General features: G+C 38.6%; 1 protein-coding gene and 1 long non-coding RNA gene across 8 annotated transcripts in view; one reads left to right on the forward strand and one right to left on the reverse strand.

The window, feature by feature from the left end:
- Positions 1–226: 226 nt before the first annotated feature.
- SCAF8 (SR-related CTD associated factor 8) lies at positions 227–102715 on the reverse strand. 7 transcript variants are annotated; one of them, XM_040551351.1, is made up of 21 exons: positions 92849–93043; positions 70775–70858; positions 68753–68797; positions 66623–66784; positions 66022–66178; positions 64097–64227; positions 60522–60698; positions 54199–54275; positions 53636–53753; positions 50832–50966; positions 50576–50688; positions 49869–50062; positions 48061–48161; positions 46893–47006; positions 46181–46337; positions 44529–44659; positions 42918–43062; positions 42285–42365; positions 41441–41662; positions 39146–40859; positions 227–1389 (listed from the first exon to the last, which is right to left on the reverse strand). In XM_040551351.1, the coding sequence occupies exons 1-20, from the start codon at positions 93026–93028 to the stop codon at positions 39160–39162; spliced, it is 4224 nt and encodes a 1407-aa protein (XP_040407285.1). In that variant the 5' UTR covers positions 93029–93043; the 3' UTR covers positions 227–1389; positions 39146–39159. The 7 variants fall into 7 exon arrangements, with proteins under 7 accessions (XP_040407285.1, XP_040407282.1, XP_040407287.1 ...); XM_040551348.1 differs by having other exon boundaries at positions 54199–54278; XM_040551353.1 differs by lacking the exons at positions 227–1389; positions 92849–93043 and adding an exon at positions 102625–102715 and having other exon boundaries at positions 34017–40859; positions 54199–54278.
- A 36126-nt stretch (positions 102716–138841) lies between these two features.
- The window catches only part of LOC121067184, a 9214-nt gene continuing 3876 nt past the window's right edge, over positions 138842–144179 (forward strand). The window contains exons 1-3 of the long non-coding RNA XR_005818145.1: positions 138842–139029; positions 139180–139422; positions 142178–142302. This is a non-coding gene — a long non-coding RNA (uncharacterized LOC121067184). The remainder of the gene's footprint in view (positions 139030–139179; positions 139423–142177; positions 142303–144179) is intronic.

The raw sequence follows: 144179 nt of genomic DNA on the forward strand, positions 1-144179 counted from the left end.
TTGAATTTAAGCATCACTATTGATTTGCTAACATTTCGTATCCCTCTGCCCTTTAACCTGATGTAAATAATGATGCAAAGGAGAAACAGTGCCCAACTGTACAAATACCTTCCTCTCTAACAGTTTTCATCAAATCTTCTAAACAGTGATCAGCAAGAAGCATGATTCTAACCATACACTTTGCAGATCTGACATAGAGGTAGAGAAAATAGTCAGAAACAAAAAATCTGAATTTAGATCTTTATTATACAGGCCCAAAGCTGTGGTCACCATGCAGTTACACCATCATGGGAATGATCTTGCTGAAAGGATCTCACTAAACAAGTTTAAAGAGACCACAGACTACAGCATTCCAAATAACTGGCACTTTAATGTTTGGAAGAGCGAAAATAAATAAAGGAATGGCAGGTATGTCCTTTTCACATATGGTGGGGCATATACATATTCCTTCTTTTCTAGAGCTATTTGCAAGACAAAACGAGCAAATACTGCCCCAAATCACAGACCTTTCATGTGAGGGCTCAGATAAGTTAGCTGTTGCTCTCCCCTTGGTTATTTAATCAAACACATGTTCTGATAGGTGGATATATAAAAAAAAAATGAAATGTAATTTTTTTTTGTCTTTTTTTTTCTTTTTCTTCTACTTCCTGACCTTTTCTTCACCTTTCAGGACACTAACAGGAAGTAATTGGAGACATCTACTCAAATAAAAGCCCTGGAAACTTTCCCTTCTAGTTTTCCATTATACTTTCATAATTTAAGGATTCATCACAAATCTAAAAAGGTTCAGGTGCCTCACAAAGAATTCATCATCTCTGGAATACAGATAGTCACAGTGAAGAGCTGCACATAGACTGCACACATAGTGTTATGTAAAAGTGGTTATTTTTAAAAAAACAAAACATTTCTTAAAATTCATAGATCAAAACAAAGCATATCTTATTCCCTAGAGGATTTTCTTGCAACCTGTTCTTCAATTATTTGCTCTAGGAGATGCTACAAATGGTATTAGGTACAATATACAGTCCACTGTCGTCTTCTGGTCCAGCAGAAGAACCTGTCTGTCCGATGGATGCAAAACTGTTCATTTGAGCAGATCATCCTCAACAACACAAATATGGTCTAGAAACTCATAGAGTTTATGGCTTTAATTTATAAAATTAAACCTGCCTCAGACAGGTAATACTGGTATGTAAATTTGCCACCCCTGGGTTCTGTCAGAAACGGGGTACTGAGGTGCTCAGAGCCGTCTCAGTCTGCAGCGCTGGGATCCTTCTGGCACTTCAGACCCAAGATGCGATGTGATGCATGCTAGAACATGGGCGCACGTCTCACTTAACTCTGCAGAGCCCGGGACATGGTAAGCTGCCAGAACCTCCTTCATCTTGCCTGTTGACAAAAGGAACAATAACTAGTCATCACTGGTTCTTGGAGTGTAATTCCAATTTCTAAAAAGTCCTGTAAATGAGACTGTTTTTTTACCAGGAAATAGCAATTTTTAATAAATTACAGATTTCTGAAGAGGTTTACCATCTTTATGTTACTAGAGGATGCTTTTGAGGGAGAAAGATGTCTTATAGTGCATGGTTCCTTTATTATTAGTGAGGATCAAACGTACTGTTATTTTAAAAGTATTAATTTTCCATTTAATTGTCCATTAACTTAGTGTTTTAGTATATTATATATACCTCATTAGTATATTATGTTTGTAAAGAAGAGTTGATCTTTTATAGATTTCCTGTCTAAAAGTGCTGTTTAGTCTTTCACACACAGTGTACACAAGATACAGTATAAAAAATTTAGACGATTATTAAAGAATTAAATAATCGAATAGGTTAATAAGTGTCTTACATAGATTTGGTGTATAACTATCTCTGACACATATTGGTCATGTCAATTATGTATTGATAACAACTATTAACCATTTACTAGTGCTTTATAAGTGACTTATTCAGTGGGCTTCACAGAACTGAGGCTCAGAAAAGACTACTAGGTTAGCTACTCTGATTTCCTGTCAATTAAATTTTATCCAGATAGTCCTCTATGAAGACCAGGTACATTTGTTTTACAAAGAACTAAACCTTTAATACCACAGACTGAGAAAAAGAGAGACTAGCCATACCCCTGCAATATATAATTGCTATGGAATAAATACAGAGAGAGACAGAGGTATCTTTGGAGGGTGATTCTTCCACTCCTTAGGTAATCTCTAAAAGGTGTCCATCTTTTTTCTATTCGCTATAATTAGGCTAGAGACTGACCTTTCACATGGCTACAGTTAAGTGTTTTGTGTCCTACCACAGGAATCTGACTGTATTCACCTATTTATTTTATAAAGACCATTCATAAAACCATCAGACAATAGTTATTTTAAATTAATACTGACATTGGCAAAATTAGAAAAAATATAATTGCTTCAGTCTAATGTAAATACAGATATCATACAATAAATTCCAGAATTAAAATTAAGTTTCTTGTTATGTACCCTGAAATTTTGTGAAGATACCCAGAGTGCATTTGGTATGTACAGTTATTAGCCTCATCATTTTCACATACAAAGAAATCCATAAAGGACTAGGACGAGCAGGTAATCTGATTGATCACTTCATCCATCTCTGACCTACACTGTGTTTGCTGATGTTTGTCTGACCTATTTTTAAACTTCTGCAAGGATGAAGATTCCAGGAGTTCCCTCTAAGCAACCTATTCAAGGGCTCCACTTTTCCTTGCCACTTTTTTTTTTTTTTTTTCCTGATGCTTACATTAAATCATCCTTGCATTGATTTAAGCATATTATTCCCTTCCCATTCTGACAGCATACATGGCAGTTAAATCCCTTCCTCTTCAGAGTCACCGATTGCTATAGGAAGGCTGCTATCATGTATCCCTTCCACCTTCTCATTTCTAGACTAAACAACCCTTCAGTCTTCCCCTAAAGGCCCATGTGTTTTAGATCTTTGACTAGGCTCACTGGCCTCTCCCTAATGCTCTCTAGTTGGATTGGATCTTGCTTCAGCTGCAGTTCCTGGAGCTCAGTAAAGCACTGTTGCCTTATCAGTATTGAGTAGATTAAAATAGTTACATTTTATGCCTTATTACTCCTGTTCATATAGCCCACAATAACACTGGCCTTATTTGCAGTAGCACGATATCACTGGCGCTTGTTCAGCTTGGGATCATTACAACACAGGTCTTTTCTGCAGAACTGCTGTCTGGTCAGGCATTTTCCATTTGTATATTTTCCAGCTGACTGTGCTTACCTATCTGTCCAGTTCTGCAGTTGTTCTAATTTAACTGCTGGAAAGCTGATATTTTCTAGGCTACACCACTACTTTATCAAGATCATTTTCAACTGTAAGCCTTACTTCCAACACACTTGCTTTGGTTTATGCATTCATTAAGCCTATCTCCTAGCCTTTCATCCAAATGCTCAATGAGAATACTGAATAGAACCAGAACAAAAAAAATATTTGCAGAAGTGCACTTAACAGTGTATCATTGAGAACTAGTCTCTGCATATGATTTCCAAATCATTTATGCACTCACTTCATAATAATTTATTCTAGCTCAGTTTCCCTAGAGCACATGAGCATATAAACAACTGAAATATATTGTCATACAGTGCTGTTCAAACAAAGCAGGCAATGCTAGTAAATCTTTTATAATGAATTATTATATACACTTTGAAAATTAAAGCATTATGGAGAAAAGATTTCAAGTGAGAACAAGGTTTTGCTAAGAACTGATTGTACATCTGTATACTAGCTTTACGAAGTATCTGCCCTTTGGAATATTCTTCAATTTGGGCATAATGGAATTCTTTCATAAGCTCCTAAAACTGATATTTGTTCAACGGAAACCTTCACTTAGAAAACAAAGACATCACTGCAATGCTTTCATTGGAAATAAATTAGTTACACAGTGTCACAAAACTCCAAACTGCAAATTACCATTTGCATAAGTTCTTGATCAGAAACATAACGAACAGGGAGTGCAACCATCAACACAACTAGTTGTACTGACACTTGCATAGAAAGGACTACCATTTACATTAATCTTTATGGAGATACAAGATGACTGCACAAACGCAGCAGGCACAGACCATTCTTCTTACCTAATAAGGGTTACATGCCAGATTTTTCTACTTCTCATTCTGTGAAATATTCTATTTATGCTACCTGAGCCACTCACAAGAGTGAAATAACTTGCTTCCTGAAGTGGAACCCAAGCCCTCAGTTCCTTCACACTGATGTTCAATGCTATGTTTTCAGTTCTGGACTGGAAGAATTGGAGATCAGTGGAAATTGAAATACAAACTAGTTACTAAATACCATGCAAAACTGACCTTTAAGTAACACGAAAATTCATTTGATTTGATATTTAGGGATGTATGTTCTGTGATTCTATGTATCCCATTACATTTCCAGTGAAGAGAGAAACTGTCTCTCCTCTGAAAAGCATGTGGTTACAGAAAGACAACAGCATAAAGAGAACATACAAATGCTTTCTACTTTCTTCAGCGGAAAAGAAGGAAATATGAGAGGGAGGGATGGGCTAATCAGCCCGAGCCAGCACCCATCATGATGTACAACCAGCTGTCTGCCTGCCAAGGCAAGGAAGGGTTCTCACAGAAATCTCTGCTTGTTATGGGAAGTCAAAAGTCCTGAGTCTGAGATTAACCAGATGTCTTCACTTCTCTGAGAATAGCTTCAGGGGCTTTAAATTAACAGGATTTAAGAGACTTCACTGAGAGTCATAGGCATCCAGATACTAAAATTACTTTCCTCATTTTGTTAGAGACAGGGCTAGAATTTCCTACTTTTCCTTAGATCAAGAATTTTGATGCTAGTGAAAGGGAAGGAAAGACAAACCTCTCAATCAGAAGTACAGCTAAGAGAGGATCTGAGCAGCAGCTTGCTCAGCAGCAGCAGCAGAGCTGCTGTCACTCTGATGATACAGAAAGATGTATGTGACATGGTGACTTCTCTCTTAAAAGATCTTCATAATTCTCATGGGAATCCAGAAATTAAATCTGCATAGCTTGACTGCTTTGCAAGCAAGGGAAGGCAAACTGTTCAGTGGTGAATCCTGCTTCCTGTGCATGGGTATTACAACACCATCATCTCCTGGTAGAGAAGGAGGGACTGCACATCAAGTCATGCACATCCAGTGCATTTTATTTTTTATTTTTTTTTGAGGGACTGCCACTTCTCAGTGATGGCTGAAGCTGCATAAAGAGTTGTGATTCTGATACACACAAAATCTCTCCCTATACCTCAAACCACATGTAAAGGAGCTGCTCTGGTTATATGGAGTGGTGTTGGGGTGATTCAACTCACCAGGGGTGGTTTTCTAAGGATAGGATTCAGTGCTCTAAACATAGGTGTCTCAGTGTTGGGCACCTCTGAAGGAGAATTTGTCCCCATGCTTTCTGAAGTGCCTAATATAAGCATCGGGAAACAGCCCTAGAGGTGTGTGGGTGTCTGTCTCCCACTGCTGAGAGCTCTCTCTACACTACAGAGAAAAGACAGTCAGATTTGCAGTGTAAACATTTTGCAAGGATAAAGTTAGATGAGTCCCACTCATTTTTGCAAAAGCAAGAAATGAGAGTCTGCATATAGAGCAGTGTAACGTTAGCACGTTGACTGACAGAGGAAAATTAGTAACAGAGGGTAAATAACTCTGAAGTTACTAAATAGCAAATTAATTAACAGCAATAATGATAGCAAATGCAAAAGTCTTTCTGAAGTTAGCAAGCACCATAAAACATCCAAGTTTTAACTGACTTCAAATTTCAGTGAAAATTTATGATCAGAGAGAAAACTGAGAAGGAAATATCTTAATCTGCTTGTTCCTAAATGTCTTAAACTTTATGGTGAGGAAATGCTAGCGATTATATACTTGAATTAAACTATGAAACATCTGTCCCTGATGTTAGTGAAGACTCTATCAAGATAATACTAATATTTTGAACATCATTTCATGTTGCATATTTTGATGTCGTACCTGAACAGGTAGTAGGAAATTTGAAAATTATGATGGTGATTTATAAGACTCAGTCAAAGGTGTTTTTTTGGGGGGGGGGGATGAATGAGTTATCTGAACGATTGTAATATTTCTGTACTTGTATTACACAGAAATTCCCATAGCTAATATTTTTTTTTCTTTTTGGAACAAATTAATGGACAAACATTAAACAGAAGAAGATTAGATGTATTAGAATACATCTAAGAGTCTTGAAGCTACAATGAACTAAATTCAAATTACCCTTAAATACAATGGATAAAAAAAACCTCTAAACTTTCAAATAATTTATTTAGAAATATATTTTAAAACTAACAAGGATCTGTCATCTTGACAATCTCATAAAACAGATAGAAAAAATAGTAGCATATGCCATTCTTGAAAATAATTTAAAATAATTGGAAAGATTCTTATACAACATGTTAAAAAAATCTGCTTAATTTATAAACTTTTCTGCATTGAGTGTGGTGGTAATATTATATATACCTATATATATAATATTATATATACCTATATACCTTATATATACCTATATATATAGGTAATATTAGCTAGAAACGAACAGTAGAGTGTCATATCGCATCCTGTAAGTCAGACATGACTGAGGTACAAAGTCATAATCCAATTGCTAGCCCTCCAAATGCAGCCTGGGTCCCTGAAACTTGTAGTGGGCTTGGGCAAGTTCTGCAGTGGAGGAGGAATTTTGCAGTCTTGCAGCAGTTTCCCTGATGTATGACTGCAAATGCATTGCACGAGCCAATGACTGGAGACATCCCTGACCTCCCACTTGATTCCCCAACTTTCAGGTAATCTATGCCTCTGCTTTTTCACCTCCTGCATCTTCCTTCAGTAAAGATGCTGGAATCCAAACCTATCCTCATTGCAGCTGTGCAAACTCTGGCCAAATGCAGCCCTTGGCTTTATCAAATGTGGCCTTGTCAACTCTGGAGATTTTCTCATGTGCTCCATGATGTGATTTTTTTCTGTAAGGCCTCACCTGCTCATGTGACAACCTCAGTTTTCATCTTTTAGCTTACATTTCTGTGCTCATAGATATGCAAAGAAAATGTGCAAAATGTGACTCTAGGCACTGATAGGCTCAGAAGAAGCTGAGAAAAACAAAAGAAAAAATAAAAGTGATTTCCGGAGCATCAATTTTAAGATTTCTCAAGATTTTAAAGCCAGTTTCACAATTTTTGAAGCTGTGATTTTTGCTTGTTTGACTTGTGCAGGACAAGAAACAGCCAGATCTGATGTCTGCCAGATTTGCAGGCTGAAGTAGTTATCCCACTCAGCAGTGCTGTGAGGGAGACAAGGATTTATGTTACTGTTGGCCTATGTCCACACAGCTAGGGGACTGAATCTTGACCACCAGCCATCTCCTGACACACTGGCTAGCACACTCAGTCTGCGTTCGAGCCGAGCCGTACTCGCTGCAGTGGCTACGGTGCGGTAGAGCGTGAGAGCTGGAAACTGCAAAAGAAGGCTTGGAGGTGCAAACAAAGAGTAGCCTTAATCTCTGCTCAGCTGGGCTTGGCTGCAGGAATACTTCTCTGCTTCAAGGCACCTGAGACTGATCTGGGGAGCTGTTTGCTTTCAGGGTCCAGGTGAACGTTGTAATTTGTCCCAACAGCCCTTCACTGCTGCTTTCCTCCAGCATGAGCCTCCACTGGGGTGGAGCTGGGAGGAGAAGAAGGAGGGAGTGGGAGTGGGAGGAGGAGCAAGAATGCTCAGCAGCCACCTCTCTCACCAAGGAGAAGGAGTGAAGCAGCAGCTGTGGTGGTTGTGCTTTCCTGTAAATGGTTGCACTGGGACAAAGTAGATATGAAGTCATTGCACGGTCACTGAGGTTCAGCTGGACCAGAGAACAAGTGGTTGCCAACAGCACAGCGTAGCACCCTACCCCATCTCAAAGCAGTAATTGACTCTGTTGAGCTTCCAGCGATGTCGAGGAAGCAGGCTTAAACCAAAATCAGCGTTATGACCCTGAAATGAGCTTAAAGCTCTCTTGCCTTTCTGCGCCTTAGTCAGGGCCATACCTCTCTGATGGCTTGTGGAGATAATGAGACAACCAACAAACCTTTTCTTCTTTTTCACAGCTGAAGTCTCATCTAGATTTTCAATCATTGCTTGCCATCTCACTGAGAACTTCTCATTCCCAAGAGCAATCTCAGGAACATGCAAAATTGTCTGTAGCCCTTTGCTATGCAGAGTAAAATGGGTGCCACATATGGGAAAACAAGAAAAAAAGTCATGGATTGCAGACTCCTGTTGCTCCTTTCCATTGACTGACTGAGCTCTATCCCATCAGTTTGTTTACTCTTCCAGAAATTCATTGCTCTGATGGCTAGAACCTCTCTCCCCACATCCCCCCTCCCCTTTCTTTTTTTTTAAAATTTAATAATAATTTGCAGCTTACATTTATGCATGACCAATATATATCCCTGAGGTTTGTGTCTACAGTAAACAGACTTTCTGCTTTTCTGGTGTGTACAACTTGAAGACAGTTACAGATAATGTGACCGTAGTCTCTTTCCCAGGTCTCCTTTTACTAGATTAAATTAGTCAACACCTATTCACATCCTTGTGCCCTGTAAGTTTTTCTATTCTTTCCCAAAAGCTTGCCTCTGTCTGTTCCAGTTTGATTCAGTCCTTGAACATGAGTGATGACACTTCCATACTATATCCTATAAAAGCCGTCTATAACGGTACTGATAATTTCGCTATCTCTGCTGGAAATATCTTATTTGATATGCCCTAAAATAGCATTTACCTTTTACACAGCTGTTTTACACCCATTGCTCAGAGACATCTCACAACTAATCAACGTACTTTGTTTTTACCTCATTTTAATATCTCCAACAAGTAATTGCAGAAATGTTCTTTCTTTAAATGTCTGACTTTACTTTTGTATTATTAAACTGCATCCTAGTCTTTCAACATTTTCTTTGGATGAAAGAAAATCACACCTGCAGTTATCTGCTAAGACTTTTCCGATCTGCAGAATTAATCTTTGCCTTGGTTGCGTGCCCCTTTGCTGTCTAAAAGTTTTGTCTTCTCTCTGCCTTTAGTCACACAGTGGAGGCTTTCAGCTTCCTTTCCACATGCCCTGTACAGCTCCCATTCTGCAGTAGAAATACCATTTCCAATAGCTAAGTGCGGGAATTGCCTCCCAGGAGAATTAGAAATGTAGGAATAGCCAAGAAAGTTGCAAGAACTTTGGAACCTAAAGATTCTCTTAAATATACTGAAAATTTCTTGACAAATATCAGCCTACATGTAAATATAATTATTGATAAGAAGCAGCTTAAATTAATGCCTTAAATAAATTTATTTTAGGTATAAGATATGATTTTTCATTACATGTGGTTTCTCGGTGACCTTAGCTGCTATTGATCAGAAAGTAAACAATTTCAGTGCTGACTCTGTCTTATGGGGCTTGGCACTAGATATATTTTGGCGCCTTTAATTTTAAATTTATAAATTATGTAAACGGAATACCTCTTAGTCCCATATTCTTGTTAGTCTATAAATGTTTCTTTATTCTTAGTAAATCTGTCCAACACTAAATAAGCTGGAGACAATCTTTCTGTAGATCATTTTCTTCAGATCATTAGCTCCATTTTCTAGTTGCTTGTCTCTGGACATGTTATAAAAACATTGATTGAATCTATAATGGTATTATTGCACATCCATTACAGTTATTCCAATCAAGTACCACAACATATGAAAAATGCCTCAGATACCCATTATGGGATGACAGTTTCAGGGCATATGCAAGGTTCTTGCACTTGTTGAAGATTATTGTCCATTATTACTCCAGCTATGGGTTCTCAATCACTTACTACTAATGCTGGAGGATTAACTGGACTAACTGTTCAACATAATTTGTTTCAACATTCATTCATAATACATTTTAGATATGTTAAAATGCCTAAATCTATTTTTTTTAAAAGAATAATCTTTATTGTCTTTTAGAAAAAAAAAATAGTTCTGTATAAATAATCTTAATTATTAGCAAAATACTTAAGAAATACTCTAATACAGGACCAAAAGAAATCTTAATAGTGGAAACAAGATAATTTATTATTTTACCTGCTACTGAGTTCACTTTTCTCTTTTAAAATACAGACCAAGGCACTCTTCATGTCAACATAAGAACATCTCCATCACCACTATTCTCGCCATTAAGTCTGACAAACAAAGACTTCGATCCGGTTTTAAACAATGGTAATTGCTGTTGCTTGATATCGTTGATTTTAAAATGATGCTTTTTACATCTGCCTGATTCTGAAATCTTACGAAGTTTCAAGTTTGTTGGGCATTCTACATGAGGAGCATAAAAATATTTAGCTTTTTTAAACAATAGATACATTTTTTTCAGAAATGGGAAAACTGAAGTCAAGTTCAACTTGAATTGTGCAGAGACAATCATCTTTTCATAAACAGCCTATCACTAGAGCTAGGATCTTTGTTCCCCAGCTCCGGCACAGACCACCCAAGCTTCAGAAAGTCATCCATCAGCTCTCGGCAGCAGAAGAGCGCAGCTGGCTCCGGATGCCAAGGATCTCCAGAGAACAACATAGCCAAGTTCATATCATTCCTATTCACCAAAGGATTTAAACCAGAAATGTTTGTGCTAATTGTTATAATTGTCTCTAACTGTAACTACCACCAGCATTTCTGAAGAGATCTGGCATGCCAAGCATGAAGATATATTAATGAATTGTTTGAGCCAGAGGAAGATAAAGAAACTTCAGAGGATACTCGGTCTCCAATCAGATTAAGCTGTTGAGAATATTCAATTCAAAAACAATCTGAAGACCCTTCTTTTACCCTGAAGACATATTCTGCTTTTTCTTTTGAACAAAAATTCGTCACAAAGGCAAATTCCTTTACTATAAGTGAAGCTTTTAGTAAACAAAAAAAGGCATTGCAGTAGAAGCTTCTTAAGATGTGCTGAAAAGAACAACCTGTCTCAACGACAAAAAAACATTAAAAAAGAGTAAAAAATAGTGACAAACTTGTTCAACAGTTAGAATGGTTGTGCTATTTGGCTTGTAGCACTGATAGAAAAATCTTGCTATCAGTATTTCATCAGTAATTCTGCAATTATAAGCTGAGCCAGAATATATTTTATTCTCTAATTGTAGCACATGCCTCTGCAGTGATATAAATAGTTGGAAAAACATATGTTCTGCAGAGAACAAACACAGCTGACCAGGAATAAATACCTATAGTGTAATGGAGATAATTGAATAAGAAAGCTTAATAAATCCAAAGAAAACTTTATCACCATAGCTACTTTAATTACTGAATTCCTACTTATGTTGAAATAAGATTTGTGAAATATAATATTCAACAAAATTATATACTTATATATCTTGAACAGCTTCAACCTAGCAAAATTCAGTCTGGTGCCTTTAAATACAATTTATTTGGAGATGCCTAAGAATGCAGAGGACTTTCCAAAAATGTCATTTAGAAAGATTTATTTATTTATTTATTTATTTTTTTACAAGTGCTCCGCTGCCAAATATTTTTACCACTAAAGAAATGCTTTTTCAGCTGCATTTGAGCAGAGTAATAGCGGTAGCTAATGGCCTATTCAGTTAATCATAGTTATTCACTCCCTGGAAATGCCTCAGAATGTAATAAATGTTTTGTTTTCTTTGTGGATTCTTAAATTACAGGCATTATATAATATACATGATATATAACCCATCAGTATGAATACAAACTGAATCCAAAACCACTCCCCTAAAATAATTCTAATATTTGGAGCCTCTGAGAAAAAGAAAAATGCTGTTGTTACCCACAAAGCTACTGAAATAGCACTGATAGCAGGGTAAGAAAATGCTATAAAGAAAGTTCTAGTTTAACTAAAATGTGGCTATTTGTCTTCTGCTTACAGAGGTCTGAAATAACTGTTACAGACAATTTTCAATAAAGAAAACAAGGAACATGCTCAAAGAGCTGAATGACATAGATCCTTTCCTAAAGTAAAACAAACAAACAAACAAAGGTTATAGATGTAGTGTTGCAGTTTGGCACGTAACAGATTATATAAAACTGGTTTTTGGTCTGAGACCAATACTCACATTGGCTGTTCTATCAATACAGGATTTATCTTGCTCACCTTTTTTTTTTTTTTTTTTTTTTTTTAGCATTCAGATGTGTTTTAGAACTACACATCAGTCTTAGCTCTGGTTTTGTTCTCAGATTATCTGAGAAGATTATATTGATTACTCTGCATGTGGTCTACCTGTCACAGCAGTAAGGATGGAGCTGGTTATATCTCATCTCTTTGTGGTTGCCATTGCACCGAAGAGGCGTGTCACCCAGAATAGTTCCTTCAGCAATTTTATTTCAGATGTGTTTAAAAAGTTGCAGATTAATCTTAAAAACAATGGCAGGCTTCCATAGTCAGAGAAGGCTGTGATTTTTAGTTGAAATTGCTTTACAGAAGGGATTAATTTACTGGCTCTTAAAAATAATCCACTGGCTACTTCAAGGAGTGAAGACAACATCCAAGACAGTCGTCTCTTGGCTTCCTGGATGGAAGAACTCTGCCACGAGCACTGCATCTGCACGTTGACTTTTGTGGCTGAGACACCAGTTACCTTGGGCTGTTGTATGCAAACGTGGCTGACAAACAAATGGAAGCTTAACTATGTTCTACAACATAACTGCAGCTCATCTGAGAGGTGGGCACAACCAAAGAAAACGGTTGAGATGTTCAATCATACATTTCCATCAGGGTTCTCAAAAGAAGCCAGTTATAATCCTGATGCCTAACATATTTGAGGATCTTCAGTAATAAAAAAGAGATTTGTAAAATCAGATGTGATATAAAACAGTTTACAAGATAGGCTTAGAATTCACTGTGATTGCAATAATTTGGGTAATTATTCTGAAATTAACGTATTGGATCTGTACAGGGCAGATCACTACTGAAGACTAATGCAAGCGTGCAGATGTAGAAAGACTTGCTGGGCAGCAGTCCTGCAGGGGGGATCTACAAGGAGGTTACAGTGATCTATAAGCAAATTATAAATCAGGATGATTTGCAGTTGCAGAAAAAGAAAGTCTGATATATATTTGTGATAATACTATATACAAATCAAGTGATTATTTTTTCTCTGTTCTGTCTGCTCTGTCCAGCTCTGCCTACCGTGCTGTCAGGGGAAGGAGACAATTGGAGGGAGTCCAGATGAAAGCTATAAAAAAATGATAATGGATGTAGAACAAGGGGAGGTTGAAAGAATTAGACTGTTTAGTCTAGGAGAGGAGAAGACTGAGAGAAGACATGATGACATAGTTAAACTATGCAAAAGTTTGTTATGAAAAGACAATGGTGACTAATTGTTCTCCACGTCCATCATGCATAAGACAAGTAACTGAGTTAATATGCTGGTGTGGAGATTTAAGTCAGGCATTGAGAAAAACTTTCTATCCTAAGGACTACCAGCCCTGCCACAGGTTATCTATAGGTATTGCATGTAATACTGTCACAGCAAGGAAAGGAGGTGGTTGAGAGAAGCACCTGTGGAGATGAGTACAGGTCTGCTCCATCCTCCTGCCAGCAGGTGCCTGGGAGCCCGGCCAGCCCCACCTGTCAGTGCTCAGCTGCAGAAGCAAAGCACAGGCTTGATCAAAGAGACTAAATACAACTACCTGCGCTAACATAACGTATCTTGAGATATTTGCCAGGAAGGACGGAGGCTGGGCCTGCAGAACAAGGGCTGGATCTCCTAAACCTGTTCAGTTCATTCACTCAGTCAGCTGGAAGCAGCAGAGACCACAGCTTCAGTCACTGCCATGTGCTGTGGGACTCGTTTAATATGCTCACGTCCAGCCCTACCTTTATTCATCTCACCTTTGCTGTCAACAGCTTTTTTCACTGGTTTGTTGGGACTGATATAGGGTGATTAACTATCTGCCACTTGCAGTCATTAGAGAAACAATTTGAGACAAATTTAAAAGAAACAGGCAGGACTGAGGCTGTAGTGATGCCAGGCAGGGATCAGGCTAGTCATCGTGACAGCAACCGAGGAAGTCAAGGGTGTGGGGAGGAGGAAGGGTGGTACACCAAGAGACTGAATAGTGGAGACATTTGCTAAGGGGACACAACTGATGGCTGCGGATGCTGGATCAAAACTCGTGCTGGTGAGATGCTCTGCCTGCACTGGAGCTGCGTGCCACAGAAGCCAACAGGAACAAGGAGGTTTCTGATCTATAGCATGAAGCAGGCAAATGGAGCATGGTTAGGAATGTTATCTCTGGCCAACAGGATAAGGAACCCAAAAGTCATAGTTAAGGGAAGGAGAGCCTTAATCAAAAGCAACTAGGTCTTTGAGTTTTGTTACCTTTGGAAGTAACTTGGAGTAAAGATCAGGGAAAAAAGGCATGAAAGGTCCCACCCCTTCCCTGCATTTTTTTTCTCCTATGTCTGGCCATGCTCCAGCCTGTCCTGTTGCCAGAAGCACTCTGGGGATTGCTGGAAAACAGGGGCCTGTGCTGCACAGATTTTCCTGCCAAGGAAGAAAAATGAGCCATATGCTCTCTCCTGTAGACTGTTTAGGAGGTCCTGATTCCCAGTGATAGTAAGACCTAGCACACAGGTACTTGGCTTTGCCCTGAACATGGGTGCATTTCACATCTATTATATTCTTGTTGTTGTTAAGAAGTGTACAGTTCAACTGAAATTGTTACAGATTTTCCAAAACAAATCTACATGTAAACTGGTTAGCGGTGCTGATTGAGTCGCATGAGAGGAGTCTGCAAGGCCAGAAGCTGTTGTTAGGGTACCTATTCTGACTTCTCGTGCAATCCTGCCAGCCTTCTTCCTTGGTTCTTCCCGTACCAACAACAAATACCACCGTACATCTAGTATAAAGCATCTGAACTTGAAGTCTTCAAAGTAGTGCAAATTCATTTTCCAGGCTACAGCAGAGTGAAACACTTCCATGATATCTTGTCAGTGTTTTAGTCTTAAACAAAATAACCTACAAAAGCAAATTACTCTCCATTTAAAATAATTAATTAAATAAAAACAGACACCAGTGAAAACACAGCCAAATGCTCACTATTGTGCTTGACCACTTGAACACAGAGATTAGAAGGTGACCTATAAAGACTGGATAATGCGCTGTGTATAGTGGAACTTTGTTGTCTCCTTGTGTGATAACAAAAACTACAGTTCACACCTTGGGAAAATCAAATTCATGGATAGATGGGATTAAACTGATCCTGTCAGTTATTTGTCTGCTCTTTCTACTTTTCTATCAAGCTTAACAGTTTTCTGAAAAAAATCCTCAGGTTAGAATAAAAAAATAAGTCCATACTTAAACCATTTTAATGGTGATTTACATGTTTTTCTTAATATGATGTAAAAATTAGTGTAATTACATCAGCTTTTATTTACAGATATAGACAACTAAGGAGACTGTACAGTTTACAGAAATTCAAATCTGAAAGTCTGAGTGGTCCCTGCAGAGGAAAAAAAAGAAAAACAAACCAAAAAAATCCCAACACGATACAAAATGCAAAGTACAATACTGATAAGGAAATGTTTGTAATGCAACATTCTGATTATTCTTTATATTTTTTCAAGTGTATTGGGGTAATATTAATATTTGGTTGCCTATACACCTTTAAAATTCATTTAAATATAACACTTGTTTTACCCTTAAGCACTTGAAGGAGCACACTTGTAGGTTCTGGAAATGCCCATCAGAGCAATGCATTCATCAGATTGATTTCCTGCTTTGATTCCTCAGCCACTCTAGAGCCTCTGAAGACCGTACCTACATGGGTGATGATGACCCATGAAGAAGAATAATTCTGAAGATGAACCATCTATAAAATGATGTTGCCAAATTGGACATTAGCAGCTTCCTGAAAATGTTGGTCTTTCTTCATTTTGTAAGATTGCCCTGTTGGGGATCTACTTTAGCCTCTCCACTGAATTTTGGCACCATTCAAATGCTATGAATGTAGTAAATATTCCTTTCTGCTATGTATGGTGTCCTCCTTAGATTGCCACAAGTTGAACAACTACTACTGAAATTGACAGTGCCATAAACTCTGAAAAGCTGTGCTAACTAGGAACTGAGTATACAGAAAAGAAACATGAGCTTCCACGGACAGAAGAATTGCCCATAACTTCCCAAATTACAAGAAAGTGTCCTCGCCTTTCTGAAACAGTCTAGTCAAAACCTCCCTGAAAGCATATAGGATATTAAATGAGGAAAGCATCACAAAATTATTACCAGTAGTGCCCAACTTTGTTCCTAGCCCTTCTATTATGAAACTTAATGAACAAATGCAAAAGAGTTCCTTAGCCAAAAGGCCACATTTAAACCAGATAAGAGACAAAACTGAAAAGAAAGAAAAAAAAAAAGACCATTATCCCTTTTTCATACATGGAAAACTAAGACACTGAGACAATAAGCAATTTGTCCAATATCACCACACTGAAAGTCTGCAGTAAGCCAACTGAGGTATGGGCTAGGGTCTCTCTCTTAGACCATTCAGCCCAGCTCCCAGTAAACCATAATTCATGTAATGGATAATATTTCTATGAATTAGCAATACATGTAAGACAAGGGTGTCAACTCAGATACACATGCCCAATTCCTCTGACTTTTCTGAAATCATATTGTTATGTGTTTAAAATGAGAGCCCTGGCCCCCTTCCTACTCCTACAAATAAAGTAGGGGTTGCTTCTCTTCTGAAATTGAAAGTGCATAGCATGGAAACAAGCATGTTTGTCAAAGCACTCATGTGATTAGAAGCAGTAAGAAGGCTAAAAATTAAAATGCAATGAGGAATCAAGGTTTACAAAAGTCAATACTGTACTTTCCTCTGATCTTTGCAAAACAAGAAGGAAGAAGGAATTCACAGAAATTCAGCAGGAACAATGCTCTAACCATTGCCATAAAATTCTGTCTTTTGTGACTTTACAGTTGTATCTTACCAATATCTTAGCTTGAAAGCTTGAAAGATAAAATAGCACATTTGTATAACTAGCCATAATAATAAAAAGAAAAATACAGCCTTTCAAGATTGTACTTCAAGTATTTCAAGTTAAAATCTTTGTACACAAAGTAAGGGCTTAAGTGCCTTGAGAAATCAGGCGATGATGTGTACTAGAGTAGGGCGACTCTAGAAGAAAATGAATCTTGAACATGAGACATTGTACTTCATGGGAAGAGACAGGAAAATCCAACGTAAAAGACTGTGTAAATTTATAAGCACACACAAAATGCTTTTTCTGTGATAATCTAATTCTAGGTAAGCGGATTTCAGCACACCTACCAGGAACCACCAAACATTTCAGTTCAAAATCTGCTTTATTTTCCAGGTGCAATTCCATCAGGGTTTACACCCATATACTGGGGAAGAGAATTTGTGTCTTTAAAAACCTGTGCTTTTATACTCTGCTCTGTACCATGCTCAGAATGAACAGATATATCAAGGGAAGGGAAAAATGGACTTGTGTAAACTATAAGACTGAAATCTATTATTTTACTGTTAGTACTGAAGGCCAGATTATTATGTTTTGTAACTGATTACTTTTTCAGAGGTATACAATTATAAGCTAAATAAACCTGATAATGGTAGAAGTATTTGTTTCCTGTGTTGGAACAAAGATTTTTCAAGAGCAAAGAATAAAATGTCATTTTCATATCCTGCAAAGGAGTCCTTTTTAATGTGATGACACATTGATTTTTGGAGGCGAATACAATACGGCTTTATTTTGTATAGCAGCTTTCATACAAATCATGTCTAACTTTGTCTTCTTTTGTTTAAACATTTCAATAATTCAATAATACTGTTTCAAAGTTCATACAAAACAAAAACAGATAAGGAGACAAATTAAGATGCAAAACTATTTACGTCTATATCCTGATTGTCCATGAAAAGTATGGTAAATTTAAGCCTGTTTAAAAAAGAGACAATAAATACCATGCTGGACCAAAACCAGTCAGGCACTAGGAAGACCATAAATAAAATTTCAAGGAGCCTGGTGACAAGATATTTACTCAGACAACACCCAGGCTTATGGACACTCATTTGTAGGTATTAAAATATGGTTTAACACACATAAATTAAACAGCACTAAAATGTGTCTCAGTTAAATATCTTGCATCCTGGAAAATGTACTTGCTTTATGAAAACCTAATTAAAAGCCCAGGAAGGTATTTAATCATATCTCCCAGTGCTAACGAAAAATCTGTCTTCTGCTTCTATCAAAAATGCCCTGTGTGAAGTGCTTCTGAAAGCATCTGGGAGGAAGTAGAATCTCAAGGAATAATGTGTGAAAGATTGCAAACAGAATATATCAGAAGATGAAACTCCTTTATATGAGATATTTTGAAATTCACCAAAGGTAACCCCACCAAAGAAGAGCTCACTAGTGAGAGGGTAGTTTCTGTATAACATTTCCCTAACTTTTGTTTAATATAAAACTTTGGAAATCAACCCAGATTCATGAAATATTTTATTTTATTCAGATAGCACTGCACATTCTATCACAGAAAAAAATGATTTCATTAGAAAAACAACAAAAATACCCTTGTGAGCTCATCTATCTTGAACCACAACATCAGAAAAACAGAAACCTAGGAGATGGAAATATTAACAGAAAAAAAGAACAAACTAATGGTGCATTTTAACATTACTAGACTTTAAAACTTGTCACTAGTTCATCAATCATGCTTACATCAAGTAAGCAACCAAGATTACATAAGTATTGTTTTTAAGCTAATCTTTAATTTTTCAAGCGTTGTTTTTTACATTTGTTTTCTCTTTCTCCATATTTGCCTTATTTATCCCTTTTCATGTAGGCACTGCTGCAACTCTGCACTCACCTGTGTTTAAATTTAAACGTGAGAAATTCCAGTTACTCTAGTCAGATTAGCCTCATCTCATGTGCTTTCTTGGATTGGTGTCTAGATTCTAAAATTTAATTAATCATAAAAAGAGGTGGTTAAAACAAACAACACAATCAATGGGGTAAGCAGTTCAATCTACTTTTCAAAGTAGTAATGGAAAGTCAAAAGCACCAAAAGAAGGTTTGGCTATAAATTAAATAGTATATTCAAATAATTTTTAGTCATTGCTTTCAGATGGTCAATATTGAAACCTTAGACTCACAAAACAACTGCGGAATCAATAGTTACCTAAACAAAATCTATTACTTCTGCCATTAGCTTACACATAAGATGAAAAGAAAGACCGACAGCATAATTTGAACTAACAGGAACTGGTCATGAGTTTTCTTAAATTCATCGACCTGTCTCCTGACAAGGAATGGTATAATAATTTTCAAATCATCTTTACTAGAGGAGAATCTAGTCTAACCACAAATATTTCATTCTGACTAAATTCTACTACCAGGTTATTTTCCTATCTACCTGTTTATATGCTTGGGCAGTATATTTTTTTCCTATTATTGAGTTACAAATGTGTACCCTCTTATAACATGTACAGACTGGCACTGATCTTGAGGCAACAGCTCAGACGCAACTTCCCAGGCACTTTTGAGGGGTGCATTCCTCATCCCTCTTAGGAGCCATTGCCTCCCAGGGGGGCTGGATGAACAAGACGAGGGTCTGTTCTTGAGCCATCAAACCCAGCATGTCACTGGAAATCACTGAGCTCTCCATTTAACATCGAAAAGAATTTTGGGAAACAAGTGAGGTAGACATATAACCAGACCAGCTGCTACCAGCTAAATTCCCTTATGGTTTCAAGACAAACTCCCAAGACTTGAAAGGCCTTACTCCATCACATCCTGATGTGCTCCTTTCCTCAAGTCATTTGCTTTCCAGAATATTGTGGATATTCTAACTGTTGATACTCTAAATCATAAGAGCAGCAGCTTTCTTCTAGTATTCATGAGAATAATTTCTATCATAACCAAACCTTGCTCTCCATAGCAACTTCTGAGTTACTGTAAGTTAACACTTCTAGTTGTGTCTTTGATGAGTATTTCAAATACACTTTGGGATAATAAGTATTTTTTAGGGATACAGAACATATCTGGAGCAATGACGGAGAACCATAATGCCCTGATAACCATGAAAACTCCAAGTAGGTACAGGATTACAAGTTTCTGCTGTGTTTCTCCACCCAAGCTCTCTCTGAACCCACCTCATTTGCCAATTCTCCAGTTACTAGTCACTAAACCGAGCGGCTTTTCTGTCCCAACAGGAGCAAGATAGCTTTTATCTTGAAAATCTGGAAGCTGGGAGACTTTGGCTTCTCTCTGCTACAAGAGCAGTGAAGAAGAGCTCTTGCAGGAAGAAGGGACCACATGAGATGTTACCATACTGGCATTCCCTCACTAACATGGTGGCAAGATAGGGAGTAGAAGAATCAGACATGCAACAATATGGGGCTACGAATGAGACAGTTGCTATCCTTTGGTCCACACGTGCTGACACCTATCCAGAAGATGTCTATGCTGGAGGTACTGCATTGCCCTGATAAAAGTAATTCAAGCAGCAACCAAATAGTATAACCTCTACTGGACCAAATCTGGGTATCGCTGAGTGGCAAGTTTCACTCTGCACCACCTTCACAAATGATTCTAATGAGGAAAAAGACTAAAAGAATTTTCTGTCTGCTTATTATAAATAAATCTGCAGAAAATCCTCTTTCCTCCTGTTTGGGACACATTAGGAATGCTGTTAACAGAATCCAATTGGAAAAAAAAAATCCATCCTGTTTTTTCAAAATAGCAATTTGTAAAAAAAAAAAAAGATGTTACTGAATTTGTATTTGACAAAACTTCATGTCCATGAAAAAATGAAGTTTATTTATACTAAAAGGCCAAACAGGTGTAAAATCAGACTGTCCTTTACTTCATTCCTTTAATCACAGTAAAGAACATAATTTATTTTTTACTCTGTAGCTAAGAGAATAGTATAACCATGTTGTTCTTGAGCAGAGTGAGAAGACATTCACTGCAGTACAGGGGAAAAACAGAAAGAACTGGAACTTCAGAGAACTGGATAGGATCTCATTAAAGAGATGAATGAGAAATCAGACACTCCTAATGAAGGTTATCACATGAAAATAACTAATTTTCTGGCATTTCCTTTCACATTTCAACACTCTAAAAGTGAACCTGTGGGTTTCTTTTGATGCACTGAGTTCAAAGCACTGTGCAGAAGCTGAAATACAAAATCCAACTGAGACTCCAACATATTGAAGGTAACACTGGACTAAGGAAATCAATGTAAATAAAACACTCGTGAAAGCAATGCTCAAATGACCCAAACAGTACTAAAATTTATTTTATTGTGAACGAGACTGAGAATTTTATAAAGCAAAGTAGAAAACAAATCACTTGCTCCTTTAGATGCAAATCTCAAGTCTCATCATCATCTCTTCTCACAACCTGATGGAGCTTCAAAATTTCAGTCTAGACCAGTTACTTAAATCAATGTACTCCAGAGATCTGAATTAGGGTTTTCCCACTTCTACAAGATAATCAATTAGCAGATGAGAGGAAGAGCATAAGATGATGTTTGTAAATGCACAATAAATGTGTTTTTTTTTTTTTTGGCAACTGCAGTTTGAGTTTCTATTTTTATCAAAGGTCTACAAAACAACAAGAACAAAACAAACAAACAAACAAAAACCACAACCAAACGCTCAATAAGAATGTTGAAGTATTTTCTTACAAGAAACAATACAAATAAATATTTTTAAAGCTTTGGTTTCCTAGGACACTTAATTACAGTATAACTCATCTACAGAGGAGATTGGCCTTCTAGAAATAAGCAGAAAACAAGCTGTACTTGATATAATGAACTCAGTTCCAACAAGATGCTGGAAAAATAAGATGTTTTTGGAAAAAAAAATATAAATAGGAGAAGTTAAAAAGAAGAAATATATTAATATGAAAATAAGCTAACAAGTGATTTTCAGTGACTCATGGTAGGCTAATTCACAGAATAATGCAAGTATTCTAACAGCCAACCATTATAAACACAGATATTCAGACATAAATGTAAATTTAAATCCAGACAAAACACAGGATAAAAATGCTTCACAGTGGGATGAAATTTTTTTTCAAAGTAGTATTATGCAACTACATCATTTACATTGTGAATCTAAACTACAGATTGCTTTTTCCCTCCTTTGAAGTATTACAGGAATTAAGTTAGGGCTGCTGAGGTGTCACAACTGTATGCTCCTACATGGTAAACTTACTAAGATTCTTTTTATGTCTCAGAAAATTGTACCTGTGATGTAATTTACATTATGCCACTGAAACTATATATAAAATGCACTCATGCATTCAATATACAGTATATTGAATATGTTACTATCATTAAAAATATACATATATATATATATTTCATATGTTATTTGGTATATTCAGTATCATGCTGTTAAATAGAGTGCATAAAGACAATAGCTTTATGAAGAAATTATTCAGTAATGGGCGTAGTAAAATAAATATTATCCATTCAGTGCAAATTTGTAGGTGATTAAAGCCAGAAGACTGTCTAGTTTATTAGACTTTGTCATATAAATGACCGACTACTATGCAAATATTTTTTGAAGTGTTCATAGTATTTCTCACAGGAATGATGTTAGGAGATGTGTTTATAGGTGGGAATGTAAGATGGCAGCTACCTTCCCTTTTCTAACCTGTTGCACGTGGTGGGATAGGCCGACACCAAAATGGCTGGGCTACAACATTTGCAGCACTACCCCAGGTTGCTGGGAAGGATGAGACAGCAGGAAGAGTGGATGAAGAGGAAGAGAAGAAATGGGACTTGAAGGGGGCCTTGACAGAGGGCTGCCAATCTCCTCCTGGGTAGCATTTGGGTTCCTGTCAGCACACTACCGTCGTACACAGTTGGCAACACAACAACCTGAGTTGTTGTATACCTTTATACCATGAGGCAGCACTGATCTGCTGAAACTGTCCCCCACCAGAGTCACGTTACCCAGAAACATCCAAAACTCATGAACATATTTACAGAAGTCCTATTCTGGAAACAAGTTTTGTTGATACTTCACTGGGTTAAGGCACTCCTGTATCATACCTGGGGAACGATCGGATACATTCATCTACATATATATATGAGCCCATGAATGTTACCGCATAAGGAAATCTAATCTCATTGAGGTTCTATATCGATATAGGGGAATAATGTCAAAAAGATGACAGGATAAAAATCATCCTACCAAAAGCTGTGACAAATCTACAAAGCACCTAAAATCCAAGCCCCCAGCACAAGAGCAAACAATTATAGGTAGAAGTTCTTTTCCCAGTTCTTTCCAGAGGTGTACACAGTTGGTCCCCTTTCAGACATGATGCATCATACTGTCAAAACAAACAAACAAACAACAACAAAAAACCTCCACATAATAAAACATACTAAGCAGTAGTTAAACAATGGATTCTTATACTCAAAGACAAAAACATATTCTAAAGACAATGTAAGGCAAATTCCTTCAGCTGAGCTCTCCTGGTCATGTTTTTCTGATTTATAAAATAAAGTGTATGAGGAAGTATTTGAGAATCAAAAAGGCAAGAGCATGGCAGAGTTTGAGGATCAAAGAGCGCAGAGCAGAAAGTAGCCTGGGGAAACACCTGCTTGCTTCTCATCAGGACTTGTAAAAGGAAATAAACTTTTAAAAGTTATCTATGTCCTTGAACTATGTCGTAATGGGCCAGATAAGATAAGAACTGGGAGCTGGTAGGCAATGCTGACTGGTCTGCTTGGGGAGGGAGCGTGGCAGCTCTCAGCAGAGCCCCTGCCAGGTTAGTGCTAGGACTGTTTTGTTATGGTCAGTCAAAAAGACAGAGAAATACCTAAACAGCCACTTTTACAGACCTTTCTCCTAAAATATCACAGTGACAAACAACTAAGGTTCACCAACAATTTCTGAAGTAGGCTTTGATCTGTGAAAATGATGAATGTGTAATCCCTGTTCATTTTAGCAGGGGGTTAAGGATCAGACATATAGGAACTGGCACGCTGCCCTGAGTCTGGCGTACAACTATGGGGGGAAATTCCCCCCCAGTTAGCATGGACATGCACAAATTGGACTGAAAGCAGTGCACTGAAGCACAGCTGTGAGCTATTTTGAGAATCACGTTCAAGTGATAAGTTCCTCATCTGAATAGGGCTTAAGAGGGCAGTTGTCTGGTTCCCATGCCCCAGTAACACAGGAGACTGCAAGGAAACAGCTTGGACTCAGCGTATTCTGTGCACCCTCTGCTGGTTTCAGAGCACCAAGCAGCCAAGTTTCAGGCAATAAATTTAGTAAAATTGAAGCAAAACCGAGGGAAGAAAAATCAGCTTAACTGCAAGCAATAGCAAAAAGAGATACCAAAATTACTTGCAAAAAAATAAAATAAATAAATGTTTGCAAAAAATTCTTATTTTGAAAGTGCAAAAAGGAAATTAATATCAGGCAGTGTCCCTTGCCCAAAGATATTCCATCCAGGTTGCAAAATTACCGGCTTTGCGTTTTTACTGTAACTTCTTAATATTTGGTTAACTCTACTTGCATTTTTCAAAAATAGTTTAAAAGAAGCATCTGCTTAGATTTCAGTATTCTGTCTTTTTTTTTTTTTTTCCTAAAGAGAACAAGCAAATTAGGCTAATCTCAAAAACTTTAGCAACGAAACTAAAGTCAGTGACCACATTGTATTTAACAGTAAGCCAGATATTTCCTACCAGCTATTTCAGCTGTTTTTCATTATGGTTTTTACCAAACTACAACAGACATCCCACTCATAAAACAAGAAAAACAGGAAGCAGCATTTAATGTTTTTTTCAGAATCACTTCTTTCTCTCTACCATAGCTTTTACAAACATCATGGTTTGTAATTATCATTTCTCCTCAGTTTACAGTACTCCTCTTGACTGTTCACAAGGTTACACGTAAGCCTCCATGGTTTGTAAAGCTGACAAAACCCAAAACTTTGCATGTTAGAAGTGACTGAAAACTAAAGCAAAACAAAATACAAGCATACAGCAGTGTTAACCCTCAACAGTAGACATAATGAGATAGTTTGGCACCAACTCTACATCACAACTAAGTGAAAACACACGTAAAACCCAACAACTTCACTTAATATTCCTCACAAATCCTTCTACTTCACAATTTTTCAAAGCCACAATAATCCCTTTGGTCACTGCTCACACTTCCAAAAACATATTTAATCAATGCTTTAATCAACACTAAAGAACAGAACATCAAATCTCAAGTTCACTGCATCACTAACAAAATCACCAAGTGCTTGGAAACTCTTTTGGAATACGCAATGTTGTGCATCTTTGCAAAAAGAGCTTCTATACTGATTAATTTTAATTTTCACACAATGAGTGTCTTCTGAAAGATCTCATGATACTTTATCAAGTAACGGCTCACTACTATCTATGCATTTGATTATGAAAGCATTCAAAATTTTAGAGCGCAGAATTAAATACACTGTAGTTAAAACCACAGGAAACATGGCGGAGCTTCAGAGATTTCTCCTGTTCCTGCATACAACACAGTCATCAGTCCTGAAAGAAGAGCCTTCCCAGTTCCTATGCTATCCTGCTTTTTGTTGCTTGAATGCTCTGGATAAAAGGTAAAAGAATAAAAAGAAACTAGTGCATATTTCTCATACTGCAGTGTGTGCAGTCAGAACATGCATTTGTTTTAGAAATACAGTGATCAAAGAAAGGTTTAACAACCACATGAAAGCAACAAATTTAATAGCACTGGTGGAAGTTATAAGATCCTCACCCTATCAATTATTTCTGAGTGGGGGACATGCAGCTCCCCTCACTGCTATGGTATTAAATTGGCTCTATTTTATGTAGGAGAGAATTAAACAGTGAAAAATCAATAATATTTTGTTGGTGGTTGTGTTTTGTTGTTGTTGTTTTTCCTTTTGTTTGTTTTTAGAGAGACAGAAGAAGGTGTGTGTGTGGCTGAGAGTGCTTGTCTCCTTTATGTCACAGAAACAAATTACCGATTCTAAGTATCTGTGTACTTCACCAGTATTAGCGTGGTTTGGAGCTCTGCTTAGGATTTCAATAGTATTTGCAATGAATGACTCAGAACTGGTCACACTTTATGAAAGGGATAATAACCAGCTGCTGGAATTGTAATTCGCAGAGCCCCAGTAAAGATGATGGTAAAATTGTGGAGCAACTCATTCAGCTGTCATTCTCGTCTTCCTATATCCAAGGACTTGCTGCAAAGAGATGCTCAAAGCCCGGATAAGGTGGCCTTGAAACAGAGACTTGCGCATTTCACTTGTCTTACTGCACACACTCTGAGGAGCTGCTCTTCACAGAAGTCGTGAATCTTCTGGGGATGCATTGGACATTCCCTCAAAAGAAAGCAAGAACACAGGCTGCAGTGCCTTGCTGGACACCACTGCTTTATGGAGGTGGGGGAAGCATAAAAAAACAGCAAGAGTATACAGAAATTGTTTTATCAAAACTCTTAAAGAATATTGTTACTTTCTGACTGAAGATACTGGAAACCTTGCTATAATAATTAGCTTTAAAATGCTCACTGCAAAGAGCTTTTGCTGAAGAAAAGAATTGAGAGTGGAAATGCAAACTGGAGAAGTACTTTGTCACTCCAGTAGAGAACTTGTGCTGAAAGAAAACACACTGGATTTCATATTTCAAGCTTTTTAGAAATGGAGAACAATGGCATCAGAAGAATTCAAAAGTCTACTGAAGGAGACCTATGAACGTCTTGGATAGGAACAGTGATGATGATAGCATGTAGCACTCTTGCGCCAGCTGTTCCCAAGCATGGTGAAGACTGGACAAATAATGGGAAGGCAAATGCAAGTGGACAGTATATTTGAGGCACCTACCTACTACTAGTATTTCAGAAGGTCAGAACTCAAAAAAAAAAAATCAGAACACGATTCATAGCCTTTCCCTGGAAAGTGAGACCTAGAAATAGGAATCACATGCCTATAACATTCTGAAATAAAATCCTGTTTCAAAAAACATCCAAACAAGCACTTACAGAGGTTTATCCATCCCTCATCTTTCTTGCTTGTAGCAGGGTTCCTTCCGAGTAGAGCACCTAGTTCACAAATCTGACTAGCCAGTAATGATCAACTTGAAGAACATACTTCTCGTTAACTTTAAATACTTCTCTTACTTATACATATTAACCATATGACAAAGTTCAGTAGAAAATATTATTCCGCTGCCTGCTGCAGTGGCACTGTTTTGTGGTTTGGTTAGAAAAGCAAACCTTGATCCTCAGGTCAAGTGGTGCCCTGTGTCTTTACTGCTCAAGACCAGCACACTCTCTACTCTCTAGGAGCCTGCACATGCATCTGTAATGCCTACCAATTTGCCTGGTCTGTTGTTACTTCACTGATCTTCCTGTGTTACTTCATAGCCTTGAGGTGACAAGTTCCTGAGGTGGTTTGTCCAACCAAGTGCCAAAGCACTGTGTTTGCTACAGCAAAGATATCTGTAGGCTGGCAACCTCTATACTCTGACATAAAAAAAAAGTCACAGACAAGACTGAACCTTTCTTATATATGCAAAAATATTGTTTCATTTAATTTGAAAAATAAGGTCTTAAAAAACAATTGGTGTAAAAATGTGGTGTAACCACAACCATTTCATAGCAAGCTAAACTTAGAGTCCTACTTTAATAATTGATTTTTAAATATTCACCTGATTTTCAGAGATGATGTGCACTTAAATCTATACTTGAATACACCCATGTCTAACTTTGACTCCATTGGCAAAGCAAGAGCAGAAGACAAAACAGATGCTTCAGTTTAAGGAACACCATGGCTGTAACATACAGCAAGAGGAAGAGTTCATATTGTACTTTGTGTTTCTTTTCATATGGTGCATATTAGAAATACTTGGCTAAGCTTTCCAGAAACTTCTAGAAAGTATATATAAATACCATCAATTGTTTAATAATAATAAATTCTAATGTACTGTGTATCGTCTGGTATGTACCTCAGGTCAGTGCTACGCAATTATCGTAAGACAAGATGTATAATTTCAAAGCTATACTGTAAGGTCCCAATTCTGAAAAATGTTAGTGAGACAAACAACCATGAAATGTCTTGGAAGCACCTGTAAGAAAATAAAATTTTCAAACAGATGGCTCTCAAAAAAAGCCAATCAGTTAGTAAAACAGACCATGAATTAAAACCTTTCCAGTCCTCTAGCAGACTTTGTGTCTTACCCACAAAATCGTGGAAATGTTTAATAAATTGCTATTGTATTAATAAATAAAATTGTATTAATAAATAAATTTGTTACTTTTGGATTCATGATTACTTGCTTTCCTGTCACAAGATCAGAGACATTCAGAACAAATTAATTCTCAAAGTTGGAAAAAGTAAAATTCTTTATAATTTTCAGACTTTTTTTTGGTTAAATTCCTTCATTGTGAATAAGTGACTAAATTAGCTGGCAACAAGGTAAGACAAGAAGTGAAATGTAAGACCTTGGCATTCACTACAACGTGTAAGCATTGCATGGGACAACAACTGAAGTCGCTAAAACCTGTGCGTAACCTTACAAATTGCATGGAATAGCATAATCTACCAAGAGGTTTTAAAAATGCCAACTTACTTATATTCTTGAGCATGCTGGAACCAGACTATCATGACAAATATATATATATTTTGGATAAAATTTTTATTTATTTTTGTTTTACATGTCATCCATTCTTATTTCTATTCTAGTCATACAGAAATGTAAGAACTCGTTGGAGAAGGAAATTGAGGAGAATTAGGCAGTGAATTCTAAAATGAAAAAAGAAAATTTTATTAACCTAAAGAATTCATTTTTCTTTAATTCATTTGAAGAAAAAACTATTTAAAAATAATAATATAATAATAATAATAATTAAAAACAAACAAACAAACAAAAACAGACAAAAAAAACCTCCCAACCTTTCAAAAAAGCAGTAAGCAGATGGGGAAAAGAAACCACAGTACATAATGGATTCTAATCAAAGACCAGTGACCATGTAGTACCATGTAGTATGGGGCTGCTCTATATGCTGCAACTAAAAAATCTTCTTAAGATCATTTAGGGGAGAGACAGAAGGTAAGACCAGTGTGCTTAACTAGCTTTAATCTTTCTTTCGTTCTTTCTCTCTATGAATTTTTGAGCACAGGATTAGAAGTGTATAGAGCTTGCAATTTTTTTTCAGACATTTTGTACAATCTACTCCACCATACTCTCACAGTCTTACAAGTCTTCAACAGGGCTGTCTGCTCATGAATTGAAAACACATGAGAACAAAAAAACACATCCAGCACCACCACCAAAAAAGCCTATCTCCTAGAAGGCTTTAGCCTTAGAAACAGTAGAAATCAGACAGATAATCAATCAGATAATCTTCTACCACCTGCTCTTATAACGGCTGCTGAAAAAGAATCTGAGACACACAAGGCAGAGTTTGAAATTCTGGATTCAGTGAAGTCAATGGCAACGTCCCACTGCTAAACAGCTGAGGCAGCATGCCACGTATTGTTTTAACACTAAGACTGAAGAAGCATTATATTTAAGTCCCTAGAAATCACATGAAAGCTAACACTCCCAACTTGTCACTAGCTGTCTGTATCTGTATTGGTCACGTATGTGAAGATGAGAGGTAACTAAAAACGTAACAAATCCAAATATCCTCTCATCAGCATCCGGATTAGTTAAATACTGAACAAGGTCAGTATTTGGACTGGGGCATAGCACAAGCAAATAAAAACAACTTGGATTTTACACCGACAGCTCAGTTCAACACATTCCTTGCAGACAAAATGGTTCTTTATCATTCTTTTACCTGGGGCCTTCTGTGTTTTGGAGCATCTACTACTTAAAAGTGCTCAAATAGATATATTAACATTGATATTCAGTTATTTTTCCAAGAACATTGTAATCTTACAAATATTTGCACATCTATCTGAACCTTCCTAGCTTTTTTTTTTTTTTTTTTGTATGAACAACATTAAAGAAAATGCTCAGAACTATTTAATGTTATTGGATGCTTGCTTCTTAATCGCTAAATATTAACTCAGAATGTGTGCATTAAATTATTAAATCAAAAAAAAAAAAAAAAAGAATGGTTTATGCTTTGTAACCGAGGTTTTATCAGGTTTCAAGTTAGGCTAGCAAGCTATTGCTTCTGAGATAACAATATCTACCCATTGCTGGTATATAGATGCAATTCATACAGCATTCCCAGTGTCTGCTAGGATTTCCCACTTTTCTATTTTCCATATTCGTTTTGATCATGTAACAAGGACTGCAGGTTAAAAGTGTGTAACAATGTATACAATGAAACTGCAGAGATTATGCATACACTTATACACAATATTGAAATGTAGTCTTAACACTTTTATCTTAATTGCTTCAAGGTTTTACATTTCAATAAAATAATGGGTGCCCTACTCATTTAAACAATTCATAGAACTACAGTCCGTTAATTTCATATAATCTTTTTATATGGTAAATTTTAAAATCAATATGAAGTCTGAGAATACGACATTATTTAGCTTTTAAGAAATAGCAAAATTCCAAATGAATGAGCAAACATTTTGATTTGTTTTCGGTATTTTATGGAATGAAGTCTTTTAATCACAGATAGCCTAAACAATAAGGTTCTCAGTTCTGAATTTCTTAGTGATCGGTAGTCATACTGTAGAAGTAATCCATGAATTTCAAGAAAAAGACTTATTTAAAGTCTTAGATTTCAATAACCCATTAAGCAACTGAATGACATAATTCAAAGATTTTTCGTCTGTTGTAAGAAGAGTTCTGTGATGGCACTAACTGACAAAACAATGTATTGCAAGCATATGAAAATAAATGAAAAATGAACTGGACAAACTAGTATAACTTGTAGTAAACATTTGTAAAGCAGATTTTCCATTTAGTGTTTATGTACTCACACTACTACTGAAGTGACAAAAATTATAGAAGAAAATCACCGTAATGAAAATTACATTTGCAATTCTACTGACAAAAAAATTGTTCATTTTGTCCACATTTTTGTGGAAGAAATTAAGGCACACTTAAAACTGCATTTCACTGCATTACTGAATGAGACCTGATGATCTCAGAAACAGCATAAATTCAAAGTATTGTTTTTTCTCTTGATAAATTCATACGACAATGATGTAGCTTACTTTAACTGGGAGAAGATAGATAGATTTTTAAAAAGGACCTTAGACATTCTATCATTATTTATACTGAATTTCTAGTGTTGTCAAGAAGAAGGCTAGGCTACACTTCCTGCTTTCCTAGACATAATTATTTCATGATGTCTCTTTTAGTGTGGAAGTCACATCAGATCAAAAGTTCCCTGTATCTACACAAATCCTATGTATGTAGGTCCAAGTTAACAATTCTATATCCACTTGATACTCTTCACCTACAAAGGATTATTTGCACTGACTTGCACACAATTTTAATGCTCCAAGATACAAATCAGTACAGCTGTGAAGTCTACCCTAGTTTTAGAAACACATTGTCATCTACCCTAAAGAAACTCAAAATTTTTCTTCAACAGAAACCTTGAGATGTGCTAATGTGAACCACATCTGTTATAACTCAAAATTTAGAGAAAAATTGCAGCATTAAAGCATTAAATTGTGAAGGAAAAATGTTCAACTAAGTTATCTACAGGTTGAAATACTGTCTGAGAAAACTTTTTCTGTAAAGAACAAAACAGTTCCTTGTCTAAGGGCATTAGTATGATCCATTTTATAGGAAAAAAAATTTAAAACTAGCATTAGTGAGGTAACTTGAAAATAAAAACGACAGAGTACAGATTAAGATTAATAAATCAGTGACAATACTGATATAACAAGTATCTCTCAAGTGCTGCAATGCGTACTTTAAATTCTAAAAAAGAGAAAATATGTTCATCTTCAACTGCACAACATATCTTAGCAACCACTTGATTTTTAAGAGTATGCACATCATTTGTCCTTTCCCTCCTCTAATCTCTGGTAGCAGAGCATCTATAAGATTAGTATCAGTAGGATGTTCAGTAACACTTCCCTTTTTCATCACGTTTGTGCAAGATAGAAAGGAATTTCTTTTTCATCAAGCTTGTGCAAAATAGAAAGGAATTTAAAGAATTATGGCAAATACAATTTTATAGTTTACCAACTTCAAAAACAATCAACAAAACCCCCAGCATCAATGCAACTATTAAATGATTCTCATGCCATCCTATCACTGACAAGAATCACTTTTCAAACCTTACACACCTTTTCCAGAAGTTATTACATTTGAAGAGATGTTACATATTTTTTAGTAGCTTTACTTTACTATTCTTGACTATAAAATATAATGTACATATTTAAAAAAACAAACAAACAAACAAAAAAACACTTCAAAATGTTTGTTGAGTACCCAAAGACCTTGTATAGACTATGTGGGGTGAATACCATCACTAAGAAGATCCTTCAAGAAGAAATGTAAGACTAGTTACAATTCTTATCTTGCAATATGATATAAGCTTTGCTGCTGAAAGGTTTCTGCTGATGTGAATGAATATAGTAAAAAAAAAAAATAATTTCCCATTCTTGTTCAATTAAGCAACTCCACATGAAGATGCTCTGCTTTTATGCCTATTAAATCAGTCTCTCAACTACACAAGAAGTAGCTGGCTTCTCAGAACATATTTACATGTGAATGCTCAGCACTTGAAAGGAAAACGTAACTAATGTAAAATTCAACTGTAAGCAGGAAAGAAAGATCTTTTTATTACTATATTAACAACAACAAATTATCCTTGTTACTCTTGGTGACTCCTGATGCTCTGAATAGGTTTTAAATTATATCTGTTCAGCTCCTGTTAAACCACAAAAGCCACTTTTTATTGTTATTTTAAAATACATTACAGGAAACACAAAGAATGAAAACTGGTAAAAATGGATCCTAATTTCGAATTAAATGACCCAAGCATTTGACTTCGTAGAAAATGAACCAAGAAAGTGAGTACTTCAAATGTTACTGCACCTGCTGCTCATCACCGTGGAGGATCTTACTGGAGAAGTTAAGATTGGAGGTAGCCTGGGCTGCAGTGATCATGCCCTAGCAGAAATCATGATCTTGGGGGATAAATAAAATAGTCAGGACTTGAGGAAGGCAAACTTTCAGCTGCTTAAGGGACTAGTGGATGGCACCCCCTAGAAAAGTGCCCTAGCGGATAAAGGAGCAGAAGACACCTAGCAGACATTTACAGACATTCTTCTTAGGGCACAAAAGCTTTCAATTCCAACCTGCAAGAGATAGGGCAGAGAAGGCAAGAGACCAGTATGGCTGTCAGGACCTCAACTAACCAACCCCCCCCCCCGAAAACAAACAAACAAAAAAAAACAGAAAAACAAACAAAAAAATACAAAAAAGGACCAAACCAACCAACCGCCACCACCACCAACTTAAAGGAAATGCATAGGTAGTGTAGGCAGGGACGTACATCCTTGTAAGATTATGGAGATATGGCTTGTGAGTATATAGGGATGGAATCAAGAAAGGCAAGGGACAGCTACAGCTGAACTCAGCTAGGATGTGAAGAATAACAAGGATTTCTACCTACTTAGGTCAGCAAAGGAAGATAAAACATACTGTACCTTATCCTGTCAAGTGAGATAAGGGACTTGGCTACAACTGACATGAAGAAGGCTGAGATACTCAAGAACTTTTTTGCCTTAGTCTTGTTCTGACCACCTCCCTTTTGTCCCCCCAAGTCATGGAATCTCAGGGTAGGGACTAGGGGAATGAAGTATGACCCCCAATAGGAGAAGACCAGGTTCAAGGCCATCTGAGGAACCTGAAGGTGTGCAAGTCCAAGAGACCCAAGGAGATGGGATCCTGAATGAATGGTGGATGAAGTTGCTAAGCCACTCTCCATTATATTTGAAAAGTTGCAGCAGTCAGGTGAAGTACCCAGCAACTTGATAAGGGGAAACATAACATCCATTTTTAAAAGTGTAAAAAGGAGGATCCAGAGAACTACAGACCAGTCAGTCTCACCTCCATGTCCACTAAGATCACGAAGCAGATCCTTCTGGAAAACATGTTAAGGCACACGGAAGACAGGGAGGTGACTGGAGACAGCCAACATGGCTTAACAAAGGGTAAATCATGCCTGACTGATGTGGTGGCCTTCCACAATAGTGACAGCATTGATGGACAAGGGAAAAGCAACTTATATCATTTACCTTGACTTGTATAAAGCCTTTGATATAAAGCCCTTTTATAAAGCCCTTTCAACATTCTTGTCTCTAAATTGGAGAGAGATGGATTTGACAGATGGACTATTCCATAGATAACAAATTAGCTGGATGGTCACATCCGGAGAGCTGTGGTCAATGGCTAAATGTTCAGGGGGACACCAATGATGAGTAGTGTTCCTCAGTGGACCATTTAACATCTTAATTGGTGACACAGACAGTAGGATTGAGTGCACCCTCAGCACTCAATGAAATACCGATGTCAGCATAGGTGACACCAAGCTGAGTGGTGCTGTAGAGGGAAGAGATGCCATCCGGAGTGAGCTGGATAGGCTTGAGACATTGGCCAATGCAAATCTCACAGAGTTCAACAAGTCCAAGTGCAATGTACTGCACCTGGGTCAGGGCAATCCCAAATATCGGTACAGAGTGTATGATCAACGTGTTGAGAGCAGCCCTGAAGAGAAGGATGTGCGGACATTGGTGGATGAAAAACCAATGTGAGCTGGCAATGTGCACTTGCAGCCCAGAAAACCAACTATACCCTAGGCTGCATCAAAAGAAGTGTGGCCAGCAAACTGATGGAGGTGGTGATTCTCCTCCTCTACTCCACTATTGTGAGATCCCCCCTGGATTACCATGTTCAGCCCTGGGGTTCCCACCACAAAAAGGACCTAGACCTGTTAAAGTGGGGCCAGAGGAGGGCCACAAAGTTGATCAGAGGGCTGGAGCACCTCTCCTGTGAAGACAGGCTGAGAAAGTTGGTGTTGTTTAGCCTGGAGAGGAGAAGGGTCCGAGATGAGGTTACAGTGGCCTTCCAGTACCTAAAGAGGGCCTATGGGAAAGATGGAGGAGGGAGTCTTCATCAGGAAGTGTAGTGGTAGGACAAGGGATAATGGTTTTAAACTAAAAGAGAGTAAATTTAGATTAGATTTAAGGATGAAATTCTTGAGGGTGGTGAGGCACAGGAACACGTTGCCCTGAGAAGCTGTGGATGCCCCAACCCTGTAAGTGTTCAAGGCCAGGTTGGATGAGACTTCAGGTAACCTGATCTAAGTGGGAGATACCCGTCTGTGGCAGGGAGGTTGGAACTGGATGGTCTTTAAGGTCCCTTCCAACCCAAACCATTCTGTGACTCTATGATGACTAGCACAATGTATCCTTAGCACAATGTATCCTTGCACCTGTTCAAAACTGCCAATACTACATTTTAAGAAACCTCTGCAATAGCGGCTTATTTTACCAACACCTTCTATAGACGATTTATTTGATAATTTTCCAACAATGCTTATTAAATGACTATTCATTCAACACAATAGGCTTGATTCCGTTATTCCTGTCTTGCCTTATTCAGGGTAATTTCATAAATAAAGCCATTTAAATCACTGATACGGCTTGAGGAGTGGTGTACTATTCTACTAAAGCAAAGAAATCTAACAATCTGTTCTCTTGAGTTTATAGTAACAATGTGAAGCACCATGTATAAAAACGAAAGCATACCAATTTGTAAAAGAAAAAATCTTCATCAAAGAGATCATGTCATTAAAGGCTATATTTTATCTTTGTAATCTTCTTGATGTAACAACATTCTGCTCAAGTACGGTACAGTAAGAGATCAGAAACACATGCTGCCTAGGAGGGTAATAAATATATCAAGCAACTTACTAATGCATAAGGTTTTCAAATAACGTGCATGCCTTAGTATATTGTTTGTGTTGTCTGCAAATCTACCTGAAGTATTTTTCAAAATATGTTACTTGTGTAAAAATACAAAGCGCTATGGATCAGCTTCTTTAGTTGCTAGAATTGACAGCTTTTATCACCAGAAAAAGCTTTAAACTGGCATAAATGAGAACTGTTGCCCAAATGTCAGGCCCCTGTCTTCTCTATGTCCCATTCTCACCCTTTCCATTGTGTCAGCAAAAAAGTACGTGTCGCTACTGTGAACCACATCAAAGACTTGATCTGGATATTACTACAGCTCCTTTCAGTGCAAGTGTTGGCTTATGATGGTTTAATCTACAGTGGGAAACGAAAGTCTTCACTAAAACTTAAAAAGATTAAGAACATTTCCACTGGCAAGATAAAGAAACCATACTATGTTTGTAAGTATTATGTCCCTTCTTGTTCTTTTGGTAATATTTGTCCGCGCCCCGAAGTAGTAAAACAAGACATGGAACAGTTCTAGCTCTGAACACGATGCAACTGAAGACTGTACAATAAATTTTTATTCTACAAAAAAAAGCTGTTAGAAATCGATGGTATAACACATATGTACAGTAGCCAATTTATTAATGCTTGAAAGATATTAACAAAGATGAATTCATTAAATAATACATTGGTTTATATCACTACCAAACGATTTATTTAACCTTTCTCACCAAGTAATTTACCTACACCATGATACTACAAGTAATTTAGCATACTTCAGCTCCCAGTTTAGAAAACAGACTAACTTTTTGTTTAAAAAAAGAAAAACATTTAACATTACATCTGAAAATAAAAGCTACTGCCAATATGTGTTTGATTCTGGGTATTTACATGGTCTATGACTGAAGCATTTTCAGTCTGCATGTATTAAAACAAAATAAAGAAAATCCCTTATATTCACAAAATACCCTTACAGCTATTTTTGTATTTTTGGACTTCCAGAACCATATCTACCCGACCAGAATACTAGTAGTAGGTTGTGCAGCACCAATCAACTTGAGCCACAAAGCCTGCACATGAAGGTACTTTTTACCTTAAATATTGTTCATCTCAACTCCTGAGACACGTTCTGGTAATAAACGCATCAGCAAGGTCTTTTACAAAGCAATAATTCTTTAATGTACACCACACTACATCCTAATGACTAGTACTTGCACAGTAGATAATGAATCATTCATGTCCACTTTCAAAGGGCTACCTTCCGTAAACTGACAGTTTATTTACTATCCAGAATAGAAGTCCCTATAATTGAAAAACTGAACCATGACAGCATGAAAAAATAACCCACATCCCAGAGGAAGAGGGCAACAAACACATGCATAACTTGAGTCTACTTTCAAAGGCGTGCTTATGCTTTACACTCATGTGACATTCTCATACTTTTGTCCCTTTGGGAGAGCAGGAAGGGGAATTAGAACTTGCACGTTTACACTTTATCAGGAAAGATCAAAATTCTAATCTGTGCTAAAAAGTGTTTCTTCTACCAAGGGCCATTCATGTAACAGAATCTAATCCTTGATCCTATTATGCAAGACAAAAACAACTTTCTCAAAACTGAGTGAAATGCTTTCAGACAAAATTTTAACAAAAGTTATTTTGAAAGAAGTTGGTGGAACGCACTTGAGTAGAATAAATTGAAAATCTTACATGACCAAATCATCCACCACCAATTTAAATGACACAAGCAGCAAAGTATATGAAACGAGAGAATAGTGCTACTAATTTACCAAGGCAGCCAATTCATCTCGCCAATTTAACAAGAGGTTCTACTTCAGTATTAAGCCACCAAAGAACAAAGTCCCCCTTATTTCTGTTAAAAAACATGTAGGTTTTTTTAGACCAACAACAGCTTTTTTACTTTTCGTGCAACACTTCTGGACTTTGAGTCACTAAAAACAAATAACCACAAAGTACTTAAACACTACCACTACCTATCCAGAATATATCCAGAACACTAAATATGTTACAAAATAAGACAATGCAAATATTTGTTTAAGTTTTGGCTTCATGTGTATCTGCATTTTAAAAAAGAAAGCTAAAATCCTACTGTATATTCTTACAGTGTATCGTGTTCCACCTTCTGTAAGTAGTAAGAATTTCATATAACTATTAGCATAAGAAGGTAAATGTAAGCTTGACAGCATTGCAGTGAAATACTTATCTTACTACCTAAAGAAGGTGAAAGGCAAATTTTTATAACCTAATTTCATTTCAATTTTATTGAACTGTCTACAATATTCTGTGAGCGTGTGCACATACACAGGCACGCACAGAAAGAGTGGTATCTACAAACAGTTTACACAAATATTTACATACATATGTCATATACATAAACTAATGACTGCATGATTTTCAATGTAAAAACCATACCCTTCTTTCTTGGACATTAACAGCTGTTGCATTGGTCTTACAAAAGTAATATAAACCTTTTGCAACAACTAGCTAAGCACATATCATAGCTGATTCCAAGTTTTTATAGCTTGCAGGTTTTAAAAAAAATACAATACCTAGAACACTGTTATCAAACAAATATGCTTTATTGGCATCTAAAAACAAAATGCACCCAACATTAAAATGTACTTTTTCATTTTTTTTTAAACCCACTGCAGTACGAGGAACAAGTCACAAACACTTACTTTAGAGAAAACAGAGACTATAGTGTAGATTTTACAAAACCACTTTTAATCTCTGTGTTATGCTCCTTAAGTAACATGGGCCATTTCTTTTTTTCTGCCAAATTGTAGGAACATAAAATATCACAGCTTTGTCTATACTTTAAAATTCTGCAGCAGCCTAAAAACACGGACGAGATACACCAGCACCTGTTTTCAAGTATAACAATTTCGATAGCCAACCTAAGGGTAGTATCTAAAAAATTCCATTGTCTTCCATAGGAAGTCTTTGTTTGACAAGCTGTTATTTTATCTTTGTGAAATTAAAAGCAAGTGGGGCCAAGTTTATGTTTTACCAGAGAAATAAAAAAAATGTTTACCTACCATGTTCAAATTAAGAACAGTGTTCTATACAAGTCAGTTGTACAGTTATTTAAGCGAAAGATGAACATGAACATCAGATTAACTTAATTCTGGCAGACAAAAGTGAACTACTAAGGTCCAGTCAGCCATTTATCTATTACAGAGAGATGACAACTTTACAAAAGGTATCTTTTACCTACTGAGTGATGATTATGTCCCCTCAGTTTCTGTGCTTTCTACCACTGGTTCACTTTCTATATCAGCTTCTGTGTCACTCTTCTCTTTGTTTATCTCGACGGAAGAGGTCAGTTTTTCATAAAGTTCTGGTTCGTCCTGCACCTGTGCAGTTGGTGGCTGACTTTCTGTCTCTGTATTTTCACCGTTTACCTGGGGCATATTATCAGCTTTGCGCTGGGGAGCGGCCCCATCAAAATATTCAAAAACCCGTGGATGTGGAGGAGGGATCCAGTTGTTTGACATTCTGTCTCTTCCAAACCTGTTCCCATTAATTTCTCTGCAAAAGTTAAAATCTCTGTCATCCCTATCCCTCTGTCTTTCCCAGGGTCTTCTGCGGTCATCAAAATCTCTGTGAGCATCTGGTTCAAATCCTCTATTCCAATTGGGACCACTTCTACTATCAAATCTATAGTTTACATGCCGAAATCTCTCTCTGTCTTCATGGAAGCCTTTAGGGCCACCATAAATAGGGAAGGTATGATGCTCTCTTTCATCATAATCTCCTCTCTGTCCCCAGTGCTTGTCTGAATTGAAAGCAAAATGCTCTCTTCGGCCAAGATTATCTATACCTGGTCTTCCAAAATTTTCTCTCATGTCTATATGTGGTCTTGCAAAATGTTCTCTTCCATCTACTGGAGGCCGTCCTACACCCTCTCTTGGATCAATTGGTGGTCGTCCAACAGGATCTCTGACATCCACTGGGGATGGTCTGTTAAGATTATCTCGATTTTCTACTGGAGGAAAACGATAATCTCTGTCTCCTTCCTGCTGTATGTTATCCCCTCCAAGTGGTAGTCTTTTCTCTGGATTAGAAATGCTATCAATATTTTGTCTTCCTGGTGCTCCAAAAGGTCTTTCTGTTTGATTAAAAATATCTCCTGGAGGAAAAGGACCTCGAGGTGGTGGGTGAAGAGATGGATCAAGGATTGCTGGAGGAGGAATACTACGCTGTGGTGGCACTCCTGGCTGCATTAATGGAAACCTTGGTCCAGGTGAGTGGGGCATTAGGCCTGGACGGATATCTATGAGAGGCATTCCTGGCATCCTTTGATTACTTATATTTAAATGAGGCATATTTTGAACACCAGCTGGATGCTGCATTGCCAGAAGTCCAGAACTACTTGAAATATTTGGTGGTGGCACTCCCATAAGTCCAGAACTACTCGAAACATTGGGTGGTGGCATTATGAGAAGACCAGAGTTGTTTGAGACACTTGGTGGCTGCACTCCTGCCAGAACTCCTGAGCTGCTTGAGACACTGGGTGGCTGCATTCCTGGTAGAAGGCCAGGGCTACTTGAGATGCTGGGTGGATGCACTCCAGCTAGAAGCCCTGAGCTACTTGAGACATTTGGTGGTTGCACTCCAGCCATAAGTCCAGAGCTACTTGAGACACTAGTTGGCTGAACTCCTCCTGCAAGTGAAGAGCTACTGGAGACAGTGGGTAGCTGCACTCCTCCTGCAAGACCAGAACTGCTTGAAACAGTTGGTGGTTGCACTCCTCCTACAAGTCCAGAGCTGCTTGAGACAATGGGTGGCTGCACTCCTCCTGCAAGTCCAGAGCTGCTTGAGACACTAGGTGGCTGGCCTTCTCCAGTAAGCCCAGAACTGCTTGAAACACTGGGTGGCTGCACTCCTCCAACAAGTCCAGAGCTACTTGTGACATCACTTTGCACTAAAAAGCAGCAACAAGAAGAACAGTTAACAGAAAATGCCAATGCAACACACAGCATTCAAAACAAAATGCAGCTTAACACATTATTCAATTAACGCAGAGTTAATCTCTGCAGTGTCTCATTTTCTATAATGAACATAGATCATTTTAATCATGTTGGTGATAGACATTAAGCCATGGAAATGAACATCTCTAAGTAGTAAAGAACGCACAGCAGCTTAAAATTGACAAACTCCACAACCATCACCCCATTTATGCAAGAGAAGTATTAAAATCTTTGATACAGTTTATACCTCCTGCATCCTACCCCCTCCTTCTTCTTTCCATTGCCACTTACATAGAAAGAACACACTTTCTAAAGGCTCAACTTTATTTCTCACGTCTGCAAAGAAGAGATTCTTGAGCTTGAGCTGCTAAAATCAATGATCAGGTGATGATAGAGATGCTTTCCATCACTCCTCCAAGTCTATAACTTCCTACTCTATTTATTAATGCAATAGACAAGGATCTGCAAAAAAACCTCACAGGCATTTTGGTATTTATTGTACGTGAAAATATCAGACAATAAATATATTTCTTACCAGCTCTATTGTTTTCACTGGAAGAAATCTGAAGGTCTGTAAGATGTGATCCCTTTTCATCTGATTCCGGTTTGTTGATTGGCAGAGGATTAAAAACACTTCCAGCAGACAACGTTGGAGTAGCTAGATTACTTGTAACTGTGCCAACTGGTAAAACGAGGCTAGTAAAAGGAACATCCTTCATCGTCTCTTGTGTAATTGGTAATGGAGGCTGTACTAAAGCTGTAGGAAAATAACAGAAGCGTATCAGAGTAATCATATTTAAGTTTAACTGCCTTTAAGTTTAGCTTGGCAGATGTCAAGATGAAAAATCAAAATAAGTGAAATTATTTCAATTACCGTAAGAATAATGATGGTTTTGATAACAATTTTTTATCCTCAGTCACCACTCTAATATTTACTTTTTTTTGTAGAGGCCATGAACTGCAGGCAACTTAAGCAATCACTACTCTTTAACAGAGCCTTTTAAATATTAAATTGATAACAGTTAAAAGGCTAAGCGAAAATAAATTATTATAAATTATTCAGCAATTAACTCTAGATAGCCTAAGTTACAAATACATGTTATAGCCAAGTTCTAATATTAAACTATGTACGCAAATAATAAATAATGAATTTGTCGTGATGTATTTCAGTTACTCCACAGTAACTATCATTTTTCAGTCAACTTGAAAAGCTCTGTAAAATTTTCTCTCAATACCTGCTTAAAACAGCTATGCAATAACTTGTATGTTACTATTGTCCATTAGACATGATTAGCACACTTTTGTTTGAATGAAAAGTAGTACATCAAACAATTAAGCTTTTAATGACATATGACAGCCACTAGAATAACGAAACTTACGTGTTGGAACAACTGGTGGGACAACAGGTGGTGGGACAACAGGAGGAGGGACAACAGGAGGAACTGGGGGAGGCATAAAACCTATATGGAAAAATGACAAATCATTAGAAGGAGAAGGAAATACAATTTTGCATTAAAACAGCGTTTACATTATTTATCCTGAAAAGTTGCATCACTGAAGACTAGCAAACAACAAATGTATGCAAAGGGATGACAGTGGTTGCTGTTTTCAAAAACAATTTATTTCTACAGTAAAAGACCTGCATGTGAATCTTTAAAAGATATTTCTGTCAGCAATATCCAAGGAAGAAAATTAAAAGTTTCAAAATTTTACAAAGAAAGGAGATAAATCTTAAGATTTTTTTCATTTTGTTTGATTTTTTTCCCAAAGACTCAAATAAATCACCACCAACAAAAAAATCAGCTTTAATTAATATTCTCCACAAAATACACTGGTAAAAATAATATTAAGTTAGGCATAAGAAATTTCATATTGGGCTGAAATTAGAGATCCGAAGGTGAGCTGTCTCAAGCAGTAACAAGCAGCTGATGGAAACTTTACAAAGCAAAACACACATATACAACAACATAGGCTGGGTACACTTATTACATACTCAAATTTTACTAACTTACCTGGAGGTGGCTGTGAAGGGTTGAAACTTGCTCGCAAAAAGGGTGGAGGAGGAATTGCGCTATAACCAGGAGGAGGGACAGACATTGTGACAGGAAACGCAGGTGGAACTAAGCTAACAGCAGGCACAGCTGGAGCTACTGGAATCTTTTTTTATGGAAAGAAAAAAAACAAGCAACTTCAATACTTACAGTATTCAGTGGCATTAAAAGTTTATCCACCGACTTGAATGCAATTTATGTTAAACATCAAATGTACTGAAGGCTTCGAACATACATTCTGAACACCCTGAAGTATTAGATTGCATTCTGAAATAGTACCTGTGCTACAGATAAATAACGATACTGAAAAAATCCTATGCTATCTTTTCTTTATTCTGAAAGGAACAGAAAATAAATACATGGTTAGCCATTATGTTAACTGAAGAATTAAAATTTATCTAGAGTAGAGAGGGGAATACAGAAAGGGAGAGACAGAAAAAGAGGGAAAATGTAGACAGTGTGGCAATTTGAGAGCACTTAAACAGTGATTCCATTCTCATTAGAAATATTTGCATATTTTAGAACAGTATTAGAACATTGAGAGTTTAGTGTATGTAATTACCAGGCTAATAATCCCAACAAAATCCTGGAAATTATTTAGCATTTTTCAAGCTTCTATTTGAGCTATGTGTTTTGGTATAGTGCAGCAGGTATAGTACAATTAATAAGCAGCAGAAAAACATCAGTATATATACACACATGTATATATGTGTGTGTATTTAAATGTATACAGATCACAGTGTATGCAAGCAGAAAGATGAAATAAAAAGACCAAAGATAATTTTTGTGAAAGTAAAAAGAATCCAAGCTCAAACTTCAATGCAAGCAAATGCAAAAACATTAGCTTTCATAGTAACCTTATATCAACTCAAATACGGGAAACATCTATACATGTTGAGAGAGAGAAAAAATGATCATATAAATTTTTGTGTTAAGCAACTGCTTCTCATTTTACAATTTCATATGGTCATAAGAAAAAGGATTTAAAGAGTTTGACAAAAGGCACTTCAATTTATACTTGATAAACACATATATGTAGTATAATAAAGGAAATTACATTGTATTCTTCCAGTCTTCTACAATACCTTAATAGATGTTAATAAAAATAATCTGTTTTAGCAGATGAAAGAAAATACAGCAGATATTCAAAGACTCTCATGAATTACTGCGTATATCAGAACTGCAACAACCTACTACTTTGAGTAATCAATTCTTTTAAAGACAAGATTGTCCCCACGAAATCCTGCCTTAAACTACTGGGAAAATAATTAACCTGATAGTCAAACCTCATATGAGGAAAAGTAGACAGGCAGAGAAAAAAATTAACATTTAAGCCTTTATTTGAGATAGTACTCAAGTTTGAGATATGCTGTGCATAAAATTAAGGATTTTGCTCAACCAGGGCAACTGATTCTTTTCTAGAATATTTCAGAGAGAAACACACATGAACATGGAGTTTTAAGTATTTTTGTTGTAAGTACTTTAATTTAGCATTAAAGTTTATCTGTACTGAATAAAAACTTACCCCTCCAGCTGTGCGGAATTTCTGCAAACTCAAACTTTAATACAAACCTGCAGCATAGTGACTGGTTGTGTGTAAGCTTCTGTCTGCGTTGTGATAACTGTGCTCTTATCAACTGTAGTAGTCTGGGTAGTTTGAGTAGTTTCTTTAGCAGGTTCTGAGTTCCTGGCTGTTTCCCATTCTTAACAAAGAAAGGCGTATTTTTAATATAAGGAGATAACTAATCTGCTTGTTGTTGTTGTTTTCATACTAAAAAGCCCTCTTCTATCTTAATCTGTAATTTTTAATCTGGTATCTATTCAGACAAATTACCCCCAAGCTTACTGTGAAAACAGCAAATACAGTTATTTACGTATTATTATACATTTTAAAGAATGCAAAATATCTCTAATCACCTGCTATGCGCTATTTAATTATGCCAGTATACAAGCTGAATTTTTAAAACTTGCCAAGTTTTTTCAATCATTTTGTTAATAATTCGTAATATAGAGTATGTTCTAGTTTTCTAAAAATTGTTATCGTCAACATATCTATGTTATCATTTGTATACTGCAGAATGACAGATCTGCATGTGGAAAAAAAAACCACCAAAACACAATTCCTTCCTTCTATTACCTCCTCAAACTCACTCCCACCAATACCAGGAAAAAAGGTTTACTTTTCCAGAATAAAATAGTGACTGCATTTCAGTAATGTTGCATGTTTTAATTCTTCTGTCATTTATATAAAATTTTTATTCAAAGCATTTTCAATATATGGTCTAACACTACTTGCTTTCTCATCTCTGACTTTAATGGAGGAAATATCTTAAGGCTCAGCTAAGCTGTGGCTGTTTAGACAAGTTCCAACCGTAACTTACGTTTTATACCTGAATTAGAAATACCTATAAGGTATTTCACAATCACTACCAGAACATAATTTTTATACAAATTACATACTTGGAAATGAGTACACAGCAAATTCAGAACTGTTTTAAAAAATGTTAATCATTATTATCTTGCTTAAATTCAACCACCGACAAATGGTCATGACAAGTAATTACTCATCTACAAAGACAATCTAGATTTTAATGACATTTATATGGACATATTAGAAGAAGTCCAGAGGAGGGCACAAAGATGATCGGTGGACTGAAGCACCTGTCCTGTGAAGACAGGATGAGGGAGTTGGGATTGCTCAGCCTGAAGAACAGAAGGCTCCAGGGAGACCTCATTGCGGCCCTCTAGTTCCTAATGGGGGCCTACAGAAAATACGGGGGGGGGACAGGACACACTCTTTGTCGGGGGGTGGAGTGATAGGACAATGATTAATGGCTTTAAACTAAAAAGGGTAGGTTTAGATTAGATATTGGGAAGAAATTCTTCACTCATTGGGTGGTGAGGCACAGGAATGGGTTGCCCAGAGAAGCTGTGGATGCCCCATCCCTGGAGGTGTTCAAGGCCAGGCTGGATGGGGCTTTGGGTAACCTGATCTGGTGGGAGGTGTCCCTGCCCATGGCAGGGGGGTCAGAATTAGATGACCTTTAGGGTCCCTTCCAACCCAAACCATTCTATGATTCTATATTGCAAACAAGTATCTAGTAATATTAATGTAAATCAAAAAAGACTATTTATTATCTAAAACAATAAACTTTCTGAATATTTACAGTTACCAAGAAATAAACACATTTTCTAACTATGAGAATCACTGTTAATGTCTATACCTGTATTTACTGTCTCCTGGTCAATCATTCCACCTTCAGCAAATCCCTCCAAATCGTCCAATTTTACTTTCTCCCAAGGAATATATGAAACTCCCAGATCCACATCCCAGAATTGCTTGTACTCTGTTTTCACACCTTTATTCAAAGCCCAGGCAATCTGAAAATACAACCCAGATAACCTTGTTAAATCATATAACTTGGCAACTGGTAAGACATTTACTTGGCCTCTGCAACAACAGCCATGTGGAAAATTAATTATGTCAGAAAGCTCATATTTATTTAACATTAATGCTAACATATATATATGAGGGAAATTAAGAATACAGTAATTCAAGGACTTATGGTAAAGCATCAAAGAAAGTAGAAAAAACACAGCATCTAATCACATACTTTAATACTAGCAGTTTTAATAGTAAGAGATCCACATGGTCAGGATACAGGACTTGAGTTGTTTACAGTACTCTTATCACTAGAATATATATAAAATGCTTTCCAAATATTTCTTAAGTATCAAGTCAAAATTTCATTTTACTATCTTCTATATTACCTGTTAAAACCTGCATCTTACAGAGAGGAAAGAATACAATATACACCTTATTGATTCATTATTCTTCACCATACTGGTCATTTGAATGAATAGCTGTTAAATGACAGATCACCATTTTAAAACTGTACTGTATTTGAAGTGGATGGCATCCTCGGATTAATTTACCTTAATAATTTTAGATCCAATTTTATAGGACCCAGAACTAAGTTTCTGAAGAGCACGATATGCATCTTGTCTATGAACCATGCAGACGTAAGCACAACCTCTTGGGGGAATCATCTATGGAAAAAAAAAATCAATGGTCTTAAAAAGCTTCAGTTTACATGTCTACATGAAGTGAATACTAATACTAAAAAAAAGAAAAAAAGAAAAGGCTCACACTGTAAATAACCATCATTGTAATAATTAATAATTCTGATCATCAGCAAAACCTAAGAGTGAAGTTGGCAGGGTACATCAGTTATAACATTTTCAAGAAGCAGCAGCAAGCTGAAGAATGGGTGCTAAAAACGTCAGAAGAGATTTAAACAATATGCAGCAGGCAAGAACTGCAAGCTATTTTATGGTAACTTCAGAAAAGCAGGTCACTACCTCTTATTAAGTTCCAAATTCACTGTGAGCTGAGCAACAACCTTTCGCAGAGGCGCAACCTAATGATTAAAAGTATCCTGCATCTTCGGAGGGTAGAGTCCTTGTTCTTGAAGTTTCATTTCCACTAGCTTTAATGTTTAATTTAGGAAGTAAAAGTATGATGTGACTTACAATCTTTGAAAAATTTCAACCCACGTTATGACAACTACTTAATTTAGTTTTAGTCAGAACTAATAAAATACAGATATGCTTATATGTTGTTTTGTGAGCACATGGTAACAAAGAACAATAATACTTAAGAAGGTCAATTTTAATGCAGACGTTATAAAAGATGTTTAAGATTATACAGCTATGTTATCCTAGTTACATAAACCAATGTGGACACCATGTCCTGCAGTGTCCATTACTGTAAGGAAAAATAATCTCTACCCCTGTGCCACCTCACAGAAAAGAGAAAAAAGCATAAACTTATCAGTTAAGACCTGGGTTTAAAAAAAAACGCTTAAATTGTCACACTATAGTTATTGCCAGGGAAAATCTATTTTACCATGAAGTGTACTGTGTTTACTGTTTCAAACTCAGTACGTAGAAACCACCAACAAGCAAATATTATAACCACAGTTTTTAAACAGTGATAAAAAATAGTCTCCTAAATAAAGCTTATGATGCTAAAAGGAATCCAGAAGCATAAGTCTGTTTAAGTTTGAAATCTTTGAAAGTGGATGATAACATGCTCACTTACATTAATAGATTCTATTTGTCCAAATTCTTCAAACAAGTTAGTCAAATCTTGCTGCGTAGCCTTCTTGTCTACTTGACCTACCCAAAGAGTAGTACTGCAAACTGTCAAGAGAAACATTCACGTCATATTAAGTACTAAAATGTTTGCTTATGAAATAACTTATAGCATGGATATAATAGGCACAGAAATCATGGATCAAAAGCAAGAAGAGTAAATCTATAAATTTTTATACAAAGATTAAGTAAACTACCAGAAATTTTAAAACATTAAAGTGATGAAAAACTAAAATACTATCAGTTATTAGCTATGGTAAACTGTAATAGCAGTTTTCCATAGAACTATGCCTGTAGGATTAACAGATTTTCAATTGACAGTAGTAAACAGTAAAGCTAAGAATGACTAGCCTTTAAGATTTGTCTTAGACAAAACTTAATCCTCACATATTTTGACATGTCCTGAAAGTAATTTTATTTCTCATGTTAAGGTCTAGGAAACAATTCTTCAGAACTCAGCAAGTGATAACAGTGGCTGCATACCTTGAGTCGCTTAACAGACTTCATGAAGTAAAATGTTTGTCAGGTACATTTTTTTCCCCCTCATATTTCCACACCTCAATTGTGCTCCTTAATATCTCCTTTCTATATGAGCTGGGTTACTTCAAAGGACCTCAAATGCAGCTGGTGTTCTCCAGGTTAGCATCCCTATCTTCCAGCTCCCATCCTCTCTGATTATAGTTCCCTGCTTTGTGGACTGCTGGGAAAAATCTTCACCATAAAACTGATTTGCTACTCTTAATGTGAAAAGCCAGAGAAGAAAAAAAAAAGATACTTCTAAACTGTAGTGAAATCCTGAGATTAAAGTCACCTTGGAATGATGTAAAATATTAGAGACCAGAGCACCCTTTCTTTTAGAAAAATGATTTCTGAACTGCTTATCTTATCACATAAATGATAGTTTTAAAAACACAAGACAAATGCAAAACTACATCAGAGACTGTGCATAAACCATCTAAGTCAAGTTAAATTCAGGAGTGTGGGTTTGTTACAAAAGTAAATTAAGTGCAATGCATGCATCCCATGAACGCATGAAAACAGCAGCAATGGGATATACTGCTACTGTATCAAAATACTTTTTTGATTTAAGGAGCTTGAGTTAAGCAACTGCATAGAGGAAGTTGTTCTCCCTGCTATCCTCTTTTTAGTGCAAATTCTCTGTGCAGAGCAGCATACTGCAGTACCTGAAATTCAGTTGGCTTTTGGATACTCTTTTTAAGATATGACCATTATGGCCTTTCTTCTGATGGCAAAATATTTATGTTTCATATTTCCACCTGTTTTGGTTCTATGTACCTGTGAAAAACTGTTTAAAATGCACTTTAAATATTTAACAGAACTGGATTCTATTTAAAGTATTCAGCAAACTGTCCAAAGTGTGCACCACATACTTAAATCTTAAAAATTGGTATAACAATTTTCAGATCAAGTGCTGCTCATTTTCAAATGCACCATAAAAGAGTATATTTTAACTTAGGGACAAGCTCTTACTACTTTGTTCAGAACTAAAAGCATCAATGCAACAGTGTGAATAAAACTATCGGTGGAACAGTATGACACTTACTTTCCTCTAAGATGAGATGATGTATCTGCATGAGTTGTAAGAAACATCAGAACTCAAACTTACAAAAATAATTTGTTTACTGTTTGTTTTTTTTAAACAGTGCTCCAGATGAATATTGTTCTTTCAATAAAATATAAGGCCTTTTCCCCTTTAATGCTACATTATTAAAACAGGAAGTAGCTGCTACTTACCACTTAGTGTTTTTGACCGTATAGGAGGCAATCCTTTTTTCTGACGTTCTTTTTCCCTTTCTCTAGCCCTTCTTTCACTGGAGTATGATCGAGATGACTTCCTCTTCCTTTCTCTTGATCTTGAGCGTGAACGCTTTCTGTGTTTACGCTTACGAGAACCAGATCGTGATCTAGACCGTCGTTTTCTTGGTGATCTACAAAATACTTAATTTCAGTATGCTGAGGTTTAAAAAAAAATAGTTTTTTAGTCTTCTTTTAACTACAGGCTTTAAGCTTCATATAGATATTTCCTTTATATTTACTCAAACTGCCATTAGTGTGAGGAATAGGACATACACCCTGGGCTTTAAACAACAACAAAAAAAAACAACAACAAACCAAGCCAAAACAAAACAAACCACACTCAAAGAGTTTCATATCAGTATCTATTTTTCTGACACCAAAAACCTGTCCAACTCATTAGTGTTAATTGGTTATTTTTGTTACTTGAGCAGGTCTTAAAAATTTTAAAGTAGTCCATAGTTATGCAAAACAAGGTTCTATACAGAAAATCTTCATCTAGTGCACAAATACTAAATGAACGCTTTCTGTTCGTTACCAAAACTACTTTGACAACCTTGGAAAATTCAAAACAGAATGACAATCACAAATAACAACTCTGTTCCAAAAAAAAACTTGATTTTCTTAATACAAGTTCATTACAATACCTTGAACGAGATCTTGAACGAGTTCTTGATCTTGAACGAACAGTTGATTTCTTTTCTTCTTGTTCAAAAATCTCTTCTTCAGCAACGTCCTGTACTTCATCTATATCCATGTCCTGAGGTCAGACATAGAAGTTCATAAACATTTAATAGATATACTCACAATATATGAGCATATGAAAGTATGCATTGATTTTGCTCATTTTGAAATCATCTTAGTATGTGTTTCCTTCTGTAATTACATTGAAAATAGTTTCACCTGTTGCTGAATATCCATTGAATCATCTACATTTGTTTCCGCTTCTAAAAACTGTTGTTGACTGCTCCCTTGTGATGGTGACGCAGAGTGCTCTGAACCAAAATTTCCTTCTTGATTTTCCTCGTTAGGGCTTGCCTAAATAACGAATAATTATAGATCATAAAAGACCTCATAATTCAAATTGTTAACTATGTCATAATTTATACTAGATGAAACAATTTTTCAACTATTTCTGAAAAAAACACAATTAAGTTTCTCTTATTTTCACAGTTCCCTTTAATTTAGAACAATTATCTACTGAGAAAATGACAAGCTGAACTAGATGTCACACCATTCCAATTCCTTTTGTGTCATCTGCAATAAGTAATATCCCTGACTATAAAAAAATAATGCCATCTATTTGCTGAATCAAAAGAAAGAAAGTACACTATTTGTTGCTTAATTTAGTTAGCTTAAAAATAAAACTCACAGGATAAAGCAATAGTGAAGACAGCCTTTATGTACAGTGACACTGAAACAGACTCATCAGTCGCCTGTGCACATGCATTACATTCTACTTTGTTATTAATACAATGAAAATATTTGTAATACCAATTCAACTAGTTAAAACATTTACATTTAGATCCAAACTTTCTTAAAGCACGTGATTCAAGATAGTAAGTACTACAAGATAAGGGAGGGTGTTGTATCATTTATGTGAGCATGTCAATTACAAGAGTTTTAACCAAAACAGACAGTTCTGAAAAACACCAAAATTAAATTCATAATTTTAAAACATAAAATATTAAATGTGTTGTTGAATTACTCTCCCACTGCCTCCAAAATCTATAATGGCCAGTACACTGTTTGAAATCACAGATTTGGAATTAGTATCTGTAAGATATGACAGACATGCAAGAAATATAGAAAATGCAATGAAAATATTCAGAAATGCAATCTGGACAATTTAGATAAATAACATAAGCCAATATAAACATATTTCAGTGATTCCCATTACATTTTCACTTCAACAAATTTTAGGTATTCTATCTGCTAGTAGAATGCCGTATATGGCATATATACTCTTCTGCTGTGCCTTCGTATTCTTAAGCACCTTATAATGAGAATTTGCTAAAAATAATAAAATTGCTACAATTCATTTAAAGCATTTGTCTTCTAACATTATCTGTTTCACCTCATCTTCTTTAATTATTCTTCAATAATTTCTGTATCTTGATATTAGTTCCTACAACAGCTGTTGATTCTTCTGTCTTCTATCCTCCCCTCCTCTCCCTCTGCTCCTAATTAGATGCTTAATAATTTTGTTTTGCGTTTTATCTTTCTTCCTCTTTCCCTTAATCTTTTCATTGATGCTTAAACAGGGGATTAAAGAAAATCTTCCTCATGATACGCTGCAGTCATTACTGAGGAGTTCCAGTAGAAATTTGTGCCTTTTAGCTGCTATCAAGGTGAAAATGAAACTTCTTCTCCATAGCAACTAGTCAAGAAGCTGAGTGGACTTGAAGGGAAACAACTTCTGGAAAATCATTTCAAGTAGAAGATTGCATAATAAGGGGCGAGTCATATGAGCATTCTACCCATACATCTAATGTAACATAAATGAAATGTAATGTCAAATTGTCTTTTTTTTTTTTTTTTTTTTTGAGATTTATGCTTTTTTTTTGAGATTTTTGAGATTATTTTACAGTAAGGTAGGTATTAAGCATTTTTGTTGTCAAATTACATAGCTATTTTTAGATAAATCATATCAAAAGCTCTTGAAACAGATGCACCCTTCAAAGTTATATTCCTATACAACAATTTGTATAGAATTTAAAGCCAAAAATTGCTAGATTATGCATCTATACCAAAAGCTATTTAGTCTGTAGCTGTTGTACAAACTTTCTCAGTTATTACAATTAAATGAGATATGAAAATAAAACATAGTAAAATAAAACACTAGAATAAGAAAATAACTTCTAGTAAAAACTTGATTACTATTTTTCTAAATAATTAAAAACTCGGTTACAAATTTAAAATTCACATTGATGTTCTTAATTGAGTGACTGCATCTTTGCACAGGTGCAAAAAAATAAAATCCCCAACAGATGTACGTTAAGTTTGTGGTGATTTTCTTTCAATCTAGAAATTTCTGATTTACTGTGAAACCGCATCCAAATACCCTATAGAAAATCCACTTCATACCTGGCCATTATCAAGACAGAATAAACTTTTCATTTTCTAATGGATCAGCATGGGAGAAGAGCAGCTCAAAACAGAGGATTAACCTCAGAAGAAATAGGTCAATTTACTTCACTGTAGAGGGGACCCAATTCACACAGTTAAGAATCCATTTTGTAATGTTTCGAGCATCAGTTCTTAATTAAGAACTGCATGGAAAATATATGACTCTAATCTTTAGCTCAAATTCTTCAGTAGAATGAGGCATTTATTAGTCAAGACTTAAAGCTTGAAAAGGGAAAATTTAAGTTAGAGTGCAAATTACTATTCTGTCCTCTTGTAGGTTCTGTAGCAGCAGCTTGTACACTGCTCTCCCTTCACAGGTAGTAGCATATTCACTTCAGGGCCCACTTCCTCTTTCATGATCACTGGAAAAAAAGGTTTATTTTCCCCACAAAAAGATCTGAACGACCAACGCACAGTCAGCCTGTAACTGAGTTTAAGGATACTTTCACCTAAGAGAAGCAAGATTTATACCCCACACATTTGGTTCTATTTATTTTTCACTTTATGCACTTTATTCTGCTTATTCCACTTACTCTGCAAGCTTCTGGCAGATGACAACCACAAGATGGAGTTCTTACCTTTTGAGGCTGCTGTTGCTCCAAAAGCTGTTGTCGCAGATGTTCTAAATTTTGTTGCTGTAGCTGTTCAGCTAGTTGGTGAAAAAGCGAGTTGTTCACAGATTCTGGTACTAAAGGCCTAAAATGAAAGATTAACAAAAAAACCAAACATTTTTTTCCTCTTAAACAGTGGGTAAAGAGGTTTTCACAATTGAATTTCAAGTTTAACTAAAGATGTAGAATAATGAAGACAATGTAGTTAATATCACCTTTTGTTATCATCATTACCACATTACTGACATTTATATAACTAACAAAGCAAAGTATGTGTTAACTTTAAGATAAAGTTGTCAAAACTTCAAGCACACAGATTTATATAAAAAGTTTGAAAATGTATACATTTCAGTAATTCAGAGTATGGTCTCTTCTCTAGTTGTCTTTTCTGTTGTTTTGGTCTACTTATGCTCTGAAAGAAACAATATCTTACTTTCTATTTAATTCTAATATTCAACTAGTGCCTAACAAATTTGTTCTCTCTCTCTCTTTTTTTTTTTTTTTTCCCACTAAACATAGCTTGATCTTACAGTTGGGAAGTAGGAGTTTCCTTTTTAGGCTCTTCATTTTGTTCAGGTTCTTCCCCAAAGTCAAACCTGTCCATCAGCTTCTAGGAAAAAGCAAAGTAAGTGTTACTGAGTACTCCTTATAAAATATGTATTTTATGTATACTTAGTTTGCAAAAGAAAAATGCTTTTATTTTTCAACTTAAAAAAAAGAAGTAGCTTGGCAAAGAACCTAACTTGTAAATTAAATGTCATGCTAGTATTGCTACCAAACTCTTGAATGCATTGACCCCCAAGTCTTGGCTGTGGCTTTCTTGAGCTCTGCCTGCTGTTCCACAGCAAGAAGAACCACATGTTCTTTCCATAGTAAATAACAGCTATTCTGGAGGAAGACTTATAGCAAGATAAATTTTAAGTGATGGTACCTTTAATTAGAAGGAGTTACTATGAAGAAGCCAACTATTCAATCCTCTGGCAAGAGCAGCAAACTCATTTGGCTCCTTTGGCTGAGCTGCAAACTGCTCTGCTCACATCAAGATGAGACTTACAGCTTGATTACTTCACAAAGAATTACTGTATTTTCACACACGTGTCATTTAGACAACCTGAATTCCTTCAAATATACTGCTCCTTGAAAACAACTTCTGACTGTGCAAAAATCAAAGCAAGCAGTTACCATGCAAGAGAAAGATGCCTCCATAGTGATAAATAAAAGGTATCCAACAAGGAACAATAAAAACTTGGATAAACTTCTTGTTTTATCTGTAAAGATATCTATGTTGTAGTTCTGCTGAACAACAACAAAGTTTTTGTTTTTTAATTTTTGAACAGCCCAGAAGCATTTCAGTATCACTGCACTTTCTTGAAGATGAGACTAAAGAACAAGCATGAAAAAATGCAACAAATTTTATTAGTCACTCAGATTGCGTTTTTTTTTTCTATAAATATGCATCAATACAGCAGTTTTATCAAATCCACGTCTATTCAGTTGGAAAGGACCTTCAGAGATCAAGTCCAACTGCCTGACCAATTCAGGGCTAACCAAAAGTTAAAGCATATTAAGGACATTATCCCAATACCTCCTGAACACTGTCAGGCTTGGGCCATCAATCACCTCTCTAGGACGCTTGTTCCAGTGTTTGACCACACTCACGGTAAGAAATTAAGGGAGTTTATGCGAGGTGGGATGTATGATGCAAGTTACTCAGGATTTTTACATATCTAATCCACTTAAAGCAAGCTGGCTGCCTTCTTTTTAAATTGCTTTTTTTTTCTGGTTAGAATATTTCCAAATAAAGCATTTGCAAAATGCTGCATCTCTGAACAGAATATGCATTTTAGAAAAACGCCCAGTCTTATCTTTAAAATATGATTAATCATCATATATCTTCCATCATGACAAAGTAGAAAGAAAAATAACAGCATATACAATTTAAATATTAATCATCTGAGAAAAGGAAAAAAGAATTCAACAACTGATGATACAAAAAAAAAATTTAACTGAAACCAGACAAAACCAAAGAACTGCCAGCCAAAACAGTCAAATATATATCATGATTTCTGTGTAGATATTAAAGTGAAAATTTTGAACTGAAATATTTCTTAAATAAATTGGAGCAGAATCATCTCTACAATAAGGAAATAGACATTTAAATATACAAAATATTAGGATACCTAAAGTCAACCCACCACACAAACATGTAGAACTACAGAACTTTCCATGAATGCTGTACCTGTTAATTTAATTAATTAAGAAGAGAATATGTTCAGAAAAGCAATGGGAATTGTTAAAGACATGAAAAAAACTTTTTATTCCAAAAAAAATGAAATTCTTCTGAAGTGCCAGAATAATCTGTTTAGAAACCATAATAAAAGGAATAAGATATAAAGGTACAGGAGAGGTTGATCAGTGTCCCCCCTCCCCCCCCCCCCTTTTTTTTTTTTAAACAGAATCACAGAATCATCTAGGTTGGAAGAGACCTCCAAGATCATCTAGTCCAACCTTTGACCTAACACTAACAAGTCCTCCACTAAACCATATCACTAAGCTCTAAATCTAAACGTCTTTTAAAGCCCTCCAGGGACAGTGACTGAACCACTTCCCTGGGCAGCCCATTCCAACGCCTAACAACCAATAACACAAGGATAAGCAATTTTCACCCAATGCGCATTAAGTTGTGCAACTGATTACCACAAGATACTATGGAGGCAGAAGACCCTGAAAACAGAGAACAAGGACTGGAAGAACTGCCAGACTTATTAAACACAGGGATTTGAAAAAGAAGGTGGATAGTATAGTATTCTACAGAAGTACCTTCCTGCACCATTACCCTTCCTACTAGCCAATTCACTGTCACTGTATCATTGAATCAGAACTAAGCTACACAGCTTTCTTCAGATCACTATGTTTACCATTTATATTTCATAAATGCTGTTGCTTTTTTATTATTACTATTTTAAAGTGTTTGACAACTCTGAACATTTACCTTTTGGACATTGCCTTCAACCATATATTTCTATATCCACATCACAGTCCTATCCTCCATTCTCCCAACTAAACAATTAGTCTTCTCAGTATCTTCTACAAAAACTATACGCTGTTTCTAATGATTACTTTCATGAACCTCTAAATTCTCTAATTTTGCTACTGCAGGTTTTTTTTTTTTTTTTTTTTTTTAAGATCATAGAATAGTTTGGGTTGGAAAGAACCCTTAAAGTTTACCTAGTCCAACAACATATTGTTAAAATCACTGGAAATGACATACTACTCTCCCCTTATCCCCCAAACCAGTCATTCATTCTATCGTGTAAGCTAATCAGGCTGGTCAGGTGTGATATGTCCTTGGTAGATTTATGCTGATTGTTTCCAATCACCCTGTCTTTCACATATCCAGAACCGTGTTCCAGAAGCACTAGCTCCACAGAGCTAAGTGAGGCTGACCAGCTTGTAGTTCCCTAAGCTGATCTTTTGGCTTTCTTTGGACATGGAAACAACATTTGCCCTTTACCAGTTATTAGGGACCTCTCCTATTTTATTAAATATTTTTATTTAATATATATATATAAATACCTACATATTTTATTAAACTGTAGCTAGAAGAAGATGCAATTCTCACTGAACACTGAAGAGAAATTTTGATTATGTTATGTAAAATAACATTCAATTATTCTGCAAACCAGAAAAGGTACACCACTTGTTCAATTGCTTCTTTCAAAATGTATGCGGTGGCCAGGACAAGAGACAATGGGCATAAACTGGAACACAACAGGTTCCTTCTAAACACCAGGAAGCGCTTCTTTACTGTGTGGGTGATGAAGCAATTGGCCAAGGTTGCCCAGAGAGGTGGAGTCTCCCAACCTGGAGATCCTTGACAAGCTGCCTGAACATCCTCCTCCAGAGGTCCCTTCCAAATTCAACCAGTCTGTGATTCTGAGAGATTAGACAGGACTGATCAAATCTGACCTGTAGCTGCTGCCTGATATACACCTCAGAGTTATTCAAACTCCTTTTGTCTTCACCAGACAAATCTGAGACAACAGATTCTTTTGTCTTCTTGCTCCAGGTAACATATTACACAATACAAATCTCCCATGTCATACTTGAATTCATCATCAGATTTACTTTCTTCTTCAGTCTCTTTAAGAAAGACTGTTAAAATAATAGTTTCTGAGAAGTCAATGTATGTATATTAACTGGTTCTTGTTCATTTCCTGTTGTGACCTAGAATTGTTGACACAAAATTTCCCTTACAGAAGTTCTACTCGCTGTTAAAACAAGGTTCATTCATCTGTAATTCCTGTTGTTACAAGTGTACTTTTAACAACTTATTTTCTTACAAAGACTATAGTCCCAAAAATTAAGCAACTGAATGTCCTGTACTCAAAAAATCGTTACAGTCTAGTGTTGTTCATTGTAGAAATATCAAAAAACAAGGTCTCGGAACAGTATCTCTAACACTATTTTTACCTACATCTGAAGCATTTTTTTCCTCTTAAAAAAAAGTTTTGTATTTTTTATTTTGCTTTCACACGAGTTACTTTGAAGCTGCTCTTGTCTGTCCTTGTGGACTGAATGCTTGTTAGCAGTTGCAGCACATCTTTTACTTTAGCTTAATCCAAATGAATCTGGATTATGCACTCAAGACTGGTCTGCAACGTGAACCAAAGAGCAGTACATGTAAAACAACAAAAGTTTCAAATCAAAAGAGTGCTCCTGATTCAAACCAAAACACTGATGTAGATGCTTCATATATAAGTAAATATTGCCTTTTTAACACTTAAGGCTGCCACGTCTAGTAGAAAAATGATACAATTAAGTATGTGATGAAATGGAAGGAAAGAGTCCAGTAAATAGAATGATATTATTATGACTCATGGTCTTCAGCTACTGAGAAGTGGGATTTGGGTTGCAAGTGGTATCAGTGCTGAGAAACCATTGGAAAAAAAAGCAAGAAAAATAGCTATTCCAAAAACTTGTAATTGCAAGAATGACATTGGCCATTAATACATACTCTGCTATAATACCTAGATTCAGAAATCCTCAAACCTCAGGAAAAAAGGGACAATAGGTATGGTAGTGCCAGGTTTATAAATAAAGAGGAAACATTCTAAAATGTACATGCTGCATCTGCAAAGCTTCAATGGACTAATAAAACATACATTAGTACTTCATTCAAAGAGTTGCCATAGAACACAGAACAAGGAACATGAGATTTATTATAACCTAACACTACTTGAATAATGCAGAACTGAGATACAGACCACGCTATAAACACAGCTCTTCCCCAGCTTACAAGATCAGCTCAATGCTATATATATATATATATGTATATATGTATATATGTATATATATATATACACATACACTCACACCCCCACTGAAAGCCTGTAAATTATCACATTGAATTCTTGCGCAAGAGTGGCATTCTGCAACAATTAGCATCAAAAGTCCCAGAAATCACAATCGCATACATTCACTCTGCTGACAACTTTCAACCTGCATAATATTACTGGCATAAACTAACTAATGAGTGCCAGGCCAAACTCTCATAAGGTGTATACACACCTCATCACAATGCCAATTCCTTCAATTTGCTCCAGTTAACCTGTCCATGTTCAAGACAGTCACACCTGCCAGTACACATATCCACATAAATGCTGGAATTGAAGAGCATGGAATAAAAGCACAACACAATGCTGTATTCTTAATTACTTTTTGTATTGAAATATTAAGGTGGTCCCCATTACTGATTCATTCATTCCCTGTGATCATACCCTACTCCATCTGATGTTTACAGTTACAATATAGCATTCCAAGACGACATTGGATTGTGCTTTGAGCAGTCTGGTCTGGTAGGAAGTGTACCCGCCCGTGGCAGGGTTGGAACTAGATGATCTTTAAGGTCCCTTCCAACCCAAGCCGTTCTATGATTCTATGACTACATGACTTTTTCTTTTTTTTCCTGGTTTAGTTTTACAGGCGTATCTTTCATTAATAATGTCAACTCTTTATCATTTCAGAAACTTTCATTTACCTGAAAAAATTCTAGACATTTAAGATAAACTGTCCTAAAACTTTAGACTCATTACTTGAAAAGTTTTTAGTCAGCTAACTATCTGAAAAAGAGATTATGAGGATTAGGAAAAAATAACACTGCTTTGATTCTCTGACTTCCTTATTATTTAGTCACTTCAAGACAATCCTATGGAGATTATATAGTCATGAGCTGCTTCTTCTGAAGACACTGGAACAAGATTTTTTTTTAAAATCTTTGAATAGAAGTTCTTTTTTTTTTATTCTACTATTCTAATTGCCAGCACACTTATTGCTACCTGGCATTCTACATTAGCTTTATTCTTAAATTCCTCCATTCTGTATTTTTATTATTTATATTTGATAGACACGCATTCTGCAGCACACACAGTTTCTTTTCTTACAGACCTTGTTTGTTATTACATTTTGACATCCTTTAAAAATTGTCCTGTTACTAGCTTTAACTATAATCAAACTTATCTCTTCACTTACTATCACTTGGTGGGTACGAACAGGAGGTTTCTTGGCATTTATAATTTAAGAAAATTACAAGTCCAATCACCTTTTACTCTTCTGGGAAAACAGGCTATATAAATTTCTGCGTGTTTTTCTTTCATTACCCTGTAAGAAATCATTTCATACTTTAGACCATAAACACAGGAAGGGGAGAATACAAGACACGCTCAGTTCTCCTCACCGTGTTAATAAAAGGTGAAGAACACCACATAACTACGTCACAACTTTTACTTAGATATATTATACAATAAACATATATATATATATATATATTTAACTTCTATTAATCTACTGCTACCTTATTAAAAGAGACACTTTGTTCCAGTGGAGTAAGTGTGTTGGCAGCAGCAGCTGCAGCCGTAAGTTGTGCGGTTAGGGCCTGTAACTGAACAACAAGACCAGCATCCAGGGCTTGAAGTAGCGAAGGCTGAGGTTTCTGCTGCTGTATCTGCAGCGTCTGTATCAACTGCTGAAGCTAAAAGAGAAAAGACAACAACTGCATTAAACAAGAAAATTTTTTAAAATAAATCTCTTTCCCTTCCAGCTAGGGAAAAAACCCTCATGAACACAGTATCATCTAACCTCTGACTATTAATTCATCTTAATCTGTTTTCATTTATGGCAAATTATGTTCCCACTTACTGGCTAATTTGTTTTCTGTGGCTGATAAGACATGCAGATGCTTCTTCCTCCTAACTTGCTCTGACAGGTTGCATGATGACCAGTCACCACTCAGGATTTCCTGCTTTCTAGGGTTCACCCTCTTCTGTTTCTCCAGTTTGATTCCTTCTGACCTGAAAAAAATCTGTTAGCCTACTCCAGCTTCCTAAGGGCCCACCTACATTAGGAAAATCTGTATGTAATAACATTTGTGTAGTGGAAATAACTGCACTTTTGCAAGCTCCACCTTAAACTGGTGCAACTTGCACATATTAAGAATTTCTGCTAGTGTCCCTGGGTAAGTCATGAGGAAAATCTCATGCTGAAACTCAGGTTTGCGCTTACATGTTAGGTCAACCAAATCATAAAAAGCAAATTAATGAAGACTTGGGAATATAACTTGACTTCCTGCACTGGCACAGATTCTGCACTATGTACAGTCCTATCCTAGGATAAAATGTGACAGTTAGTGAGATACAATGTCGAACCAGAAGCAGTGGCTCTAGGGCAACAGATGTCTTGTAACAACCAAAATTCCTCCATCCACTATGGAAAAGCATAGTACAGCAAAGGGCTCTACCTACTTCTCTCATTTAAAATAAATATATAATGATTAGTTTGGGCAGTGCTAAAAGGCAGATGTTAAATTATTTATTTTTAATAACAACCCCATTCTGCAAACCAGGAGAGGTCTTGGATTATACTGGAATGAGTACTATAGATCATCAGAGAAGGAACTTTCAGAAGTGTAGTGAACGGCCCAGAACGGACCTAAAACATTTGATCAAAGTGTATCAGGATACCCTATGAGTCAACTCCCTCAAATTTAGAGGAGGAAAAATAAAGAAAAATGGTATATCTTCCATAAAGGTTTTTTAGAACAAATGTACCATAAAGATCATTTAATTGTCTGGTGTATCATGATTTTCTTACCCCAACTTACTAGTTATGCTTTTATTATTATTATTATTTAAGGAGCTGTCCCACTGAGGAAATGAAAGGCTAACTTTTTCATGTGTGGATCCGTTCATCTGTTGAACAGAGATACTTCTATAAAATTGTACAAATTTATCTTAATGCAAAAGGAAAAGGTACTATCCCTATGGAAAGAAGCCCTCCTAAAGTACCTCAGAATTAGTGGAAGCAGTTCTTTGACTTTCCATGAGGTAAATCCCTTACAGACTTGTTTTTTGTTATTTCTGGAAAAAGGTTGAACAAATCCAGGTGTTTCAAACTCTGATGACTTAAGTACCCAGTTATCTTTAAGTTCACATTCCACCTCCTTATGGGGTTCCACACTAAGCTTTTAAGGCTTCGATCTCTTTCTTTTTACTAGGGTTCACTACAAACTTTGTAAGCTGATTAAGATGATCTTCATTACCACAATGCATCAAAAATGCATGATCTCCTCTTGAGATTGTTTTAAAGTTACCTTCTGATAATGTGATGTAACTCTTCCTGTTCTTTAAATACAGATTCCTCATACAGCAAAGCCTCCAGAAACGCTTCAGTTATTGTTTTACCTCGCCACAAGTTTTCACTAATTACTGCAATAGGCAAAACTGAAGAGCTTCCCAATTCCTTCTTGGCTGACCCACAAAAGATATACAAAAGTGGCTGCTCATCTTGTACATTTCTTTGAGTAGGAAGGAATCAAACTGAAGAAGCAGAGATGGAAGCCCTAGAGTGGGAAAATCCTGAATGGTCACCATTCTAGCTGTTTTCACATTCTTGTTGGTCACATCTTTCTTACTCCTGTCCTCTCCTATGTCTAGACTCTTATTTTAGCTGCATGCATTCTCACCCATTAAATACAATCTTAGGATTAAATCAAGGACTTTGGGGAATGGGGGAAGTGACTTGGAGAACAGGTTAAAAAAAAAAAAATACAGACAGAGGATGGAAGCAAATGCTGCAGTTCATCTACTAGTCCTAGAGATTTGTATGTATAAGTTTGTATACTTAGTCTTTCTCCACACTTTGCATCCATCTTTTCCCTCCTTCAGAATCCATTCCCTTCTTCATATTACCATTTTGGGATAAATATCCAAATGCTATTTCTTTGTGACCTGCTGGCTTCAGAACTCTTAATTTCTTTCTCATTTTCTTATTATTTTTTTAATCTTTCTCCTTCTTCCCTTTTTTTTAGAATGTTCTCTAAGTAATAATCTTTAAACTGACTTTCTCACTTCACATCCCTCCCTTAAGAACTATGCCACTATCCTTCCTCCACACTTTACAAAGTATCCCACAAACTCATTCTGCTCTGCTTTTTATGTACCACATGAATGCGATCTGACTAAAATACTCCCTCTACTTGGTTTATGAACAATTACAGATGGCTCTGCTCAGCTGAACACTGTAAAGCCACCTCATTGAGTAAATAAGTTGTTATTGTCAGCATTAGTGCTTTGTAACAGCTCACTGGTGGCTGTTCCTTACTTGTAAACCAGGGACTTTCTTTTTTTTAGTACCACATCAGGTAAAACACTATAGTCCTCGACTAATAACTACAGACCAAACAAAAATCATGATTCCACATTTAGGCTAGTGCCAGAGATCTAACAAACTGAAAAACGATGATCTATGTTTTTTACACACAGCTGACTGGGAACGCTCAATTTATATAACTTCAGGCTCTATAAGGACAAGCAGTTCAATACGTGCTGCACATCAAGCCACTTTACTGAGTTCACCATTTAGAAATTGAACACAAAATCAGTCACTTCTAAACCGAGATCTTATGTTCAAACACTGTAAAATAAAAAAACATATTTAGCTGACTGAAAGATAAAGAGAATAGACTCACACTTCCAGAATGAGAACATATATATATAATTCTGCGCAATGTTTAGCTTCTTGGGGGCATCCATCAGAGAAATATGCTAAATGGCATTCTATTTTACACATTTATTCACAAAATCTCAGTGTTGCTCTTTATTTAGTCAACTGCAATACTAAGTAGAGAAGAAATTGTATGTATTATAGCCCATCTTATCTGAAATCACATTCTGGGATTCTTTTAGGGAACAAACAGGGTTGGTTACAGAGGTAATAAGAAATTTTAGTTTACCTGGAACTTACTTGTCATGATCAACATAGTTAACATGAATACTGGACAAAAAACTACGAGATATCCATGAAAGCAGTATTCCTTTTAATATTCCTTAAAGACACAGAATCAAATAGTGTAACCACCTATAAAATATTCACCTGTTGGCCTTGGGGACTCTGTAAAATCTGTGCTACAGCAGCAAGTGTATCTGTATTAGCAATCTGAGATACCCAAGGATCGGGTAAACTCTGCACCACATTGGCTGGAGTAACTGGAGTCACAGGTGTTCCTAAAAGAGAGAAAATACAGTATGCCAAAATATTTTAACATACTGGCTTAGAAATGGTGTTAGGGGAGGAAAAAAAAAAGCTGCTGTAACAGAAATGATAAAACTGATATGAGCATTCCTGTTTATTTTCTACAACAATCATTTCTGAATTGCAAGAAATCAAATTATAAAGACACGCTAATCTTCCGCGGACATCAAAACCAGTATTAAATACTGAGAAAACACTTATTAACATCAACAGAAACTATTTTTCTGATACATATATAGAGCATACAGAAATAAAACATACTCATGTCAACATTTCTGAAGTAGTAGTATTACTCTGTGTATTTCACAGATCTTTTTGCTACTGACCTGTGGGAGTACTAACAAGAAATACATAGGGGGAATTTCAAGAAACCTAAATAGGTTTCACACAGTAATCTAAACCATTTAGTGGGAAAAATATCTATCAAATGATAATTGATAGCAATCTACTCAGAAACATAAATTAGTTCCAAACTTACTGGACTGCCACTTTACGCTCAGCAGAAGCCTCAAGGATTCTACTAAAATTTCAACCTGCAGCAACAGGATTCATTAAGATTGCCAGTTTTATTTTCTTTTTGCTCCTAACATTTTTTTTCACAAAGAGCTGAAACTAAATCAGCAATCTGATCATTAGATTCACGTCATAATGATCAGAATAATCCTCCATCCCTACAAATACCCTTGCTCTTTGTTCGGAAGTAGAGATATGCTGATGAACGCCAAATAAAAACTACCAGATTGCTGTTTAAAAAGACATTTTGTATCAAAATTCCAAAAAGTGTTAGAGTAAAACTGTGATTTCGATAATTTAAAGTAATCAAACTAATGAAAATAAAAAACACGGAGGTAGAAGATGCAGTAAGTCCATGAGCAGGAACTACATATTTACAAATGTCAGCAGAAAGTAAGATGGATTTATCTACATTGCTTTTCAGCATGGGATCAGCAAAAGGTGGGTAATAAAACCAGGTTCATATGTACCAAAACATAATTTTTACATATAAAATTTCCCATGCATCCCAATCTTAAATGAAAAACTTCCATAAAATGAAAAATGTTGAAAAGTTCTCTCTCCACCATCTACCTACGTAAGTAAGGAAGATGTTTAAAGCACGGAGTGATCAAGTCTGCATGTATTAAAACCTCCGTATTTATTAACTTGGGACATACTCCATGAGCAGTTTTTTGCCCACTTGATTCTCCAATATGATTTATGAATCAGTAACTCCAAACTAGAGGGAGAGGGAAGTATGTCACTAGATGCAGCTTATAGTACCAATGCAGTTTTTTTTTGCTTAAAATCATTACCCGTTGACCAGCAAAAGACCACTGTCTGACGTTGTCCATCAAATTCAATTGTAGGGATAGCAAAAAGATACAGATGAGTTCTCTTTCATTTCTCTCAATCATGGCACCACTAATTAACAAACACTGCATTAAGTACTGTGACGGATTTTCAACTCTGACAGCGAACTTCTGTTTTGTTTGCACTTTCAAGTGCAAAACTAGGTCTAACCACACTGTTATATTATAAATATTTTCAGTTGTGTATAGTTAGAAAGTAAACACAACAGGCTATGTTTTGTTTTTGTTATTTCCCTTATCTGGATGCTGACTATAACACATTTCTTTCTGGAATTCATTTGATTTATCTAAAGGAAACCAATAAGAGTTTTTTCAGCATGTTAACAGCCAAGGTACAAGAGGTGACACAAGGGTTTTGATACCATATGATTTATTTGATTTTAACCTGTCTTTGTTTACCTGGTGTATTGTTGCTCATAGCAGCTGTAGTGCTGGGCAAGACAGGGGTCACAACTGGAGGAGGAATTCCTGCTGCCATATCCAAGAGAGGCTGAATAATTTCACTCTTGAATACATTATTCTTCTGCCATAAGTTTAGCACTCTAACAATTTTACTCTAAAATGAAAGAGAATAACAAAAGACCTGTGTCATGATAATTTTTCTTGTTATTATGAATTATGGAAGTCTTAAGTAGCAACACCAATCTGTTGAGATTGAAGCACCTTTAGGTTGACAAAACAGTAAGAACCGTAAAAACAGTTATACTGCATCACATCAAAGATGTCTAACCCATAAACCTGGGGCTGACATATAGAGGGTGTCTCGACATCATGAATAGTAATTAGTAAAGACTAATTAATTTGGGAAGATTAATTAATCTAATTGCATGCATCTTCCCCCATCCCTACACTCAGGCAAGCAAAATTAAAGAAATACATATAAATGTGTAAGGAGCAGTCTATAAATAGGTCCACTGTAGTAAGCAAAAAGTGAGATCAAAATCTTTGTTCTTTATACTAAAGGTTGCTTTTATTAGAAAAAAATATAAGAGTAGCTTACCTTGTCATCCCCAGGACAACGATACAGATTCTGGAAAGTACTGATAATGTTATTGCTGAATCTTGGAGCAAATACATCCTTCTCTTGCCCAAACTGATGCCGGGATTGTCTCACAATGGAGTCAATGACATATAGGCCAGGCACCTTGTATTCTGGTTTGCACTACAAAGAATGATAATTCAAAATTTGCATATGTGAAAAGTAACACAAACCATTAATGGCAGACTAATCATGAACAGCTCACTCTAATTTTTAAATGGGTCCAAGTATTACCAAAATGTTTGCTATTTAATAAATTGTGCTGAAGCATGAAACTCTCTCAGAGACAGCTAACCCTTAACGATCAGTTGGGCACAGCTGTATGTATTCTATAAATATGTACACGGCTTGAATTTTACTTATTACCACCAAAAACCTAACTTTTTTGAATCTCTCTCTTAAAAATTAGCACATGAACCTTCAAAAAGGTAGAGCAACATAAATCATGAACAAATTCTTAATAGTTTGTTGGAATTAGCTGTGAATATAAGTAAAAATATTTTTTTTCTTTCCTGGAGATTAAAATCAACATTAAAGTTAACACTTGTTTACTTTATTTTACATGATTCTACATAGTGTATGGTATAACCTCCCCCTGCCAGACCAAGAAGATATTTTAGCAGACATCTATAGGTTGAGAATATACCAATGATACTTATTTTAAAACAGTGGAAAACTTGCACAATTTACAAACAGCAAGGTATGCATAAAACATATGTTCTAATTACATTGCAAATTATTTAGGTAATTTTACTTACTTAAAGGTAAAATTTTGGTCTTTTAGTTGGACAGTAATTGCACCAGACTAGTGTAATCAGTTTTAAGATATAATGAGAATTTGAACAGAAATACAATGAAATCATCACTAGACTACACTATGACATGGATTTAGTTCATGAATATTGTTGTACACACTTATCACACAAGATATCATGGAAAAGATGAAAAAGAATACATGAGGAAGTACACTGTTTCCCTGTCTAGTCCAGATAATCTATAAACATTATTTAACACTGTAAAGTCATCCATCACTTCTAATACAGCCTTTCAGTATCATCTCCTCCTAGTTCTCTCTCAAGCATTTTATATACGCCTCAGTTCATAATTTTAAGTGTATCAGTTTCTTTTCCCCATTCTTTCACCTTTTATATTTTTTATTTATCTTGAGACATTCTTTTTATTATTTCTCCTTCCCCAGAGAGCGTAACTTCCTCCTCTGTGTACTATTTATACCGTCATTGAGGTCATTAATAAAAAGATATTAAATAGGGCTGACTGGAAGGAATGTTGTTCTTTAGTTATCCCCACGAGGTAATACAGACAAAGTATTACAAATTATCTTTACATCTCAATTATTAATCAGAGAGAATCTGAGAGGTTCTAAACACAAACATTGTACATCAGATACAAAGGAATTCACTGACGCTCAATGACAATTTTGCCTTTTTTTTTATGACTTAAGACTTACAAATTGGAATCCATACATTTCCAACTATAGGTAAAACATAGTTTTACCCAACAATAATTAACTGTTGCAAGAAAGCAAACTACCATAAAACTCTTTGTTATATAGAATCTTTAAATAATTACTGCATCTTCCCCCAAAGTAATTCCAGTTTAGCCATATTCGTTTGTTTGTTTTAATTTACAGGAACTACCAACTGAAATGCTACGTCTCACACTACACAAAAGATGAGGATGAAAGGTGACCTTCAACTTTAAAATCTATGGGAAAACCTGGCAGAAAAGCAAAAGTAACTGTCACTCACCAAGCTGCTTTCAATTCTTTTGCTGTCAGCAGCTCATAGGCTACATTTAATTGACAGCCTCTTTTAACGTTAAATGAATATACCTACAGAAGTAGTTCTAAAGCAGAATTCACAAAGTATTTGTCTTTCTGCATCATGGGTTAAGACCACCTACTAATTACCAGCAGAAACAGAATGCAACTGAAAACTGAAATAAACTGTCGTGTGATAAAAACGCTAGTTCATATGTATACATAAAACTTGATGGTCTTGAATATTGTGTGTAATACAAAATGAGGAAGCTTTTCTCTGTGCTAACATGAAATACCTGTTACTGACTTACCTTTTGAATGAATTTCTCAACACTCTGTACAACGTGCTTGTAGAACTGGAAAATAAAGATAGTATTTCAATACAGGAGAAAATCTTAAGATGCATACACTTGTTCAAGTCTTGCAATATGGACCGTAAAGCTACAATTACAAACTTTGGTTGATTAACCAGCAATCCAACACCTACAGCTGAATATGCTGTTTTCCTTAGAAGATTTAACAGCATAAGGAAAAGTTCATCTCACTTGTTCTTTTTTTAAATAATTTTTTTTATTTAGTCAGAAAAACGTAATTGCTTCCTGAAAAACACACTGTGCATGTCTGAAGATGTTAGTGCAATGTTGCCAAGTACAGCATTTTTCTGTATCTCACTTATTTTACATATATTTGCTTTAATAACCTAAAAACATGAGTATAAAGAAAAAGTACTTAGTGGACGTTAGACTTGTCCTATGGTGTGTTTTTATTTTTATTTTTTATTATTATTTTTAAACATATTGCATATCATTGCAATAGCTCTACATCATCTCAATAAATGCTCTACAAAATTAAACGTCGTTACTGAGATGATAAATGTGGAAGCCTGAGCTACACTATTCCAGTATCTCATAAGATGCACTGAAACACATATCTCACGAACACAGGGAGGCACCAAATGCAGCAGTTACTTTACATCCTCTTTTGTCTCAACAGTAGCATATGGAAACTGACTGTTCTAACAAGAAAGTAACAACTCCATACATAGTATACAGTTGGAGTATACACTAGGAGTAGCTCTAAGAACTACAAAAAAAATCTGTGCAATAAAATACATCACTCCCACTTACTGAACTTATATTCATTTCCTGATACACCGCTCTAGCATTAAATATCCTAAGGTTGTAAGATTAGATACTGAACTGATAGCTACAAGATAATATTGGGAAAACTAGGATTAGAACTTTTAAAACTTTAGCAGGTTAAAGTCTTTGAGGTTCAGTTTACTCAACAGTGAAAATATGTAGTGAAACTTTAAAAACAGACATACGTATATACATTTTAAGGTTCCCAGGAGAAATACATTATACAAGATTCTGGTATCGTTTGTTTAATTTATAGAACTATTTATTATCAGTTACTATTTAAGTTCAGTACAAGATTTAAGCATTTTCATTATACTGCAACACATGGTCTCTAATTTATGCTGATTTCTGTTTCTTAAAAAACAGAGTGAGTTTCATTCTTCTATCACTAATTTGCCCCATTGGAATCACACAGAACTCTAATGCAGATGCCACTATCTGAAAACATACCTAGCTTCTGAGCAGAGGAATGTAGAAAGGAAGAGCATAAGTTCATGTCTTTTTTGCTTTTATCTTATCCTCTTTTTCACCTCTCAAACTTTCACTTAACGTCCATCTGTTCAAACTCTTAACACTAATGACATACGTCTTTCCTCCATCATTTTTCAGTGCTGTTTTCTGTTGCTTTGTTGCTGTTTGGCAATTAGTTTTACTTTGTGGCAAGATAAGTCTTTAGTTAGTGTCCTGATGCTAAAGCTTACAAACGACTTATATCCAAGCAACATCAAAAATAAAATCTATGAACAACACATCTGAAAAGGTATGCTACGGAATTTATGAAAATTAAATAAAACTTATACAATTACATTGATTCAAAGGCACACCTATCTTACTTTTTCTGAAGAAAAAACAGAAAAAAACTTAGTATTTTCATAATTATTCAGTTGTTCTCAGGTAATTTTAGTGTTTCCTTTTTAAACTGTGGAAAGAAGCCCGTCTTTCAGATCAGATCGAAAAGTCAAGTTGGCACAACTCTTTCTCACATATGACAACCAAACAACAAAAGTCAGACAGCAAATTAAGCCCTCTATTGCACCTTTGAAAATCCCATCACTATCATACTTGGTCATACCTTGGAAACTACACCGAAAAAGGGAGAAAAAGTTCAGCAGTAAGATCTTTAAGCTATTTTGTATTTTGTGAAAGATGAGTAATGGAAAGGGAATTAAAAGAAGTTAGCCAAGTCCTTACCTTTATCGCCTTGATTGCTGCCTTGGTGATCTGTGTCATTTTAGCTTTAGAAATGGGTGGCTTATAATCATTTAGCGAGTACAACTGCAAAAAAAAAAAAAAGGCAGAAAACAAAGTGATCAGAAATATATTCTGGAATTGTAGAAAGTATAAAAATACAGTATTTTTACCACAAGGAAAATGCCACTTTTGATTTTCATCTGATTTCGAGTATACATTACAGAAGAAAAGCCATCCCCCACTTGAGAAGAAATAAAAAGGCCCAATGAAATATAATGCAACATCCAAAATGCTTATAAGATAACAGGTTTTTCTTTGCAATAGTCACTGTATACCTGGTTTTATTAGCACTACATACAGCAGACACCCACAAGTGACATTATAAAGGAAATGCATGGGATATGCAAACATGATAGCTCTCATCAAGTTTTCCTTTCTAGGGCAAAAAAATATAATAAAAAAAATATATACACACTCGATGGAAGCAAAACAGATGCTTAACCAAATATGTTTATATTCATCATCACTTGCCTGCTGAAACCAATCTTATTTATTTTCCATAAAACGAAAACTTTCAGCCCAATGAAAACAAACATGTACCACTTTTGCTACTTAAACCAACGTATTTGCAAAAAGCATACACTCACTTCATTTACTGCCTTAACAAAAACAAATAACATATCCAAAGTACTACAAATCCTTAAAACAAAGTCCATCTGGATTCTCAATTTTAAGACAGATTTGTAACTTCGTAATATCTAAAAACTAAAAGACAGACAGTATACAAGTTGTGTTTTGGAACTCCTCTCCCCTCCTCCAAAGATGCAGTAATAACTTCATTCTTTTTACTTGCACATACATCTCCTGCCAGAAGCAATCCAGCATGACACATATTCATCAGAAATTTGCTACATACTGGGAACTGTACATGAACTAACTTCACAGCTATGACTGATAGGTGGTCATTGGAAGCAACTCCTTCCTTCACACTGAGTCAAAAATCCATCATCCAAGGCTCTTTACTTGCTGTGAAATCCACTGATTATTCACAAAATATTGCTTTGGAAAAAAACAAAATACTGCTCTTTACTCCTTCAAACCTAGATGTGAACAAATACGGTACTATCCAGTATTTGTTGCATCCATAGGCAAAACGACAACAATGTCTAACAAGTTTAAGGATGTTCTTGACTTAGCTTACCCTGTATTTTTGTTTAAAATGTGTATGTTTAGAAGCACATTAGCTTGCAAATAGAGCCCTAATAATGGGAATAGCCACCCATACAAATATTTTTATTTCCTCCTTAAAGGCAAGAAGAACTGGAGTTTATTGCATGAAATCAAAGTCAAAAGATCACCCTCCTCTCCTACTACACACCCCGAGCAATACAATGTATTTATATCTTTAGCTTCCTAATATTCATTCAATCTTAAGCAAACAGCTAGCTGAGAGAACATAATTCAGGGTGGTTTGCGTTTTGCAAAGTAAAACGCAAGAGTAAACAGGATCACACAGTGGAAAGGATTAGACAATCGTAAATATAGGTCATGCTCCCCAAGCTGCTTATAATAACTTACTGCTCTGAAGTTAACAGGAAGTTCTCGAGAGAGAAGGATTTGTTCTCACTGCAAACATGAGATGCTTTTCTGTCCTTTCCTGTCAGAAACAGCTTTAGCTAAAACTTTGCATAGCTGTCAAAAGACAAATTGGAAAAAAATCGGTTGCCCTTGCATAAGTGCAAGTTTTTTTAGCCTGAAAGAATTCCAATTAAAACTGTGAAAAACTAGTTCACAGCTAGACATCCACTTTTTAAACAACTGTTACTACCTCTCACTAACCCTACTTGTTGTTGCAAAATATTCTGAATTACTTATATGCTTCTCAAAATACATAGATAAAACAATAGCCTTCTAGAATTCAAATGCGTAAATGCTCTCAGCAGGTATTGGGAATAGGGACAGAAGAGGCAGAGAATCAGAAGTCTCCAATTTGTTTCTTCTTTGTCTTACAGTTCAGTGCTCAGCTTTCAGTTAATTTTCAGTTGCTCGCAGGTGATTTACCAGACTGCAGGGCATTTGGTCCTACACAGTGGCTTAGCTAGATGATACGCAACTACAGCTAAACTATTTCTGCGGCCACCACAGTGCCAGAAACATTTTGCTTACTTTAACGCAGTGTGCCTTAGTTTGTGCATTCCTAGTCAGCATTCCCAAAACTCAAAATACTAGCAAAAGCCATTCACAGATATGTGAGCAAGAATGAAATCAGCCTAGATTCAGGAAGCTGCCTTGCCAATCCAAATACAGACCAACAGAAGATAGGAACGGTAGCTCCCTACCACAGACACATGCAGCTAGAAGGAGGCAGAGCCACTGACTCACGTCCACGTGCTGTGACCACATTGACCAGTCCATCAGCTTTGAAATCCTCAGAAAAAGAAATGGATGGATGGATGGATGGATGGATGGATGGATGGATGGATGGATGGATGGATGGATGGGGCAGTTCAAAGCATCAAGAATGCTACGAAACTGCTGGGAGACACACACCAGTCACAACTGACTCTGAAGCATCAGCTGTGTGCCTTAGCACCACATATTCAGAATACGCCCCAAAACAACAGGATTATATTTCAGGTAGCAGAGAGCCAAATGCAGCCGCCTTATATTTTCTGGTTTAAATGATCTGCCATTAAAAACAAACAAACAAAACAGCAAAATTAAGAGGACACTTCTTCAGACAAAGGCTTTTTGGACAATAGATGCACCTGTTCCAGGTTTTAATTCTTCTGAATATTTTTTCCTTAATAGGCTTTAAGAAGCTTTTATTTCCTATAAATGCTTATTTTGAAAACAACATTCACTTGGAATACAGTGATTTAGGACCATCAGTGCACTGCAAAAGAACTATGAAGGAGCAACATCTGTAATACTGCATGGGACAATGTGAGGGCCCTGTGTGAAATACCTATTTGAATATTGCAACACTTAATGGAAGACTTTTGGAAAAAAAAATCAAGTTTCACTTATGAAATTAAGAAATATGTCGTTTCTTAAAATTAAATTCAATCTTTTGCATTGTGCTGAATTGAGTTACAGAAGACACAGACACCCGCAGTGTGGTTTAATCCAAATGCATCCAAATGCAAGTGGACCCAAACCACACTTCGCTAAATACAGATACGCTACCGTGCACAAGTGCCTTCCTGAATACCTACTAACAGCACCCATGTTCTTAGCTCCATCTTCAGCTAATTCATACATTATGTTTATTAACTGTCAGCCAGGGACTCCTCTCCATTTGCACTGTTGCTAGACTGGTTTGAGAGGCAAGACATGAATGCATCTCTAGCAATGAAATTTTGCTTTTTTCCATCTAGCATACATGATTTTATTATTATACTTATATATATATATATATACACACACATATATATATAAGAAAACAGGCACGTAAACAAATCATATATACTTCAGATCTAGTAAAAGAAAAATAATCACATCTATTCACGATTGTATAATATGAAAATAGAGTTAAATATATACAGAGGTGATTGGCAACAGCCAACATGGCTTCAGTAGGGGAAGATCATGCCTGACAACTCTAGTGGCCTTTTATTATGAGGTTATAGCACTGGTGGATAGGGGAAGAGCAACTGACTTCATCTACCTGGACCCGTGCAAAGCATTTGACACTGTTCCACAATATGCTTGTCCCTAAAGTGGAGAGACAGGGATTTTACAGATGGACCACTTAGTGGATAAGGAATTGGCTGGATGTTTGCACTCAAAGAGCTGTCGTCAACAGCTCCATATCCAGGAGATCAGTAACGAGTGGTGTTCCTCAGTGGTCAGCATCCTGGGGTGTATCAGAAGGGGTGTGGTTAGTAGGTTGAGAGAGGTTCTCCTCCCCTTCTACTCTGCCCTGGTGAGACTGCATCTGGAATATTGTGTCCAGTTCTGGGCCCCTCAGTTCAAGAAGGACAGGGAACTGCTTGAGAGAGTCCAGAGCAGAGACACAAAAATGATTAAGGGAGTGGAGCATCTCCCTTATGAGGAAAGGCTGAGGGAGCTGGGTCTCTTTAGCTTGGAGAAGAGAAGACTGATGGGTGACCATATTATGCTTACAAATATGTAAAGGGCGAGTGTCAGGAGGATGGAGCCAGGCTCTTCTCAGTGACATCCAATGATAGGACAAGGGGCAATGGGTGCAAGCTGGAACATAGGAAGTTCTGCTTAAATATGAGGTGAAACATTTCCACGGTGAGGGTGACAGAGCACTTGGAACAGGCTGCCCAGGAGGTTGTGGAGTCTCCTTTTCTGGAGACATTCAAAACCTGCCTGGACGTGTTCCTGTGTGACACGGTCTAGGTGTTCCTGCTCCGGCAGGGGGATTGGACTAGACGATCTTCCAAGGTCCCTTCCAATCCCTAATGTTCTGTGATTCTGTATTGGGACCAGCACTCTTTTAAAATCTTTGTTGGTGACATGGACAGTGGGATCGAGTGCACCTTCAGCAAATTTCCCAACAACACCAAGCTGTGTGGTGTGGTTGACATGCTGGAGAGAAGGCATGCCATCCAGAGGGACCTGGACAGGCTCGAGAGGGGGCCTGTGCGAACCTCATGACGTTCCACAACGCCAAGTGCAAGGCCCTGCATCTGAGCCGGGACAATCCCAAGCACAAATGCAGCCTGGGCAGAGAATGGATTGAGAGCAGCCCTGAGGAGAAGGACCTGGGGATGGTGGTTGATGAGAAGCTCAACATGAGCCAGCAATGTGCGCCTGCAGCCCAGAAAGCCAAACATATCCTGGGCCACATCTATAGAAGTGTGTCCAGCAAGGGCGAGGGAGGTGATTGTCCCCCCCCTCCACTCTGCTCGTGTGAGACTCCACCTCAAACACTGCATTTAGCTCTGGGGCCCCCAGCACAAGAAGGACGTGGATGTATTACAGCAAGTCCAAAGAAGGGCCACGAAGTTGATCAAAAGGCTGCGGCACCTGTCCTGTGAAGACAGTCTGGGAGAGTTGGGGTTGTTCAGCCTGAAGAAGAGAAGGCTCTGGGGAGATCTTAGAGTGGCCTTCCAGTACCTAAAGGGGGCCCACAGGAAAGCTGGGGAAGGACTCTTTGTCATGGAGTGTAGGGATAGGACAAGGGGGAATGGCTTTAAACTAAAAGAGGGTAGGTTTAGATTAGACATTAGGATGAAATTCTTGACTCAGAGGGAGGTGAGGCACTGGCACAGGTTGCCCAGAGAAGCTGTGGATGCCCCATCCCTGGAGGTGTTCAAGGCCAGGCTGGATGGGGCTTTGGGCAACCTGGTCTGGTGGGAGGTGTCCCTGTCCATGGCAGGGGGGTTGGAACTGGGTGGGCTTCAAGGTTCTTTCCAACACAAACCATTCTGTGATCCTATGACGTGTACTACTTTTATTTTTAAAACTTGCATTTATAGTCTGGCTCATTTTTTTTCTTGTATGTCCTTTTGTACAAATGCTTAGTCAGAACAGTTTACTACAATTATTTCCTGATTATGATTTTATAAGGCATTCATACTCACTGGCAGAAGGTAACCGCTTGCCCTCATGTAAAACAAGCCTTTAAACAAACTAGGAAAAAATGCTAACATGGTTAAAGTCAGAGAAACACTCTGAAGCAAAATGATAGGTATACTACTGAAAATCAGAAGTGGTATCCAAAAAGGAGAAAAAAAGAAAGTGGCCATACACTGTAGCTGGCAAAGTAAAATATAAAAAAAATAAAGCAACCGAGTTTGAGAAACAACAAGGAAAAGGTGTAACATCTAAGCCTTTTTCAAAAGGCAAACAGTAACAGACCTGTCTGTGGGGTCCTCCAGGGCTAAAAGACAATCAGTGCATACAAAAGGACTCATTGGAGACAAAACCCAACAGAACAACCCTCTGCATCTGTTTATAGACCTATGCACTGAAGAAAAACTCTTGAGATTTCCCATACCACCTCATGTGGCACAGAACAAGTTTGCAAAGTGAAAAATAATGAACTGCCAGAACCAAACTGTGAAGGAAGTCAAGAATCAAAGACCTACTACTAACCGTGATTCCTGAATTTTCACTTCAATCAGGCTCAATTTTGTTGTGCTAAAAGACAGGAGAAGCAAGAGGAATTTCTGAGAAGGGCTCAAGAGGAGATTTAGGAAACAACGTATCAGTTCGGTTCAATGTTTGTACCAGGAAAAAAAAAAGTTACTTGAAAGAAAAGAACTAGTTGGCACAGATAATTTCACATAGCTCTTGTAAAGAAAAGCCGCATCTCAAACTATTGCTGTTCGCTGGAAGGCTCCATGAGCACACAGAGAAATCACTGACACAGCCCACCTGTTGTACCAAAAGGCATTTATCACAGATCTCTCACAAAAGGCTCCCAAGAAACTAAGGTCTGCTAAACAGGCACTAGCATGACAAACAGCTTGACCAGTTACTCCTTACAGACAGTCAACAAGTGAGTTGAATAAATCATTTTATTTATAGCCATAAGTCGTTTTGTTTACAGCAGCAGGAACTCCCAGAGTCCTATTTGTGCTGGGGACTGTGGCGTTCTCTGTGTTCTGGACAGGAAAGATGAAGTCTGACTAGCAAAAGCTGCAAAGTGATAGCAGTAATAAAAAGGCAAATAAACGAAACGCAAGCACACACGAAGTAGTGGACACAGGCTTTGAAGCTGACTATTGCCATTCAGGAATGAGATGTGCTGATGCAAGAGACTGTTCTTTGAAAGCAACAGCTCAACAGTAAACCAGAAAAATCTCCGTAGTAAACACAACTTTTAGAACAGCAACATGATTTTGGCCACTGTACTAACCTACAGGGTGCTCTCAATCTTCAATATTTCTGGAATTTCTGCCCTTCCCTCTAATCCCCAAGGCTGGCAGGAAATCATTAGGGATAATAAAAAGTTTGGAGAAGCTTTCAAGCGAAGAACAAGGGTGGCTAGACCTCTTGAGGCTTCAAACAGGATTTCTAAGGAAATGGCAGGTGCCAATGCAACCCTGCCTTGTGGGGAAGATGAGGGGGACGAGGAGTGCGACACATGAAATTAACAGGGACCAAGTGAAAACCAAGCTGGTGAAGGTGGCTCTCAATTGCCAATTTTGTTTCCCTCAGAGAATTCCCTGCCTCGGAGGGGAGCTTTGGTGTGCCTCAGAGGGACATGACTCACCCTTAACAGTTATTAACATCTTGATACGTCTTCACCCAGGTACCATAATGAAACACACCCACTCTTTTAAATAACTGTATAAAATACAGCTAGCGATTTGTATGCTAGTATAAAACACAGCTCTTGGTTAAAAAGAACTCTCTTGAATGAAGTTTGAGCCTTATCATGTCAGGCAGCTGTATTTCTCCAAAAAGAGAAATACAGCTCATTTCAGAGGGTGAAAAGTGAAATACTACAGACTTTCCATGGCAGACAAAACCAAGAAGTTTCAGTTTTTGAAACATGCTAGTCACGTTTAGGATACAACCTTGAAAGAAGAAAGCATGGGACTATACACACAAAGCATAATGGAAACTTCAAAAAATATGCTTAATAGTTGAGCTACCACATGGTTCAGTGATTTTGAAGAAAATCTAAATCCATTCACTAGTAATTTATCTACTTTCCTGGATAAACATCAACCCATACCAGACACTTGCCCAAAAAGACTAAAAAAATGATCAGTATAGCATGTCTTTAAGCATCCGACCCCTACTAATAGACATCTGACCACCAACAAAACCTGTTTTTTCTAGTTATTTTCATAACTTCATGGTTGGAAGGACTTGCATACTTGTGCTTACATCTTTTTCTTTTTTCTTGCACCAGGAACTAAAAATAAATATGATAATCCAAACAAAACTGATATTCTTTCCCCAGCTCCCTTAATACCTGGGGAGAAGTCTTCTGCCATTTGCCCAGAAAAACGTAACATGACAAAGAGTTCTGTATTCACCCGTGATTCAATCTGACAGAAAAAGACTCTCCTGAGTAAAGTCACCCGAACACAAATATAATGCCTGGGGAGAATGCCTTTCTTTTTTTGGTTGCTGTTTTTTTTAATTATTATTATTATTTTTCCTATGCTTCAGTAACCCCACTTATTTGAATACATGGGAAGGCTAAAACCTCATAAAAGTCTACAAAACCCTATGACAAAATTATACAAAGCTTTGTTTTCTACTGTTCATTCCTGAACTATGGCACGTTAGTCAAAAACCTAGAGGTAAGACATTCTCTCTCTAAGGGTAGATAGCGCTATCATACACAAAATGAACCGAGCCACAGAAGGAAACATCTGGTGCTGAAGGAAGCAAAACTAATGTCTTCCAAAGAACACGTGCTAACAAGGAAGAAAGACTAAACTTCTACACATTTTTTTGAGGGGAAAAAAAATGGCTAACACAATTGGAGCCAAGTCATGAGCAGTCTACCTGTGCTGGTAAAACAGAAACCAAATTCCCAACTATTGGTTCCATTTTTGAAAAAACGAGCAAACAAACAAACAAAAAAAAACACCAAGGGTTAGAGAATTAAGCTATGAAGAACATTAAATGCAGTTTTCCCACATGACTTTTTGGGGGAATAATATTTTTCTTTGTGAGAAAAATAAAGAGACTATTTTCAAGTTACTATAAAAAGTGTCAGTGATTTTTCAACTTAGCGCACTTAATGCTAGTATACATTTGATTGCAATGCCAATGACAATATAATGTTGTATTAGTTTATTCTAGAAAGCTGTGGATAAAACACCTGACTGCCTCTCTGAAGTATTCCAGATGACTGAATATTGCTCAGCTCCAAACACACTGCAAACAAAATTGAAAACTACAAAACCGAAGTGAGCATTAATCTTTCCAACCCATGCATAGCTAAAGGAAACACCAGATCAGTTTGCAAAGAATTTAGGTGTGGGGAAGCTGTTTTACAGCCTGGCTTTATGATGATTCCATCTAGCCCTGCCCTCACACCACCACTTTGATAATTAGTTGGGGGACAATCAATATACCTTTGACAGAAGTCTTCACATTTGATTAACCACCGAATATAAATCACAGGGAAAACTTTAAAGGGAAGGCTTGAATCCGAATGGTACTTAGGGACAAAATGAGTCTGCAAAGATACACTTATCACCAAACACTGATCTGTCTCAATGAAAGCCATTCCCACAGTAATGATCTGACAAGGTAAGAATCAGGTGCCAGCCAAGTGGCCATGTAAGCACATAACAGCTTTTCAGACAGATAGCACTGTAAGTCTTCAAGCTGATCATAGTAACTTGTAGGTGTTAAAAGGGTGTGGTTTTGTTCTTGCTTTATTGTAAGACTGTCTTGTCAACCTGTCTTAATTGTAAAAATATATTTCCCTATTTTAAAAGCTCTTATGCTAACTCAACAGTACAGAAATGTAACAGAGACACACACAGGGTCAAACCTGCATGATGTCTCCAAAACCATCACTAATTCCTCCCCAAGTCTCTTCAGTAGACCGTGTAACAGCTAACCAATTCACCTCATAATCATGCCTCCAAAACCATCCCTATCCAACTGCTTCACTCCTCCAACTCATTGGCCTTGTGGCACACCAAAACATTGGTGACAATGCCATAGTAGGTTGGAAAAAACACCAGTGTGGTGGCTTATACTGTTAACCAAGTCTACTGCTTAACAGGAATGGAAGTTGGAAAACTCTCAGTGGAGGATTTGACCCATAAAGATGAGCTCATATGATCATGCCCCTTCAATGGCGAGAGGGCATATTTCACCATATAAACATCCAGTATGCCAGGTTCCTTTTCCAAGTCCTCCAGAAACTCATGAAATTGCAGATACACTCTCCATTCTCTTTTTTATTATCCTCCACATCCAAAGTCTCACCAAGCCTTTGGATGTTCTTGTCAACCCTCACTGAGTCCTAGTCAGCTTGGCCATTTCAAGTGCCAGGAGGAGTGGGAAGCTTGACAGAGACATGACAGCCATTTCGAGCTCCCTGTCTGATCATGCCTCTGGGCTGAGCATCATCACAGGGCACCCACACCTACTTGGACCCTTCCAAGAAGTGGTGGTGGTGATCAGGGCTGCTGGTCTCTCTCTATCCCTCTACAGTTCTCTTATTTTTTCTTTTTTAAATCTTAACACTCTTCTCACTTCTCATTTATTTTTTACCCTCTCTCTTTTTTTTTTTTCTGTTCTGTTTTTGTGGGTTTTGACTTTTTTGGTAACCTCTTCTCCTTTTCTTTGAGTAGGGTATAGCAGAAAATACGTTATTTACTGATGCACATCACTAGTGCAAAGAAAAGAATGGGAACTAGACCCGCCTCATCATCCTCCTGTCACCTCTGTTCTAGCCTGAGAAGAGTATTAATATCTAGTAATTTCTCATACAAACCTGTTTCATTCCTTTGACTGTCCTTTCTGCTCTTCTCTATGTACGTAGTTCTGGCAGAATGTTCTTATGAGGTTGAAACTAGACTGCATGTGACATAAAATAAAGATGTAACAGCAGTATAATGAGTCTCTATTTCTTTGTTAAAAAATTCTGGGATCCTGTTTGTTGTTTTGATTACTACTGAACTTTTAACAGGCCTTTTTATTTCAATTGCAAGATTTGCAACTGCAGTCTGCCATCTAACAGTCAGTATGGCAACATCACTTTGCAATCCTTCATGGTTACCCTTTCATTATCACTATCCCAAATAACTTAATACATCCAACAAATCTGGTTGCCCCAATGTTTAACCCCTTTTTCACAGCATGTATAAATATATTGAAATGCATGGATTCCCAGCATAAATACACATAAGATTCCATCATCGAAAAGGAATTTATTTCTACATATAGTCTTTTCTCCCACTTCCCCTTTTAGCAGTTATCTATACAATTTAAAGATGTGCTCTTTCTCCGTGCAATTCAACTTTTCAAACTTCTGGGGATAGATCTTACCAACTACCTTTTGGAAATCCCTTCATCACCTGGTTCTCCCTTGTCCACATGATTGCAGATTTTCTTAAAGAACTCTCATACATACATGACATACCATTTTCCCTCAAAAAATCATGCCAATTCTTCCTCATTTTAACTGTTTCAGACAAATCCAAATTCTGTTACTTATTTCTCATTACCTTCAACTGATATTTCTCTTGTTATTGCTCTGGTTAAAAAAAGAAGCCTTAAGAGTCAGCTTTTACTATCACATCTTTAAAGTGTTTCTCTTGTAGCACCGTCTCCCTTGCAGTCGACAGATATAATCTAGGAATATATAGGAAATTGTCCTCAGAAAGATTTTACATGCATTTGTTGGACAAAAAAATAGAGTAATTTCCTCATGCATCTCCTTCAGAAGTAATACGGTTCCAAATATACAGTTACATAGATTCTACCACAAAAATCTAGATTTAAGTAACATATCCAGAGAAGGAAGAGGCCGAAAAGTAAAGCCAATTACGTTCACAATTTTGTATTTTCCTGTCTCTGATATAACAATTTAATGCTTTGAACAGTAAAAGGCAATGACACTGACACATAAGAAACTATGTAAAAGCCAGTATTCTAGCATATGTAATGTGGTTAAGTCCTAACTCTTACTAATACTCTCTTTTCTCAATGTCATTTTATATAAATTGTAGTCTTATCTCCAAATTTTGAAGTAAAAAAAAGCACGAGCTTGCTCAAAGATTTAATGAACTGTATAAATTATACGTTGTGAACGGGGTAAAGACAAAGATCAGGTTGATACTGTAGTTAAAGCATTGAATTTCTGCTCTGGTTTTTTTACTTTAATTATGTTAATAGAAGTGGTCTTCAAGAGAAGGATTACTGAAAGTCTAGGAATTCATCAGCGATTTTTCAAATTTTGAACGTTCAGTAATGCATAAAATATCAGAATTGTAATTCAAGATGTGCTAAAAAAGTTAATTTTATCATAAATATCTGTTAAAAGTGACCTTTACTGTAAAAAGCTGTAATTTACAAGGCAACATTCTATACGCTGCTAAGCTACAATCTAAAGTTTCTCAAATGAAGACCAGGCAGCATGGAAATGAACTACATCCTCTATGGTCCATCGCCCACAGAGCAACTTACTGCACTTCCACGGAAGGCACTGGCATACTATGCCTCTACAAAGCCCAGCATTTCATTCTGAGATCTTTCATCACTCCTATTCAACACACAAGAGAAACAAACAGCTACTATAGTGATATCTTGAATAAAAATCAGAACAAAGTGCTAACTTTCTTAAAATAAAGCTTCATAAGTATTAGATTCGTTTTCTTACTCTGGTCACGGCTTATAAAGGCAAAAAAAGAACAGCTAGGAGGTAACATTTTCACACAAGACTAATTTTCCTACCAGAAGCATTGAAAGCTAAACACACCTCTGGTCTGACCTGATCTAAAGGAACATACATTCATCGCTCTAACTCATTAGTTACAGCATTGTTACAGCAACTAAGGGAATAAATGTTTTGATACTGATACTTTAGGACTCGGACCAATCTCTAGTGCGAGATCAAGTCCAGAACTGATATCTTGGATATCAATTACACATACCTCTACTGAAATATTTTTTTCTCTGAAGCATTTGGTCCTGGCTGCTACCAGGAAACAACACTATGCAGACATCATATACAACAATAAATGTTTGCAATTTTGAAGTAGAGAAGACAAAATAAATACTTCAAAGTCATGGCTAACACAGATTAACAAATTATTTTTTTCACATTTCAATAGCATTAGAAATAAATCAAATCCAACTGTATATACAGAAATAGTCACTGAATTGCTTACCAAATATCTACATCACCACACTGCAAAGAACAAGAAAAGAGTATTGTCAGTCAATGCTTTAAAAAATGAGATATAATCAACAAGTTTTATTATGTTGCATTTTTTACGCTCTCCTCAATTTTACTGTCTAGAAAAGTTACTTAAGTTACTTGAGCCCATCCCTCAGTGAATGAGATTTTTGATTGGAGCTGACTAGGACCTACCAGTGAGAACTGTTATTTGAACCCAATTAGCACATTTTCTGTGAGCTGCACATGAAGTTTAAACTACAGATCAAAGATGCGCAGGTAAGATGACCAGAATGACAGGTGCTCCACTCTGCGTATGACATTTTAGTTTGAAATGAGAACAAATAAAAGTTCTTTTCTTCCAGTAATCAGTGAAAGACAATATGAGATGCCAAAAACCAACACTAGAAAAGCACAGAACAAGACAGGGTTGCAATTCAACAGCAACCATCCTAGTACAGCTGTTTTCAAACACTTAAAGTGCATGATGTCATTTATATTAAAGCACAAAAATGGCATTCAATATGCTTGATATCCCAGTGTTTTCCTTTTGCCTTTACACTTAATTGATTTATAAAATATTTAAAAGCAACTGAGAACACTTGCTTAAAAAGCTTACTCCCTACATGTCAGTAGTATTATATACTACTCTCCACACATGTTTATGTTTGCAGAAGACATCTGAATACTCACCCTAACAGGGTGTGTAAACAGTTGAGTAAAATAAAGTGGAGAGCCAACAAGCCAGACTCTAGCCAAGAACTCTTCAGCATGTGATGAAGGCAGGTATTACTATCGCTGCCTTTGTTTAACCCTTCTCCTACCCATTTCAGCTTGAGGAAGCACAAGTTTACCGAGCCTGAACAATTTTGAGATCGAATGACAAAATTCCATTTTAGTTTTCGTATTTTAGAGCTGTAAGCCATCCTACAGCCTATTTACAATTTTCTCTAAGTCCTCTTGTTTACTACTTTCAAAGAAAGCTTCTAAGTCCCATTGGTATAACCTGCTCTGTACGAATAGACTATGAACCTAAAACTACAGTTTGAAGAAACCTGGATTCCAGTCTAGCCTCCTGAATTGCTTGCAACTAAGAAACAGATGTTTAGTTCAGAATAGAGGCCATTGCCTCTAGAACAGTTTTTATTTGTCCCCAGATCTTAACAAGCCATAAAATACAATTCCTCTTATTCTCGTTGTACTAACTGAAAGTGTTGGCTGCACGGGAACAAGAAAGCTTAGAAAAAAATAAATGTGCCACATAAAATAGCTAGGCAAGACTAAGTGCTTTACCAAAGCCCAAGCTCCCAACAACAGAAAGATGATTGATCAACAGGTCCACATGACCCTCGAAAGCATATTGCATAAGAAAGCAGGGAACGTAAAAGGGCTATTTCACTTTCTGTAATTCCCTCGTCATTCCTGCCACACTGCTCATTTCCATCATTAACATTTTTGCATGATTTATAGCTAATTCTATGCCACCAACAGAAAAATCTGTCATCTTCAGAGACAACATCAGCCTGCAGGATTCCAGAGGCCAGCTCACAGGCTGCCCTCGCTGGAGAAGTACCCTCTGTTCTTGCTGCAACGAGCTGATTTGGAAGAATGGAGTGTAGTATGAAGTTAGGTGCCTTTGAGAAGTCTAAATACAATCGCACCTCTACAATTTTAAGACACGAAGTACAGGGACAGATCCTAAATGTTTTGAAAATCAAAGAGCTGCGTATTTTCTTTGCCAACTGCTTTTAGGGCTTACAAGAAAAGCTCTCCTGTTGTACTGATTTCAAAGCTTTCTCCTTAGGTATGGCTTAAAATTCCCTGCATTCCTAACAAAACTTTATGATTCAAAATAGTAATAAAAAACTATCATGCTTTGTAGCAGGTTGGATTTCTCTGTAACCAACACGTTTGTTAAATATATATGTTCCTCTTTTCCTGCTAAGTGTTCCACTTCAAATTTCTGAAAATTAAGTAACCTACTACTGCTTATCTAGTTACCAAGCTTTAAAATCAACATGTAACCTGTAGTTGTCATTTACAGTAGATTCAGAGAACAGCCTATTCCTTTCCATACGAACCAGCTTTGTCTTGTTGATATGTATCGGAGATATAGTATTCTGAAAAACTTCTGTTTGATCAGATCTTTCCATAAGTTTTCAATAATCTGTTTAATATATTGTAAGCTCTTCAGACTTGGTTTCTGGAAAATGTAAAGACCTTTATAAAAATGATTATTTCTCTTTTTAAAACTTGAATCACATCAGTATCAAAAACATTAAAATTGTATTTTCTATCTATCCTACTAGTTTCTAAGTGATCTGCCAAGAGAGCTCTATAAAGCATTCTATAAGGCCAAGATTTTTAAAGCAGCAGTTTAGAATGAGCAGCATTCATTTGAAAGCACTTTGTACTTTCAAGAAGCTATAGAAAACTCGGGATGGAAAGCAAAGGATACATGTAATCAATTCTATTTCTGTTTTTAAAAGTGACTAATAAATTCCCTACCCTCCAAACCCTCTAAATTCCCAGCCCTCCAAAAAAGAAAAAAACCCTGCCCACTCAAATCCAAATTAATGAATATGTGGAAACACAGAACCCTAGGCCAAACAGCACAAGAAGATGGATCTGCTGAAATATCTTTCCCAAAAATGCATGTTATTTCAATTATAAATTCCAATTCGACAACGTAATACAGCTGTTCACTGCCTTTTATAAAATACCTTGTGCAGCTGTAATCAGTGCTCACAAAAAAAAAAAAAGTATTTACTCCAATCTTTCAAAACGGACATGATAATTAAGACAGAACTTCAAAATAAACAAGCACAAGGCTACAGAAACGGGTACCTTCAAACTCTGCTGTTACTGTGCTACGCTCAGTTGCCACCCATCCAAACCACTGCTCTTTGCTGCTACTGGCTCCGGGATCCAAGCTCTGCTCTTCCCTCTCTAACACATCTTTTGTACTAATACTGTAAATGGGAACCAGAGCACTGGCTGTCGAAACCATAAACTGGTTAAAATGCATTATTTTTGCTATGCAGAAAGTGGCTTTTCTGCAGATGCCTCATCTTCAATATATATATTTTATTAACTTAAATATGTGTATTATATTTCCACATGTCAAAGCATCGGAAAAGTATCAACCAGCTACGTGCTTGTATAATCAGAACGCTAGAAAAAAGTAGCAATCCAGTATTATTCATCTGAAACGTAAGAAAATTCACACCATCAAAACTCTACCTAGTACAATCAGCTAAACTCTGTAGGCAAGCCCTTGAAAAAAGTGGAAAGGCAACGTCAAGTTGTTGTATGTCCATGGTTGCCACTTCTGTGCAAATGGTAGCTCACTCGCTAAAAGCCTGATGGTATAAGGAGTGGGCTATCACAGGAAATATATGTTCTGTTTATAGTGGAATAAATCTGACTGAGGGTCATGGTGGCAATGCACTCATTTCCTCTTAGTTTCTCCAAATTTTAACAACTCCTTTAAAAAAAATATATATTTTTATATATAAAAAAGAGTTGGTTTTGGTCAGTAGAGCTGGCAAAGAGAGGTGAAGTTCAGAACTAGCATAGCGGTAGCTGAAGACCCTCTTGCTCTCTTCAAGAACACATGCTAGAATCTAGAAGCAGCAGGTGAATAAGGTTAATAAAGTCACCTAGTAGGCTGCTGCTGCTGTCAGTACTCCCAGAGAAATATGGCAGAAAAATAGCTCCAAAGAAATGAAGAAATGGAAAAACAGCTCATGCAATTCACAAAAAGCTATGCTACAAGAACAAGGACTAATATTGTTTATGGAGTTCAAAGCCAAGCTGACCTCTGAATGCACATGTGAACAGACAATTACATACCATTGTGCCAGGCCTCACAACGGGTTGCACCGGTGTTTGCTGAGGCCAGGAATGCAGGCCCTAACCAAGGCTGAGTCAGCCACTTGGGAGACAAATTTCTCAGCCACTGTCCAGAGATGGACCAATTTTACAGACAATGAAAAAAAAAAATAGGCCTCCCTCTAAGTGAAAAATTCCCTATGAAAATAATCAAACGTCTAGATCTCATTTGAAGATGTGTTTTATCAAATACCCTTGTTCTGAATGTTTCTTGATTTTCTATAAGAAAGCAATTTGGATTACTAGACTCCACTGTTACTGCTGCCAGAGGAAAACAGACTGCTCATGGCAAACTCTAATAAGACTTGTTAAGATAATTTCAAGTACTTTGCAAAAGATTGTAGCCCCAGGCATGGTCTTAGTGAGCATGTGAAAAAAAATCAAAGGAACTGTAGTCATAAGAGTTCAGAAGTGCATTTGTGTTCAACTGCAAAATGGTTTGCTGTGCTCTAAATGAACAGCAAACAGGACCGATACTTGGAACTACCTGGTCACAACCCAGCAGCATTAGCAGAATCCAGAGGTCTACATTACCGTCCCCACCTCCTCCAAGCACACAGGGATCTAATCTAGACCACGCTTTAAGAAGAAATCTAAAGTGTATGCACAGAAGGCAGAAAAATAATCAAGGTCTGCCCTATGATACTTCACAGAAGACATGAGGTCATTGAGCAATACATGCAGAAAAGAAAGCTAATATTTGGGGCCTTTAACACATCATTGCATGATCATTTACAAGACCAGAACTCAGGATTCTGTGACTGGGGAAAGACTAAGATCACAACAGGTTTTGAAAATGAGATATTGAGACTGTAAATATTTATTCAGCACACACGGAGACGTTTAATCAGGTGAACATCAATTTCGTATTTACTACGTCCTGATGAGAAAAGTGATTTCTGTCCATACACACCTTTAACAAAAAGGTGAATAGGTCAACTCTTGCTGGAAAGCAACCTGGTGAAATATTTAGATTTCGCCGGTACTGCTCTTCATATCCCTGACAGCAAAAGTGAAATTAACAATATTTTAAATGTTTTGCTGTATCTTACGGGAATTTATACGATTTCTGCAGATTCAGTGTTTTTTCTTAGGGCTGTACTATGGGATTATGAAGCAAAATAAAGTTGAAGAACTTTTTTACATCCAAGCCGGAGGTTAAGAATGAAAAATGGAGACAACTTTCCAGATGTGTCTATATGCAGATGCAAATATAGCAGGTTGGTTTTTTATTCTGAAAATTAAGAATAGAAGGTAAAACAAAAGTTTCATCCCAATTTGCTACAGGAAAAGTTACGAATCTCAGATGATAAATGCAGTATCAGATAAACAAAAAGTAAGAAAGCTTCAAATGTAACAGTTGCAGAATTATTCAAAACAGCAGAGGATGTGAAAGCAGGTTGTACTTTTCTACCACCGTTAACTATTAGTGAGAGAGAAAAGGAAACAGACAGGATTTCTCATTTGCTCAGTGGTAAGAAAAAACAACCACCACCACTACCACCAACTCTGCAGATGTTTCAGGTGCTTCAGCCACCATGAAACGTGCAGCAGGGTTTAAGAAATAACTTGCTCCAGAGCAGCTTACATGCCCTTTTACTGTTCCTCATTCACAACTGCTAGTATCACTACTTGCACTACTCAAAGCCCTGGCTCCTCTTTTCAAAGAGAATCCTTTTTATCACTCTCCCCAGCTATTCAGCATCAATCTCTATTTAGCATCTTTCTGAGGCATACCATTTAGCTTTTTTTAGCATCAACTGACATTCTTTTGTGAAAAAGATGCCTTGGTGATTTTTAGAATATGCCATTTAAATAAAGTATTCTAAAATAGAACAACTGATTTACACTTCTGTACTTTCATGCACCTATATTCTCCAACAGGTAATTAAAATGTGGGTTATTTCCAAGGGGCACATTCTGAACTGTTCCCCGCCGTCACCATTGCTCCCATTTCTGACCTGTTCTCCAGTCCAGCTAACTGAATTGTTCCTCACTGCCACCTACAACATACCCTCTAAAGAAACATCATGGTAAAGGTGACCAACAGACAATTAAGTTAAATTGAGTATATTTATATTTAACTGCATCACCAGCAAATGATCAGTGACTGCTACACTCATGCCACTGACAAACTTCAGAAGCAGCAGTTAACCCAAACATAACGATGATTTTACATATCGCTTCCTCTCATCTTATATGGCTCCCACAACCATTCTGCACACCAAGAGCTCACTTTATCATGACCTACGTGCAGACAACCTCTTTCATTGCTAGTAACTGCTGAAGTCCAGTCTAACAATTCTGTGCGTGTTTTAATTGTGGCTCTTTCACCTAGAAGACGCTTAGATTAACAAGAGAAAAGGCGCAGGAACCCATATTGCTCTTTATGCAAATTATAACCACTGCCTTAATTTCAGAGTGCTTTGTGTGCATCCTCCTGTTCAAATACTTCCATGTCTCCATGATACTAATTTTTCCATTCAAACCATTTGTATACAAAAAAGACCAATACCCTACTGTACAGAGAAGTTTCTTCTTCTTGGTGGCTGCTTCTGGGAGAAGCTTTGTCTTTTCCTTTTTATTTTTTTTCCCTCTAAACATACAGTTTCCCTTTTAAAAATTGCATCTTTGATGTCAGTAATATATTGTGCTGCTTCAAGACTAGAAATGCATAGAAGATGCAGTTACTGTGGTTAACAAAGTATTACTTCAAATATCCAGTTTATATTGTATTTAAAACTAATCTGTAATCTCTGCTTTCCGTAAATTAAATCTCAATATTGCATGAAAACTCTGGAGTACAGCACCCCCAAACAATTTCCGGCACAGTATCTGAAACTGATTTGAGAATGGCTAGCTCTGAAGCTGACAATAAGGCTTTAACACTGAACTATATATCAAATATTAGGTTTTAATCACTTAAGTTTGCAATTAAACCACTATCATCCTTGTGCTGGCACTCTGCAAGAAAGCATGCTTGTCTCCAGTCCATTTGAATTCTTTTTAACAAAATACCTTTTAAGGAACGTATAAAGAATTTGAAACATTTAAGCCATTTTCTTCTGTCAAGACCTGTTCTTGACTTTGATGTCATACTTTTCAGAAGCAGCTCACGGCCTGAACTGAGACTTGGAAAAAAAAGATTCTGCAGTGGCTAAACTTTAGGATGTCAACTGTAGCAAACGATAAACTGTACAGTAAAAAACACTAGCAAATAATAGTATACCAAGTCAGTTGTATAATATTGTGTTTTTGTTCAATTTTTACTCAAAGGTAAAGTATCAACCATTGCAATAAAACAATACTGAGCATGTTTTACTTGTCAGTGTGATTATTTCTCACCTGCATATTTACCTTTCCCAAGACTTTAAATGTTAGAGCTAATTTTATATACACAATTAGACACAGCACTGACAATGCCAAGTATCCTCACTGGACATGGAACAACTTTCTGCAACAGCAGGCATTACTTCCAGTACTTGGCATTCAAGGAAACTTGAGATTTCTTTCTAAACAAATTAACGACCACTCCATGCTAATCACTTCAATTGTGCCTACTGTATAGAATAGCTATAATATGGGATCTTGCTCAGTTTACACATACATTTGGAGCAATCTACACTATCTAGATTGACCGCTGTCTTTATTTTAGCTTCATTGCAGAATCCAAACACAACTCCTACCCTGAAAAACAAGAAACAAACAGTAGAAGTACCTACACTGCAGATTTAAGTGTTTAAATGTATTTGGAATGTTCCTTCTAAAGCATCACCTAGATTTCACCAGTAAATTACATGAACTACATCAACTACAGTAAAATTGTTAACTGAATGCAAACTGCATAAGAGAAGGCATGGTAAAAGGTTGGTGGTTTTTTTTTCCCTACAAATTTAGTCTATCCCATCTGCTGCTAAATTTAATCTACATCTATTTTAAGCCCCAAATCCCTAGAACGGAATTTTGACGTCATTTTTGGAGAATAACATGACCTTAAAACATCATATAACCAAAGAAAATGAATTCTAGAAGTGAAGTAAATTAATCAAAAGCATTTAGGTATAGCACAGACTACAACCTTTGGACTCATCCACTTCACCTATTTAAAATATTTATTAATCACATTCACAGTTCTATAATGCAAAATGCGCATAGGTCAGTTAGACCAGAAACAACCACAAAAAGTTAAGATAAAATCAAGTTCTGCACTTGGTACAGAGGTGTTGGAGTGGCTAGCAATTATACTCAGGACTTCACAAACACAGCAAGTTTTGTATCGTTTACTTCCAGGATCAGGGTTTTGGTAACGGTATCTTTAAAACCTTCCTGCATGCCAATACAAAGACACAGGTTAAACCAAAACAGAAAGAAATCATAAAAGCAAGTCTAATCATAGATGCTGCCTATTAATGCCATAGGAAAAAAAATGATTAAAATATCATAACTTCATCTTCTGTGTTTCCTTTTTCAACAATCCAAAGCATACTCTTTTCCAAGCGTTTAAAAGATTTAAGGCATATCCTAAAGCTCTTCTCTTCAGTATGGTTTTCACCCTAAGTCTTCGGAGTTAATCACTTTGACTGTACTTATACCTGAGCGTGCAGCAAGTCAGAAGTTGTTTTCCAATATGGTAGTGAAAACTTTTGCTCACACTAGCAAATATACATAAGAGAAATGTTCTAATCTGTTTACGCTCCTCTGTTCTTGTGACCAGACTTTTCCTTTTCCATACTTAAGATTACAGTATGTAAGCTAATTCAAAAATAAAATGGAAAAAAAATAGTTTGTAGTATCTTATCTTTCTTTTAGTGATCATTGTGATTCTTCCACTTAAGAATTTAAATTACTTTACACGCAATACCTATAATTGTATATCAGTTATGGCTACTCAACTGCTACTGAGTTATAAGGAAGTACCTGCCTGTTTTAAAACCTGTAAAAATTGTGTTTTGGCTTACGGAAGTAACAGGGTTAGCACATTAGCCCATCACTTCACTAAGAAAAAAATATAATAAAATTACCATTTAATGAAATGAAATAACATTGTATTCCTTTAAGTTGTTAAAACCACATCACTTGTAGGCTGGGGGTAGAGAGCAAGGGCAACCTGGAGCTCCCATACTGGGCAGTGTGCAGAAGTATACATTGTAGTTAGAGATGATACTTTCTACCTTTAATATATGTGTAAGTCCAGTTTCCTATGACATATGACCTACTAGGTGTTTGTTTCCTTGTTCTCGCCTCAACTTTCACAGGTAAGCGATACAAACTCTTGCGGTGAAGAGGAAGGAACCAGTTGTCGCACGAACGGCCTCGCGATAAAAGAAATATTGACCAGGGGCACGGAAAGCAGCCCCACGCCGTGTCACTACCTGGCTGGCAAGGGGGTGTTTTCGCCCTGGCGTGCCATTCCCGGCGATGCGGCTCACAGCGCCGAGGTGCAGCACGGCAGCTCGGTGCAAGGCGCGCAGGAACGCCTGCTGCCGCCCCGACCTCTCTGAACACGCTCCTTCCGACCACCCAGGCGAGCCTCCGGGCCTCCCCGTCCCCATATTTCAACGAGGCAGCTCCGGGAGGCGGGGAGAGAGGGAGATCGAGGGAGGCTGGAGGGGGCCTAGGGCGAGGGGAGCCCCCCGGGGGGCGGGAGGGAGGCCCCCTCCGCTCCATCCTCTCCCCCCTTCTTCCTCCTCGCCGCTCCCCGCAGGCTGTCAGCAGCCCTCTCCCGCCCGGCGCGGGCTGGAAGCCCCCGGGGAGCGCTCCCCCGCCCCGCCCCAGCCCGGGCCGACCTTCCCGGGGCGGAGGCCGCTCCGCCACCGCCTCTGCCCCTGGCCGGGGCTGCGCGGCCCCGGCCCCTTCCCCAGCCACCGCCCGGCGCCCCGCTCCCCTGCCCGTGCCCGTCGCCGCCCCCTCCCCGCGGCGAGGCGCCGGGCCCCGCGGCCCCGCCCGCTCCCCGAGCCCGGCGAGGGGGTCACGCACCTCGCTGTTAAAGGCTTTCACGGCCTCCATGTCGCGGCGGAGAAGGGGGCCGGGCGGCTTCTCTCCGCTGATGGCGGCCGGGAGGGGGCTAAGCCTCGCTCGGTGCGTGCGTGCGCGCCCGCCTCAGGAGCCGCCGGGCCTCCTCGCCATGGCGGCTGGCGCAGCAGGGCCGCTGGCCCGGCTCCTTCCCGGCTCCTCCCGGCCTCCGAGCCCCGCTCCCCGCCCGGCGGCGGCGCCCGCGTCCCGTCCCCTGCCGGGCTCCGCTGGGGCCGCGCCGGGAGGCGATGGAGGAACAAGGCGCAGCGGCTGCGGCGCGGGCGCCAATATGGCGGACGCGCGGGGGCTCCTGGCAGCGCAGCTCCCAGACGAGCCGAGAGCGGCGCGGGCGGCCACAGCGCCGCCTGCCGGGCAGCGCCCGACACACCGGGCCGCCGCCGCCGCCACCGGGCCCGCCTCCCCGCCGCCACACGGCGGCTCCGCCTCACGGCCACCCGCCGGCCGCGACGCTGAGGGAGGCGGTCCCATGGTTGGGCTCTCGGCCCCGATGGCTCCCGCTGAAGCTCCGAGAAGGCGGCAAGAGAAGCCGTGGGGCCCAAACCAGCGAGATAACGAAGAAAAAGAGCCCCCAGCCCCCCGATCCGTCCCTCAGCGGGCACTCACCTGCAGCAGGAGTTGAGGCGTGCTCAGCACGTAGTCGCAGGAGTCTTTCCCCGGAGCTCAGTTATGTCCTTTAGCCCTGCGGACACGGCAGCGCTGTGGCAGAGCAAATTCAAGTCTGACCTGTGTTTATTTCCTGGCCAGGACTCCAGGCTGCTCTCCGGATCACTCGCACGCTCCTGCCCTCACAAGCTCCCCTCAGAGCCGAGGCACAAGGTCTCTCCATGACCTGTTAACACTCCTTACAAAGGGCATCAGGGGCTTACAGACCAAGGAGAGCTTTACTTGACAAACGAGGTAACTTAGAAGTTAAGGTAAACCCAGAATTTGAGGTAGACTTGTAATGTTATGGATTTGCCCTTACAGAAATGCAAATAAAGAGATTAAGTCCTATAACAGAGTTGGGACTCTTTCTTCCCCAATAGGTTAACAGCGGGAAGAAGCCCATCTCCAGAAACAACGCTGTTGCAGGAACAGGCCACAAAGATTGTCAAGAGGTTAGAGCAGATGCCCCTTTCAGAAAGGATGGGAGGGCTCAGACTAGAGAATAGAGAGCCTTGGGCCAGGGAGGGCAGCTGGTAGCAGCCAGCACCTACAAATTGAAGTGCCTGAATAAGGTGCCTTAACATTTTTTCATTATTTTGAAATAATTAAGTCTCTATCAGAGGTACACAGCAGGCCAAGGGAGCAGTCTTAAATTAAAGCAGGGGAGATTCTGACTCAACAGAAGGAAAACCTTTTTCATTGTGAAGATGGTCAAGCAGTGGAACAAGTTCCCCAGACAACAAGGTCTTTGCCCCTCTTCTCCACCCCCACCCCCACCCCCCCCCGTGGGAGTTAAGATTAAATAAAATGCAAAGAGACAATTCTGTTCAAATTGTTGTAGAGGCTTTGTGGGAAATTGCATGGGATTTTTTTATATTGCAAGTAACTGGTAAAACTATTACCTTTGTACTCCTTCAGTTACAAACTATCCTCCAGTATTTGGTATTTTCTTTTGAGTGAAACTGAAGCAAGTCTTGCTTTACCTATGAAAATGAATGGAATACCACACTGGATTGGAAAACATTTTACCAAAATTATTTTAAAACTGGCCTCAAAGTGACCAAAAACTTCCATGTGATTGTTTTTATGGAATATTTATTCCAATAGTCTAAGTTCTTCCAGTGAAGGAAAGGGAAGAATGAGTAAAGGAGTAATCAGAGAAGGAAGGGTAGTATTTACACTTTAAGATATATTAATGAATGCTTGACTTCTGATGTGCAGAGCCTGAATTTGAAGTGAAAGAGTTAGCTATCATCCAAGAATAAGAAATGGGTTATGTGTCTCTGAGCATAACACTAAATGTTCTAAATTAAGCAAGCATACGAATGAAGTAATATCAAAACAGTGCAGGGAAATGGTTCATTCTGGGGCAAGTCCACCTTGCTCCATGAGACTGTCTGATTCAATGACTTATAGTATTACTCATAACATACCAGAGTCGGGAGGTTTCTCATCTTGTTCTGAATGAGAATGAGTGACAGCTTGCTGCACAACGCAGGATTTCTTCAATTCTGATGCTTTGTGCAACTACTGAAACTCAAACCTGAACATTTTCAACTTCACAAATAAGATCACGCTTTTCAACATGATGAATTATATGCAAGATTCACAGTGGTGGGGTATGCTTCCTGTTTGGATACAAACGCAGCTTTGCAATTATGAGAGAAAATCAAGCTTGACAAAATCTTTAATCTGACATGTACTGAGTATTTCATAAGATAAGATAGGTATGCCCTCCTTTTTCCTACTTCCAACAAGTCTAAATGTAGATTCAATCAAACAAACAAGTGTCACATGTACAAATGCCCTTAAGAAGTCCTCCATCCAAGTGAACAATTCCCTGCAGTTTCCTCTCACCTTTTAGATTAACAACCAACATACAAGTGTCAGGAGAGAAAGCTGGTGTTCACATAGGCATAGAGAAAAGCAGATCTGTTACTAGCCACTTGCAGCTTAAATTAAGAGAATGATACTGTTTTCTTTGCAAGAAATTCTCACCACATTTGGTTTTTAAGATATCTAAGTCATCAAAACCAAGCCATTCTGTATGTACCCTTGCCATTCCCTACTTATTTTTTCCCAGCATGTTTTCAAAGAGCTGCTTACTGTTTTGACTGAACATTAGCACATTCTTCTCCTCTATCCTTTTTCACTAACTACCTCATTGTCATCATTCATTTGCATTTCTAGTTGCCACTCCTTCACTACCACCATTTTAGATGTTCTTAATTTATAACTAGAGGTATCAAAACATTCTCCGCTGAACTTTTACTGAATTTGTTACCTACAGGTTCTCATGAGGGGCTCTTTTTTTTCAAATGTATATAAATTTTGAAGATTGTAAAAGAAATTCTGAACCACCAGATTTGTAACCTTGTGCTGTTCATGATAGCCTGGTTACTGGGCACCCCAGTCCATTTACTGTCCAGTAACTTCAGGTCAGGCTTGACTTACTCTAAATGTTTTGCACTTGTCCTAGCTTGACGGCATCAGACTCTAGTCGTTACACCACAGAAAGCACTTCAAAGATTACTCCACTGGAAAAAAACACTTTCAAAGACAATCCAGGCTTTAATATACAGGCCAGCTTCAGAGCTCAGATACACACCTTAGATCCATACTGATTTCAAATGAAATGTGGAAAGCAGAAGAAAAAGACTTAAAAATTACTGCCAGCAACATTTCTCAGACTTTCTTGTAGGTTTGGGTAACTTGATACAATTGTGCTGACAATGTAATTCAGGCTTACAGTGCTATCTCCAACATTGCTAAAATAAGCTCAGCTAGGAAACATTTCCTAATGATTTCTTGTTCTATACAGGGTTCTAATCCTCAACTTTGAGCTTCATACTGTGTTGTATGTGTATAATTACAAGGTAGAATGATGACTGTTTCTTACGGCTGCATAGCCAACATTTAATTCTGCTCCTAACAAGACATTTCTTTTAAAACCAAAGGTTAGCCGATAGTTTTGCAGTAGCAGCTACAGCGTGCTTATTTGATTTTAACGAAACAAGAGAATTACAAGGATGGAACATGGAAAATCCTTGTGATATCCACTTGCAAACACTGTAAAAGACATGAGAGAAGTTTTCTAGCCAATTCCAGCTACAAGCATATCCATTTTTTGGAAAGCTCAAACTGAAATAACTATTTTGTATATATATATATACATATATATAAAAAGTATATACTGAAATCTTCTTAAATTCAATTCTAGTGCTAATAAAATAAAGATTTCAAGTATAAATTTAAGTGCTTCAAGGGAAATTCAAGGAGGGTTCATTGATAGTTTTCAGACCTTATAACCAACATAAGACTGCATACTTAGCGCAGTGCTGTTTGTAGAGCAACAAGCCAAATGAGGGCCAAAAAAACTCAAGTGAGAACATGAAAGATGATGGATGGATGAAATTTTTTAATCTTAAAAAAAAAAGTTTATCTGCTAGCTCATGTGCCTTCTGAAATACAGGCTGACAACTAGAAGCATCAGTTCTTGACCAATAAATTGGATCATTCCTTCATATTATGTTATGTCTTCTCTCGTGCCCACATGTACCAGATCTCCAGTATGCAGCCATTATATTGCAAAACCAGAACTATTTCTCCCAGTCTGCTGAGAAAATTTTATTTTGTCTTACAGAACATAACAGAAGTGAACACAACACACTAAGACCCATTTCCATAATTTCTCTATCATCTCAAGCACAATGTCAGGAAATTTAAATATTTTGGTTCAAGCTTTTTATTTACTTTAAGATTAATAAATGAAACCTAAGTTATCACACATAGTATCTTAAGCTACAGAGACATAAAATCAAAATTTCAGTCAGTGCTTAAGATCACATTTTCTGTCAAAAGTGCAAAATATCACTCAAATATAAAATCAGCACACAGATTTTATAGGCATGTGTCTTTGCCCCAGGAAGGTATGGACCTGGACACATTTTTCTTCAGTGGGTGGTCTAGACTCTCACCACACATCTGTATTCTGATAGCTACCAAAAATCAGATATAGAAAACTAGAAGTGAAGGAACAGCCAAGGTTTACTTTCTATTGACTAGATCTGTCTGCAACACCTAATTAATCAACTACTGACAAAATATGATTTTGAAGGAAAAAGTCCCAAGAGACGAAGTAGATAAAGTATGCAGTCTTATCACACTGACACTTTCCTCATCGTGTTCAGCAGTGCAGCCTGATTTTCCTGTTTCAGAGCTTCTTTTCCGGCAAGTTACGACCTCATTACAGTCATATCAATTGCATATTTTTGTCTAAACAGATGGAGTTCTCGTCTCTTCCATTACCTTTCAGTAAACAATAATTCCAGTTAGATGGTGAAGTAAAAGATTTTCTATCACTTACTTGCTCTGTTAGATCTTGGACAGCAAAACTGAGTTCATCAGCAATTCACACAGCAATAGAAGAGACCAGAAGTCAGTGGCAGCACAGACCAAGCAACAGAGTACTGAGACACATGGAGAAATTAATCTGTTTCTTTCAAGAATACACACCTGTGCTTCGGAAAAGGACAGATCAATCAATGAAATCTTTGCACTGGAAAAGTTAAATGGAAACTAGCAGGATAAAGAGGATAACAGGTACACACACAGGGGGTTGGTCAGCATAAAAGACCAAGGATTTCGAGACAGCCACCATCACTTTACCTAGGGGTGTTAAGAAAATCACTGGCTACTTCCAGAAGTTATAGGTATGCTTTCTTTATCCTTTTTATATTCCTATTCCAATGGATTTACTGAAAGTGTACACTAGAATGACAATATTTGCAATCTGCAGTATTAACAGTCTTGAAATAACATGTATTCACAGCATAGCAGTTAGCTATGTGTCAACTCTGAGACTTCTCTCCATATGCCCTAAAAATAATTTAATTAAGGCTTATATGGTTGGGATAAAACAAACAACAACAAAAATCACAAAAGCTCTTGAGCACACTCAAATTCTCCATGGGGAAAGGATTGTGCTTCTAGAATGTTTTCTACACTATGAGTATGTTTCAAGCAAGGCATGAGCATTTGCTTACTGTTTTTCACCATTAGCTTGACCATCTCTACAACCAGTAGTTCAGAACTAAACTAAAGGTATATCAGCAGATCCTTTCTTCTCCAAGAAGATCCTTTTTTTTTTTTTTTTAAGCCAATAACCAATGCAAGACTAATTAACAAAAATGATTTGGAAACTCCATCCAGGAAGGGATTTCATTACGCAGTTATGATTACTTCCAACACTCTTAACTTGATGCTTATTTTACTCTTTATAAATATATTTATCAGTATAGTCTAGCTCTTTATTATGAAGGATAGTGAGAAACTGGGCAAACTGGCACACTATAAGCACTACAGGGCTTTGCAAAACACCACCTAAACTGCAGCACAGGCAACGCTGAGCCAGAGCTACTGAATTCACCCAGGTTGAGCTGATACATGCACAGTTACTCAGGTGTGACAGCACTACATTTCCCAAACTCTTGCAGTTTCCAGGGGGAAATCTGCTTGTCTCACATATCCAAACTACTCAGCTCTCCAGATCCACAACCCTGGGTTCAGAATTTAGCTCATGATGACAACAGAATTGGGATTTGGCTGGCTCAGGTCCAGCAAAATTTAGCAGTAACGTTTCTAGGTTACCAATCTTTACATTTGTTAAGCAGAAAAACAAGAAAATACTTTCAAGATCTGAGTGGTCCCCAGAACAATCTAGCTAAACCAGGACAGTACTTCATTTCATTTCTTTCTCTGGCTCACTTGAAGCTTTGGTCTCAGGGAGGAGGCAGCTACCAGAAAAATGCATGCTTTCTAGCAAAAGTGGTGTTCGGAAGGATATTGCCAGCTAGAAGTCATAGCAACATTTGTGATGTACAGTGTCTGTATGTTGGGGTATAAAAAGTTAAAAGACCTACCATGCCGAAGAGCTGGAGGTACCTTCTGAATCTGCAACCAGATCAAGAGGAATTACAGGATGCTGAATTGCAACAAAGGTTCCTGGTGAACTTCCCCCAGATTAAAACTCTCACCTCATGGCACTACAGGAGAAGGCACCTCCTCCCTCTGCCTCAACCCAAAGTTGTTTCCTGGATCAAAGCAGGTCTCGAAAGTAGCAAGCACAGGAACAAGCCACTAAGTCATTCATTCTTATGTCCTTCTCTTGAACGATCCTTCACGGCAGAGAACCAGAAAATTTAACTAAACTCTTTTTGGTGAAATCTACACAGTTTTCTGTAAAGTTCAGGGAATTTTTAATTCCCTTACCACAATACTGGATCAGCCTTTTTTGTTGATACATTGAAACAGGTACAGAATTGCATTTTCCCATGGTAATCTACTTATCATTTGGAGGGGAAAAAAACAACTCATTTTGAAATCAATTCACTTTAAGAAAAACTCATATGAAGTTGCTACAGCTTCCTAGTTGAAGACCATGTTTGCCCCATACACAAGCAGTACAGAAGCCACCATTCCAGTCAATCCTGATAACTGTTCTCTTGTGGGTGTTATCCACAGGACCACATACAATATTTGCAATAGCACAGTGCATTCCAGTACCTGAAACAGTGAAATCTGGTACTTTGCTAGGGACAGAAAGCAAAGGTACATGTTCTCTCCGTAGGAAAAGTGGTATTTACTTCACAGCACAGTCCCAAACCCTCTGTTTGCTTTAATTTTGTTACAGGACAAGTTGTAATCCACCTAGCCTGTATGCAATGTAAAGTAAATACATTTTAGTAACAAAGGATTCCTTGCCATGCTTTATGTCCCTAAGTAGCTCCACCTTCAACTCTCAGGCTCTTGAAACTTAGGCTTAAGGACATTTTTAACCTTAATGCAAGGTGATAGGTATACAGCAAGTACATCCCTTCAGTTCCTACATATGCACAGGTGAAAAATCACTGATACAAGAACGTAAACATTGAGAAACTTTGTATTTGCTTTATAAGGCATGTTTGTACAATGCCAGATAATTGTTTTCTTAGTAAGTAATAACAGGTAGATCTTGCATTAGTCAGAAGTTAGGGAATAGGGTATTTAAAAGCTCTTTTTTGTCAGCTTTTTATAAGACTTCATAGCAGCAAACTGGATTGTTGACTCTGAAAGGTTTTTGAAAAGAAAACAGCAGCAATCATCTTGTCAAGCTTGATATTTTATAACAGCAACTCTTTAAGGTCAAGCCTCAAGGAGCTAACACTGCCGTGAACTCACACCTTAACCTAAAGGTTACTCTGCCTGGGTGATGGCACCACTACAGGAACACAAACATTCAAGAACACTTTGTATCATCATCAGCTCTGCTCAGACGTGAATGCACTTGCCAAGAACCACTCTCACGTTAAGCAGTAGCTAGAACAAGCACGAGCCACTCAAGGATTGCTACACGGTGCGTTCAGAAGGAGAGGAGGACACAGCAGGACAGGGGCTGGGTGTGCTGGTGGGGCTCCCCAGCAGAGCAGCTAAGCAGGACAGTACACTACTGCTTTAAAGATATGCTTCCCCCACAACATGGAAATAGGAAAAATGAAGCCAATCTCTCCAGGCTGGAGCCCGGCCACTGGGGAATGAACCGTTATGAGCCAGGTGATCCTTCTCAGTCATATGCTTGCTCTGCAGGATTCATAAGACAAGATTATGTCACTTCAAAAGCCCTTACACAACCAGAAACGTGTGTCCTAGCCAAGTCCGCGTGTTCACTCAGGACCAAATTCAGCATTTCAGCTCCATATGCATCTAGTCAGGTAGAATTAAACTGGCATTTTTGCAAATAGGTTAGCTTTTTGTCGTTCTTATGAATCTGTGATCTAAAACCACTCTGGTTTTACAGAGATAAACCTCTACTTATAGAGGTAAGTGAAACATAAGCAGTTGACAGCATAAAGAGTTAAAAAGTATAGTTTTAATAACTTTTGCCTTACTTTAAGAAAGTTTGCAAATGCAGTCTTGCCTTGTTCCTGCTGTTTTACATCAGTACAGCAAGAAACACTAGGATGTGTTTTTATGATTTCCAGGTCAGTCGTACCGAGAGCTGCTCCGGAGGACAGCCTTCCAAGCCTCAGTCTCCCTGCTATGACACCAGCACTTACCAAACGCATCCCAGCTTGCCCAAAGGAACATTTATAGCAGCAGTTACCCCTCGGAGGGGAGCAGCCGCAGGTAGGAGGCACCACCCTCCCCAGGCACCACCGCTGAGCTCCTGCTCCTGGCGGCGACACCGCGGCTCCACCTGGCGGCCCCGCGCGGAGCGGCCCCGGCCAGCGCTGCTCGGCCTGCAGGGAAACGCGCTCCGCTTCCTCTCCTTGCACCAGTGCCTTATGTCCCTGCCCTCCCCGCCTAAACAAACCCCAGCACAAATAGAAAAACGCGCATTCCCCCTCCGACAGCATTTTTGCCTGCTGTCAGTAACCAGGAACTCCCAGCACTCCTTTCACAAAAGATTACAATAAAAAGTTTGGCAGACTACCTGCTCCTCTTCCACAGGTGCTGACCCTCCTTCACTCTTGAATCTCCCAAATCAGCATATCCTCTCCAAAATACCACAGCTTTAACAATGCAGCTGAAAGAAGATGGGTCAAAAATTAATAGGCAAGCTGAGCACGATTATTTTTCAGAAAGCCCTCCTACTCTTCCCTTCCATTTGCCATAGCCAGGAGTGAAAAAAAAATCATTATTCTTTTGAAGAACTATTAAAATAATAAAGGAATGCTCTTAATTGTATACTGGTCTGTTATTCTAATTATATATGCCACATCAGAACAAAAGCCAGATTATTTCTAAGAAATTTCCTCTTCAACTATAGTTTTCACTTATTTTTATTCAGCTTAGTTATTTCAGCTCAACTGAAGTTCTAATCTAGTTACTAAACCAAAGCAAATGCATAACATCTGGTGTGCTTTGCATGCTGAGGACCAAAACTCGTGTACTCAGCTTTTGCCCATCAAACACTGTGTTCAGGGAGCTCTGCTGAAATAAATGCAAGTTGCGAACCACCTGTACTAGAGACACCTTACATTATCTTATCCTAGTTTTTTTTTTTTTTTTTTTTTTTTTTTTTTTTTTTTTTTTTTAGGAGAAGTGATCATAGAATCCTAGAATGGCTTGGGTTGGAAGGGACCATAAAGTTCATCCAGTTCCACTCCCCCCTGCCATGGGCAGGGACACCTCCCACCAGATCAGGTTGCTCAAAGCCCCATCCAGCCTGGCCTTCAACATCTCCAAGGATGGGGCATCCACAGCTTCTCAGGGCAACCTGTGCCACTGCCTCACCACCCTCTGAGTTAAGAATTTCTTTTGAATATATAATCTAAATCTACTCTTCTTTAGGGTAAGGTCATTATTCCTTGTCCTATCCCTACACTCCCTGACAAAGAGTCCCTCCCCAGCTTTCCTGTAGGCCCCTATGTCTCCCTGGAGCCTTCTCTTCTCCAGGCTGAACAACCCCAACTCCCTCAGTCTGTCTTCACAGGAGAGGTGATCATTTTTGTGGCCCTCCTCTGGACTAATAGCTCCACATCCTTCTTGTGATGGGGGCCAAAGAGCTGAACGCAGTGCTTCAGGTGGGGTCTCACATGAGCAGATGGGGACAATCACCTCCCTCGCCCTGCTGGCCACACTTCTTTACATTTGGCCCAGGATATGGTTGGCTTTCTGAGCAGCAAGCACACATTGCCAGCTCATGTTGAGCTTCTCATCAACCATCCCCTAAGTCCTTCTCCTCAGGACTGCTTTTAACCCATTCTCTGTTCATGATACAAAATAGGAAATGAATGGTCCCTTAGTGCCATTGGAATCACAGTGTCTTTATTTATAATGCCTTGCTTTCCTCTTTAAAAAGGGTTCTCTCATAACCTGAGATCTCTAGTTAAGTCACAGGCCGTGATAAGGGCTGCTCCTCAGTCAGTGCACAAAGACAGGTCTCCAGTCTTTATTTAGGCTTCAGGTAGTTCATAATTATTAGCACTGATGAATTCTAAGGCTTCTTTATTCTTTAAATCCTTCTTTATACCTTCTGAATCCTTTGAGTTAGCATCAGGTAAAACTGAACCTGTAATATAATGTAACCAGTCTGAAACTATACATTGATAAAGTGCATGATAACCACAGGCATAAGGTCTCCCAACTATAGCACCTGTATTTGTTTAATAAAATCTTATAATGGTGTAATTAAAGCACTGATTCTACTAAAAGGAAACCAGGCATTAGTACTAATGCCATCTACTACTAACGCTGTCTCATAGTAAGGTGGCAAATGATGACTTCAGTACAACCAAAAAAAATTAAAAATCCCAGTCATGGATATGCTAAAATCTCAAGCAAGGTTTAGTTGTTGCTAGAAAATTGGCAATATGAATAAAAATAACAAAATGAGAATCATTAATAACAAATGGTATGGTAGGCTACCATAAAAATAAAACAATCCTATGCTATTGTTCAAAAATACTTGCAAAATAATTAGATTAACAGTTGCATATTTAGTGGCTAGTAAAAAGGTAATATACTACAATCAAATCTGATAGACACGCTGTAGCACCAGCAAAGGAAAACTATTATCAATCTGTTTTCTGATCTGAAATCAGCTGAATAAACTTTCGAAAGAGAAAAAGTACAAAATGTTTAAATAAACGTTTGTCTTGTTCCAGAATGCTGTCGGGGTGGGGGGTGGGGTCAGAAAAAAACATTTAATACAAAATTTGTTCTTAATAAGTCAGTACAGTAGTTCTTCCGAAATCTAACATCAAGTTGTCTGCTTGAGCTCACTGACATGAGCAATGAAGTTTTTACATAAAGGAGCAAAGGTCCATCAAATTACAGGATCAGACTCTACTTAACTGTAACTGATGTTGACAGTTCCTCAGGACTTCTCTTCAAACCTATTTGACAAAAGGTTGGCTCAACTTGGAACACAGGGAATCAGTCCCAGGTAAAGCTAAAATTCCTGCTCCTGTTGCTAGCGAGACTAAAACAAGCAACATCTCTTTCTCCAATAAGGAAGATACGATAAACGCTATTGTATATAGTTTCTTTATCAGGAGTTAGATGTTGTCCTTAAGATTTTGGCAATTTCTTGGTGCAATCTTTCACACAGAGTTTACCTACCAAGAAATTAAAATGGGTTTTTCATCTGCTATGACTTTTTACATGTTGTTCTTTTTGTAAGACTTGAACTCAGTGTGAAATTTGAGATATTTGAGGGAGACGTGGAGAAGAACGAAAAGAAGAAAAAGTTACAGTAGAGAGACAACTTCAGAAAGCAGATCAGTCTTTAACTAGATGCACTTGGAAACAAATAAACTAAACTTACATGAAAGTCATATTTTTCAAGTCACTAATTCTGCATTGTTTCCCTCCATAGGCCACTTCTATATAAACTTTACTGCATCAAGTATAGGAATAACAGTGGCGTGCATTAATTTTAGATTTGTTATTAACATGACTAAACTATATAACCTTGAAAGTCATGCATTTTCATTTTAAGTATCGTTACCAGCTATACAGTTCCTCTCCCAAAGTGTGATTCCCAAAACCACAATGTAACATCTTAAGTTTCCAGACTAGCAGAAACTGTAATTGTACTTCAAACAGTACAGATAATGTTAGGTTTTAAGTACGATTTTGAGAAGAAGAGAAATACAACATCAATTTTTCCATGGAGGTGCGTACTATAATTAGACAGGGAGAGAAAAGAGATGATTTAATATCATCACATGGAAGGAATATTACAAAGAGTTCTTCAACCTGAGCAAGAAGCATGATTTAAAATAAAATTGAAGCATACAATTAGTAAGTATCATTTTTGAAAGAGAGGCATTGTTTCTGTCAACAAAAGTTTTGTTTGAAAGCTATGCCTAAGACATTAAAAACACAGAGTGTGATGATCACTAAGTTCCTGCTAGGCACTTAGATCTTCTCCTATTCTCTTTTCTAGTAGTTCTCTGAAAAGGATAAGTATTTACCTCTAAGAAAAATCTTTCCTAGAACAGGTGAAGCTACTAACTCCCAATATTAACAGATAAACACCACTCTGCAAGGAGTATTTATCCTCTCACACAGCATTTCTTTCTCCTATAACCACAGAAGTATTCACTGTGAAGTGTGTGGACCAGGGGAGGGTGCTCTGGGTGATACAGAACAGAGAAATTGCAGTACCCCTTTTCTGGGGTGGTAGACACTGGAAAAAATGCATCATAAACACTTGATTGTAAATACAACTCACATTAGAAACAAAAATAACATGTAGAAAAACTCTCAGTTATTTTTCTATTCAAAAGCCTTTACTTTGATATCCATGCTATCAAAGTATTTTACCTTAGCTGAAAGTAAAATACTTGGAAAGGACTAAATCTTTTCTAGCCACACAAAACAAAAGGAAAGCTACCAGCTTACTTTAATTCCCATGAGAAAGAAAAAAAAAATTAAATTATTTTTTTCAGGCTACATGGCTTATATACACAACGGTATTTGTTTGGGGAAGACAAAATCTTGTAAGTCTCGTGTCCTGTCATTTTTCAGAACAGATCTGAAAAAATCTGGGTCACTGCCTTGGCATCAGTATCAGGTGAAGCATATTCCTCACCTCAGATACATGGTGACTAGCAGCACCTGCTTCACCAAAAGCACCTGAAATACTTCAATCACTTCAGTGATGTCAGTCAGCCACTTCTGACTCATAGGCATGGGCAGACTTAACTTAGCAAAAGCTAATTATCTGTCTCAGCCTTAGGGAAAGTACTACTGAACCACAAATAAGCATCTTCTGACCTAATAAAGTTTGCAACACTGCACGTTGAGTGCTTGTTTACCTTAGTACAGCAGGGTGTAAGCTATGGTTCCTCTAGAGCTGTTTTATACAAAGTTCAGCTTTCCCAGCCATAGAACCAGCCCTTAGGACAGGATAAAGAGCAGAATTAAGTTATCACCCATTTTAGTTCCACCCAAATTTTTGAGAGGGATCAGACAATAAGGCAGCAAATTGCAAGACAAATCTTTTAGCAACAGTAGAACTCCTGCTAAAGATATCCCGTGTTTGAAAGATAATTCCAATTAAAGTGTTTTAAACCATTCATATATTTATAAACAAATGCTATAATAATAAAGACAGCTACTTTTTTTTTTTTTTTTTCACTTACCATATGTTTTACAGATATATCTTTGTATTAGTCATTTAATATAGAGGCATCTAAACAGTAAGTACAACAGCTACCTTGTTTTACAGATTTCTTTGTTTTCTAAGTGGCACTATGAAATTAAAAAAAAAAAAAAAAAGCAACACCCAACAACACACCTTTAATAGATAGCTTATTAGCTTCATCTGCTTGATAAGAAGAAAAGGGACAGGTGGGAGAAACCAGTTCAGCTGTGCCTTGTTGGGAAAGGAATGAAGGGATTGGATGTCGCATCCTTCATTGAGAAGAGGTGGCTTCTTATGACAAATGTTTGGCTATTATAAAAAGGCAGTGTTGCCTATTGTGGGGGAGGTTGGAGGATTTTGTTGGTTCTTAATTGCATCATTTTTTATTTTTATTTCCTCATATGGGTGTTAAAAGTGAGAAGGCTGATTCAGAAATTTTACAGATAAGGGGTTCTGCTACATCTTTTCTTCTTAATAAGAGCTATAGCTTATCTTCTTTTATGTCTTTTGCTCCTATCTGAGAGGTGTAGTTAGCTCTGAGGAGGGAGGAAATTATACTCTGGTTGTGCTTGTGAGTACTATTGCTTTGCAAACTTTCTGTGGACAAACTTTCTGTGGAAAGAGACAGTTATGTTTTGAGCTAATGTATTATTGGTCACTTCCTGTATTATGCTGCTAGGTGGCCTCCTTATTTGCTCTTGATCAAAGTGAATGCTCTGTTTCAAGGATCATCATAGATGAAGAAAGCAATTTAACAGCTTAAGAAAATAAAGCATGTTAGAAAACTGAATAAAGTAAGGGTGTCTAGGGAAAGAACTCAGTCAAATTATAGAAAAAATAATAGCTTTTAATTTAGTTTCTTTTAATTGTGGATTTTAAGTAGTCTGTGGCTTAAGTAGGAAATAAGAAATGTAGGTACTAATTTCAATTTAAATGCTAAAGTGTCTTGTTATAGCATAGCAGACATTTATTGTATCATTCAGGGGTTTTATTTGTTTGCCTTATTAAGCTGCCTATGTATCCATCATATCTGTCTAATTCCAATGTCTCTAAAAGCTGGGATAGGGCTGTTTGAAGTGGCAGGTAATGAAACTTTAAACCTTCAAGCTTTTGGTAATGTGTTTGATAAAAAGTGTACAAATTAACCTGAAGAAAGTGCTCCTCTCTGATGTAAAATCTAGTATTTTATGTTAAAATGTTGACTTATCTTCAAAGACAGTACTGTCTTTAACCTAATTCTGTTAAATGACCTAAGGTATGTGTTGGCTAGTAGTGTAACTTCATAGTGGATTCTTTATCAGGTCTTGAATACTCCAGACCTCCATTACTTGACACTATGCTTAAAGGTGTCTTCTTTTTTTTTCTCTCCTTAATCTTACTGAAAATAGTGTGATGTAGGAAGTAATTAACACTGCCACAGAAGTATTTAACTGCTTAGGAATTTAGAGAAACCAGCTCCATTCATGTAAAAGCTAATAACAGAGTTGTAACTGCATTTCAGCAGGTATTAAAATGTCACTCTAGGTAACTTAAAAAAGTCTCCCTTTTGAATAGGACTACCACTATAGTATGAATAACATGGACAAAACTCTTACAGTTTGTTTTGTACGCTGTATTTTTAAGAAGTAGTGCTACTCCCTTTTCATAGTGGATCTTATAAACCCAGTTTTATTTATAACATCACCAGCCTTTTTTGCATGTTGTTGTTCAGCTCTTGTTTATGTAGAATCAGTAGATCATAATATCACTGAAAGACTTTAACTGTCCATAGGATTCTTGTTGCTGTTAATTGAGAAGGAGAGCCTCATATTCTTGGTTTGAAATAAGATGCATGGTTTAGAGTGAGCAGGAAGAGTTTGAAATGTGTGCTATGTTCGCTATCACCTGGCCTTCTAAAACAGCACAGTAAGCAAGCTCTGGGGATTTATTACAGTCTGGCAGGGTTTATCACTGGGTGGTGCATGGACTGAGAAGAGATCTGAGCCCAGCACAACAAAGAAACTGGAGGATTCTGGGTAATGCTCATTCAGCCTCTCAAATAAAATAATTGGTCATCTTGAAAGTACCTGATTGGCAGTAAAACCCTCTTGGAGTCTTAACCTGTCATGTTACTGTGTCTTTGCTGCTGAAGATAAAAGAGCTCCCTGCAGAACGAATCTTATGTGTGTCTTCTTTTAATTTTTTTCCTGTATTTAAAAAAAAAAAAGCCTTCTCACTTCCCAATACCACTCTGGGACTACAGAGCTTGGAGGCAGACATCTTTTGCATGTGGACCCTGTTGGGTGGAAAGTGATTTTGCTTTTTTCCTTCTTAAGTACTAAACACAATTATGCTAGAGCTTTGTCATTTTGATACCTGTTTACACTAATTTTTCTTTTCAATTAAAAAGAGAATAATCTGTCAACAGCAGTCCTTGTAGGAACAGCAAGAGTTGGAGCCCTGGTCACAAATGTGCGATTTTTCCTTTGGTGTGATCCCCTCTCAGATGGGGACTGGGCTGCCCCAAGACAGTGTGGGGTGCAGGCACTCTGTGGTTGGGAGACGTGCTTGGGTGAGGGGCAGCAGCTGGCCCTCCCAACCGGGCCTGCTGCTGAAGGCTGGCCAGCAGCTGGGGAGGCTGTGTGTAGTGATTCTGAACTCATGATATAGCCCTAAAGGCACAGTACTTGTATTTTTCTCCCCCTGTGCGTCTGGGGGAGGATTTCATGCAACTAACACAGCAGATCAGAATGGAATCTGTCTCTGTTACCTGGAGCTTGCTATCCAGTACCCCAAAGAGGGAGGTGACTTTGTTACCCTTGTGGATACACTGCACCCTCGCTAAAACTTGCTTATTTGTTCCCTTGAAGGCCCTGGATACATTTTATGTTTTGTTCCCTTAAAATAACAAATCTTGTTGAATAAAGTTCCCTTATTTGATAGAGGAGAAGGGAACAACATAATGAATCTTGATATCCACACTGTAAAATCTATTATGGACCCAAAGAGTGGTGCATGGGTGTGCTCCTGTTTGCTTTCACTCCTCCACCTCTGGATGTGGATAACCCTTATTCTGGTACAATGTTACTGTGTTAGATCTGAAAGGTCCCCTGACATCACATGGCTAATCGGGGCTCCTCAGTGAATAGGATCTGGCCTTTTAGCAGTATCCTGAATGCACTATTGATTTGCTGACAGGAAGCCCTGTAGCGATAACAAAAGAAGAAATGATTCAGCAATCACCGGAAAGCCTCCCTTGATTTCACGTCTGTGAATCCATCTACTTCCATGCCAGCTGAGCTGCCTTCACATGAGAGGAAAGTTTCTCATTGTTCTGTACTTTGTTCTTCTTTTCTTTCTTTTTAGAGTAAAATGTCACATTTTCCACAGGCGCTATCAAAACCAAACTAAAACAACTGCTAGGGTGACAGCGTCAAAAAGTATTTACTACTAGCTGTAGCAGCAAATGAATACACAAAGACAAAGTGCTGTGTTATGAATGTCAAGGCAACTTCCAAAATTAGCTTAAGAAAGTCCAAGGGATTAGGGTATTGTTTTACAGAACTGCGACAGACCATTGCAGTCTCCAGGGTGACTCTGCTGCAGCCCTTTAATAGTGAAATCCCAAATCCTGCTTTAGATAAGTAGTTCTTGGTTTGTAACCTCAACAAAAAGGCACCATTCAAAGTTTTAAATGCTTTTCCTTTGTACTACAGTACCCAAAGTGCTTAAGTAGCCAAGAAAATATTAGGGAATTCTTCTATTTAAAAAAGGAAGCAGTAAAGTCAGTCTCTGTTGATCCATGCTTCTGGTCCGAGTTGCTGAGCAGCGTGCTTGGCGTGACTGTGAGAATTCTTCTGCTGTATTTGGGCAATGTGTGTGCTAGAGCATTTTTATACTTATCTGGATGAACTCAAAACACCAAATGTTCTGTTCCAGATACTGGAACATTCAATGTTGTGTGCTTCCTAGTATATTTATTAACAGTTGCCTAACCCTAATTTTGCTTTATAATGCATAGCACAAAGTAGTGTGAAGGCTATATATTCTTGTTTTAATGCAGTTTGTGATATAGAAATGTACAAATCACCTTATGAAGTCAAAGTAGTTGTCCACGTACTTTCAGTTCTTAATTAATGAACAGGTATTCCTGAACTTGGATCCTTTGCTCTAATTAAGTCAGGAGGGAAGTATTGCTTCTTTATATAGAGAAAACTGTCTTCTTTCTGAAGCCTAGCTTTTCCACATTAGGTGTTGAGTAACTGTTATTTCTTCTGGGTATTTTTTGGGGGGTGTCTATTTTCGATAATATATTGCTGCATCACTTCTGAGGGTTTTTAACTTAATTTAGGACTCTTCAAATTAATTTTTCTTTTGTGACTATACTGGAACAGCATTGCAGAGAAGCAAGGATTGTTTGCTGAGTCATCCTTAAGATCTGGTGTGAGGGCTTTCTTAAGGACTTGGAAAAACTTTGGCAGACTGCTCCTGTGGAGGTGTGGGGGATGCGACCCAGCGTCAGAGGCACTGGAGGCCAGCCAAGGCACAGCACATCTTGCACTTGTTCCCTCCAGAGACAGGGTAGGATGATTATATTTAAAACAATGAAGCAAGTCCTGCTTTTAGGTCTTGTCTTTGGAAGCTGATAGTTGTCACTCCAGGGCCATGCCTGTGGTAGGATGGGGCTGCCCAGAGGATGAGTGGATGGCAAAAGCTTTCTCTGGGGGCCTAGTGAAGTGGTATTCTGTAAATTGTGGCAAGGCTACTATGGAGCTAAGCACTAAAATGGTGTTAATCTAGAGCAGCTCTGCAGCTGTTGAGTTTCCAGCAGTGTGGCATCCAGTTATAATGACCAGAGGGACTTTTCTGGAGGGGACTTCCGCACCTAGCTCTGGTGCTGCTCCTGCCTGGAGTCACACAGGGGGCAGGGGAGTGCTGCAGGACCACCCCAGGACTCTCCCAAGCCTCTCATGGAGGAAAACATGACTTCAACACAAATCTCTATGAAGCGAACATCAAGCTCTGTGACTATGGTCGATCCCTGTGCTGTGGGAATACAAACAATGACAAGACCTTAGGGGAAAAGCACTGGAGATAGCACTTGCAGGACAGGATGTCCTCTGGTGATCTGCCATTCAGCTGTGCAAGTGAGATGAGGGCATAAAGCACCTTTTTTATCGCTTAGGGACCCTCTGTTGCTATCTGCAGGCTTTATTTCAATTTCTGTCTCTTCGGAAAGCCTCTGCCCCTGTTCCGGCCGCGGGTCCCAGCCTCAAGCCCTGCAGGGGTCTGCCGCGGGCGCTGGAGGGCACTGCTGGACGGCGCAAAAACGCGTCGAGGCTGCTCGCAGGGCTGTAAGCGGCTTGACCGGGCAGAACAAGCAAATGCAGCCCTGTGTGGATGACTTGCATGCCTCAACGCTTTTTTCTTTCGGGAGAAATCAGCTTTTCCTCACTCATCTCTCTCATCCCTCTAGCCCCGCAGCTTGCCCCTGTGGAGCAGGGGAGGCAGCACAGGAGCACCAGCTCCAAGCAGTCAGTGCACCAGCATCCCTTTCCAGCCCATTTTTTGCAGAGCTTGGCCTCTGCCAGGAGCTGGCTGGACCTGTACAGGGCCAGAATTAGCGTTCCTCGGGTTCCCCAGAAGGCCCTGAGCATGGGCATCCCGTGGACACCGCAGGAAGGGAAACACTGGGGAATCGGTCCAAGGGTCCCCAGTTGGAACAAGCAGTGTCCGTGTCCGATTTCTTGATAGGAAGTATCTAATAACACAATGCTAATTGTTGTGTTTCTGCATACTTCATCACTAATTTTCTAGCAGCCAGGCGGATGCTGGAGGGAGCTAGCCGATTCTGTTCTGTCGCACAGGGGGGCTGAGTGCAGGAAGTTGCATGTTACGCTTTCACATAGAAACATGATTTTTTTCTCCTTATGCTGTTATTTTTCCATGAATTCGAAGTAACTTGAAACTTATGGCTGTTCATTACATATGTGAAGTATTAGCCAATGTGACAGAATAAGTATTCCATATAAAGGAAATTCTTGATTACTGAAAGTCCATTCTAAAAAAAGCTAAATATTTATTGAATGTTGCTCCTAATGTGAACCTTTTAGCTGCCCTCGGGCAGGAAAATAGTAAATAGAGATGCTCTATAAAACTCTTTTGTCGCATCCAGGTTTCTTTTGTGGTTCTGAGGAGGCTCAAATTCTTTCTGAAGGATCTTTTTATTTATCTGTTTCTTGCCAGATTACTTAAGTGACTTATCTGTTGTTTCCATCACAGGAATTTTTTTTAATGACCTTTGTGTCACTGGGAAATAATCATTTCTCTTAGCTACTGTTGATGCTTTCTTTCTCTAGAGCTCCCCAGGGAAGCAGATCCCCCGAGTCCCTATTCAGAGAAGAAAGCAGAGCGATTACTTACGGACTTCATTTGTATATGTAAAGATGGCTCATCTTGCTAAGAATCACTGTGACCAAGCCATCTCTGATGGGACTTCTTACACTGTGATAAACAACATACTTCACTCCTTACTGTTTATAAGTGCAGTCCTTATTCTCACGTGCAAAATATGGTGCTATGGAAGAAGTGCATCTCAGTTTTATTTACTGATGAAAGAGGCATATAATTCTTAAGGTGTTTAAATCACAAAAACAATTTGTGGGTGTCTTCTTTGGCTTTGCCACAATGATAATATCTGGTTCATATAGCATGCTGATGGGTAACATTATTTTCATTTCTTACATGGGTACTGAGGCACAATGAAGTAAAATAACTCCCTGGAAAACACCCAAGCAGCACATGGCAGAAGTTGGAAGACAATCAAGTATTCTCAGAGCTATCATCTGCTTTGTGCACAATGCTGCTCCTTCATTAAAGCTGGAAGGATTTTCTTTTATTAGAGATGAGGAGGTCAAGCACTGTGAGTGGCATTTAAACTCTAACTTAGCTCCAGTTAGCTGAAAAATAATGCAATAGTGTGCACTACATTTAAAATGTAAATAACTTCACAGAAATTATTTTTAGTAAATCCTTGTAATGGAGAGAAAGAATGACCAGAAGAAAAAAGTAGAGAGAAAATGTCTGTTTAAAAAAATAATTGTATGGCTACAATAACTAATGGCATGTAAACTTGATACCACTAACCTGACAAGACCTGTTGAAAGAATGCAAGGCTTGTTTGCTGTGAATGTATTTTAGCCTTATAGCTAAGCTCTCATTATCCTTTATTTTTGTAAATAATAAAAAAAAAAAGTGAGTGGCCTGTCCCACCTCTGTTGTAGGTGGTCCCCCCATCTACAGTGTACTCTGAAAGGTGAAGGATCCTATTTACAGGGCAGGTGCCATAAAACATATGCTTATCAGCCATGACTGAATCAAGCTCTTTATCATGTCCTGTCACATTTTTCCTTTGAACCTACAAGCCAGAGAAAGTGCCTTGTGATGTTGAAACTGTTTTCACAAAACATCAAAACTCCCAGTTTGGACATCAGAAAACAGCCTCACTCTGTTGGGCTGAAAATAGAAATCCCTTTTCTTTAACGATCTGCTTGTCTGATCTCGTGCCAGTAGGTCACAGCAAGGATTATCATTATATTGCTGATGCATCCCACTTTTCCTGTCCTACTTCTCTTGTGACTTGAGAATAGAGTATTGCTCAGGACCTCCAACCTGCCCTTCTTGTAGCCCTGCAAGGAGTTCTCAGGGGGCTGGGGCTGGCAGTCCTGATAGCACTCCTACCAGCCCTAGTGCATGCTAGGTTTGCACCCACAATAGCTTGGGCCTGGCTGATCTGTCTCTTTGTCTGCGCAGAACAGTCACGTACTGTTGAGTTTCTTGCTCAACATCCAATGATCTACATGTCATTGCAGGAGCAGGGAGCCATTCTCCAGAAAAGGGAGTTTCTACCTGTCTGGGGGCTACTATTTTGGTATTGGCAATGGGCCATGAGCAGTCTGTGGAGAGACTTGTATTGTGGTTTGGCGTTAAGTTGTGAAAGAAAAGCTCGCTTTAAGGTAATAAATGTTCAAGATTGCTGTAAGACTACTTGAAAACGTTGGTGTTTGTTTCAATCCTTCAGAAAGTGAGCGAATGTGCTGGTTCTGGTAGGTTTTGACAGGCAACCTTCTAATAACCATCAGTATGATGAACACATGATGCCTGTTCACTGTGAGAAAGCTAAGAGGAAAGTTGAATTCTTATTTCCTTCTCATTTTGGGGATTAAAGTTTGGAGGGATCACCTCTTACCTCTTATATCTGGGTCTTCCAGTCCCTTCTCTGCTATGCTGGGAAGTTTTAAGATGATGGCCAAATGTGCATATAAAACTCTGAAGGCAAGGGGATGTTGTTTCTGGAACTATGTGCTTGTGTGGTAGGTCTTATCTGTGGTGTTATGGCCCATGTGCAACTGCCAAGACTAAACAAATATTTTCAAATAGATTCAGCTCTGGCAACCAGAAAGTGTGCTGTTTAGCACTGGTGTATCTTAGAGACAGGAAGGGGAAAGAAGGGCAGCCGTGTGGTCTTCCGCACTGGAAATGCAGGGCGATGTTCACGAGTTACTGATTGGAAAGGTATGTGCTGCTTTCCAAGTCACATTGAGCAAGAGACCTATTATAGTTATTTCTGGTGAGTTTGCTAGCAATACATTATTATTTAAGAATGTAAAAAGATGGCTGTTCTGGTCATTTTAGGAGTAACTTGCTCTTAACAATTTCAGTGTTGCATTTCCTATAAGGCTTTATTTTGACAATAAAAATGTAGTTGTAAAATTTATTTTAATAATTTTTTTTAAAGTCTGGTGTGCATTTTAGTTCAAAAAAACTGCAAACATCTAGTTTTCCAAGTGAGCATTTTCCAGCTCTAATAAATTGAGTGATATGTGATTTTTTTATAACTATTTTTGAACAGCCACTACTCTACAGGACAAAACCCTGTGCATGTGCAATCGTTTGACAGAGTAGCTGCCAGTTATCAGCTAGAATGTATTTTTTGAAAGTGTAAATAGAGGATACTTGTTTTTAGTCAGTCAGTATACACAGAAATGTCTCAAAACCAGCAATTGTAACTAAACTAAAACAAAACATTGCAGACAGACTTGTTGACTTAGGATGGAGGGTTTTCAATTGGGCTTATTGGGACAGAAGAGAGACTGAAGGCTAGGGTTAAGAGGAGGTCTCTTAGACTGCCTGACCAGATGCACAAAGGGGAGAAGGCTTCTTACAAATAAGAGAAGTCTCAGGCTCTTGTCCTCAAGGGAGACTCTTACCAATCAGACACTTGCTAAGGGCATGTTGTGCCAGCAAAACAGGCAGTGCCCAGACTGCTGGGATTGTCTTTAGTGAGTTTCCTGATGCCCTCACTTTAAAGAGGGCAGGTGGGGTAGCTTTCCACTTGACATCAAGGAACCGGGGAAGAATAGTTGACGTGCATGGTCACAAGCTGGCTGTAAGATTGCATTTTGGGCTGCAGTGGCAATGACTATGAGATGACTGAATTCACAGCCCAGAATAAGGCTGGGCAGGTAAACTGTGGAGTCATGACTCTAAGAAGAACAGGCTTTGGCTCATTTAAGAAATTGGAGAGCAGAATACCAAGGGAGGCTGTTATGAGGTGGGAGGGTGCTGGGGAGAGCTTACAGATTTTGAAAGAAAACTTAAGAGGTTGTGAACCTGTTGGGCTGGAAGGCCAGGAATTTAGGTATAAAACTTGACTAATAAGGAAGGAGTTTGTTATTGAACTACAATGCAAAAAAAAAAAGTATATAGGAAGTGGAAACACAAGTCATGGAATGAATGATGAGCCAAGTGCAGTTTGGCTGTTTAGTGATAAATTTGGGAAGGTAACTGGAGATAAAATTAGTGAGGGACATTAACAGTGACAATAGAGATACTACAAGGAAGCTAGTAGCAAAAAAGAAACCACGAGTAAATGCGACTCTCTTTCGGCTTACAGGAACATCTGGAGAAATTGTAGACTAGCTGGCTCACCTCAGGGTCCTCTTGGAGTCTGTTTCCAAATGCATGAATGACAGGAAAGTAACTGGGAGCTGTCAACAGGTTTCAATTTACTATTGCCAAATCCTGCTTGACAAACATGATGACGTTGTATGATGAAATGACTGGCTATGTGGGTGAAGGGAAAGATTAAGGAAATTTAACTTTACTGAGGCTTCTTATGCCATCTCCTGCAGCATTCTCAGATTAACAGATATGTTGAAAACTTTGGACCACAAGATTCAGAGGCTAGGTCTCCAGTGGCTTGAAACGAGCAAAGTGACTCATGGACTAATACTGAATCTGATATTGAAAAATATCTCCTGGTGACCTGGACAATTCAGTGTACCCCCAGCAAATTTGTGGGTGGTACTTGACTGACTGACAAGCTAAATGCTAGAATTTAACTCCTGAGTGGCCCTGAGAAACTTGGGGACAGGGCTAATGGAAACCTCATGAAATGCACTAGGGAGCAGACTGAAGTCCTGCTCGTAGGGTGGAATGACCCCATGTTTGGCCAGGCTGGGGATGGAGTGGCTGAGTGACAACCCTGCTGAGTACCTGGAGGTTGCTGTGGGCACCAGGTTGCAAATAAGCCAGGAGGGCAGTCTCTTTGCAAACTAGGCACCTACTGAGTTTAATTTTGCGCTGTTATGAATACCTACCATAGGAGGAGCGTGGCTAGCAGACTAAAGGAAATTACTAGCCTCTTCTGTTCAGCACCAGTGTGGCCACACCTCAAACATTGTGCTCAGTTTTAGGGACTCCCCAGCTCAGAAGGATGGGAAGACAGTGTCCAGTGGAGATCACAAAATCGAAGGGGTTGGAAGGGACCTCGAAAGATCATTGGGTCCAACCCCCCTGCCAAAGCAGGTTCCTTAGAGCAGGCTGCCCATGTAGGCGTCCAGACGGGCCTTGAATATCTCCAAAGAAGGAGACTCCACAACCTCCCTAGGCAGCCTGTTCCAGTGCTCTGTTAGCCTCACTGTGAAGAAGTTCTTTCGCATGTTGGTGCGGAACTTCCTGTGCTCTACCGTGTGGCCATTACCCCTTGTCCTATCCCCATAAACCACTGGAAAGAGGTTGGCCAAATCCCCCTGTCTCCCACACCTCAGGTATTTATACATATTGATGAGATCCCCTCTCAGTCTTTTCTCCAGGCTGAACAGACCCAGGTCTCTCTTCCTTTCTTCATAGGGAAGATGCTCCAGGCCCCGTATCATCTTTGTGGCCCTTCGCTGGACTCTTTCCAGGAGATCCCTGTCTTTTTTGTACTGGGGAGCCCAGAACTGGACACAGTACTCCAGGTGAGGCCTGACCAGGGCAGAGTAGAGGGGGAGGATCACCTCCCTTGACCTGCTGGCCACGCTCCTTTTAATGCACGCCAGGATCCCATTGGCCCCCTTGGCCACAAGGGCACGCTGCTGGCTCGTGCTCAACCTGTTGTCCACCAGGACCCCCCAGGTCCTTCTCCTCAGAGCTCCTCTCCAGCAGGTCGTCCCCCAGCCTGTACTGATACGTCCGGTTGTTCCTTCCCAGGTGCAGGACTCTACACTTGCTCTTATTAAACCTCATTTGGTTTCTTCCTGCTCATCTCTCCAGCCGGTCCAGGTCTTGCTGAATGGCAGCATGGCCTTCTGGCATGTCAGCCACTCCTCCCAGCTTTGTGTCATCGGCGTACTGGCTGAGGGGAGACACTATTCCCTCATCAAGGTCATCGATGAAGATGTTGAACAAGACCGGACCCAGCGCTGACCCCTGGGGAACACCACTAGTCACAGGTCTCCAGCCGGACTCTGCACCACTGATCACCACCCTCTGAGCTCGGCCAGTCAGCCAGTTCTCAACCCACTTAACTGTCCACTCCTCTATCCCACACTTTCTCAGCTTTGCTATCAGGATGTCATGGGAGACAGTATCAAAAGCCTTGCTAAAGTCAAGGTAGATGACATCCACTGCTCTCCCCACATCTACCCAGCTGGTGATGCCATCATAGAAGGCAACGAGGTTGGTTGAGCACGACTTCCCCGTGGTGAATCCATGCTGCGTACTCCTCATAACATTCTTCTCTTCCAGTTGCTTGGAGATGGCCTTCAGGACAAGCTGTTCCAACACCTTTTCAGGGACAGAGGTGAGACTGACTGGCCTGTAGTTTCCCGGATCCTCCTTCTTGCCCCTTCTTGAAGACCGGAGTGACAATGGCTATCCTCCAGTCTTCAGGCACCTCTCCTGTTCTCCAGGACCTTTCAAAGATGATAGAGCGTGGTTTGGTGATCACCTCTGCCAACTCCCTTAGCACACGTGGATGCATCCCATCGGGACCCATGGAATTTGTGTGTGTTGAGCCCACTCAGATGCTCCTGAACCACTCTCTTGTCAATCACAGGGGAGCCCTCCATTTCCCAGCCCCTTTCTCCCCCCACCAGGGTTGAGGAGTCCTGGGGGGGAGTCCTTGAAGTAAAGACTGAAGCAAAGAAAGCATTCAGTATCTGCCTTCTTGGTGTCTCCTGTTACCAGGATACCCTCCTTGTTCAGCAAGGGACCCACATTATCCCTAGTCTTCCATATACTGTTTACATACTTGAAAGATAATAAGGGTTTTTTTATCTCTTTTGCAAGCCTCATCTCTAGGTGGGCTTTAGCCTTCCTCATCGTGTCCCTGCAGGCCCTGACAACATTTCTATGCTTTTCCCAAGAGGACAGGCTCTTTTTCCACATTTCATAGACCTTCCTCTTCCTTTTGATCTTATCAATGAGCTCCTTTCTCATCCACGCAGGTTTCCTGCCCCCCTTCCCCGATTTCTTACTCTTAGGGATGCACCGATCCTGAGCTTGGAAGAAGTGCTGTTTAAGTGTAGCCCAGCTCTCACAAGCACTCTTGCCTTCTAGCAACCTAGCCCATGAGATACTCCCAAGCAGGTCCCGGAAGAGGTCGAAGTTGGCTCTTTGATAGTCCAGGGTAGCAATCCTGCTTTTAGCCTTACTTCTTCCACCAAGTTCCATCTTGAACTCCTCCATCTCATGGTCGCTGCATTCCAAGCTGCCCCCCAACCTTCACATCCCTAACAAGCCTATCCCTGTTGGTAAGGACAAGGTCCAGAAGCACCCCCCACCTCATCGGCTCCTCCACCACCTGTATCAGAAAATTGTCTTCAATGCATTGTAGGAACTGTTTGGGCTGTGCATGCCTGGCCGAGTTGCTTACCCAACAGATGTCTGGGTAATTGGAGTCCCCCATGAGAACCAGTGCCTGTGACCATGAGGCTACTACCAGCTGCTTGTAGAAGGCCTCATCGACCTCCTCCTCCTGATCTGGTGACCTGTAGTACACCCCCACAACAGTGTCCCCCATACCAGCCCACCCCTTAATTCTTACCCACAAGCTCTCCACTTGTCCTTCACCATTCCCCAGGTGGAGCTGGGTACACTCCAATTGCTCCCTCACATAAAGGGCAACCCTGCCCCCTTGCTTCCCATTCCTGTCTTTCCTAAAACAGACATAGCCCTCCATGACAGCGTTCCAGTCATGCGAGCTGTCCCACCATGTCTCTGTGATCGCAATGAGATTGTGGCCCTGCGATCGAACACAGATCTCGAGCTCATCCTGTTTATTTCTCATGTTCCATGCATTGGTATACAGACACTTTAGGGAAGCAGCAGGCATAGTTACCCCTGGAGGGATGCAAGAAGAAGATTCCGGATGGGGTATCGGGATCATTACCTTCTCTGAGGAGCCCTCAGACAATCCTGTGGGACAACTCAGAGTTTTTTCCCTACTGTCTTCAACAATGACAGCAGTGACAATTCCCCCCAGCCTTTCTCTGTCACTTTTAGCTCCCCTCCCTTCCCCTGTCAAACCTAGTTTAAAGCCCTGGTAATCAGCCCAGACAGCTTGCTCCCCGACACACTTGTGCCCCACTTGCTGAGTTGGAGTTGGTCAGCAGCCCACATACCCGGCTTCTCAAAGGACTGCCCAAGATCAAAATACCCAAATCCTTGGTCCAGATACCACCCCCTCAGCCAGTCATTTCCCTGTCCCCTTCTCCTCCTCCTTTCTGGGTCCCAGTCACCCAGCAGGACAGAGGAGATCTACCACAGTGGTCAGGAGCCCAGAGCACATGAACTGTGAGGAAGAGCAGGGCAGCTGGGCTGGTTTAGTTTGACAGAGAGGAGTCTAAGTGGTGATCTAATAAGCTTCATCTGCTGAATGTATTTTTCTTAGTGGCATGTGGCATTACGGGGGTCAGCTGCAACATGTTCTTGCTTGGGAGGCTGTGAAACACTCATATCATGGGAAAAGTTTGGGGGTAGTAGAAAATTGCTTTTGCTATGAGGGTGGTGCAGCATTGAAACAGGTACTTGAAGAGGCTCTTCAGTCTCCACCCATGTCGTTTTATAGGTTCAGTTGGACAAAGGTATGGCTGATTTATCTAATATTGGCAATAATCTTAATTTGAGACTAGTGATCTCCAAAGGTCTTTTTTCCATCTCAAAAAAAAAAAAAAAGCCAACAAAAACACACAAACCAACAGGAGCCTGTGAACAGTAGCAACTATCAGCTTCTGGAGGCTCTGATACAGTTTTCATTCTCTACCTCCAAGGCATGTTTTGTATGGTTGTACCAAAGGTGGGTTTAAAGGTAGGTTGGTGTTACAGGACTGTGACCTCCATTGCTTGAGCAGGGATTTCCAAGTCTGTTGCTGTTTGTAGACATGTTTGTGATAGTCAGCCTGGGGGAACAGGTGCTGGGGTTGGAGCCAAGCCATAGGAGGCATTGCAAGCTAGGGGAAAGAAACACTCCACAGACTTGGTGTTCTGCTTAATTTGTCTTATGCTTGAGAAATTGCTCTGCCAGTCCCTGGATATGTCTGTACTACAGTGGAAGGTGTGACTGTGGTTCATGCAGGCATGTCTAGGGTAGCTTTAATCTAGTTAGCTCACGTATCTGTAGCTCTGTAGCTACAGCAACAGCATAAACCATAAGGTTCTTCTGAAATGCTGAGTAAAAATGCAGGTAGCTTTCTTGTGTTAAGCTGTCAACTTCCTCAGCTATGCTGCAAGAAAGGAATTTTTTTTTTTTCAGTGTGAAAAGGGCCTCTTTTTTTTTTTTTTTTGTAAAACTGAAGCTTTAACCCTCACTTGCAAGTTAGCAGAGTTGGACTGTGTAGAGTGTCATGATAGGAGAGCTCCAAAGTCCTTGGAAAACAGGCCCTCTAAATGGTCAGACATGTCCAAGTCTAACAGCCGTGCTGGGTCAGCCCAAGGATGGAGGGGATAAAAGCATGGCTTAAAGCCTTTTCTCCCTGTCTCAGCTTCCAGTATAGCACTGTTTAGTCAGGCCAAAGAATCTACTGGATTTCATCCAGACTTTCCTTGTTCTTAGGGTTGTATTTACTAGGCTTTAAATAACAAAATGTGAACTGATTTTGTCAATCTGGCTGCTCTTTAGGTCTCAGACCCCTTTATCCATTCCTACTCTCATAACAAGCAGCCTTTTCCAAGAATGATACAACCACAGATCTGGCAGGCCAGTATGCTGCTAAAAACAAAGCGTGTAGGAGTTAGATTCCAGGATGGAAAAACTGCTGGCTCGTGGTCTGTGGTCAAGATCCAGCTGTGGTATTCTTATATGAGTGTCGGTAACTCTGGTTGATGGTGGTTTATATGTTCAGGGTGCTGCATCCAGTATCTTTCCCAGAGCAGCCTTTGCCATATGAACTGTTGAACAGCATAATGAGCTAGTAGCATAGCCTGGACATGTTCTGGCCGCCTTTCCTGAGCTAGTTTTAACAGGGAACAGGCAGCTCCAGTCCCTAGCTCAAGGAAGACTCCCAAGAGACTCTATAAAGTAGAACTCATTTGAGGGGGGGGGGGGGGGGGGGGAATTTCTCCTTAACTGAGGTGCCAGCTCTGACCCATCAATTGAGGAATATTTGATGGGATGCTCCTGCTCCTGCTACCTACTGATGTCCCCCAGCTTGACATTGGAGGAACTCTGGAGAGCTGTTATATGGCTGAGTCTCCTTATGCTCCACAAAACTGATGAGAGAAAGCAGTGTGGTTTACTGGGATATGTACACACAATGGTTTGTGAAGGCAGTGGCCAACGGCCTGGAGGAAAAACATGTGGAAATGCTCATTTCATTAACCTATGTGAGCTGGGGTGACAGCTCCTTTCTGAGCAAATTATGAGCATCCTACAAGAGATTTGTTAGGTCTTTACACCCCTTCTCCCCTCCAACCAGCTTGCTAACCTGTTCAGAGCACAGAGACCACAGTACAAAGGGGGACCCTGGGGCTATTCAAGTGTGGGGGAAAATCTCAAAATTCCCCTTCTTGGAGCCAGAGTCCTCCAAACCTAATATTCAATTTTTTTCTCACTAATTTTCTTCCTTCCAATACTGGTGCAGTTTGAAACCATGTAAAGGCAAGCTGTTCATTTGAATACCAAAAATTTAAGAGTGCTCTGATATTCACAGAATGTATTATGGCCTTTAGAGAGTCTGAGACATTAGTTAGAAGTCAGGGATTTGTAGGAAATTGGCCTGTTAAGGAGTGCAAAAAGCTCACCTGTTTTTTGACAGCAACAGATACTTCTTAGTGTATATTAAAATGGATAAAATCAGAAGGGAGGTAACACAGGTGGGGTGAGACTTCAAATCAGTGTGTGAATTGCCAATGCTGGCAAAGGCTGTAACAGTTTCTTTGACAAAGCTTTATCAGTGCAAATTATCCATGGTCACCAGCAGCCTGGTGTTCATCATCTAAGAACCCCCGTCCTTCCATACATATCTATTGGGCACGATCTCAGGAAGCAGATCACTTTCTAGATGATATAGATCTTCTATATGATGATGGGTCTTGAAACTGGAGGATTTTCAAAGTGGAGAGCAATTAGGGATAGAAAGGAGTTTGTCTTTGGCTGGGCTTTCTTGAAAGCAAATCTGAAAGTGCTAGAGGAAAGGGATGACTCCAAAGAGAGCTGCCTCCTGCTCTGTGGGGAGCCTGGGCATGCTGACTGAAGTTGATGTGCTGTTATGGGGGGCCACCTCTGGGCATTTCTGCTGTTAGAGGCTGCAGACTCACAGTACGAGCAGGCAGGGATTGTTCCAAAGTTAAAGGGACATGACAGATTGGTGACATTTTTCTGCAAGATAGATCAACAGTGGATTTGACTTGGCCTTTTTCTCTTGATACTTTAATCACTGTACCATTTCATACAAAGAAGGTTAATATGTTGCTGTCTTCTATTAGTTCATTCCAGTTTTTAGGTCCTTAAGCCAGTATCATTTGCTTGCAGTGCACAGTAGAAAAAAATAGGGGAAAAAAAACTAGTGGAAAGGTGGTTTTGAGTTGATGGCCAGGAGATTTGCTGGATCATTAAAGATTTGGTTCATGGTCTTGACCAGAGTTCTGCAGCATGTGGGGGGAAAAAAGATTTTATTATTTATTATAGGGGCAGCAACAGTCATAATGTAGTGATGTTATCTGGAGGTATCATGTTCAGTTGGAGTGCAGCTGGGAAATACCTCGTGCAAACAACCTGCCAAAATAAATGAATGTATAAATAAATAAATCCCTCCTTTCAGAAACTTCCAATCCAAGTAGCTAAGACAGAAAAGAAGACAGCCACTGAAGTGACTTGAGATCAGTGTACGGAAGTGCAGGAAGGTGGTTTGCTTAAGCTATATACCTATCTCTTAGATATAAGTGACATTATTCTAGCCAACCAAGCATAAATCTGTCCCTTTCCTGTTTATGGGGCCTCTTCATGCTGTAAGAATGCTGTCCTATCAAAACAGTCTGCACTACAGTGAACATCTAATTACAACAGACAGCAGTAGTGCTCAAAGAGCTTCTGAAAGCACTGTTTCTATCATTTGTTTAGCAACAAATGTGGTTGATGTTGAATTAAGTGATGTGGAGCATCTGTGGCCAAGGAAGAGGAAAGACTCCTCTACAGGAGCATTTGCTGTACAGGAAAGAAAGGGTGAGTTGCTGCAACTGGGTCACAGCAACAGAAACACCATTGTGTGTATTGCTTTATCTTGTATTTACTAGGAGTTGTCCAGAATATGAAACAATGGGACTGTGTGGGCTCCGATGCTATGTACAAAATTTCAACAGAAGGCTGAGAATTATTTTGTTGCCTTTTTTGTAAGAGTAAGGTTGCTTTCCCATTCCTTGTTACATGCTGGCATGTATTTTATGCTTTTTGACTGCTCTTGTGGTGACTTGGGCAAAGTGCTGGGGTGGGGGTCAGTGATCCACAGCTGCGGGCATGCTGGCTCTGGCTTTCCTACACCAGCAGAGTACTGTTCCCAAGCCTCTTCCCAGCTCCCTCCCCCTCGGCATGGAGGGATGTGAATATCTTCCAGACAATAGCTTCTGTATTCTGTAAACACACCAAAGGTCATAAAAACATACAGTGCTAACATTAGCTCCTGCTTTTCAGCCCCTGCTACCCCCATTTGACCCCATATGATTATGCAAAAAAGGTGAGTAGTTATCTTCAGCTTCAACAGCAAGGAAAATGCTAATGTTTGATCACTTCTGTAACAGGAGAAACTTTCTTGGTAGGTGTTAATGGTTTCAGGGAATTTTGTTGGGTTTTTGTTTCATTGCCTTGCCAGCACTGCAAACAGCTGCAGTAAGTTTCTGCCCAGAGCTTTGCTTACTGTGCATTTAATGGCACAGACCTGCCCTGTCCCACTCTGATAGGGTAAATAGGTTTCATTCTGTAAAAGTAATGGAAGTAATTTGTGCTCTTTTTAAAATACTTGATGAGCTCTTCATAGAAAGGCATTCAGTAGCCTCTAAGTAGCATGTTAATAAATTGAAATCAGGTCTATAAAATTGAGCTTTGGTGTTCTCTGACATTTACTGATTTCCAGGCTCTGTTCACAGTCTCCCTTAGAGCTGGCAAAGCAGTGAGGATCTGTTTCCGTGAATGAGCGGACTCCTTTCTCAGTGAACTGGAGGCGTGTTTCAGCCTATGGTACCATCTTTTTGCTCTAATAGCTTCCAGGAAATACAGCTTCTTTGCTTATGGTTGGTGATCAACAATGTGAAAATACAGAAAGCTATTTCTTCTGTTTAAGTTGTTCCTTTCCACTGCCACCTCCCTCCCTGCCTTGAAGTTGGAAGTGTCTTTTCTAACCTCTTTGAGACCAAGAAGTGTGAAGGTTCATACTTGCCCCAACCTATTTAAGAGCCTTCACAGATCTGTAACCTCACTGGAAGTTGATTTGTCTAAGCAGGCTGTTGAAAAGAGACACATCCCAAGCTGCCAACTGACACTTCAAACACTTGATTTCAGTGTCTTGTTTGGAAGTGTATTACCTGATAGCTGTTTTATTTATGTTTGTGTAGGTCACTCCCCCAGCTCATGTATTTCTCTGCTGCTCCTCTTGAGTCACAGAGAAGGAATGGCTTAGCTTAAGCTGTGTTAACTCTTGCAAGATTTCAACCATCTTATTTGGCTCCAGGACTTCCTTTACATGAGACTTGCACTGATCCTGGTCCAGTTCTTTACATCTAGCTTCCTTGTTAATTCTGCCTTTCCTTTGGAATGGACTTCAAATTCAGACCATCACACACTACCATCATTAGTCAGAGATGCGACTCCCCATTTCCTTAAAATCACAGAATCACAGAATCGTAGGGGTTGGAAGGGACCTCAAAAGATCATCGGGTCCAACCCCCCTGCCAAAGCAGGTTCCTTAGAGCAGGCTGCCCAGGTAGGCAGCCAGACGGGCCTTGAATATCTTCAGAGAAGGAGACTTCACAACCTCCCTGGGCAGCCTATTCCAGTGCTCTGTCAAATGGCGTGGCTTGGGTTGGAAGGGATCTTAAAGATCATCTAGATCCAACCCCCCTGCCATATGCAGGGATGCCACCCACCAGATCAGGTTGATGAGGGCCTCATTCAACCTGGCCTTGAACACCTCCAGAGATGGAGCATCCACAGCCTCTCTGGGCAGCCTGTTCCAGTGCCTCACCACCCTCTGAGTGAAGAATTTCCTCCTAACCTCTAATCTAAATCTCCTGCCTTTTAGTTTAAAACCATTCCCCCTTGTCCTGTCACTATCTGAGCAAAAAGTAGCTCTTAATCTTTGTCTCCTTTAAGTACTGAAAAGCCTCGATGAGTTTACCCCTGAGTTTTCTCTTTTGGCTGAACAGCCCCAGCTCTCTCAGCCAGCCTTTCTTAATAGGAGAGGTGCTTCAGCCCCTTAATCATTTTGTGTCCCTTTAAAATACCTTAATTAAAACACCTTTAATTATTTGCATTAAAAACAATAATAGCTTAAGAGAAGGGAAATATATATATATATATATATATATATATACTTCAAGTAGTCCCAACTTCAATTCTTCCTGATTACTGGCTCCCCTTTCCTAGTTTATGATATCAACAGAAGTCTTGAAGGTGAAGAACTCCTTGGATTTCGCTGTCTGGTTCAGAGTCACCACACTGAGAAAGATTTCAGACCCTTCTCTCCCTCTGTCAAGTAAACCCTTAAGAAGTAAAAACAACTGAAAAAAAAAAGTATAAAGAAAGCCAAGGCTTCTACTAAATTGAAAAGGATGTGGATGGATGTGGGCCTCCTGAGCAGGATGCAGTGTACATCTGTCTTCTGGAGCAGGAAGCACTAATATCTCACCTGCCCAGAACCAAGGATGCTGCTATATCCCTCAATATTGTCACAGTTGTCACTGCCTAATCTAGACTTTGACTTAATCTGCACTGGTTACCTGCCTAGTTGCTCTAGATTTGCACTCTCTCCAAGCACTGGAAATTCCTGAAGAGTTTCTTTTCTACCTTCTCCCCAGGCCATTAAACAAGAACATCCACATTACTATTGTGGGTCTTGGGCACTCATGAGCTTTAATGTTTTGAAATGATTGGGATGGGTGGGAATCCTGTTTTCTTTGGAAATTAAATAAAACTAAATTTTTGAATAACTAAAAGTGAGATTGCAATTAAGCTTAGTGTAGGATGAATGCAGTGGTATGGTTTTATTCCTATAATGTATTTATATACATCCAGCACAAGAAACACTTGATTTTTTTTTAAAGGAAATTATACTGTTATCAAAAGAGAAGCTTTCCATGGAGCCTTTCTAACATGGTGAAAAAGAGTCCCACCCTTGCTCTTGTCTGTACTCAGCTACACTGGCAAGCAAGGCAGCTCAGTGTGTGTGTTTGCACAGTGGCACAAAATCTTATACTCTTGCTATACAGTTACTGCTGCTCCCACATGCTACTTTTTATCTCCTTACAGCCATACACCAGGATAAAAATAATGGCTTTTTGGAATGTAGGAAACTCCAGGAAGTTGTGATCAGGAAAGGGGCCCGGGGGCAGAAGGTCCAGCTTCTGGAACTGCTCCTGCTTCCCCCTTCTCTGAGAACGCACTGGCTGATGGAGGGGGCAGAGACCTTTTAATTCCCTGTTATATTTGTATCAGATAAGGCAGTCATTTCTGACTTAATCTTTCCATGGGAGCAAACCGTCACTTCATTAACACTGGCATCATTAGCGGGATGGGGGTATTTCACTGTGTGATGGAGACCTAGCGGTGACCTGTGTGGAGTCAACCAGTAGCAGGGCTAATTAGTGCCTCGTTGCTAGGTGAATGCTTCTCCACCATCACTTTGTCTGAGACCACAACTCCTTTCATGTGAACCACTAAGCAGCCATCACCCGGGAGCAAACTGTGGCCTCTAACTACTTAGACGAGACCTCCAGCCCTGCCGCTAAGGATAAATGACATCCTGTTTTCATCTGTCCTCTGGACAGCTGTTCAGTTCCCTCAGCAGCTTTGGTTTGCAGCCTCCACTGAAGAATAGTGCTCCAGGCATTGCAGCATGTCCCTGATATGGATGTGAATAACGAGTGTGATTAGGGGCTGACGAGGGGAGAGATGCATTGGGATCACAGAGGAGGAGAAGAGTGTGTTTTGGCAGGGACGTGTAAGAAAGACAACTTGAACTTTCTGGTTAACTAGGCTTTGTAGCTGGGCAAGGCTCTAGAATCCCTGCTCTCACTTCTAGAGATGAGGTCTCATACTGACAATGAAATCTCAGTCAGGGGAGTTCTTCCCACTCTGAGCATAGGTTGGCAAAGTCAAAAAAATCTTGACATTTAGGGTTCAGTCATTGGCTGCCTGACTGGGCGAAGTGACCTACCATGTTGGTATGTGTGTTAAAGAAGAAGTTAAGGTGAATAAGTTTTCAAGAAGTCAGTGGTGGTAAAGGAGCTACTACCTCTAATGAGAAAGTATCTTCTTGCCAGGAGTCCAGAATATTCATTTCTCTTTTGCTGTTAAATTATGGTTTGTTGTTTATTCTCAAGGACTGATTTGGTTTTGACCAATATATTTTAGCTATTTTCCTGGTGCCTGCCGTATTATATGCTCAAGACAGCTCCTGCCCATTGCCTCAAGAACACATCCCGTTTGACTAGTGAGCACTTCAGTGCACACACACACATCCTGAGAGCGTGTTGACTGCTGGTGTTTCACTGAAACCTGCCACCATGTTCGCTTTTATCTGTTGCAGTTGACCATGCTTAACCTAAGTGTTGCCTAAATCAAACTTCTGGGGAATACATTATGAATAATAACAAGAAAAAATGTTTCTTGTAATAATAAAATAATAATAATGTGTTGTTATAGAAGAGAAAACTGCTAATCTAGCCTTTTAATTCTTAAACCAAATCACAATAATTAGGGGTCCCACTAATGCAATATTCAGAATGTCAACTTTAGGAATTTTGTACTGAGGATAGATTTTCTGCATTGATATTTTTTTCTGTCAATGTTTAGCTTGCATTTCACCATGAGAAATCAACTATTTTCTCATGGAAGCTTCAGAATTGCATTAGGTGATACAGTAATAACAAGGTAGGAAAATCAAGTAACTGGTTTAAAGTTGAAATTGACAGTACTTTCACAGACAGATTGTCATGTAAAGATCTCCACACAGTTCAAATAAGGCTCAACAAATGCATTTACAGGCTGGCTTCCAAGCACTCAAGCTGTTGGTTTTCAGCTACAGAGCTGGGCTTTACCCTGAGGTAGAAGTTTATCTGCTGGTGACGGAAGATGTGCCGCTGGAGCCTCTGAAGTGAAGCATAAAGTCAAAAATCCCCATTGTTTGCAGACAGTAAAACTTGCATGGCCATCTACGTAAGGGGCCTATTCTGTGGTTCAGGCCATATTTCAGTTTGTGTTCATGCCTGACCTTCTTAAAATATTTTTTCTTCTGGCTTCTGTACTTCATTGAAGTTGTGCTCTGCCCTTTGCTTTACAGACCATTGCCATATAACATTTAACAATTCCGAATTGATCAAGTTTATTGAAGGACGAAGCGATCCTATTTGTGTGCTTTTTTCTGAAGTACTGCTGTCAAAAGCTATGTAAACGTAGCACATGATTACTGTTTATGGTAAATTACACTTGTTCAGCATTTGTCAGCAACATACTCTGTTTTCAATTAAAATAAAACATTTTTGTGTTTTTGTCATTTGGGTTAATAATTATCCTGATCTGACAAAAACTATCTGGCAAAAGTAGCTAGGCCGGACATATGTGGCAGAAGGCTCCTCAGCAGGAAGGAGGCGACCTTTGGAAGTGGCCAGCAAAGCCAGCATGTTAGCTCTGCAGAGGCTCAGAAGCAGTCTAGATAGATATTCTTTTTTAACAGTGAATTGCAGTTTAAACCATGCTTTTTCTGTTTCTGTCACCAGTATGCTCTAGTTTTCTGCTTCTCCAAGAACATTGCTCGGTGTGACAGCAGCCAGGCCAAAATACGCCATACAAGCTGCTGTTCCAAGTCAGGAAATTTTAGAGAATTTGTGGACCGTGGGGAGAAAGCTTTGTAAAACCTTTGACATGTGGAACCACAACAAAACTTCTGTGTTTCTGGGCTTAATTACACTTCTAGTTTACCTTTCTAGTTTACTTTTACCATAAGTAGCCTCCACATGAAAAAGGCAAACTAGGGTGACATACCAGTTTTCTGAGGGCAAACTAAGAGAGAAACCAGTTTGGATTTTAAGCTACAGTGTGAGTTGAAAAGGAGGGAGGATGCTCTGACTGATGGCATGCCAGTTAAGGTGAAATGCAAAATATGTGTGGTGGGATGTTTTGGATTTTCTGGCTTCTAACAGATTTTCCTTGACCTGCTCCTGCATGGTTTTTTTGTTTGTTTGTTTTTGTTTTGTTTTTGTATATGAAAATAATAATAATAAAAATGCTTATGTTCTTCATTATCAAGGGCAGTGGAAAATCTGCAAAAAATTGTGACTTGAAAAACAGAGCAGATGAAGTCAGTGGGTGGTCTGGGTTCACTGCAACATCTCAAGTGTCTGGACACTGAATTTGTTGTAATCACTTCTGCTTTATAAGCATATATCTGGGTGGGGAGGGAGTGGGGGAAAGAGGAAAGTGACAAATGTTATTTCCTGAAACAATATGTTCCTACCAATGCTGATTTTAAAGAAGAAAGTAAAGAGGTTTCCGGAAAGGAAACATGAAGCAGTGTATTGTTAGGAATCATTTATATTTTTGTATTATGGCCCAGCCTTAGTGCTTTTGTGTCACTGTCTTTAATTTCATTTTTAATCTTTCCTTTGTTTCTTCCTTAAATGAAGCTCATATGTTAAATACTTCTGGTTCCTTCAAAAAATGTTGATCAGTTGTAGGTCATAAACCAGTGGAAATTTCATCTCGTTGTTGTCTAGAAGAGGCGGCCTTTCCTTCTCTTTGTTTTCTGAGGCAACGCCTCCTTTGCTGTGCATTCCCCATAGCGCAGTAGGCTGCCCAGCCGCAGAGAGGTCGGGGAGGTGCAGCTCTACGTGAGTGGGCAGTGCTTCTTGTGCTCCTAGGCAGGTGTTCCTAGCTGGATGTAAGCAACAGAAAATTGCTTTTTGTTCTTTTTTAAGGAAGAGCAATGAAACTTCTATTTTTAAAGGTGTGGAGAAAGCCATTTTATATTTAGTGTGTACCCACAGCGTACAGTGTAAATATAGCTTGTGGGTAGCGGGGCAAGCTCCACTGTACAACCTCTTCTATGGCGAGTACCATGCTTGTAGATGTAATTCCACGTTTACAAACCCCTGCTGTACTACATCACTCTGTTGATTGTTGTTATGGCCTTCCACAAAGTCTTCTCAATGACTTTTTTGTCTGCTAGCAGAGCAAGCCTCCAGCTGAACTTTCAGATTATGTTAAAAGTATTTTTGCTCTAAGGTAATTGGGTAGTGCTCTACATCACTGATAGCCGAATCTCACTGTCTTGCAAAAATCATGCTGTAGGAAGTTCCTCAGATAATGTAATTTTGTTTCCTGTTTCTTCCAAAGCAAGAGCCAGGACTTTTTATGTCTACATCCTCTGTACTCCTCTTTCCTTTGGCTTACTGGGCAAAGTTGAACTAAAGTAACAAATGTGACTACCTCAAGGATGGGTGAGGTTTGTTGCAACTCTGACCTATTACTGAAGTTAATTCCATTATTAAGTTGCCTCCTGAGACTGTTCTGTTCTGAACTATTGTGTTCTACCTCAGAGCTAATATAATTAAGCTCAGACACTTTCACAGACTTTTTTCTTTTTTTTTTCTTTTAATTTTTTTTTTTTTTTTTTAATAATAATAAAACCATATTGGTACACAACATGGTGCAGGGCTCCTTGCAGGAACATGCAGTGTGGTGTTCCTGAAGCTGAGCAATCCTCTCCAGTTGATGCATGCCCATCAGTAAGTAGCAAAAGTCAAGTCCCAGTATTGAGACCATCACCTCTAGGGGCTAGGCTGATGCAGAAGCAGCATCCAACTGCTTTGTGCTACTCTGTGCATGTGCAGGGCTATTCCTGAAACCTGTCTCCTTGCACATGTGAAGCAGCAGCAACAATAGTCCTGCTGCTTGTGAACAAGCTCTTTGCAAGCAGAGAAGACATATGCTGCCTGGAGAGCTGTTCCAGTTCTCTTTTGTGTTAGAAGTGGCAGGTGAGGTAGGAACAATTCGTATTCCAGATGCAGGGGACAGGCCATTATTTCTGAATAAAAGTAAATTTAATTCTAAATGTACACTTCTTTCGTTGTAAAGGTTAAATGCCTCTTACATATTATTGATAATACACAGGATTTCAAGTTTCAAATGTTTTTCAGCTGTAGTGTGAGTGAATTATGTTCTGTGCTTTATGCCATGGATTATATAGCAGCTAATTCATTGTGTCCCACAACTTCTCAGGACTGAACAAATGGATGTGAAGCCTTACATATAAATCTCCTAGCACCAGGTGTGGGGTGTTTTTTTAAGCTAGTAGGGGATCTGCACTTTTATGTTATACTGTTGCATTCAGCTTGAGCTAAGTGTACCTTCTACAGTTTCTTTAACGTCTCCTTCCTTGCATAATTTATATCAGTATTTAGCCCTCTTTACATCACCATATGGTACAAAAGAGCCTTAAGATGCATGAAGACCAAAGAAAGCCTCTTTGCTGGACTGTACAGCTTTTCCTGCTTTGCATGTTAATGCTGATTATAACAAATTTAGTTTGACTCAACTTCATATTCAGTCTAAGTGCTAAAATTGTGGATTTAACCTGGGGTATATCCATGTCCTTTTTATAGTAGGCGTTTAGTTAATTGTAGAATCAAATGACTTTGTTTTCCACTGCTGTTGGTCTCTATTGATTTTGGCACAAGTTCAAACAGCCTGGAAGCATCCAGCCTTTGCTGGATCATAAAGCAAAGACCCTCCCTAGGAACACAAATGGCATTTCTTTCCACTACTACAGTGAGATTAATGACTGTGTTAGTAGGGTGTTTTCTCTCCCTTTGTCCTGTAAATCTGAGATCTATTCGACTAAACCGCCTTTTAAAGAAAACAAACTCAAGCTGCCCGAGTTCTCATGAGGCACCGCTCAAGGGGTAGGGTTCTGCACACCACACAAACCTTACGCTGCATTGTGGATTTGGGGTGGGAGATGTATACAGGAGTGGGAAAGCTGGCAGAGGATACTGGAGCTTGCAGTTGTGGGAGAACAGGGCCACACATCAGCTGATGCTGCTGATGTGGTGATGGATTAGGGAACAGAGAAAGGTTTGCATTGTGCTAAAAATGGAAGGATTAGCAGTTGACTCAGGTTAGAGGGAGGAAGAGGACACTATGAGCCAATGTGCTGTGGCACAGGTCTGTACTAAATTCACTATCAGCATCCATTGCTGCTAAACTCCTTCCCCTAGCTTCAATAAGAGAAATATTTCTGGAGAGCTTCCTTCATATCAGAGAGGGAGAACTCTTATTTTTATTCCTTCCTCTTTGCTTACATTTTTTTTGCTATGATTGATGATTGCATCTTTAATTTTCCAAATATTTTTGTTCCCAAGTTACTCCCAGTAGCCAGGTGCTATCTTATCTGCAAAAGGTAGAGCCCAACCTGAGGTAACAACCAGAGATGTTTGTGCATATGGATTTATGAAATGCTACAGCTGTGTGGCTGGGTAGTGTGTCCTCACTGACATACGTTTGTTCCCGTGATGTGAGGTCTGAGTTCAGATCCACCTCTAAAAACTGGGGGTGTGAACTGGGGTGTGAACGGGAGCAGACGTGCTACCAGGGAGCTCCTGCCTGCTGCACCCCCACCAGCCCGCAGCCACGGGGCAAGTGGTGGGGTACCCACACATTCCCCAACCTGCCACAGCTCCAGGGGCTGTATGTACGTGCTTTGCTGAATTAGGCTTCCACCCCTTCAAGGTTCCACAAGACTTTTAATGCCATTTGGCCCAATGAAATCATACTCCTCAAGGAAACAAATTTGCATCAGCCAGATACCTTTAATCCTAGTGGAGAATTTGGTCTAATGGTTGGAGGTGAACGAAACCCTGTGGAGTCACCTTGCAGTCAGTGAAGTTTTTTTTTTCTTTATGGATGATCTAGAGGTAAGGATTCCTCTGTGGATAAAGAGGCATAAACCAGGAAGCTTAAATATCTGGCTGTCAGGTCATGAGACATTGTACGACCTAATAGCCTGAGCACATGCAGAACTCATCCTTTCTCACTCATGGAAACTCTCCATTAAGTCAGTCACACGTGCAGCTTTTTTGGGGGTCTGCAACTGTTTACATGACCCAGAGCTGCTACTAAGGGCAGCAAAATTAGTCTCATACTAATACGGGATAATCATCTGTGGTATTTTTAAATACCTGCAAATAGCCTTGTGGATTAGTATTGGCATTTTAGATCTAATCATAGATAGCTTTTAACTGAAAAACAAAACAAACAAAAAAACACAAGACTGCTAAAATGTCATAGGATAGTACAGCCAGACAAATGATTCTGAACTACTTGCCATTAGCCAGTGTGCAATATCTTTTGGCATTCCAGATTTCTTTTAATTTAAGGAAAAAAATAAAACAAAAGTCAAAACTTAAGAGCCCAAAATTTTAATATGGAACAGTTAAACTCAGAACAGATTTTTTATGTTTTTTTTTTTTTTTTTTTAGTTCTACATGGTTAATCTTCTGTGATCCCTTCAGAAAACAGGGTTATATGCTTCACTATGTAACTATGAATTAGATGTTTAATTTGCATTTACTCATTTGAAAATATTGTCTCTGTAAGACAGTTTGCTCATTTGAAGAATTTCATTTAACATTATTGTCACAGAAATTAAAAGAAAACTTTTGAAAATAGCTTGTTTTAAAAGAAAAGAAAACAAAGAAATAAAATACCTGCAAAAAATTAACAAATGGAAGTGCTGATCAGATCGCCCCTCTTGTTTGAGGGCAGACCAGACTCCTTACGTTGGCTTGGGAAGCTCACCATGTGGGGTCCTCTCAGCCACATATATTTTGAACAATGACAGAGAAACATTTGAAGACAAGAATACTCCTGCTCACTTGTCAGAATTGTAATTTTCTGCCTGTTTTGTGTCACGTAATAATCTAAAATATTTAGGATCTCTGTCTGAAATCAGAGGGAGAGGCATTGTGGGTAAACACAGGAGTGCTGCTGAAGAAAAATAATGAGAAGAACTTGCTGAGTTAGAAAGCATTTCATCACCTGTCCTCCCAAAGTTGTTGGAGATTTTAGGAAATAAGGAATCTAGGCAGAATTTGGCTAAGGCTCACTTCCAGATTTTTCTTCTTTGGGAAAAAAAAAAAACCAAACATTTTAAAGCCAGAAGTCATAACTTGTGAAGAAGGGGGGAATTCATTCAATGTAATTCCTCATTTTGCTGTTTTTAGATTGCAAGAATCAGTTATGAGCCATCTCTAAGTGTTACTGTTGTGTGTGGCTCTTGTTATAACGAGAAACTGTCATAACTGTAAAGGATGCCTCAGGGATAACTGAAATCGATACTGCAAAAACACCACATCTTAAAGACTTGGAAGGAATCTCTGATGATCCCCAGTTCACCCTCTCATGCAAAGACTAGAACATGCCACTGCATCACACCAACTGAGGCTATTTCTGGCCAAATCTCCTGGGTGGAGACTGTATATCTGCTCTGGGTGCCTGTGCTCAGCCTCCAAAGCCTTCTTGAAGAGTAAAGTGAGAAACTTCTGCAAAAATTATTCTCATAGCAAACATACACCTCATGTACCTGTAGACTTTTTCTTCAGAGAGGCAAGGGGATGGAGAAGTTTATGTTTTTAGGGATTTAAAAAAAAAAAAAAAGTTCTGTACTCTCAATAAAAGTCAGAAGATTATTTGGAAAACTTATTAATCTGTTCTAATTGGAATTATTATATCATGTACTTGAAAGCATATCTTATTTACGTGCTTATTACTGTGCTAGTGAAATGTATTGGGGGTAAAGAGCATGTCTAGAATGTGAGTTTTTTAAACATATCCTTCAAGTAGATGACTTACTAGAAACAAGGAATAAAGCTCTCTCTTGACAATACTAGGTAAATATAAAATCAAGACCATGTAGCTTGTTGAGGTACTTGGATGCATATAGTTTGGGCTTTGTGACTTTCTGTTCAATGATTCATTTAAACTAATCCATGAAGAAACTGGAAACAAAGGCAGATGTTGCAATCTTCTCACAACAAGGGGACAATGTTTGAGATCCTGAAGAGGTTCTTTAGTAAATACTAATATCTGTAATTTTCAGGATAGTGACTTAAATAATAAATTTGACAGAAGAACAACAACAACAAAAAGTCCTCCAGCTCATGGTCAGTAATTTGAGTTGCTTATAGAGATGGAAGTGAACCAAGAAGACTTCCTAAGAGTTAGCCATTGAACCTCTGATTAATTTCTTCCTCTGTTACAGCTCAAGCTGTTTTATAAAGTTCCCCTGGTTTTATATAAAAAAAAAAAAGGTGGTTCACGCAGGCTGACAGTGTGAGATAGTTGGCATCCCTCCTTCCCTTCCAAGGGCTAATATATTTCCTTCTCACTGCAGAGAAACAGCAAAGGAAAGCAGCACGTCAGTGTATGCTCTGGGCCTTTGTGTGGGCTTCCCTGCACACCCTGGCCAACCAGGCTGTGGCAGCAGCAGTTGCCAACCTGCATGGAGGTGGATGTGTCCAGCTGGTGTCTGAACGTATTTACACAAAGATTAATCACTTTCTAATGTTAAATTAATTTTTACCCGTTTAAAACCCCATGGTGAATTGCAGCAAATCCTGCTTCACAAAAAGCTGATGAAAACTTTCATTCATAGGCCCAAGGTGGCCTTCAGATGGGGGGGCAGAACCTTGGTGTGCTTTCTCTAGGTCAGGCAGGGCCCTGGACACCTGAGTGCATAATGCATTTTGCTAACTGAGTATCTTATTTGTGTTTTAGTTACCAGTGCCTTTCACACAGCTTAAGTGCCTATGCTGGACATGTTTATAACATCTTGAATTTCTGCTGATGTCTCTGCAAATTTGGCCTTTTAGCAACTGCAGTAAAATGCTTTGTTAAGATGAAATAAAGTGTGGATGCTATGGCCTGTATTATTTTAAGAATAGTTTGAATTATTTTGGCATAGTCTGAGAAAAGGTTTAACATTTCTTTGTTCTACAAGGTTTAGATATGAACTGTTTGAAGTATTCTACTTATGTATATCCCAGGCACCAAAGGTGCTGCAAGTTTATATTTTCTTTCACCTTCAGAACTATAATTCTGAGCAACATTCTTCAGTAGTTTGAAAGCAGCAAATGAAATTTTCAGCTATGGATATCAATTCTTTTTTTCTGAACATAGGTGGTGTCAGTTAGGATTGTTAGGACATTATGAATACAAAGGGGTCTCCTTTTTTTTTTTTTTTTTTTTTTGTGTGTGTGTGTGTGTCAGGAAACAACCTTTCCTGAATAATTTATACCTAAACACTCTTTATAACTGAATTAAGTATTAATACATGTATGAATCCTCCGTTTACTTTGTGTGTATGCCAGCCCTCCATGTATAATTAGTTTCAGTGTTAGTGAGTCATTTCCTTCATTTGTGTAGGTCATTCAGCAACAACAAAAGAAGATATCTCAACCTGAAGTTTCCATTTTTTATTAAATGGGCTTTTGATTATCAGTACTCCTTCAGCCTTAACTCTGTCAATGACTCCCCTGTCTTCAAGAATTTTTCATTTGAAATAAATTATGACCTAAGCATGACAAACAATGTCATCTGAGAATAAGTATACCTTTATTTATTTATTTGTTTATTTATTATTTAATCTTTTGCTGTCTAAAATGTCAATTCTGCTATAGGTCTCGGAGCTGATAAAACTACACCACTGCTGTAGGTGCACAACTTTTCCTAATGAGGTAGGTACTCATGTGTTCATCGGGTTTGTGTGCTTGTACAGCAGGAGAGAGGATCAGCACAGTATCTTTGAAAACATTGCTTTCCTCCTGCCACCCTACTTCAGCCAGATGGCTTCTGCAGTTACTATTCAACAAGTACTTTATTCACAGGCAAATGGAAACGGAGAAAGAAACACAATGAAAAACCTCACATACTGTTGGGAGCTGAGGAAATTCATAGACACCAGTCTCATATCCCAGTCAGTCAACAGCCATAGTACAGTGCCATGAAAGTGGCAAATTTTAAAGTGAGGACACCAAATCTTCAGAAGAGTGGCAGAACATCCTCAGCCTCCGATGGTAACACAGTCTTCATATACTGACTTGACAGCAGCAACGATTACACCAAGAGTGGTGGGCATGGGAAAGTTCTTTGCCCTGAAAAAAAAAAAAACATTTGGGAAATATTTTCTGCTGATGCCTAGGGAATAGGCACATGTTGAAAAACTTTCTAGCTTGTGAGCATGGACTGAATGGAAATAGATTTCCCCTGGCTACCTGAGATGTGCAATAAGTGCACTTAAGGTAGATACTTTGTGGGAAAAGGGGAAAAGAATGACGGAGGAAGGAAATGCAGAAAATATGCTAGGCTCTTGACACAGCTTGTACTCACCTCCAAGTGCAGCAAAAGTAATCCTCTTTATTTCTGTGATTAGAATTAAAGGAATCTGTGATATGAAGGTTAAACTAAAACAAGACAGATGATTTAGTAAAACAACAAAGTACTTCATCAAATGGCAGCATGTTAATGCTTTTCATTTATCAAAATATTTGCCATAATACATGCGGTAGTACAAAGCATATTAAACAAAACATCTGTATTTCAAATACAGACAGGAAGTGTACAGCCTTATTATCTGTTACCAAAGACTTGAGATTGGAGATTGGGCTCCACTATTTGGACTAATGGTGTATCTGAACACTGACATTCTTTCAAGAGAGCTTAGTTCAAATACTGCTTGGGATCTAGAGATGGTAGCTAGCACCAGTGAGCAATGCTATTGCAGGAATCTGGCTCAGTTTCAGGTATGCAGGAACTTAAGACTGTTTATCCAAAAGCTTGAATCACCCTCACTTGCATTCTGAGCAGTCTTGGCTGGCAATCAGTCAGGAAAGCAGAATTCTTCACCAGCAGAACGTTAGAGGCAGGGATGTGTTTCACAGGCAGGGAGGATGCAAGATGTCATTGCCAGGCCAGGAGGAGAGGAAGCTGTTGCTATGATGATGGAATACAAACAATCAAGTCACTTCGTCTTTAAAGATAACAGCACAACTGTGAACCTATGTTTCTCTGCAACCTGGGAAATGCTCTAGTTTTCCCCTCTGGTAGTTTTATTAGTTTTTCTCTCTTGGGAGTTTGTGCTTCCTACCATTGCTTGTCTCCCAGCAAGTCTACAGACAAAATAAAATTGTTGATAATGGGATAAAACTTGTCTGACTTCAGATGCCAGCACTGGATATGGCAGCAGAAACTAGCATCTGATGTCTGTTGGGATCAAAGTGTGAGCTACAAAGATTGCAAAACTGTAAAGCTCCTCTGCAGTCTGGAACTGGACTCACAAAGGACAGGTGTCAAAATAACCTTTTCTTTCATATTCCTTGTAAAGAGAAGAGATTTAAGTAGTATTCACTGTGTGAAAAGAGAGGTGAAGAATAAGAAAGGACAGAAGCATTGGGGCTTGAGAAATGGAATTCAACCATTAGAAGTCTATCTTGGCTCATCTGTTGACTTGTTGTGTGGCCTTGGACAGCCTGGTTTATAAAGCGGGGAGGGGAAACTGGCACAGGAACATCCGAGGATTAAATGATGTTTACAGAAGGCTTTGTACTTGCATCATTTTATCTTTTCAAAGTGTTTATTAATTTTGAGATAATCTGTTACTTCAGTGTAACAGCACTGAACTTTCCACAGTTGGATGTGCATCTTTATAAAAAATAAAAAAAATCACATGTACATAAGTAAGACACAATGCTCCACACAAGCTTCAACCAGCTATAGAAGTTTTAGTATCGTTTTATGGGTATTTGCTGTGGAAAAAGATTGGAATCCCTAGGAAAAAAGTCTTTACGGGGTAGCTGTCCCATGAAACCTTCCTTGTAACTGTATTTGTTAATTGCTCAGTTAAGGAAATATTTATTTGACTGAGAAATGTTTTCTAAGTCTCTGTCATTTTAATTTATATTAACTTAGTGACATCTTCTGTGGCATGAAGTCTTAAGAGAATTCTGCAACAGACCTTTCTCACTTTTGTATATGAGAATGGAGCTGAAAGTGGACACTAGTGGATGGTACTGCCTTCAGGCATTGCCATGCTTGTTTCAAGAGACACGTGTTAATCGTCATCACAGTACGAAACTACTAGTTGCTGCCAATTTAAGAGTTCATGCAGAGTGATTCCCCTAAACCCACTTGTCTGCATAGCCTGGCTGTGTTTCCTGGGAAGCAGTTGGCTGACCCTTGAGCCACTCTGGTGTGAAGACCAGAAGAAAGGGAGGTGGGAAACAACTTGAAGTCATGCCGATCACTGGTATTGCAGTGAACAAAATGCAATAGATCAAGGGGCTGAAAAGTTGCAGAAGTAGATGTATGTTATCATAAACATATACTATAAACACTCAAGAGAAACAGAATTCAGTTATACAGAAAAACCTTTGAAGTCTGTGATCAGTTGTATAAACAGTCTACAACAGAGAAGATAGCACAGACACATGAGATCACATTTGTTGTACACATGCATTGAAAGCCTGGAGTTCTTCTATACACATTAGCAGTGAAGCATATGTTTCTGTGCTCATTTAAATGGTTTATGGGGTTCAGAAGCTCTGGAGACCAGCTATTGTCAAATCTGAGTGTGGTAGCTAGTATTTTGCGTTGTTAATCATTTTGTATTACTGGTTGCTTTTGCAAAGCAGCTCTGAATATTCAAGAAGTCATACCGCATGTCTTTGGATGGCTGGAACCCTTAATAGCTTTGTGGCACCTTTTTTTTTTTTTTTTACATTTCACTACCTTCAGAGCTACACGTCAATTTTCTATAAGCTCAGGAAGCAAACTATAAAGGCCAGGGGGGAGAAAAGTACACCTGGTTCCTGTCCTTGGATTTTTCAGGAGTGAAGTCATGAGAGCAAATGTTTCAGACTCATGTGCCTTGGTCTGAGACTCACACTCGATGTTGATACGTAAACAGTCTGATTTCCAGGGATGTCAAGAGGCAGAGCAAACTACAGACACAGGTGAGAGTTGTGTGACAAACAGAAACCCTGAATACCAGGCCCCTGGTATTAAATGCTGACCATCGAAAACCTAATCTTGAAAATGCTGGCCAAAATGCCACAAACTTGTGCTTCTTTTTGTAAATGCAACCTGTTCTTTTTAAAACTCTCTTGTGTAGTGCTGTAGACAATCTCAATTTCCACTATAATATTGATGAGCAGGTCATTTTCCAGTGGAGAAATAGATTGGTTTGATTTTTCTCTCATTGCTCTTTTTTCCATGGTCATGGTTGAGAGATTTGAGTTGAAATGATCACTAGAGGAAGAAAGATCTGTGCTTCTGCCTTTCCAGCTAAAACCCTTGTAAGAAAAAGTGCTTCTTGTTCTTGACTCTCATTCCAGGGGGTTAGATGTCCTTCCACCAAACTGTTCTTCAATTTGCTTGAAGTGCTTCCCTTGTGCATTTTACTTAATGCCTGTGTAAAAATGGATGAAATGTATTCTTAGGTTGTTAATGCAGATGGCTGTGGGCATGAAAGGTATGAAATCTTAACAGTCTAATGGTTCTCAAACACAGATTAAGTGAGATTATTATGAGGAAAGCATGGCACTTGTATTCAAGAGTGCTGTTCAGTCTCTGTGTCTGCTAATACTGTGGTATCTCAAACCATTCCCAAACTTTTTTTTTTTTCCCTCTATTGTCAAAACATTCATTCAGGAGAAAGGTGAAATGAGACTGGGGTGGAGCATAACATTCCTACCGGGTATATGTGTTGGGTTTCTCTAAGTTATATTGCCTTTGGGCTGCTTCTTCCTGTCCAACAGGCTCTAGTAAGGCTTAAAAATCTGCTTCAAAACATCCTGCCAGTTCCAGTTGCATTGGCATTTCTGAGATTTCAGAAGATTGATTTTAAAAGATAAATTAACTAAAGATTGATGTCGGTAACAGTGGATACATAGGAGAGCTACAGGATTTCATGTGACAGAATTCAGATGTGCATTTGTTCACTTTCTCAGCACTTCCCACAAAGAGCTGCTGAACCTTGGTCTTGCCTGCAGACTGCCGTATGGCTCACCTACTGTCTTCTGCCACTGCTGCAGGCCTGATTGGCACTCACCCTGCTGCAGAGGAAGGGATCCAGGAGATGTAGTCTAACAGCAATAACAATTCCTGTCTGTTGCATAACCAGTGGTATTAGATGCAGTAATAGCTGGGCTTAATGATCCAATAAAACTTAAAACCTAACTGGGTGTGCCTATGTTTAGCTTAGCATGTAGCACTAAAAGCACTCTAATCACCTCCCTTTCTTTGTAGTTGGGAGTGCAAAAGCTCTAGATTGACAAGAAATTTATGATATGTATAGGTGATGTTTAGCACCAGCTCAGTAATAGTTACAACATCTTTGTCTTAGCAAAGCTCTCAGGAAGAAATTCTGGGTGTGCTCTTGTCAGGGACTTCAACTCTCACTGCCCCCAAATGTCGTGCATTTGGCAGGACAGGGTAGTTAATGAAGAAACAGAAATGAGGAAGACTTTTCTGGCCAAGGAAAGAGGGAAACTAAAATGGAAGCCTCAAGATCTGTCATGATATGGTAACATGTTGACATGTTGTTCTTTGTCAACATGCTTGATGATGCTTCTTGGGCATTACTTCTTAGGGCTCTCCTGTGAAAGCAAAAGGGCTCAAGGAAGGCACTGTCCTAATGACTGGGGTGTCAGAGGCAGCAACATCCCCAGAGTCCTTCCCTTTCTTGCCTTGCATTTATCTCCTGTTGACCATTACAGGAGAAGTCTGACAAGGGCAGAGATGCGTTGCTATAACAAGAAAAAAAAATGTAGAAGCAAACCCTTGCCTGGACAGTGTTCCTTTCAGAGCTGGTGTTACCCAGACAAAGCTG

Source organism: Cygnus olor, chromosome 3 (assembly GCF_009769625.2).
Source record: "Cygnus olor isolate bCygOlo1 chromosome 3, bCygOlo1.pri.v2, whole genome shotgun sequence".
Taxonomy (NCBI): Eukaryota; Metazoa; Chordata; class Aves; order Anseriformes; family Anatidae; genus Cygnus; species Cygnus olor.

Bases quoted from the DNA above. Each gene is read 5' to 3' on its own strand.
- SCAF8 (XM_040551348.1), bottom strand. From the start codon at position 93,028: ATGGGGACGGGGAGGCCCGGAGGCTCGCCTGGGTGGTCGGAAGGAGCG. The intron at 50,063-50,575 runs GTATTGTAATGA...AGTATTTTGTAG, and splicing joins CGTTCAAGATCTCGTTCAAG to ATCACCAAGAAAACGACGGT. The intron at 40,860-41,440 runs GTAAGAAATATA...GCTGCTTTTTAG, and splicing joins CAGTGAAAACAATAGAGCTG to TGCAAAGTGATGTCACAAGT.